General features: G+C 46.8%; 7 protein-coding genes, 3 long non-coding RNA genes and 4 pseudogenes across 18 annotated transcripts; 6 read left to right on the forward strand and 8 right to left on the reverse strand.

Moving 5' to 3' along the window:
* Positions 1 to 4,017: 4,017 nt before the first annotated feature.
* On the forward strand, positions 4,018 to 7,658 carry LOC133921816 (serine/threonine-protein kinase OXI1-like). 2 transcript variants are annotated; one of them, XM_062366856.1, is made up of 2 exons: positions 4,018 to 5,893; positions 6,224 to 7,658. In XM_062366856.1, exons 1-2 carry the CDS (start codon positions 4,628 to 4,630, stop codon positions 6,449 to 6,451), a joined length of 1,494 nt encoding a protein of 497 aa, XP_062222840.1. In that variant the 5' UTR covers positions 4,018 to 4,627; the 3' UTR covers positions 6,452 to 7,658. The 2 variants fall into 2 exon arrangements, with proteins under 2 accessions (XP_062222840.1, XP_062222841.1); XM_062366857.1 differs by having other exon boundaries at positions 6,342 to 7,657.
* Positions 7,659 to 20,043: 12,385 nt separating this feature from the next.
* LOC133921817 (uncharacterized) lies at positions 20,044 to 22,591 on the forward strand. Of its 8 annotated transcripts, none has more exons than XR_009910325.1 (4): positions 20,044 to 20,850; positions 21,187 to 21,331; positions 21,518 to 21,602; positions 21,675 to 22,591. XR_009910325.1 is itself a non-coding variant. In XM_062366859.1 (3 exons), the coding sequence occupies exons 1-2, from the start codon at positions 20,266 to 20,268 to the stop codon at positions 21,295 to 21,297; spliced, it is 696 nt and encodes a 231-aa protein (XP_062222843.1). In that variant the 5' UTR covers positions 20,044 to 20,265; the 3' UTR covers positions 21,298 to 21,331; positions 21,518 to 22,591. The 8 variants fall into 8 exon arrangements, 3 of the variants coding, with proteins under 3 accessions (XP_062222843.1, XP_062222844.1, XP_062222842.1); XR_009910326.1 differs by having other exon boundaries at positions 21,522 to 21,602; XR_009910327.1 differs by having other exon boundaries at positions 21,522 to 21,602; positions 21,728 to 22,591.
* Positions 22,592 to 24,182: 1,591 nt separating this feature from the next.
* LOC133921818 (uncharacterized) lies at positions 24,183 to 26,986 on the reverse strand. The gene is made up of 2 exons (XR_009910328.1): positions 25,647 to 26,986; positions 24,183 to 25,475 (listed from the first exon to the last, which is right to left on the reverse strand). It is a non-coding gene; the product is annotated as an uncharacterized LOC133921818 (long non-coding RNA).
* Positions 26,987 to 27,519: 533 nt separating this feature from the next.
* On the reverse strand, positions 27,520 to 36,547 carry LOC133921819 (vesicle transport protein GOT1-like; annotated as a pseudogene).
* A 9,636-nt stretch (positions 36,548 to 46,183) lies between these two features.
* Positions 46,184 to 49,298, forward strand: LOC133921821 (protein VERNALIZATION 3-like; annotated as a pseudogene).
* Positions 49,299 to 58,074: 8,776 nt separating this feature from the next.
* LOC133920485 (uncharacterized) lies at positions 58,075 to 62,759 on the reverse strand. The gene is made up of 5 exons (XR_009910108.1): positions 62,519 to 62,759; positions 62,347 to 62,396; positions 61,374 to 61,436; positions 59,462 to 59,569; positions 58,075 to 58,305 (listed from the first exon to the last, which is right to left on the reverse strand). It is a non-coding gene; the product is annotated as an uncharacterized LOC133920485 (long non-coding RNA).
* A 23,887-nt stretch (positions 62,760 to 86,646) lies between these two features.
* Positions 86,647 to 90,642, reverse strand: LOC133921822 (uncharacterized). The gene is made up of 4 exons (XR_009910329.1): positions 89,519 to 90,642; positions 88,999 to 89,212; positions 87,273 to 88,472; positions 86,647 to 87,109 (listed from the first exon to the last, which is right to left on the reverse strand). It is a non-coding gene; the product is annotated as an uncharacterized LOC133921822 (long non-coding RNA).
* On the forward strand, positions 87,471 to 89,429 carry LOC133921820 (protein VERNALIZATION 3-like). The gene is made up of 4 exons (XM_062366862.1): positions 87,471 to 87,710; positions 88,404 to 88,465; positions 88,579 to 88,619; positions 89,029 to 89,429. The coding sequence occupies exons 1-4, from the start codon at positions 87,519 to 87,521 to the stop codon at positions 89,256 to 89,258; spliced, it is 525 nt and encodes a 174-aa protein (XP_062222846.1). The 5' UTR covers positions 87,471 to 87,518; the 3' UTR covers positions 89,259 to 89,429.
* A 705-nt stretch (positions 90,643 to 91,347) lies between the features above and the next one.
* Positions 91,348 to 93,280, reverse strand: LOC133920486 (RNA-binding protein P-like). The gene has a single exon (XM_062365101.1). The coding sequence runs from the start codon at positions 93,162 to 93,164 to the stop codon at positions 91,836 to 91,838; it is 1,329 nt and encodes a 442-aa protein (XP_062221085.1). The 5' UTR covers positions 93,165 to 93,280; the 3' UTR covers positions 91,348 to 91,835.
* Positions 93,281 to 94,691: 1,411 nt separating this feature from the next.
* On the forward strand, positions 94,692 to 97,326 carry LOC133921823 (uncharacterized). The gene is made up of 2 exons (XM_062366863.1): positions 94,692 to 95,760; positions 97,000 to 97,326. The coding sequence occupies exon 1, from the start codon at positions 94,817 to 94,819 to the stop codon at positions 95,750 to 95,752; it is 936 nt and encodes a 311-aa protein (XP_062222847.1). The 5' UTR covers positions 94,692 to 94,816; the 3' UTR covers positions 95,753 to 95,760; positions 97,000 to 97,326.
* Positions 97,327 to 97,470: 144 nt separating this feature from the next.
* On the reverse strand, positions 97,471 to 101,034 carry LOC133922986 (transcription termination factor MTERF5, chloroplastic-like; annotated as a pseudogene).
* A 4,390-nt stretch (positions 101,035 to 105,424) lies between these two features.
* Positions 105,425 to 106,855, reverse strand: LOC133922987 (acetylajmalan esterase-like; annotated as a pseudogene).
* A 286-nt stretch (positions 106,856 to 107,141) lies between these two features.
* LOC133921824 (protein phosphatase inhibitor 2-like) lies at positions 107,142 to 109,553 on the reverse strand. The gene is made up of 5 exons (XM_062366865.1): positions 109,413 to 109,553; positions 108,698 to 108,774; positions 108,511 to 108,626; positions 108,210 to 108,374; positions 107,142 to 107,556 (listed from the first exon to the last, which is right to left on the reverse strand). The coding sequence occupies exons 2-5, from the start codon at positions 108,724 to 108,726 to the stop codon at positions 107,432 to 107,434; spliced, it is 435 nt and encodes a 144-aa protein (XP_062222849.1). The 5' UTR covers positions 108,727 to 108,774; positions 109,413 to 109,553; the 3' UTR covers positions 107,142 to 107,431.
* Positions 109,554 to 114,563: 5,010 nt separating this feature from the next.
* On the forward strand, positions 114,564 to 115,236 carry LOC133920487 (uncharacterized). The gene is made up of 2 exons (XM_062365103.1): positions 114,564 to 115,117; positions 115,213 to 115,236. Exons 1-2 carry the CDS (start codon positions 114,565 to 114,567, stop codon positions 115,227 to 115,229), a joined length of 570 nt encoding a protein of 189 aa, XP_062221087.1. The 5' UTR covers position 114,564; the 3' UTR covers positions 115,230 to 115,236.
* The last annotated feature ends 28,093 nt before the right edge of the window (positions 115,237 to 143,329 follow it).

Raw genomic sequence — 143,329 nt, forward strand, 5'->3', positions numbered from 1 at the left:
AATCCATTATGGAGGAGGTGCAGACTAAGACGGGTATGCTGATCAATTACCACACCGCGTGGCGAGCAAAGCAGAAGGCATTGAAGATGTTGTTTGGAAGTTTCGAAGATTCGTACCACTACGCACCGAGGCTGATGCAGAAGATTGCTATGACCAACCCCGGGACCCAGTGGGCCATGGCGGATGAGCCGATCAGGCTGGATGATGGGTCATACAGCAACACTGATCGATACCTCATTAGGTTTTTCTGGTCCTTTGGCCAATGCATCGAAGCTTTCAGGCATTGCAAACCGGTGGTATGTGTGGATGCCACATTTCTTAGTGGCAAGTACCATGGTAACCTAATGACAGCGATGGCGGCGGATGCAAACAATCAGATAATTCCTCTCGCTTATGCATTGGTTGAGAGTGAGAACAATGATAGTTGGTTGTGGTTCCTTACCTTGGTGAGGACACGTGTGGTCGGTAATAGGGAACGAGTCTGCATCATATCAGACCGCAATAAGGGCCTCTTGCATGCATTGGATGTGCTGCATGCCAGCACAAACCCCTCCATTGCGTGGCCTGATGTGGAGAGAAGGTGGTGCATGCGACACTTAGGTGCGAACCTTTACTCAAGGTATCACAACAAGGGTCTTGTGAAGAGGTTCAAAGGGTTATGTCTTCAGAACCAGCAGGCGAAGTTCAACGAGATATGGCGAGAGTTAAATGAGACCACTCGTAAGATGATGGCACAGCAAGAAGCACAGGAGGACCATCTACGGACGCAAATGGTGGGGGGCCAAACCATCATTAGTCGTTCGCGTGGTACGTTTAGCCAGTGGATAGCGGGAAAGCCGGCGGAGCGTTGGGCCCTATTCCATGATACTCACGGTTCCAGGTGAGAACATAGCGTTTTAAAGATCGTAATTTCCTTTTGGTTACGCAAAAAATTGTATCTAAAATTGTTGTATCTTATAATAGGTATACGATTATGACAACGAACATAGCTGAGGCATTCAACAATATCCTAAAGGGTGTACGCGGCCTCCCATTGTGTGCCATAATTGAGCTCACATTCTATAGGACGGCTGACTACTTTCGAGACCGTGGTATAGCTGCAATGGAGTGCAGCACGCGGTTCGCACCTAAGGTGGAGGAAATCCTATCCAGAAGGAGGAGTAAGGCACACTTTCATCGGAATAGGATCTACGACCGGACCAATAATGAATTTGAGGTCATGTGTCGTCGTCGGTACACTTCTGGATACAGTGCGGGTGACACCGTGCAACAATGTCAAATTGGTCCTCACGAGGTGAAGTGCACATGCAATAAGCCAAAGCTACATCATATCCCGTGCTCCCATATCTTGGCCGCTTGCAGGGACATGGGCGGGAAGCGAGTGGGTCAGCCACGCGAAGGGATAGGCACCCTCTCCGAGACTACATGAGGACGAGAGGGTCTCGCCTTTGGTCCGCGATACGTGGACTAGGCGGTTGCGCCCCGCATTATAGGGCATACGACGTACCCGCCATGGACCCGTCCCGTGCCTCCCACAGCAGGCGCTCATCCAGTGCTCATGAGGCACATTCACGGGAGGCCCCTTCGTCTGCGGCACATCATGGGACACGTTCTTCTGCTGTAGCCGAGGAGGTGATACCTGAAGTTCCCGCTCCTGAGGAGTGCATACTGGGTTCCCAGCCCCCTCCGTTCACACAACCTACTCAAGCTACGCAGACAACTCCACCAGGATTATCAACTCACAACGAGGATGTCATTGACTGCACACACCAGACGCCCACCTGGAGTGGCACTCAAGATTTTGACTGGGTTGGTGCATTGCAATCGAGCAGCTTCACGGAGCTACTGAGCGGCCAATACCCCCAATATCCCGATGCACCAGGGGGTTCACACTGGTACCAGGAAGCTGGGACTTCATCATTTCGGACTCCCACCGAGCACGTACTACCGGCGGTCACACTCCCGCATGACGATCCTACAGCGTGGTATATGCAGGGCCGAGTTAGCGGTTCTGGATACACATTCGGCGGAGTTGGAACACATCATGAAGACGAAGATGAGGACCAAGGGCACACATGGCAGGGGCCAGCTCAGGCGGCTGGGATGAGGGCCACACACCCGCCAGACGCTTACACTCCTGAGGATTTCTTGCGGCGTAGGCATCGTTAAAGAGCCATTTGTACTATGCCATACACTATATTATGTACTCATTTGTACTATGCCATACACTTCAGTGTTCAAGTAATTATATTTAGTTTACATAATCTTTTTTAATTAATTATGACACATAACTTATTTATCAGTAACTTATTAAGTATTTGTATATATCATTTTCGACATTTCATACATGTTTATTGTTTGTTAAATAACCAGCGAATCGTGCTTTGGTGCAGACCAAAAAAGTTGCAGGGAAATCTCAATATGGCGAGAAATTCTACTACTGCATTCCCATGGACATATACAACGATCGATATAGCATTAACTGCCTGCTTGCAGGTTGTGCGTGGAGGGAAGGATGATCCCTTCAAAGAGAGCAACCTAATCCAAGCTGTGTCTAAATTAAATACAAGACCGCCATGTTCTGCGTTCACCGTTCCACTTCTACATGTAACAACCGACGACCTTAGGGCCCTATTACATGAGCGCCGCCGAATATACCTCAGGGTTTGCGAACTAGCCGACCATCCTTCTTTACTGGGTTTCTGTATGAGGCAACAAAGGATGGCGATGTTGCCCGACCAGTATGCATCCCACATACAGGTTCGTCATTTTCTATTTCATCACCATAGTTGTCTTATTGTTTTTGATTCGAATACCCCTCTTCTGCTTTGGGCATTCCCAGAAGACGCGGAGTTAATCAACAAAGAAATACCACACCTCTTGGCAATGCAAATGCTCTTCGGCGGGGGTGTGCTGCCTGGTTCGCGTCGAAGACGACGAAGATCAGCGAACCCAAGGGGTACAAGAGCTGATGAAAATTTGATGCCACTAATGCCTCGGCGTTCCACCAGCCACACAGGAGAAGGTTCAACTCTTACTACAAGAGCACATCCTACTACCGCGATACCTGAAGACGACGACGACGACGATTTCATGCCACCAATGCCTCGGCGTTCCATCAGCCACATAGGAGAAGGTTCAACGAACAATACAAGAGCACGTGCTCGAACCGTGATACCTCCGGACGACGACGATGACGACGATTTCATGCCATCAATGCCTCGACGTTCCACCAGCCACAGCCACACAGTTCAAGGTTCAACGAACCATACAAGACCACGTGCTCCAATCGTGATACCTCCAGACGATGACGACGACGATTTCATGCCACCAATGCCTCGGCGTTCCACCAGCCACACAGGAGAAGATTCAACGCACAATACAAGAGCACGTGCTCGAACCGTGATACCTCCGGACGACGACGATGACGACGATTTCATGCCATCTATGCCTCGACGTTCCACCAGCCACAGCCACACGGTACAAGGTTCAACGAACCATACAAGAGCACGTGCTCCAATCGTGATACCTTCAGATGATGACGACGACGATTTCATACCACCAATACCTCGACGATTTCGTTAATCTACATCATCACTTTCTATTGCCATTTTAAGATGATCACTGATACCTTATTAATCTTGCGCATGTTCGAATATACCCTGTTAATACTATTGGTCGCCTTAAAGACTGTTTTTTTACTCATGCATTTTAAAATATTTTAGATTAGCAAATTTTTAATTTTGTTACATAAATTACAGAGGCAAATCACATAATGGGAGGAGTACGGAAAAAAAGGTATTTCGGCACACGGTGTGCCGAATACCAACTGTATTCGGCACACCGTGTGCCGAATACGCTTTTTGGTTGTATTCGGCACACGGTGTGCCGAATACAGTCATTTTCGGCACACCGTGTGCCGAATACATATGCTAAAATTGTAAATACGAAAAATAGTTGTCCATTTAAGTAAATACGGTCACATATGTTATATAAAATCGAATTTTTGCCGTAGATCACATGAAGGACGTGTGCCCAGCTGCCCAGCTCTTTACTGACGTGGACTGGATCGACTATTCAGCGGAAGATTACACCTGCCGTGTTTGAGATCACCGCTCGGTTATCGGTCAGTCAGGTCTGCACGCTCATGCTTATCAGCTCGTGTCTGGCTTCCAGAACCTCCATGGAAAGGTAGGGGGGGTTCCACGTGAGTACTGTTCAGGTGTGCTCCAGTTTTTTCCCCTTCCCTTTTCTTCGTAAGAACCCGTGCGCTTGAATTTTTGCTAGTCCTGTGACTGCCTTGGCTTTCCTGTTCGTGAAAGTGTGGTTATATACTTGCATGGTACGAAGCTACGAATATGCCGTGCTACAGCGTCTTCGACGTCACATAACACGAGATTGAGTTCACGAATTTTCTAGAAAGGACAACGGATTCATCTAAAATCGCAGCTAATCACACAAAGATCAGTAGATCACTACTCTTTTCTTTTTCAGTTCCCAGGCTATTCATCACCTTGAGTAGCAAACCAAACCGAGAAGAGTTATCACTTAGTAAACCTCAAAACCCAAATCCGCAGGCTCACTCCACCCGCACCAGCTCTGGCTAGCTCTGCTTCTTGCGGCGAACATGGCGCCTTCGCCGCCGCGGCAGCTGAACTTGGCGGACCTCAAGGCCCTGTCCGTGCTCGGCCAGGGCGCCAGGGGCGTGGTCTTCCACGTCGTGCCTGTCGCCGCAGCGGCCTGCTGCTCCACATCAGGCGACCCTATGAACATGGCGCTCAAGTCAATGTCACGCGCCGCCGCGCGGCGCAAGGGCGCGGGGGAGGGCCCGGGACTCGGCGGCGGCGGTGACGGGCACCGGAGGATATGGTTCGAGCGCGACGTGCTGCTCGCGCTCCGCCACCCGCTGCTCCCGTTCCTGCGCGGCGTCGTCGCCACAGACGCCGTCGTGGGCTTCGCCATCGACCGATGCCCCGGCGGCGACCTCAAGTCCCTCCGACGCCGGTGGTGGGCTGAGACGGAGTTCCCCGACTCCGTCATCCGATTCTACGCGGCGGAGCTGGTGCTCGCCCTCGAGCACCTCCACGGTCTCGGCATCGTGTACCGCGACCTCAAGCCCGAGAACGTCCTCATCCAAGAGTCCGGCCACATCATGCTCGTTGACTTCGACCTCTCCACCACGCTACCACCGCCTCCGCCTCCTCCGCCGCCGCCGCCGGACGCGACCCCGCCACGCGCCAGCTCGCCCTCACCTTCCTCACGCCAACGTCACCGCAAGCGCAAGAACAAGAAGGCAGCGATGTTCTTCGCGTGCTTCTCCTCTCGCCACGCAGCCTCGCTTGAGTCGTCATCCCAGTCGCCGCTGTCCACTTCCGGAACAGCCTCGTCCGCGTCCTCGTCGTCCTGCTGCTCGTCGGGCTCGCGGACGCCGGCCAAGTCGAACTCGTTCGTGGGTACGGAGGACTACGTGGCCCCAGAGATCGTGGCCGGGTGCGGGCACAACTACGCCGTGGACTGGTGGGGCCTCGGCGTGGTACTCTACGAGATGCAGTACGGGCGCACGCCGTTCCGGGGGCGGAGCCGGCGGGAGACGTTCCACCGCATCCTCACCGCGGCGCCGGAGCTGCCCGGCGAGCCGACGCCGTTGCGGGACCTCATCGCGCGTCTGCTCGAGAAGGACCCCGGGAAGCGGCTCGGCGCGCACGGCGTCAAGCGGCACGCCTTCTTCCGCGGAGTCGACTGGGACAGCGTCCTCGACGTGGCGCGCCCGCCGTTCATCCCTGCGCCCGACGATGACGACGACGCAGGCGCGGAGGCCGGGGCGCTGGACGTGGAGAAGGTCGTGCATGAGGCGTTCGCCTCGAGCGGCGCCGGTGAGACGCCTCCGGAGGAGGTTGGTAGCGACTTAGGGAGAGATTACGATTTCTCCATATTTTTCTGAGTTTTACTTAGCTACTTCTGCATGCAACTACGTAAATATGCTTATACGCATATGCATGAGTAGTTCTTTTTATCTTTTTGTGTCGCTTGATCCGGTAGAGTATGCAGTAGGATTCGAAATTAAGACCTTATTATACTCGGTTAGGATTGTTAGCTTATCATACTCGGACTCTTTTTCATCTGGGTCTCCGGCCTATATAGGTAACCTATTGATGTATTGATCAGTACATTGCATGATTATTTCATTTTCATAACATCATTGTGGTTCGCTCCTGGGATCTAGCTTCCGCCTCCACAAACCCTAGCTGCAACCATCATCTCCTCCGCGGCGCAGCCACCCCTCTGCCACTGGCTCCCCTCTATGGTGCCTCTCCTCATTCCGTTGCTACGCCCTCGCGCAGGATGTCACCACCATCGGCCTTCTTCCGCGGTGCGGAACCCTAACTGTCGCCGCATCCTCCATGGCACCTCTCCTCTGTGCATGACGACCGCCCCCTCTACTGAAGGTTAGGAGGCTCTCCTTGGCGCCTCCGTGAGGAGGCTGCTCGGCACGAGGAAGATTGCCAGGCTCAGGTCGCCACCGTCGCGCTTCATGCACAAGCCGTCACGGTCCTGAACATCAAGTCCCTCGTGGCTATCGTCCTCGACATCGTCTCCCCGCACTACACGCTCGGCAAGTACATCTTGCCAATCACGTTCTCTCCAAGGACGAGGACTTGCTTGGAAGCGGATGGACTGCACTGTGCTCTCTTGGCTATACGGCACGATCTCCCCCGGTTGCTAGAATTCCATAGAAGCCTACGACAATTCACAGTTACACTATTTCCTATGAAGTTCTTGTGCTAAACAGCGACTAAAAGTTTGTATCATGATAATATGAGTCTCATTTTGCCATTTGTTTTCTTTTGTGCGCAAATGTTTTGTATCAGTAGAGGAAACAAGAATTCGAACTGAAACATACCAACGTACCACTTTTCATGCTCACTCGAGCTGCACCTGTCGGTGTGCCCAAGTTTGGCTGTGGTTTCAGGGACGATCTTGAGTTCATCATCAGTTGAGTGGGATAGCCCCATGCATTCCAGTTAACACTTCGTAGCCCAAATCGGAAGTGTCGAATGCCACAGCTTCGCAAACAAAATACAAGGAGGAAAAGAATCGAACCCAAGCTGTCAGCCTGCTCAGCTGCCCAGCGCTCAAATGGGCAAATGGCGCTCAAAGTTCGTTTCGTTGGTCACTTGATGACCGCTTCTTTTCCTCCTCTCAGTTGTCACCTGTTTCGTCGCCCCAGGACACGGGATGCAGATGACCCCATCGCGTTTTCCCTCTTCTAGCTTTCAACTTTCAGGTGGCAAGTGCTGCCGTTTCTGGTAGTGTAACATCGTTCGGTTGATGACTGAGCTGTCACTCAGGTTGCAATCTTCTTTGCTCCTGGAAAGTTCTGAACCTACTGCATGCCGACGATGTTTACATACGTGGGTTGGTCCCGGTGGAACAATTGGAAAGAACGCAATGGAAGGATTTTCCAGAGCAAAGCACGCCATCCGTATCAAGGAGGATATTGACTAAAGGAGAGCTTTCGGGGACTAACAAGTTGGATCAAAGAGCAATCTCTAGTTGGCTGTAGTAATCCATGCGCTCAATCACGCGCATCTTTTTGTTATCATTGCGTTGATTATTTTCTCTTCTGTTGGTCCCTAGCTGGACCCCTCTCTACTTTCTCAGTCCTGTAATCTACATAAACTTTGTGTTTCTCTCTTATGAAAAGATCGGCAGAACTCCCGCCGTCTGTTCAAAAAGAAAAGGAGAAATGTTTGCATACTTGGGCAGGGCAACGAAAAGGCCAACCATTTTTGGTAGTCCAACACACGCGTGCTCGCTTAATTTCCTTGTTGGATAGGGCCCGAGGACAATGCCACATATGGCATGGCGCATCCAGTGACAGACTCGCTAGTCGCGACTCCGCAAAAGCGAGGGAGCATATTATTACAAGTAATTATGAGACAAAAGAAATAAAGAATAAAGAGTAATATATGTATCTCCACTATTTAAAAAATATATAGTGATTCTAGTATCGGTCAGAACGTTCTGTTACTAGTTCTGTAGATTATCTTTAAACTTCGCAGAAATTATCCACCTCATATCACTCAATCTCTACTACTTCGTTCGCATATATTTGAAAAAGAAGACCGTAAGACATACTTTCGGTCCCGAAAGGTCTCATTAAAGGCTCTGGAAATCCCGCTCCCGCGTTTCTCCTCTGACTCACGCGCTCGCCTGCCTAGCGCGCTGCGCGCCATTCACATCAGTCGCCTCCCACAGCTCCTAGCTGACACCCGCACATGGACGAGCCCAATGATTATTTATTAATAAGAATGTTTACGTATTTATACAGATTGAATGGAAATGATGAGATGATATATTTATTGGGGAGACACTTCTTTCAAATAGACACAACTTTTATAGTTGGCACCTAGTTGATTACGTGGTGTTTATTCTCAACACTCCCCTTGATCAATTATTTTAATTATAATTTTTTGTTGAACTCCTCTAAAACTCCATAGAAAAATATGAGGAGAAAATAATATGTTGATATATTATTAAAACTCCTTTAAAATTCAATGAAAAAATTAAGGAGAAAATAATATGACATATATTGATTATTGCCTAATTGTAAGCTCATATAAGAAACCTAGGAAGAAAAAACTCATTGATGAGCTTAGAGAATAATAATTATGATCTATGGGTCATATTAAAACCTCAGAAAATATTTTGAGAAAATAGGAGAAATAATATAGATATTACCTCATTAGAAACCTTATATGAGAAACCATATATATAAAACTCATAAAGGAACATAGTGCAATATAATATGAACATGTTATTATTTAAGGATAAACTCTCACTGAAAAATCTCCTAATAGTCGCATAACAATTTCATGAATACATTTTGGACTGTGGAACTTAGGGGCAATATGTTTGGTTATATTATTCTTTATACGGTATATTTGCATCTGAGCAACATAAGTAACATTATCTTTGTAGATAGTGGTTGATAATTTAATGAAACCAATACCACATGGTTGTTGTATGTGGTTGATCATTCTGCGAAGCCATATATATGTATGTGATGTTTCAGAATGATAGTTGAAAGTAGCTACTGGAATCTGTTTTGAAGATCATATGAGAAGACTATATCATCGTAAAAACAATATGTGATCTAGCATTATGAGGATCGGTTATATAGCTTGAATATGTATATCTTATTATGGTCATATCTTGATTTCTCTGATAGAAAAATCTAGATCTTTGGTGCCATAAAGATATCTACAAATATCCTCTTTGAGTCCCACCTAATGGTATTATTAGAGCTGCACTATTTAAGCTAATAAGTTATTTAGAAATGCAATATTAGGCTTGTTGTGATTTGCATGATACATAAGCGCTTTGATGTCACTAAGATATAGAACTTTAGGTTTAATATTTTTTCATCATTAACCCAAGGTATGAATAGATCTTGATTCATGTGTATGGATTGAATGCCCATAAATATTTTAATGGATATAAATGTCTAATATCATTTAGATATTGGTGGACTGATGGATAAATATTTCTGAAAGAATATGCTCAAGTTGTAGACTTAAACAGAATTTGGTTTTAACCAAATCATTCATCTCAAATTTCATCATAAGATAATTACATACTTTATTGTGTGTGATTTAAAGATGATACAAAATACAATTGGGATTTCATTTTGAGCACACATATGCAATTGTGGTAGTTAGAGCAACCTTTTTATGGAAGGAACTCATTTAGTCAATTGTACCACAATCAACTTAACTGTTTGAAGTCAAGAAGTGACTTAAGTTATACACAATATATATTGCGATTTGTATTTAGATTCAAAATGCAAGTCCATCAGGGATTTATATGTTCGAACCTATCCAATTCGTTTGATCTGCTAATGATATTGAATATGAGAATATAATTTTCACACATATCAAGGGGTATGTAGTATTGTAATTGATACTGGGTTTCTATGTGAACTCTGTTTCCGTGGTAGCATGCAAGAAGCTTTATCCTTTGTGACCGTAATTCTCCCACTCTTATTTTGATTTGAGAGTTGAGTGGTTTTATTAGGTACTTTCACTTTTTTAGCACATTCTTAGTAGGAATATAAGATTTGATGACATTTTTGTTCTTAATAAATGCATATGGCAAGTTATTTGGAATATGTTACAAATTTATGAATATCTGAACTTGGAGTTCAAATTTTCTGGTACGTGAATATGAGGACTGAATATGAATGCATGTGACATCCTCTTATTATTTTTAGCATTCGTTATGGTATTAATCTCCCCTTAATACCTAGAATTGTCTGCAAAATGTTTTAAGCATACTTGCAATGAATAAGTCTCGTATGAGGAGCTCAAGGTATTATATGATTGACAGATAATTGTACCTCATATGGATCCCAATGCCTATTGATGTATAATATACAGTGGTGATATCGGTACATGTAGAATGTAACCGATTTGCAGATGGAAAATACTTGGCTAATACCAAATTTTCACGTATTAACTGCAACAGAGAGAGCTGTATGATTGCAGTTGGATGAATTTTGTTTAATGATACAGTGTGTAAAGACACATGTCACCAACTAGCAAATTGCAATTATTTGATTGGTCATGCAAAAGAATTGATTCACTTGAAGAGAGATTCAACTAGACCATTATGAATGTGCACATAGGATACTTAATATAATAGTGTCTAAAACCAAACAATAATTGAATACACATTAAGGAACGACATTATACATGTGAATGGATGTGATCCTGCATCCAGGATAATTTGCTCAAATTTTATTATTTGAGTAATGAGTTTAATATAAGTGTAGTGTCTTATGTATAAGAGATACATATGAGACTTTTTTTTAGATGCATCAATAATCATTGTAGAGTATTTAGATGGTCCACAAAATTGCTGAATAGAGCCACATATATATTCTTGAATGTGTTTAAGAAATTGAATGGCACATTTTGAATTTTAAGATAAGAGGATATTAAAATTAAATTCCTTATGGCACATGTGGTACACATAAATCTAAAGATTTTGGAAATACTTTGACCAATAGAATTGTTAATAATTTTTCTCATCATCTCTAAGGTATAGTGATCTAAGGTAATCATACGAAGTCTTGATTTGATCAAGATAGAAAAGATTATTTTATACATAATATATTGTACGGGTTTGATGTATGTATAATACAATTCAGATGGTATATAAGGAAGCTTGTTGTATCTGTTATTTTGATTAATAGGAGAAAATCCTCTTTGTTGCCATCATGGGTTTCAATATAGAAACCATTCTAATGGTTATCTCTATAATTTAGTAAGATATGGGTTGAATTGGGATACAATAGAGCACCATCGATTATGACTTGAGTATCCATAGGGAGAGTAATTGTGGCACGATCAGAGCCAACAATCACTGTATCACGTCCAACGATTATCAAAATATTTTCTTATCTCTTAGTAAGAGTTTGAAAATATTTTGGTTCTCTATAGTATAGAGTTTGTGGTACAACTGTTCACAAGGCATATTTCCTCTGTCATTGGATTGATTTCTGTAAAAATCTATATATAGAAATGAGAATTATATGAAATTATTTAATAGATATATAGAATACATACACTTTATTCAGTATCATAAGTGATAATACAATATTGTATTGCAATATTTGATGGGACGTAGATAACATGGTATCTAAGGAATTGGGATACTAGTTAAGATCTTTAAACATGTCATGCGGAGCAAATTTGACAAATATATTTTCCGTGCTTATTGGATCTTCTGGCTGCAGAAGAGTCTAGTTGTTACTTGGATATTGTAGAACTTGTCATGAACAACTAGTCTTCTTGGTGGAGTCAGTTTGAAGATTAAAGTGTGCTTTATATCTTGTTTCTTGAGCAGGTTGGTTACGTCCCATAGAATGTAAATATAGATCAATTAAATGTATTGAAGGTGTGATATTTTTTTAGTGGTGTGCTTGTAGTATGCACACATTCGACAAATATTAGTTCTATCATGTTTGGAAATGCCTTGATCATGATCTATTGCATAGGGCTTCTGCTTCTTATTGCGTTTGCGTTTACCGTTGAAGTTATTTGGATGGCGTCTAAAAGAGCCATCAAACTTGCTATTATTCTGGATATTAGTATGTACTTCAGGTAAAGAGGCAACACCGATTAGATGCTGACGATGATTCCTTAGAAGGAGTTCATGATGCCTTTTGGTCTAAAATAATACATGGATTAAGTCAGAATAAATTTGGTATTCTCTTGCACGGTATTGTTACTGTAAGATCCTATCTATAGGAAGTATAGTAGATAAAATATTCTCTATCTTTTTCGCACCGTATCTGTGGGTTCTTTTTTGCAAAAATGCAATTTTGAATATATTTTATGAATATCAAGGTTATAATCTCTAACGGATTTAAAATCCTAGAGTCGAAGATGTGACAATTCATAACTTGCATCAGGCATAATGACTGATGTTGCAAAAATGACCCTATTATGTCATGATTATGATTTTAGTGATTAATGACAACATAGTCATTGCGACTAATATATTTGTTAAGAATATATGTTAGAAGGTTTCATGGATGCAATACATTAAGAAGCCACCGTAGCTGAGACAAAGATTGATTGAATTGGAGAAGTCACATGAGAATTGACTTCACTGGATGGTCCGATGTTCAGGGGTTGAACTCACCGGAGTACTTTGTCCAGAGGCAAAGAGAAGGCTGATGACTTCACCGAATGGTCCAGTGCTCTCTGTGTTAAACTCATCGGAGTATTTCTGATAAAGGGTGAGAAGGCTGAGGACCTTACCAGATAGTCCAGTGATCTGCACTGGGTAACAATGAAGCATTTCTTGCAGAGAAGAATGCAAGTGCAAAAGACTGAAGATCAACCCACCGGAAGGTCCGGTGCTTGGTTTGTGCACCAGAGTATAGCACCAGAGTATTTCTTGCAGAGGCGACTGCAAGTATTGAAGAATGAAGATCAACTCACCGGATAGTTCGATGATCTCAGATATAGTTGCACCGGAGCATTTCTAGAAAAAAGAAGAGAAGTTTTAAGTCACCAGATGATCCGGTGTGAATGGAATGAACACCAGATGAATGCACTAGAGTATTTTACACAGAGAGCCTACAAAGGCTCGGATGACTCAAGATAACCCACCGAAAGGTCCAATGATGGATTTAAAGTCACATCAGAGCGTCCGGTATTCACAGAGGTATTGAGTGTAGTTCTAACGGTTAGTTTATGAGTTTGTACTCACCGGATGATCTGATATTAGTACTACTTTTCTTACCAGATTATCCGGTGTTAAGAACTTTTCTGAGCTATTGAAAAAACGACTGGTTGGAGGGTTTGAGTCTACAAATACTCCCCCACTCAGTCATTTAAATGTGTGGCATGCTGCTAGAGTCTAGAGGAAGCTCATACACATTTTAGAAGACATCTAAGCGACCAAAGTGTTTAAAGTGATCATCCAAGATGATTAGGCACAATATTAGAGAGTGTTTAGTGCTTATAGGCCTAGAGTGAGTTGTAGCTAGGTGTTGCAGCTTGAAGAAGAGATCAAAGAGTGATCCTAGCTTGTACCGAGAGGTACGTCGGTACCTTAGAGTCTTGGTGACTCGCTGGCATCTTGGACATTGGTGGCTCAAGCTTGTTGACCCTCTAACTTGGTGTGGAGTGGCAATAAGACACGTGTACGGAGACGCGGGGACCCTTGACCGGAAGAGAGGCTAGTGGTGAGACCTTGCTTTAGTTGCTTAGTGGCTCATCGTGCTTGAGATCTTATCTTAGTGATTTGGTAGCTCAAGAGCCGTGATCGGAAGAGACTTAGCGACTAGTAACATATCCTTTGTGGAGCTCTAACATGGACTAGGAGTGGCATTCATGCCATCGATATCATGAGATAAAAATACCTTATGCTGATTTTGTCTATGTATCTTATTTACATTTCTGCATTTACGTACTTGTCATTTATCTTGCTAGAGTAGGTTACAATCCTTTTAAACGGCAGAATAGACACACTAGATAAACCTAGAGTATATTTAGATAGAAATTAAGGTAGGTTTACCTTGTGAAGATTTTGGAGCCAATTTGGTTTATATTTCTAAATGTCCTAATTCACCCTTCCCATCTTAGGACGTCACCTGTCGGTGTATCAGGAATCGGGGGTCCCCGAATCCTGAGGCCAGGCCGGCCATCCGCCACATGGCTCCATCCCGCGAGGTCTCCCTTGTGGGATGAGGAAAGGCCAAGTCCCGGGAGAAGGTGCTCGGGGCCACGGTCGGTGGCCCCCGAGTACCCCAGTACCCCGATGGTCCACGGAATCTGAGTACCGAGAAGAAAGTGCTCGGGGAGGTGCCCGGTCACCCCCGAGCACCCTATTCCCCTGACGATCAGAAGAGCTAAGTTCCGGGAGAGAGCGCTCGGGGCTGCGTGCGGTAGCTCCCGAGCGCTCGGTTCCCTGAAGATCCGTACAAGAAGTGCTCGGGAGAGAGTGCTTGGGGCTGCACGTGGCAGCCCCCGAGCACTTGGTTCCCCGAAGGTTCGTGCAAGAGTACTCGGGAGAGAGTGCTCGGGGAGGTGAACAGTACCTCCGAGCACCCGGCACCCCGAGGACAAGGATGGGCATTCTCGGGAGAGAGTGCTCGGGGATGTGGACAGTACCCCCGAGCACTCGGTACCCCGACGACGCAGAAAGGCCCCCGAGGGGCCTGCCGATGAGGTGTCAACCAGCCAGAGGTCCGAGGCTGCATTTAATGAGCGTGCGTGGCCTGACACCTCCAACTGCTTCCGCCGCGCTCAGCGTCAGTTCCTGCCACGTTTTGGCAGAGAGGCATGGGGTCATTAATTGCACAGGTCCCGTCCCGTGCCATCCGGCTTGTCTCGGGATAACGTCGTGAGGATCAAGGCGTTCCGTCTGCCGCACTGTTGTGGCAGGGGAACAAGACAGGGCGAGCACGCCAGGTTGCTCCGCGGCTGCCCGGTGGGCCCTCTCCACGGCGCCCGTTGCCAGGGCATTTATGGTGACGGGCGACCGGGCGTGCGACGCATTTTCCACCCCCGGTCATTTCACCCAGAGGAAATGATGACGCCCTTTTCATTTATGGCGTCTCGAAACTCGAGCTCCCTCCTTTCCGTTCGGGGCATGTCGTGGCCGGCGAGTACTTAAAATAGCCGGCAACACAGAAGAGAGAACATCGATCGAACCAGAGGAAGACGAAGGAGACCAAGGACGAACAAGACCAACAACGAGGGTAGACACTGTGAGCAAGGTTGAGCACAGTTCCAGCCGAAGAACAAGGAGCCTCAAGCTCTTAGTTAGGCCAAAATTCTGGTAACCAGCAACATCCTTGAGGGACTTCCTCAGGACAGTTATAGCATCCATACAGGAGTAGGGTATTACGCCCCCGCGCGGCCCGAACCTGTCTAAATTCTGGTGCATTTACTTCTTCTTGCACTAGGTCGACACCCCCACCACTGGCCGTTGCATTCATTCCCATTTATTTCTCCGACGAACTTATTCAGGATCATCCCCCCGGCCGAATATCTAAAAAGGGGTCTCTCGGGATCCCTGCGACAGGAGTTAATCCTCCGACATCACCGTTCCTCACAACTGCCTTCTGCTGCCCATATCTTGTTTTCAGAGCTAGCCATAAAGTGTTTGGATTCTCTTCCATCATATACTCAGATTTGAGATCCAGATAGATATGATGCCTTATTATGTATAATGCTCTACATTTAACTTGATCTACTAGTGGTGGATCTTCCTGTTGGGGAGGCTTGAGTGCCGCTACTATTCCATCGAACGCAAGACTGACCTTTGATGTCTATTACCCATGTTGGATAATTGTGACTATCAAGCGCGAGTTCATCGAACTCATGGCCAATCGTTGTATCCTACATGAATTTGACCATAGATTTGATTATTTCACTGTAGGTAAATTAAAAATTATTATGGTAATGTTGTAATAATGATACAAAATTTGCAAAATCAAGTTGAATCTTAAAGTACATAGTGTAAACCTCAAATTATGTAGATAACACGTTGAAGATAATCATCAAATGTGGTGTAGATCTTGCAGTAGTAGAAGGCATAATTTGATATTTGCCAGTAGATTCGTATGTTCCTATTACCTTGTGTTATGCTAGGTATAATATTTGGAAGAACATGTTAAAGGTAATCATTAAGTCAAGGTGACAAAATGTAGACCTTACAATAATTATGGATAATCTGTAAATATCAAGATAGTAGACCTCACAATAATTATTAAGTCAAGGTAACAAAATATAGACCTCACAGTAATGGTGGATAATCTCGCAGTAGTAGGAGGTATAATATGATATTTGTTAGTAGATGTATATGTTCATATTAACTTATGTTATGTTAAGTATAATATTTGGAAGAACACATTGCAGGTAATCACTAAATCAAGATGATAAAATATAGACCTCACAGTAGATGCCATTGTTCTATTACCTTGTGTTTCGCAAATATTAAATGGAGGTAATCACTTAATTTAATTTTGCATTTTAATTCTGCTTGAATTAAGCACTTTTGAGCATAAATCACTTTGGGCTTAATTAAGAGGAATTAATATATAATTCTGTAAGAAAATAATCTCAATTATAAATTAAACAAGATCGTTTAACACAACTGCATGTTATAAGGATTGCATAAAGCAAACACATTGAACATTATAGAATTCTAGATAATACAGGGTTTGAAATACATATTTACATGATGTAAACATAGTGCAATACATTTAAAACCAGAGGGTTTAAATGTAAAACTACAAGACACTATATATTTATAACACAATTTAAATAGAAAATACGGGTTTTCTGTAAAAATTCAAAGGGGTCAGGCTATCGGTTGAATGGGCCAAGGCAACTTAGGTTGAGGCCCGTCCGGCCGGGTGGGGATGCCACCCAATATAACAGATGTGGGGGGGGGGGGGGGGAGGAGTTAGGGTTGCTGCCCTCACATGCCATGGAGCTGCTACCATTCATGCTGAGCTTCCGCCATCGTGCGCAGATCGCTGGTTGGCAGGAGCTCATTCATGCCATAGTCACTGCCGAGCCATGAGCCGCCGCCGGCCATCGAGCAGAGCAAGTTGCCATCGCCTGAGTGGCCGTATGAGCAGTCATCGCTCGGGAGGAGGCCTGATGGACTGTCCTCCCCGTAGGGGCGCCATCGGAGAAAGACGTGGTCTCCGGCTTTGGCGGACCACATCGCTGAACCATCACTAGCCAAGAAGGAGCAGGCGGTCGGGCGTCGCAGACCATCTGTTGGATTCAGCGCCGCCATCAATAGATCTACACGCCAAGATGTTTGGGTGTCGCATTGGCTCGGGATGGCTGCTTGCGTGCCACCGCCACCTTGGGTTGATTCGGGAGGGTCGGCCAGAGGGGTTGGTCGTTCGACGCCCGAAGGACGCCAGATCTACGCCAGGCAGGCTCCCCGCCTGGACATTGTGAAGCGTATGTGGTCGTTGTCACAATGGGAGGGTGAGGGAGGGCATGGCCGGAATGGGCCGAACACTGTCGAATGAAAGAAGCTGCTAGGAATGGCTGGCTTGGGCGGGCCACCGTGGGGCAAGCCATCACTGGATCAAGATTGATCGCGGCGGATGGCCTCGGCCTCCACCGCCGTAGCGCTGACGCGAAGCATCGCAAGAGGGGTAGCGCCCCGTTGACCATATTGTCGGTGCCACTGGTGGAAAAAGGAGGATTGAAGAATCCAATGAGATGAAGGTTAATAGACTCTAGTGCTCATCGTCAACTTCTCTGTAGTTGGATCAGCGGTAGATATGTCATGCTTACCATCTTCGCTTCTGCTGTTGAAGATTGGGCGTCCTCTCGATGTAACAGAGATTGACGTGGGAATGATTGCGTCGATCGATTCTGGTTCTTTTTTTCCTCTGTGTAGAGGCCTTCGTGCCTATGGTGTTCTTCAGTTCTAGCTGACTGTTATAGCGAAGTCATCACGTCGGGGTGAAATGAGACACAACCTTCTCATTGATCATCGTAGGGCTCGTGGCGCCCCATCTCGCTGGTTCATGCTCCTGCCTGTGTAGCAGAGGAGGCTTTTGACGAAGGATTATGGCGGACGAAGATGTGCCATCGATGTGCCACCGCCGAAGATGGAGTGGTGAAATGGTCCACCACACCCTTCACCTTGCTTCTTTTGTTCGTGGATAATGGGTGTTGTTGGCCGATTAGCGTCGTATTAGAACTAACGTGGCTAATAACATATTACGAGTAATTGTTGAGAGACAAAGAAGTGGAGGATAGAGAATGTTTACATATTTATATATGTTGAGTGGACATGATGAGAGGACATGTCTATTAGGGAGACACCACTTCCCAACAGATACAATACAACTCTTGTAGTTGATACCTAATTGATCATATGACGTTTATTCCCAACACATATCACTCTATCCAGGGCCTTCAAAGTTGAACATGACTGCTAATCCGTTTCACCAAGGGCGTATTTGGTTGCTTGGCTTAGGCCTAGCCTGGTTAGGACCTAAGCCAGGCCAACCGAAACCTGGCTAGAGCAATGCCTTTGCTCGGTGTTGGTTTGCTTGTGCAGGTCAGCTTGCATTGGAGAGATTGTGTTTGGTTATCTGGCTTGTATCGAGTGTGTTCACTTTGTCTTTGCTATGGTGAGCTTAGCTCTATCTCACCTCTTCTATGACATTGTGTCGAGCGCCTGGGATGCACAAGCAAGAACACTAAAGTATATCGCACACCTACACATCCACGCCTCAAGAAGAACTAGGAGGGATACAAACTATGCTACAATCTCAGACGACTATGGTGAAGTAGGCGAGCATGTTGAGGAGACGGTGGAATGGCAATGATCTCTCACTCTACTCCATAGCCATCATCCAGCTTGCGAAGCCGTGTCCACAGGTGGCTCTGGCTCACCATGAGGCACATCGTGGGGATATTCATGCTCTTCGTGCCATTGCCCAAGAACCTGTGGGAGGGGACAGACACAACGAGGTGCACCACACGTCTCAATGAGCTGCCAGGTCACACAAGCACCACGCAAGTATGGCCAAAGGCGTGAGCACGAGCCGCAACTGTGGCGGAAATTGGCAGCATGCTTGTCACCATCGTACTCCTGCGCAGCCTAGTGGCTCAACTAGAATGAGGAACTGCTCCGTCTCCTCCACCTTTGTGCCCACCTCCATTGGCAAGTGCTCGACCACATCTCCTCGGGCACCATCATCGCCGCGGCTCCATCTGATGCAAAAATTGAGTGGCGCAGATGAGCTTGATGGCGATGACCCCTAAATCGAGAAGCGCGGACAAGCTTGGTGGTGGTGTGGCCTCCAATCTGGCGCCGACGGATGAAATCGGTGGCGGCAATGATATGGCAACGCACAAGAGGTGATGCGATTCCTTCCGTGTGACCACTAACGCTTCTGCAAGCCTGGCTAGACCAAAACAACTGATTTCTGTGTTCTACCCTGCTCTGGCTTAGAGGCCCTTTTTGCACTGGGCTAGCCTAGCTTAGACCCATATATAGGCATCCAAACATATGAAAGTTGCATTGGGCTGGCCTGGCTAGAGAGTTAGCCACCCGATCAAACATGCCCCAAATGTAAATGTAGGGTCGGGCACTGAAATTTGTAGCAACTTCCGTCCATGCATGGTTCATTCATCACAGTTCTGGTCCATCAGAATGACTGGCACTTGCACTATCTATGTGGGATCTTGGAAGGGAATATATATATATATATATATATATTCAAAAATACACAGACGTTTCAGAAAATGCAATAATAGGTTACCGTTGCCTGTTCATCGACACCTTGTAGGCTCCGCCTATCAGATAATTAAAAATCTAGTCTCGTCCGCTGAATGGACGAGATCTACCTTTGAACAGATCATCAAAATGTGTTGCCTACTGTTCGAGTGACTCCTTTTGTGTTGCTTGGCACATGGTTGTGCAGGCCGCGCGTCCACAGGTGGCTCTGGCTCGCCATGAGGCACATCGTGGGCAGGGGCGGGCCCACGTTGGGTCATGGGTGTACAGATGTACACCCAAATTTTTGTGAAAAAATTTAATATATATACTAGTATGTATATGTATTAGATAATGAGCAAACAAACTAAACTCATATGGTCACATGTGGCCCAGCAAGTCAGCAAACAACGCCTCATACAACCTGCATGGCTGCATACAACACCCCACCGGCCCACAATCTGACGGCCCAAGCCCATGCCAGATCCCATTCCCCACGCCACGCCCAGACACGAACCTTACAGCGGGTCAGCGTCTCAGGACTCCTGGCGGCGGCTCCTCAATACATCTCGCTCTCCAGTCTCCAAATCCACGACTCCACCAAACATCGATATGGAGGGCGGCGGCGCGGGCGGCAGCGGCGCGGGCGGATGCGCCGGCGGCGGCGGTGTGGCCGGTGGCAGCGTGGGTGACTGCGCTGGCGTCGGTGCAGGCAGCTTCGCGGGCGTCGACGCGGGCGGCAGCGCTGGCGGTGGCAGCGGCTCGGGCGTCGGCGAGGGCGGCAGCGGCCTCCAACATCCTGTTCGGCTGTTCTACGAGAGCTTCACGACCAAGCTCTCTGACTTCAGGCTCGCGCAGCTCGGGCAGGCGGGCAGCAACGCGCTGGTGTCGTCGCCCATGATGAGTTCCTTCGGGTACTGCACGCCGGAGTACGACCGCGGCGGGCAGGTCACCATGAAGTCCGACGTGTACAGCTTCGGGGTGATGCTGCTGCAGCTCATCTCCGGGCGGAGGGCCGTCGACACCAGCAAGTTCGTGGAGGAGAAGAATGTGGTCACCTGGGTAAGTGAATTATGCACTTCTGTTGGTTCACATTGATCAATTCTGTGAATCGTGTGATGATTATAGCTCATGACCCATTTGGAACGTGAGAAAAATTCCGATTTGCTGCACCCCCAAACTGGCATTGAGTTGTTTTTGTCCAGCTGGTTGCAGAATTTTGGATGTGTTGAAATTGGAGTCAAGATAAAAATTCACACAAATTTTTGTGATGATGCAATGGCACTAACTGAAACTCTGACTCTCCATTCACTCTGCTAATAGCAGTCAACATTCTTTTGTATGACCTTCAAGAAGTCTTAGCTGAGGGATATTGCCATCTGCATTGCATATTTGCAGGCCATGCCAGTGTTCAAAGACCAGAAGAGATGTCACGAGCTGATTGATCCACTTATAAAAAAGGAATACCTAGCCATTGGTGGCAATGGCAAAGGGCAACGGCAACGGTAAGGGCGCCAAGGGTGGCTACGCGGGCACCAAAAAGGTCAGCTCAAATCCTTTCTTGCTCGTCACGACCCCATGTGTCTATTTATGTATAGAGCTGAGGGTTAAATCAAGAAAGAGCCTGTTCTTTTGCTGAAATCTGGAGGGAAAAGAATATACATAAACCACTTATTTCATTTCTTTTAAAAAAAAAACTTCACTGAAAAGAGCTGAGGGTTTGATCAAGGAAGAGCTAGGCGGAACGCGGTGGCGGCGCGGGCATGAGCAAGGCGGGGAGCACGTGGTTGCGTGCGCGGGCACGAGCACAACAGGTATGTACACTCAAATTGAAAATGTTGGACCCGCCACTGATCGTGGGGATATTCATGCTCTTTGTGCCATAGCCCAAGAACCTGTGGGAGGGGACAGACATAACGAGGTGCACCATATGTCTCAGCGAGCTGTCAGGTCACACAAGCACCACGCAAGTACGGCAAAAGGCGTGAGCATGAGCCACAACCATGACGGAAATCAGGGGCTTGCTCGTCGCCATCATACACCTGCGCAGCCCAGCGGCTCAACTAGCATGAGGAACTGCTTCCGTCTCTTCCACCTTTGCGCCCACCTCCACTGGCAAGTGCTCGACCACATCTCCGCGGGCACCGTCACCGTCGTAGCTCCACACGATGCAAAAATCGAGTGGCGCAGACGAGCTTGATGGCGACGACCCCCAAAATCGAGAAGCGCGGACGAGCTTGGTGGTGGCGTTGTCTCCAATCCGGCGCCGACTGTGCTGCTTGGCACATGGCTGTGCAGGCCGCGCGTGGGCACATGTGAGAGGCCAGCCTTGCTGCACACGCGCCCTAATACACGCCCGAGACCAGACACACAAGCAAGCATGCATGCATCCGCCGACAAAACAAAAAAACGAGCACGTGAAGCCACGCACCCAGGAGAAACTCAATTAACAAAAGGAAAAATTGGCCACCACATTTCTCTTCCCGTCATGTGTGGGAATCCTGTTGATTTTTTCCCCATCTGCTGCCATACGCCTACGGAGCACGCTCGAACAGTGCGCGCCAAAAGGAATCCCTCCATCAATGGGCGATATTTTTTGCTTTGCTTACTGACGCAAGATCTCATCTGTTTAGTAAGCCAGAGCAAAGTCTCACTTGTTGAATGACAAAACCTTGTGAACTCTATTTGTCCACTAATTTTTTATTACCTAACAAATGAGACTTATAAGATGTCACACATTTATCAATCGAGACCTGATCTCGCCTGATGAACAGATAACGGTAAATTATTGTTGTAATTTTTTTAAATAGATGTGTAAATTTGAAAATATTAAAAACTACAAATATATAAAAAAATTCTCTTAGAAGGCGCATCTTTTGCAGGGCCGTCAACTAGTAGTTCTCGTTCCCGTAGCGCGTGCTCAACTATCGGTTGCAAATGTGCATGCAGCCTCGCAAGTTCTCCGGGCCGGACGACTCGGCAGCCAATCTCAAAGGCAGATGGCACGGACTATGGCACATAGTGGAGCGCCACTAGAGACGTTCTCGTACGTACCGTCGATCGGTAGCGCACTCGGCAGGCCAGCGTTCCGGCGTCGCACACGAACCTGCGCGCGCGTGAAAGTGGCGTAGGCCAGTGAAATTTTATAAGATCGAACTCTTTAAAAAACCTCCTCTTCCAGCACCATACATTTCCTCATCCTTCTCTCTTTTACATACGCTAACTTTTGGACTAGAGAAAATAAAATCTCACATAAATCTTTTGTAAAAGATCATGTAGAATTTCCTTCCAACCCACCTCTGCTCGCGCGCATCCTTGCAGTTGCATCATCGTCGGCGCAAGCGCGCAGGGCCATGTTCCCGCACCCGGGGCGGCGCATGCAGCCTCGAGCGGTTCCGCGCTTCGGCTCCGGGGCTCTCGGCACGGGGACGGGGGACGCCTACCACCGCTCCTGCGCGAACGACCACGAGAACCGCCAGCCCACGCGCGGTTTGGCCTCGCTCTCACCACGGCGTCGCGCCGGACTTCTCACCCGAGGAACTGTTCGGCTCGCGCGGGCCAAAACTCTGCCCATCCTGGGCCCTTCCTTGCACGGCGGGCAGTGTAGGCGTGTAGCATCGGTCCACGAGGCACAGAGGGCAGTGCTGTAGGCTGGTCGCATCGGTACCAGAGGCTTGATAGCACTAACGTACAGTGCACGGGTACACAGTAACCAGTAATAAGTCGCGCATCACCACATTAACCTCTGATTAGGGAGCTGTAAAACGTAGTGCAGGAAACAAACGAGGTTTGAGAAACAAACAGCAAGAACCTGCCATGATTCACAATCTTCAAACTGTAGAGAAGCGCCCCGCTTTACACTTTGAAGATTGTAAACGGGGCCGCCGGCTCCACAAAATTTTGTTCAGCAAATGGGACTTTGATGTATGGATCGATTTGATTCCACTGATGCATGTCCCCAGCCTTTAGGTTCTCAGGCATGCTTGATGTTTTCAAGTATGACTCTGAATGTGGCACATCTAGCCTTGGCCTGTCAGTTGAACACCCCCCCCCCCCCCCGCCTAGTCAAATGACTCTCCATAAAATGGCAAGGTTGCCATGTTTGATTCAGCATAGCAAGATTTCTAGGCCTCACAGTTTCGAAGTACTAGAATCATATTGGACTTACTGCTAGCTAATACTCTCTCTCTCTAAAAAGAAGAAATAAATAAATAAAAGAAACTGCTAACTATATGAACAGTGGTACTGAAATCACTTTCTAGTAGTAATCAGTCATAATCCTGATAATATTTGAGTATACATCTATGTATCTAACTATTACGAATGTAAAAGAAAAAACTGCTAATAATTATAAATGTATAAAAGATAAGGAAGTTCGGATGTATTGCAGAGGCGAGAGACAACATATGTTCATAACTGAGATATATGAGTAGCAACTGCAGTGTAAAGTCATGCACTCATGCTATGAGTATCCAAGCCTTCTTTTTTTCTCTAGATTACTTCAGACTCTCCTTCGTTAGAATATGCATCCAAGACAAGCGACTGCTCCTAACTTCAGTTTTCTGGGAATGCTTATGTCTCTTAAGACTCTAACCTCGTTATCTCGTGCATGTCCTTGAACTATTATTTTCTCAATACAAAGATACGCAGGAGCGTATTCTAGAGAAAAAAGTTATCTCATGCATGTCGAGCCACAAACCAACAGTGGTAGGACTATGGCCGTTAGGTTAGCCTATAACTGAAAGTCTGAAACATATACATGGAAATTTTTGCCTACTTTGTTCTACAAGAACAGCGCTTAGCATCAGCGAGATTGTGGCATTGAACAACTATATCAAAAGCACTACTACAGGAGGATGTGGCTTCGATGATTCACAGGCTTTCGCAATTACATGCATCTGATAACCTAGGTTGTTGCACTTTGCCTGCAGGATCTTTTCAATAGTATGATTTTTTTCCCCTCTGTGTTGCTGCTCTTTGCCTATAGGATTTTCTCTATAATAGCTTGATGCACACGGATATTAGCTTGGCTGCAATCTTACATCATGTCATGGAGCAGCTTGGGTACATAGTCTATGGCCCCACAGTGAACAAGGCTCCTGAAGGCAAGTATCAGGCCCATATTCATTTTTGTTCAATTATCAACTGTTTCACTATCTATGGAAAGGCATTGGATCGTCCCTATGAAACCCGAGATAGTTCACTCATGTATGCACTAATTCATGTGGATGAAATCTTTGGAGTCGAAATTGTAGGTTTAATAAACTTTGCAAACTATCTCATTCGACATGCCGAGTAGAATCAAGCAAAAGTGTAGTGAATGAACCATATTTGTAATGTGGTGAATGAACTATATGCATGCCAATTCTATATCTTGACTTGTATTATATTTTGCTGAATGTGACATGTGCATGTATATGAATGATCTGTGATGTGAACTGTATGTGAAACGTGTATGTATATGAATGATATGTGGTGTGAACAGTATGAGAAATGTGCATGTATGTGAATGATCTGTGATGAGAATTGTATGTGAAACTTGCATGTATGTGAATGTTTTGTGACATGAGATGTGTATGTCACTGCCGGTTCAAGGCTGGACCTAACATTGATAGTCCAACTATCACTGTCAGTTCATGTTAGCAACCGGCAGTGATAAATACTATTATTACCGGTTCATGTGAAGCCTGGTACAATAGTAAAAAAAAACCCTGATCAAATTAGAATAACAATTAGTTTATGCTTCATGTATTAGTAAAAAAGAATACAAAGTTACATAAAATATTTAGAAGTCTGTTAAATAATTATGCATTGCAATAAAATACAGTGCTCGCCACTTAGTAAAATATGCTCAGTACCTGAATAAAGCTCTTCAACATTCTTGAATCCAAATTCAGCTGTTCATCCAATTTTTAGCATGCAAGACAAAAGAATAATAAAGTGGAGAATAGTTCAGTATGCACGAGATCTCTGAACAAGAATAGAACCACTGTGACTGTCATGAATATGATTCACCCCAACAAACTGGAAACTATACTAGGGATGACGGTAGCAAGCAAGATCCCCAGGGCATCCACCTTCCCTTAATGGTTCCTACCTCCAATGCAGGCTATACTTTCTAGAGCAGTTGGATTTGCCACTCTTATGAGTGTCAATTCTGCTCTCTCACTGGCATATGGGCCTATCTGGGTCACTGACAGTGGATCAGGGTGATAAATTGTTAATCACTCAATCGTAATAGTGGCAAATTGTTAAATAACCGAGCAAGAGAACTTATCCCCACTAGCCAAGATACCTCTAACCAACCAGAAACCTCGGAAGCATAGAGTAGCCCAAGCATCATCTAATCAGAACCAAACATTGTTAACAAAACAAAAACTGAAGCTAGGTTCTGGTGCCTAAGTACTGAGCAGACACGCTGCACTTGTTTTTCTTTTTTTTTCCCCTTACAATAAATAGAAGCGGACATGCTATATTGTGTGTGTATGCATCAACTATGTAGCTAAAAAATAACGAACGTATCCATGAAGTAAACATCGCGACTAACGAATTGAAGCTGCTTGAAGGGCACACCAAATCTCTATCTATAATACTCTATACAAGTTAAATCATGCAAGGAGTCACTCATAGTTATTATATATCAGATATTAAATATAAACTCCATGAGCAAGAACCAAGAAGCAGCAGCCGGTGCCTCACGCCCTTGAACAAAAAAGTGAGAGCTGGATGCAGAGGTTTATCGATCGATTCCCGCGTTGTTGTCTGCTGCAACAAGAAACATCTCCCAAGAAACTAAACCACCACCCCCGGATCAGCACAAGGCAGGGAAGGGATCGATAAACCACTGCGCCCAGCCGCCACCCCTGGATAAACTGAATGAACACGGATCAATGCAAGAAACTGAAGTAGGAAAGAAAAAGCAGGGACGGCAGCATAACAACACCAGCAAGAAACACCTGCGAGATCAGATACGCGCGTACATACGAGGTGGAGGAGATGTGTGTAGCAAGAGGGAAGTGAGGTGTGGGAGATCTGGATCTGGGATTTATATGCCGCATTGGGCGGAGGATGTGACGGGGGGAGGGGTGGCAACAGTGGGGCGCCGAAGTGGGGGGATGGACTAGGAATCTTTCTGGTGCTGCAGCGTGCAGAGAGAGAGAGAGACAGGTAGACTCGTTGCGGAAGAACACGGGTGGGACTTCACTTCTTGGGCATCTTGGCTCTGCTGTTTTATTTCTTCCCCCTTTTACTTTTTTCTGAACTGTATTTAATTTTTTTCTTTCACGCCTCTTTTTTTTTTAATTTCTAGAGAGCAGTTAGTGGGTGCAGGGACCCCTCCTCTTCTTTGGCACTGGTGATGATTGTTGGTTTTGACTTTTCACATGTTGTGAGCAGGCAGAGGCCAGGAAATGTGGGGGCAAATGGAGCAATTGCAAAGCAAGTCATGTGAGCTCAGCTGGACGGTAACAGGTGCTACCATTGCCCATTGGCCACTCAAGAATGCATTAACGTCATGAACCTTGGTGATGTGAATCAATGGAGTTTGAAGAGAAAAGACACGTAGATTGCTTAGGTAAATCATGACCACAGATATACGCTAAGGAAAGGTTGCTACTGATGTTTTTATTAATAAGAGCTACTGATGCTTATTTATGGAATAACAACGCACTTAAGCAACTTGCTGAATGATGGTATGAGCAATAATCGGTTGCTAGACGGGAGCCTGAAATATCCTGAACAAAAGGCGCGCCAGAAAATTTTGCTGAAACAAAAGTTCAACACAAAAATCATGGGAAACAAAAGCTACATTTGAAATGCCTCATTCTTCATTGCTGGCCATCCAATCACTGTCAATCTGATCAAATCGGCCAAATTTCTAGTCCGTCACAGCGGATAAGGATGACGCCCATCAAATCAAAACCAACGTTAAAGATCCCCAGAAGATGATGGCCTGGATATGACGGGTATATTACGCCAAAAAAACATGGTTCAATTGCATGAATGATTGAGGACGGGTATATTACGCCAAAAAAACATGGTTCAATTGCATGAATGATTGAGGACGCAAATGGCTTATCAACAACCTAATCTGAATGAGACCCACAGGAAGTCCAGCAAATTACATGATGAACACCATGAATGAAACAAAGCTGCCACTGTGGTCGCTCTCCTGGTCATCAAAGCATACCTGTTACCATTTGCAGACTCTACAAATAGACAGGATCATCTGCAACGAAATTCAAATAGCACAGGCAATTTACGCTGCAAAGGCAATTTGGCACCTTGCAAGATTTTTGGAGATAGTTTTCTATGAGAGTTTCTTGCAACTCGCAAGTAACCTGCAACAAGTCCATCCAGAATCAGAAATGAACACTAGTGGCCAATTTGGTCCACAGTTTGTTAGGATGGCAAGAGATAATGAGGTTCCCTGTTTCAGCAAACCTGGCATCCAGCAACATGTTTCAAAGCTCCATCTTGTCTAAATATGAACAGTAAACTACTGCCTGCTCCCAAAAATGGTAAATGCCAGAACGACTCAAGATTAGAAAGCACAAAGCATGCATATGCACACAAGAGTTGAGATCATCTTGACACAAGGTAAGGGTACAAGTGATTCTTGTATTAACATCACAACAGCATGATATTTTTTCCACGAAGATTCAAGATCATCTTGACACAACTTTTCAAGCACGCTTACGCCTCAACTGGCCAAACAGCTGCAGAGATCAGATGAAGGTTGAAGCATCAGTCATACTCATGATCTAGAATGAGTACCGTGGAATTTCATGCTCATAAAAATTGGAAAATGAGGATATACGCAATGGTATCAGGAGGAACAGTTAAATTTACATAAAAGAAATTCCTTGGAGAAATAAAAACATACCTGGAATGGGTATTGAAGAATCCAACCAATGACTGGAATTTGATATAAGAAAGCCTGCATAGGAGGCCCATAACCACTTAAAAAAAAAGGATTTTTGTCTCTAGGACACAGATAAAGCGTTGTTTGGTCCACGCCACACCGCACTCAGCGTTTTTGTCCCAACCGCACCGCAAAAAAGTGGCTTGGTCCACATCACAACGCCCAAATTAAAATAGCATTTTCTGGCCTGAGAGGAGAGAGAGGAGTGGTGAATGGATGGTTTTGCACATGTGCCGAAATGGTTGAGCTAGACCGTGTTCACCTAGCTAGCTTATTCACCTCTCACTCTATCTCGTCTCCTCTCTCTCCGGCCACTAACGCACTCCACCAGGCTCCATCCCCGTACCACCGGCGACATCTACTCGGACCACCGCCCCCTCCACCCGATCTCCGGCCATTTCTCCTCCCGGTAATGCTGCGCTGAGGTGGAGGACCTGATGAAGTCGAATCGGTCCCCGACTCCCCGACCTGGAGTGGGGCACCTACGCAGCGTCGATTCCCCGAAGAATGCGGTGAACCTGTCATAGGTTCCTATTGGGTAAGCTTCAAATCTAACCTTCGTGTTTGTTTCCTAGGTGCCATGTGATTAAGATTCGGGAAAGGAGGGATTTGGGGATCTAGGGTTTCTCGTATTTGTCTATATTTGTTCGATTTGATCCGTGTAATTGAACTCCTCATCCCTTTCTATTTGCCTTCAATAGGATGGACCGCAACTCAGCCTATAGATTTGCCATTCACATCCTAGCTTATGAGCAGCTTCTTGACAACGGTAGACACGTGTATCATGGTAGCAGTGATAAGAATTGGGTTCTCGACAAGGATACAATTTCGTGGATGGATTTTTACATTAACCTAGATGTTGAGATCAAACGTGGTAGGAACCAAAGTTTGTCAACGACCTTTTGGGACAAGAGTACAGGCCAGTACAAGGAGATTGATTCTAACTCGACATTGCTTGCCGCATGTGACATGTACTGGGATATAAGGAGGATCCCTTTGATAATTTTAGTCATTAACCAGCCAAGTAGTATCACAGTTTCTTGTGTTCAGCATGATAGTAATGACTTGCATGCCTGCTATGACAACCAGCCTGAGGTAGTAGCAGATTCACAGGCACTAGGCACACAAAAGAGCTCATGCACTACTGTGGCAGGTCCTTCTAAGCATGCTGCTAAAACTGCTGCAGGTCCTTCTGAGTCTGCTGTAGATCCTGAGCCTGCTGCTAACAATGATGCTTATCCTTCTGAGCTTGCTGCAGGTCCTTCTGATTCTAAGGCTGCTGGTAACAATAATGCTGAGAAGAGTCATGAAAATGATGATCCTTGGGGTGAAAATGATGCAATAGAGTATGTTGGTGTAGATGATGAGAAGGTCTTCCATGCTGACTTGATTTCTGATGATGAAAATGACTCAGACTACATTCCTAACACTGATGAAGAAGAGAATGATGATTGTGATGTTGATGATGAGGAAGGTTGTGATTTTCTTGACCATGTAACTGACTTGGAGAATCCAAAGATTGAAGTTGGTGTGACATTTGAGGATTGACATGCCTTCAAAAGAGCAATTAGGCAGTATGCAATTCTGAATGAGATTGATATTGCTACCCCTTACAGTGAAACAATAACTCAATAAGGTAAAGAGGATTCTGCAAAGCCAAGAAGTGCAAGTGGATGATACATGCATCACAACTGCAGGATGAAAGTACATGGATGGTAGTATTTCTAGTCCTGTTCCTAACAAATTATTTGTTTTTTCATGTTTATGACCTAACCACTTCATTGCTTTTCCTTTTTTTCAGATTAAGAAGATACCTAACAAGCGCTACTGTAAAAGCACAAGCAAAATGTAGAGCAATTGCATGGCTAACCAGTTTTGGGTTAGGGACAGGGTAGTTCAATGGCTGAGGGAGGACTATTCTGCTGTGCTAAAGAAGCTGGAAGAGAAGTATTTGATCAAGCTATCTTACTGGGTAGTCTACAATGGGAGGTAGCTAGCTCTTGAAGAGATTATGGGCAAGTAGGAGGACAACTTTGACTATGCTTTTGCTTTCAAGGCAGAGATTGGAAGGAAGTCTCCTGGAAGCATAGTTGAGATAGATTATGAGAAGTTTGGGTCTAAGATCAAATTCAGCAAGATGTTTGTTGCTTTGAAGCTATGTATAGATGGCTTCTTGAATGGATGCAGACCATACTTGGGCATCAACTCTACTGCTCTTACTGGAAGGTGGAAGGGGCAGCTAGCTTCTGCTATAGGAATTGATGGATACAACTGGATGTTCCTTGTGGCATATGGAGCCTTTGGGTCAGAGAGCCAGGACAACTGGGGATAGTTCATGAGCAAGCTAGCAATCTAAAAGCATGACAAATGTCATAACAACACAAGCCATGGCATATACATTAGAAACTTCAGTTCATATACATCAGAAATTTCAATCAGAAGAACACAACCCATACCAAATATATCAGAAATGGAGTGGTCTTTTACAGGTCCTAACCCAACTTGACCAATGCAACACAAAGAACAACACCTACAACTACTACCATGGCAACAAGAACAACTACGGTTCCATACGACATATTGCTTCCCGTGTGATGCTTCAAAGTACAAATACCAGCTTTCATCTGGTTCATACAACTCTGTATTTCGGCCATGCTTTTCTGCAAATGTTGAACTGTTCCCTTCAGCTCTACAACGTTCTCGCACAAATGAAGATTGTCGTCCACTGAAATTGTAGGAACCTCAGTGTCTTCCTCTAGAAATCCACTCTCAATGAGGTACTTCTCGTACTCATCTTCCCACTTGAAGAATATGCAAGCATTTGGCGACTGCAAACATGAACAGGGGCAAAATAATCCCCAATTAGAAACCCTAGATCCTCAATTCAAGCAAAATCCAAAGCAAAACCCAAGCAAAATCGTCGGTTCGAGTGATACGGGCACTCAATCAAGGGGAAACGCCCCTGTGCATGCTGTTGCCTACCTGATCTGGGGTGGGACGACGATGATGACCGCGAGTGAGCCGCCATCGGTGCTCCAGCCGCTTCGCTTCTAATCCTTGGTGGCCGGAGAGAGAGAGGGAACGAGATAGAGTGAGAGGTGAACAAACCAGCCAGGTGAACGCGGTCTGGCTCAACCATTTCGGCACATGGGCAGAACCGTCCATTCACCACTCCTCTCTCTCCTCTCAGGCCAGAAAATGCTATTTTAATCCGGGTGGTGTGATGTGGATCAAGCCACTTTTTCGCGGTGCGGCTGGGACAAACGTTAAGTGCAGTGTGGCGTGGACCAAACAACGCTTTATCTGTGTCCCAGAGACAAAAATCCAAAAAAAAAGAATGCATGCAAAAGTCAGTAACAATGAAACCAACAAAGAAATAAATCTTATACCAGCAGTTAGACAAGGACCTGAAGAGAACGAATGATCCATAAAGTTCCATGATTATACCAGCAACAGACTAACGAACAAATAGAAGAAACAAACCAATGAAGAAAGGTACAGATCCCTGCAGGCAAAAAAGTATTATATCGGTAGTCAGCATTTGGATGAGAAATAATATATAACTTAAAGTAATCAAGAGCAACATCATAATGCTAAGAGATTTAGATTTGCTAGATGGAAACTGTTGCCACAGAGAATGCATTCGGCAAATAACAATACCTGCTTGTCCATTGTGCATGGCTCAACTGTTGGTACATGTTTGTTTAAAAAAAAGTGTGTAATTTTTCAGACGACCACAAGGCTAGTGATCGCCATGGAGGGAGAAAAATCACATCTGAGTATTCTTTGCGGCACTGAATAAATACACCCTCATAAGGAATTACTTGTGCGCTTGTGAAATTGCTAAGAGAAGTTGTGGCATTAGCATACGTAGTCAGAAGGTTAAAATCAATTGAAAACTTCACAGTCAAGCCGTTCAATGAGATGTAATGAACCAAAAAAAAACTATGACACAGCAACATATATCATCCAAATAAAAAAGTTCCGATTACAAACACTAATGATCAAAGAATAATATGATTAAATTCCTTGCACAATACTTTTGCAGCTCTTCCACATGTTTACAGTACAACTCTCACCATTCCAAGGTTAACAAACTCAGATTTAAATATTTTGATCGGCTTTGTGTTTTTATACAACTGAAACTTTATCAGTTCAAGTATAATATGAATGTTCATGTTACAGAACAGAAATAAAATTTTATAAGAAATAAAAAAATGGAAAACTGCACCTGTGTCTATGCAAGTTTAGAGTACCTTAAGGTTATCCTTCTTGGTGAAAAGCTGCCACATAGATTCCCAGCCAAGTAGCAAGCCTACTCCAGTCAAAAAGAAAATCTAGCAGTCGTAGAAACAATTTAGGAAATAATAAGTAGTCCTGATAATTTCATTAGATAGGGAGTACTACAACAGAGCGACTGTGAATTGTTGTAGCATACATTACCCAGAGCCAACAAGCCCCTATCGAAGAAAAGAATGACAACAAAGAATGAGAATAGGATGCCAAACCCCACCAGGCCTATGCCAATCTCTTTATATTGGAACATGGGGGAAAAAAATAGAGATTATTAGTACTTCAACATAGAGAAAGAGTAAAATAGAACTAGATAAGCAGATATGAACACGTGAAAACTTTCTGTAACTGGTAATCCTTTCTTTTACTGAACATACATGTTCAAATTTGATTCCGCAAGCCCTCCTTTTCTTCTCTCATGTTGTATCGAGATATATTTGGTTTTAATTGACTTTCAACAAATTCAATGCGAACCAAAGGGTCTGCCACAAAAGGAAAAAGTCTATTTTACTACCCTCAACTATTCAGTTTATCCACTTAACCCCCCAAACAAATTTTTGGCTCATTTAACTGACCCAAACTATTTACGTTGGGCCAATTCACCCCCTCATAAAATTTGTCTTTTTTTTGTTTCTCATCATACAAGTTGTGTTTCAGGCTTAACTTTGGTTGGATGATAGGTAAGATCATACCCTATGTTAGAAAAATACATTAAGTAATTTTATGATTATTTTCATAGGTTAGAAGCATCTGATACTGGTTTAACTCTCGAGATATGATAATGCATGAAAATTATTTTGAAACATTCCTAATGTATTTTTCTAACATAGGGTATGATGTCACCTATCACCTGACAAAATTTGGGCCGAATACACACTTTGTACAAGGAGAAACAAAAATGAAAAATTTCATTAAATACTTCAGGGGAGTTAAATGAGACGATTTTTTTTGAGGGGGGGGGGGGTATGTGGACAAACTGAATAGTTGAGGGTAATAAACTGAACTTTTCCTGCGACAAAATAATTTGATAATTTGCAATTACAATTATAGGGAAACACTATAGCACTCAGTTTTTCAGTACTTGAAGTAGAATCAAAGACAGTTGTGTTAGTTTCTTCTGAATATGTAAAAAAGGAAGGAATCTATGGAAGTGTTGTTGATTACTCACATAGCAATCTTAATTGAGAATAGAACTTCACTTTTGATCTCGCTTATCTCGTAGGCCATCGCCCCCAGACTTGAAGATTGCAATACAGCTCCACTTCAATGGCCACTAATTGGACCTGCAAAAAGATTCAGGTACCAAGTATTAGATTCTTTAAAAGCATGTCCAGGCAATAATTCAAGAAAGGGAAGTCAGCACATAGCACTCCAAAATTGCAACTTCAACAGAGACCCATCTTAGTACACTTGAAAGTACACTCTATTGCCCCTGTTTTCTTGCTTTGTTTCATGCTAAATTTGCCCAGTGTTGTACCAAGAGTCACAGCACCGTTATCTTTTTTAGTTGGCCAAAAATGGATCTCATCCGAATGACCAAGATGCACTTGACATGCGATATCTAGCTGGGAAGAAATTGACCACAGCTAGTGCCAAGGCACTAAGACCAATGTCCAGTCTCACAAGCACAATCTTGCTTATGCTGGTGGCGAACAGCCTGCAATCACAATCTCGTTGAGGTCATTGGGCCCTATTTCATCAAAGGCTGATGGTGAAGAGGAAGACCACATGAAAGCCAGCAGCGAAGGGAGGATCACATGAAAGTTCATTTAAGTGACAATATGGAAGGAAGGGCTGCAACGAGAAGGCAATGCAGAAGGGAAGGCACAAATTGTTCAAAGTAACAGCTATTAGCCCATTATGGCAAAAAAACGATGTTACATTTTGCTTTGGTATTTCATTGACATGGAAAAATTGATTCGTGTTTCGCTAAAGTGGCACTTCTGCGGTGCTAAAATGCTATTTTTTCTAATAAGAACCAAAAATTACAGAAATAAAAAAGGAAAACATGTCTAAATAGGTATAGTGCTCTTGCCTCTAAAAAGACACGAAGTATTAGTTACAACATAGGAGGCTACAACTTGTGATGGAGAGAAATGACAGAATAGGTATAGTACCCTTGCAAAGTCCATCGCTAGCTGCACCTTTCATCTTCATATTTGCATATATAAAAAATTAGCTTTTGTTTATTTAAATAGGGGTATGTACTATACCATTACTGACATCACACTAACTCCGATATGTTCAAAGAAAAAATAAGAGCTTCATATCTTCCCACAGAATAACCATCATAAGTCAATAGCTTGAGGATGCTGAAATACTGCAGTGCAGGATTTCGACATCATATTTGTTGCTACAATCACATGATAGGATGGTAGCCAGTTAAAATCAAAATAGTGAATGTATTGACTGTATGAAACTATAATTCAATAAAACAATGCTTTAAACTAATATTCATAAGGAAGTATGTTAATACATCATGCTTGATTTGTTGTCACAGTCATATCCTACATAAAGTTTATAGTAAGTTCCTACCATGGCCTCTATTGGAAACCCAGTCCTGGTGTTTTCTAAATGTGCCACGGTTATGCTAGTTTTTTTTAGAATCTTCAGACCAAATTTTCCCTAGGATGCCAACAGCTATGCAAAAAATCAGTATACAAAACCAGCAGTTATAGAATACCACAAGAATAACAGAACTCAGATAACTTGCACCAACAAACTCCAATCAAAACGACAATGTGACTGACACCTCCCTCCTTACAAATGTAGGATCCACTACATGATTTGAATTTTGAACATCGTGTAACTGGTTAAGAGCACAATGTGTGAACCAATCCCATGCTAGGTACGTGAATCCGAACCCAATGGTGTCATCGTGCCAGGGAGGTTTCCACCAACTATATTAGTTCAATACAGCCCCAATATTTGACCGAGGACGTATAGCTTGGTAATGGCCACCAAGAGAACGACAGAGCTCAAAGGCATTGGCCATTAACAATACCTAGGAAACGCTCGCTGCAGTCAATTTACTTGGACAAGTTCTGCACATCACTAACGCCAGGGTGGTAGACGCTGAGTTAGATTACGTCGGCTGTGACGCCTCAACCAGGGCTCCCCGTGCTCGGGCGATATGCACGCCTAAAAATGACACATCACAGAGGCTTGGGATGGAGAGCAGTGCGCCCGCGCACAGGCGGAGCGACCCGCGGCTACGGTACCAGCACGACAAGGACAGCAGAATGGCATGACGGCACGCGCTGCAGCAAGCAGCAGCGGCGGTCGCAACCTAGGCGGGATCGGGCTGCGCAGGTCGCGGGAAAAAAATTCGGGAGAGGGGGTATTTGGGCTTGCCTGCTGACGAAACACAGTTCCCCCGGCCGGCGAAATTGGGGGAGCGTAGGAGGGCACGTAGTCTACCGGTGTGCGGTAGCGGAGGAGAACGGCGAGGAATCGCGCGCGATTTCTGCCGCCGGCTTCGGTGGTGACGGCGGACGGTGGCGGAGGGCGATCGAGGGAGGGGGAATGTAAAGCAGGAGGCGCCAATACGGCTGGACGTGGGCCCCACGCGGCAGGGAGACGGCCGTGAAGGGACGGCCGGATGGGCCTTGGGGCCGTCGGTCAAGCCTTGGGCGACCCAGATCGCAGTGGGCCAGATCTCGCGCCTTTCCTTAGCGCTTAAGCACAGCCCACGATAGTCGGGTGGATTTTGCTCCTTGTGTTTGGCTGTGATGTTTTAGTTTCTATGGGTTCTGTTGAGGATGTTTGAAAGTTGGTGTTTTTTCTGAGCAGGTTTTATGGAGGTTTCAGTGTTGGCGCCATCGCCATTGTTGATGCTATCACCGGTGGCGCTTGGGAGACATCGAGTTTGCTCCACCTGGTGGTGATTGGGTGGGAGCGCTTATGGTTTGCTTCGTTGTTTCAGGGTTGCCTGTGATGCTTGCAGCGTCTGTCATTGCGTCTCTCGACGATGCTCTGGTGCCTGAGCGTTTAGCGTTTTAACGGTATAACCTTCGATGCGCTACTGATGGCAATAAAAACCTTCAGAGCTTCTTTGTCAAGAAGGGTGTTAGCTTCAAATTGTATGCTCAGCGTGATCTTTTGTCAGTGCGTAGGTGGTTCGTTGAGTGGCGGCTCCGATTATCAATGACAAAGTGAATCGGGACATCCTGCAAGGATCTAAATGTTTTGTTTATCTCTTTCAAGGGTGTTGTTGTATGGTTTTCGTTGTAATCCTTTTCACATCTATATGAAAACTTCCCGGCTTCTCAAAGAGAAAAAATAGTACAGCCCACAATCCTCTAAAAAAACGCAGCCCGCGAGGTCCTCTGCGCCCACTCCGGTTCGCCTGCCCGCCCACCTAATGCCGGTCAACCGCCACCATGATGGGGTTTGACGGGCCTTGCGTCGAGATGGAGGTGACGATCGAAGCCGTCATGGGGGTCGGGTGGATGACAACGTCGAGCGACGGTGGCGCTTCTGAAAGTGCATCTAGCCCCTATGTGTGGTTTTGGTAATTAATGACATACCTATGGACTAACAATGGTGTTGAGTTTGTTAGTATGTTGTTCCATATATGATGCATGGATGAGAGATATGTATGAGCTTTAGGTAAATGGAGAGATTGAAAATGCATCGAGATGAATAAGCTCTAGGTGATGCTCGGGTAAGTGATGACAATGCCTATGAACTAACAATTATATTGAGAATTGCTATTAGGTTATTCCATAGGAGATGCATCAATGATGAAGCATGGATTCTTTGAGATATGTTATGAGTTCAAAGAATTGCATCAAAAGTCATTGAGATTTTAGTGATGCTCATAAGAAGAAGAAGAAGCTCAATAAGATTAGCAATAAGTTTGAAGGCTAAGTTACTTGTGGAGATCAAGTAAGTAAAGGTATGACTTGTCAATAAAGTTTTATGGACTAACCCGTGTGCTATGTGTTTAAGAATGAGTGGGGTTAAGTTCTATATGAAGATTGACAATATGCATGAAGGCTAATAAGTTACTTGTGGAGATCAAGTAACTTAAGGTATAAATATTGTCATTTAGGTTTTTATGGACTAACCCATGTGGTTTGTGCTTGAGAGTGAGTTGGGGTTAGGATCCATAAGAAGGCATAAGTTAAATTGAAATCATATATGCCAAAAGTGAAGAATAAGAGTGGACTCCATATTTGATAAAATGAATTCCTTGAAGATGTCGAATACAAAGTGGTTTTCTATGGCAAGACAGTGAAGGGCAAGCAAGACTCGGCTGCGATGGACCATCTGTGGTGAAGGGCAAGCAAATGGCTTGGCGCCGAAGGACCAAGGCGGTGGTGAAGAGTGAGTGAAGGCTTTGTGCCGATGGACCGTGCGAGGCCATGGGAAACTATAGATGATTCACATCAATCATATGAAGAATCAAGTGAAGAATATGTGGAAGTTGGCAACCCTTAAAGTTTGAAAGAAAGAAGCGGTACTTGAAAGTTTTCAAATGCTCAAAGTGGTTCAAATGAGTTTTATCTTTGAATTTGAGTGTAGGTATGCCGCATTATTAAGAACAATGCAACATGAGCTAATTGTCGTGTCTCAGTGCTCAAGAGTATCTAACCAAACCCAAGTGAGAGTTCTTTTTAGAAATCCCGATGTGGAAAGTGTGGAAGTGTTCGAATTGAGTTTCGGAGTGTTCCTAATTTGATCATATGTGTTTTAGGTCATGAATTTAGTTGAAATGTGTAGCCCTCTGAATACGCTTTCCATAGAGTTCAAAATCGTCAAAATCGGACTTCGGGATAAAAAATTATCGTCGTTTTTCAGAGGTCAGCTGTGCTGAACCCGGATATTCCTGTGAAGGCCGGATACTCCGGGCTGGCCGGAGACTCTGGGTGAGTCTCCGTCAGAGGCTCTCGGTTTGGGCTGTTCCAGTTGACTCGGATACTCCGGTGTACCCCGGAGACTCCGGGTAAGACCAGAAAAGTTGAGTAACGACTAGTTTTTTGAAGTGGGCTATTTATAGCCCCTCATCCCCATCTTTTTGGGCTGCTGCAAGGGCACGAAAGAAACACATTTTAGAGCCAAAAGAAGTCCCTCCCACTCCATTCTAGTGTGTGATTTGAGAAGAAAAGTGAGTTGGGTTGAGCGATTGGAAGATTGAGTGCAAGTGAGCCAAATCCAATCTTGAGCACTCGAGTTCATCGGCAAGAAGTTCGATTGCGTTTGTTACTCTTGGAGGTGAAGCCTCCTAGCCGTCTAGGTGTTGCCCGGTGAGCTCCCGCGCATGTGGTGAGCTACGGGAAAGTTTGTGAAGGTCGATCTCGTCTCCGAAACGGAAGAGATAAAGCTAGTGGATCGAGGAATGCGGTTGAAAGAGACCCGGCTCGTTGGAGCTTCCTCAACGGAGACGTAGGATTCACGGTGGTGAATCTGAACTTCGGCAAACAAATTTTGTGTCTTCTCTTTTATTCCTCTACTTTTGAGTTCTTGCTCAATCTTTGTGCATATTGCTCGATCTACTTGTTTGTGTGTATTTGAGTGTAGGTTCTCCATGGATATACTTGGAATTATCTCCGGGAACACACGATATCACTTGGTTTGAGCTAGAACTCTCTACCTATCCTTTATATTCAGTTTCGGGCATAGTTCTGTATAGAACCCGGAGAATCCGGACTTTACCGGATACTCCTGATAAACAGTGATTTCAGTCGTGTGAACAGTGATTTCAGCCTTTTTCAATTTAAGTTTTATTGCGTATCTCTCGCTAGAATTGAATAATTTTTGTCACCTTAGTATTGTAACTTCTACACTTATTTAGAGTGATTGTGCACTAGTTGAGCCTAGGATATTTAGATTTTTCACTTGTGAAAAATCCGTTAATTTATATTCCGCTACAAGTTTAGGTCAACGATAAAAGGGGATGAATTTTTGTAAAAATACCTATTCACCCCCCTCTAGGCGACATCATTGTCCTTTCAGCTTCGGCATGCTGCTGGATGCCGCCACCCCTGACCGCAGCCTTGCCTCGCCTCACCGGTGTCCGGGAGCTCTTCGAGTGATGGCGCATAGCCCAACGGTGCGCGTGGCTGCTGCTTCATGTGCATGGAAGCTCGAAGCAAATCCAACAGCTGATGCTCGCCTCACTCCGCACCACGCCACGAGACGAAGTGAATCGGGCAGTGGATCCAATGGGAAAGCTTTGTGTTTGTTCTCTCTCTGTTTCCGGGATCTGCATAGCAACTACCTGCATGTTGTATTCGCTCGCAAATCTGCTTCAGCACATAAGGCTGACATCCATGCACGTTCGCAGAAGGCTCGCAAATTTGCTTTAGCGCAGAATTTTTTCTTCTTCCTCTCATTTTCCGATTTAATTGTTTGGTTCTTCAGCGCACCCAAATCCATGGCTCTATATGACCGTGATTAGCCAGCTAACTCCGATGAACTGAACTAACTGGTTTGGCGTTGCTTGCAGATGGACAAGGTGTCAATGCTTGGCGACATGATAAAGTACTTGAAGTAGCTGTAGGATTGAAAGTGTATCTAGGCCCCCTAAGTGGGTTTTGGCTTATTGATGACAAAACGATTAAGGGACTAATATATTTATTAAAGCTATAAACAGGTTTTAGTCTCATTTGTGAAGACACACGATGAATGACGTCCCTCAAAAAGAAAAGAGAAGCGGTTTATAGTACTCAATAGGATTTAATTTGTTTTATCTTTGAAATTAAGTCTATGATAGCCGTACTATCAAAAATGATGTAATTGTTAGCTTTGATAGTGTCTCAATGCTCAAAGTAACCTATTAGAACCAATAGTTGAGAGACACATTCACCCATAGACACTGGGAAAAATAGGCAAAGTGTGCTGAGTCCGGAGTCTCCGGTGTTGACCGGATACTCTGTTACTTAGTGTTTTAGGTCGGAGTCTCCGAGAGAGACTCCGCCAGAGAGCCTTAGTTCCGATTTATTTTTAATTGTCTGGAGTCTTCAGTGTTTACGGATACTCCAGTAGTTGGTGAATTTTGGTCGAAGTCTCCAAGAAAATCTCCGGCAAAGAGCCTCGGTTAAGCTTTTATTTTTTAAAAGAAAAAGATCGGAGTCTCCGGTGTTCACCGGATACTCCGGGTAGATGAAGTTGTTGGCCGGAGTCTCCGAGAGAGACTCTGCCAGAGAGTTTCAGTTAGCATTTAATTTAAATGACCAAAGTCTCCGGTGTTCACCGGATACTCCGGTACCTGGAGAGGCCAGAGAGTCCAGCAAGTCTCCAAACTATTTCTTCGTGGTGACTAAGTTCTACTCGAAGACTCCGGTGTTCATCGGATACTCTGGGTAGTCAACAGAACCATAACGGCTAGTTCTAACATCGTTCTGAGCCCATTTTGGATTTCAGGCCGGAGACTCCGGTGTTCACCGGATACTCCAGTGTAGATGAGTCAGAACAGTAACTGCTAGTTTTTTAGGGTTAGCTATATATACCCCCACACCCCTATCATTTATTGCTTGCTGTTGCTGCTGAGCTCCACTTTGAAAAAGCTTCCTAAGAGCATTCAAGAGCCCTCCAAACATCTCTAGTGCTTAGTTTTGCGCTAATTTTGAGAGATTGTGTTTGGAAGTGAAATTGAGTTGTTGAGCATTGAGTTCGTCATCAAGCACACATTTGTGATCGTTTCTCTTAGAGCCTCGTGCTCCTAGACGGCAAGGCGTCGCCCGTAGAGCACCCAATCATTGTGGAGTGCCACGGGAAGTTTGTAATCGTCATCGACTTGAGTAAGAAAATCCAGCTTGATCTTTATGGTCGCTAGAAGAGGATAGGGTTGGAAAAGATCCGGCTCTTTGTGAGCTCCTCAACGGAGACGTAGGCACTTCTTTGTGAGGTGACCGAACTCTGAGATAAATTCTTGTCTCATCATTTGTGCAGGTTTTACTAGTTGTTGTAGTTTTGGGATTTTTCCCAAATTCTAGTATTTGTGAGAATCTTACTGCTAGCTATTGTTGTTTAAGCATTTTACTCATAATAGAACTAGTGTTATCTTTTAGTCTCTAGTAATACTTGCTTAGCTTCATTTGTTTTCGAAATCTTGTATAGCCCGAATATTCCGGACTAGACCGGATACTTCGGACAGACCGGAGTATCCAGCATCTGTTTAATCCGCTGCTAAGTTTTAATTTTCAGAAACACCTATTCACCCCCTCTAGGCAACTTTAAGTATATTCAATTGGTATCAGAGCCTAACCTCCTACAAGGCTTCACCGCTTGGAGGAAATCGATATGTCAACATCCGGAAGCCTGAGGGGTCCAAAAAATGATCCGTCGAAGAACGACGATGGTAATGGTAAGGGAAAGGGAAGTGAAATTCCTTTCAATTATGATCGTTTAAATTCTTAGAGCAATTACATCTCCGTACCATCCGGGCGTGCACCATTCTTTGATTGTATACATTATGCCGCTTGGAGGTAAAAAATGAAAATGCATTTAATATCTCTTCATCCAAGTATTTGGAAGATCATTTGCACAGGTTTTGACTTGCCGGATGAAGAACAAGAGCTTACCTCAAATGAAGAGCAAAATATGCACCGCAATGCTCAAGCTACAAGTATCTTACTTAGTGCCTTGAGTCCGGAGGAGTTCAACAAAGTAGATGGACTAGAAGAGGTTAAGCAAATTTGGGACACTCTTCAAGTTGCACACGAAGGCACTACAAGCGTGAGAGAGTCCAAGATAGAGCTACTTAAGGGCAAGCTAGGAAGATTTGTCATGGAAGACCATGAAACTCCCCAAGCCATGTATAATCGGATGATGGTGCTTGTAAACAAGCTAAGAGGGCTTGGGAGTGAAGACATTGATGATCACAAAGTGGCAAAAAGATTGCTTAGAGCTTTTGCTCCTAGAAATCCCACTTTGGTGACAGTTCTCCGAGAGAGAAGAGACTACAAAAGGTTCACACCGAGCAATGTGCTCAGGAGGATACTTGCCCATGAGCTCATGGAAGAAGAAACCAATGAAGTGAAGATTCATGACAAGCAAAGCTCAACCTCCAAGAACAAGGAGGTTGCATTCAAGACAAGTAAAAGCAAACAAATTCAAGAATCAAGTACAAGTGAAGAAGAAAGCTCCGAAGATGAAGAGATGACCTTCTTTGTGAAAATATTCAAGAAATTCATAAGGAAGAGTGGCTATTACAAATACAAGAGAGACATGTCCAAGAAGAGAACATCTAGGAGGGCATGCTATGAATGTGACGAAATTGGCCATTTTATAGTCGATTGTCATAACAAAAAGAAGAGAAAAGACAAGGAAGATAATAAGAGCAAGTATTCAAGAAGGACAAATACAAGACCCACAAGAAGAAATATTCGGGTTAAGCGCACATTGGAGAGGAGTGGGATTCAAATTCTGACTCCGACTCCGATGATGAAGGAGTTACCACTATTACCATCCGCGAGTCTACACCAAGAAAATCACTCTTAATGAGTGATGATGATGATGACTCCCTCAAGTGCTTCATAGCTAAAGGCTACAAGGTAAAATCTCAATCCAAGCTCCTAGATAGTGATGGTGAGTATGATAGTGATTGTGATAATTTGTTTAAGGGCTTAAGTAAAAATGTCATGACTAAGATAAAAGAGCTAATGGATACAATAGATAGTCATGAGGAGACCCTTGAAAGACAAAATGACTTGCTCATCTTTGAGAAGGAGAGAAACCTTGAACTGGAGGAGCTCCTTGCTAAAGAGAAGGAGAAAGTTGAGAAATTGTCAAATGATTGTGATTTGGCCAATTCCTCAATTGCTAGTCATAAGAGTAACAATTCTACGCTTCAAGAGAAATTATCATATTTGGATAAAGATTATAAAACTCTTGAAATGCAAATTGATACCCTTAAGAGTAGCTCATCCAACTCTAATGAAGCAAACTTGCTATCTAGTGCCTCCACTAGTAATGGGTCTCTCGTTGTTTCAATATTGATATAAATGCTTGTACCACTAATGTTGAATTTTTGCAAGCATTACAAAAGAAAAATGAGAGGCTAAATACCTTGATCAAGTATGGGAGCATCAAAACCTATAAATCAAAAGAACTGTAAATTTCTACTTTTTATTTGCTTACACAAGGACTTCAATAATCGATATCAATTCGGTTCTAATGTACCTCTCAGATCACAATACAACATATATGAATTTGTTCCTTTAAGAGGAACAACCTTTTTTTAGTGCAATGAAGAACTGTTGTTTCATTTTAGTGCAGGCAAATAAATCTAATTATATTATGCAAGCAAAATTAATGGCTATATATAGGCAGATATATTATATCCTGTAGGCACATATACACTATTGTGTAGACAACTTTAGCACATATTGACTGAGTTATCTTCTACAATGAATAAGATCAACACTCAGAAATTTAATAAGCTTATTGTATGACTATTCAGAAGCAATACATTTATATATGACAAGTCTTTATATGAATTTTATAGGCATATCTTGTTTATTCATTATGCAGTTTCAGAAGCATTTTATCTATACATGACAAGTCTTTTATATAAATTTCATAAATGTATCTTTTTTTTTTTATCAATTATGCAGTTTCAGAAGCAATTTATTAATACATGACAAGCCTTTTATATGAATTTTATAAGCATATTTTTCTTATTAGTTATGCAGTTTCAAAAGCAATTCATTTATACATGACAAGCCTTTTATATGAATTTTCTAATTCACACTCTATTATGTGATATGTGAGCTTGTCTGCTTATGTATGTGTTTTTTAGTTTAAACTCTAGTGTTATATGCAGAACAGGTTAGGTATGTGATATAAGCACCTATCTAATTAGAAATTTATGAGGTAACTGTTTGAAATTGAGTAAATTTTGTGTGTTGTGTGTTATACGGAGATTGATCACTATGTTCATATTATCATATATGATAAATAGCACTAGAGATGAAAATTCGTATTTTTATAACATGTTCATATGAGATGCATATCATGTCAATATGTAAATATTTTACTTTTTTAAGAAAAAAGAGATGAAGCTCTAGCAGCTTTGTCTTGGTCAAAAATAATTCGGAGATCAATCATCTTATTTGTGTCCTCTTAAGCATTAGAGGCATCTTCGTAGACGTCAAGATTCTTCGGAGATTCGCTGACCAATTTATTCGCCAATTCATCTTGTGACCAAGCATAGTAAAACCGCTGCCGCTAAACAAAACCAGCCCCCGATTTGCCACGCGCGGTGCAGCGGAGCCAAGCGAGAACACAGGATGCATGCATGCATCTCCTCCTCCGTCACCAGATCGAACCTCGATCGCCGCCTGCGTCTCCGGCCAACTTGAGCAGATTATATGCATATCGCCTTTCCCGATGGCCTAACTGCGTCGCCTTCGCCTCGCTTTGCATACATTCTTCACCTTTGAACGAGATACCATTGGAAAGCAGCTGCAAAGTTTCAGTGCATGCCTAGCAAGCTGACATAGACCATACACTACTTGTGCCACAAATTATCATCTCGAGCATCTAACATGGAAATTATCATCTCAGGAGCAGACACCGAACAACTGATCCATTTCGGAAGAAAATCCCCTACCACCTTTTATCATTGCAGTATAGTATGCTCGTCCCACTAAGCTTCCACCCATCGAGAAAACCTCTAAGTTATTCATATTACTTAGAGAGATAATCCTTGTTGAGATACAATCTATGCATAATCATATTTCAACATAGTACAACACAGAGAAAAAGAAACACATAACGACCATTAAGGCTAAACGTCGCGTGTGGTGGCCTATTCACCAAAATCTAAAAACGAAGAACATAAGGCGCCAGTCCGGGAGACAACTCAAAAGGCAACCTCCATTTTTTTTGCTACGAGCAACTATTTATTAGGCTCTAGATATAGGGAATAAGTGAGTATGATACATAAGATTTTATTCACCTACGTGGAATTGCAGTGAGCATTCCTTACATTGGTGTAGACGCAGAAGGTGGACAGCCCGAAATGCTTCGGGTGATGGTAACCTATATCGTTCTTTACAGTGTAAAGAAAGATACCATGGCTTTCCAGAGCTAATAGTTTCAATCCTCATGAATGGTGCATCATTGGGGCCGAGAGTATATAGAGCACAGGCCTGCACTCTTCACTTCACCCAAACTCATAGTTCAGTCCAAGTTAGCTTGTCTTGAAGGTTACCAATCGTAGCTAACCATGTCAAGGGACCCACTTGTAGCAGGTAACGTAGTTCCAGATATCTTGGACCCATTTATCAAACAGCATCATTCAGAGTTATATACAACAATAGGGAACTGACTAATGGATCTGAGCTCAAGCCTTCGCAAGTAGCCAATGAACCAAGGATCGACTGGCCGTGACATGAGGACCCTTTACACTTTGGTGAGTTCATAACCACCTATGTACCTCATTGCAGCATTGAGTATGATTTTAAATTAAGATGCCAAGTTGGAACACTGTTTTTTTAATGAAAAAAATATTATATAACCTCATGACTGCAATATATAACTGTTCAGAGTATATCCACTTTGAAGTTACTTTCAGTATCTATAGATCACTGAAAGCCAAGAATGTGAACCTTGTGAAGTTTTGAAAGCTGTTCATATTGATTGAAAAAGACCGTTTGCACTTCCATATTTTGCCTCAAATATATCCCATAAATAAAGATGTTCTCCTTGTTTTTCGCTAGTGTCAACAAATATACCAGCACTTGGAACCATGATGATTACCTCAAACAATACATGTTACGGATGTGAATAATCTATATATTTTGTTGGCCTCATTAAAATGCTTTGAAAATAACAGGAAGTGACTAACATTTGAATGGATAAAGTTTGCAACTCTTCAATTTGCCTGAAAGAAGTGTCAAAGAATTCAACATCTCAGATGGCAGAGAATCTAGTTATACATAAATATTAACTTAGGGGGAAAATGTAAATTGCATCAATAGAAGACAACCAAATGTAGTGCACATTTTTAAAAAATGTATATGCTCAACACTATTTACTAATTTGTTTAATTAACTCTTATATATACTACATGGAAAATAGATAAATAAGACATAAAATTAGTGACAGGTCGTAATATGACCCGTCCATTATGATAACTGTGATGGGTCGTAGTTGTGATCCTTAGCCAATCATAAGTGATGGGTCGTAGTTGTGACCCGTCGCTAATAACCAACTCATCAGTGACGGATCATCCTAGAGAATCATTAGTGACAAATTAAGTTGTGACTCATCACTAATGATCAGTTTGATGAAAAAGAGCAGGTGAAAGAATTTTATTTAATCAATCATTAGATGTATTAGTCAATCAGTTTTCTATCGCAACTTAATTTTTTTCTTATATAGTAAATATATACATAGCATGATGCTATAATTTTTTTTCTCTTATTTTTTGTTACTTCAATAGCACTATAATATGAATCATTATATATTTCTGCTCAAGTTTGATGTAATGGATGACAGTTATGACACAAACATACGTTTCGAAAATGGTGCAGAAACATCAGGGGTGAGAACTCAATCTTTTAGGCCGTCTTTGGCCTAAAATTTTTTGGCAAACTCGATAAAGTGAGGGAGAAACGGATGTAACTTTTTCTATAGATGTCCGTAGAGTAAAAACAACGTCAAAATCGAAGTTCATATGTAAAAGTTATGTCTATTTTACCGAAGGTCACTCCAGATCACCTATCAAGTTACCATTTGGAGAAAAAAAAACCATGACCCGTCACTTATGACTTCCGGCAAAAAAATATTAAAAGGATAAAATATCTGGCTTTCTTCATACATACGTGAGGGTGAGGTGGTAAGAGGCAACACATACAAGGATGTCACGAGTTCGATTCCTACGGAACGTAGATTATAAAAACAGTGTGAAAAAATAGCATATGGCAAATGATGAGTGGTGATGGCCCTTGCGTTGGGATGATTCGTGTGAAAAAAATTATTTTTTAACTTTTTTCATATCAAAAAATGTCACTTATAAAAAAATAAGTGATGGGTCACAGTTATGACTCGTCACTTATGACCTTTATAAGTGACAGATCTTTACTTATTACTTATATCTAGTCATCAGTAACACGTTCAGAGTGACGGGTGACGCGTCCCTTATGATTTTTTTTTTCATGTAGTGATATACAAAGAATTATTATTTATGTTACTAAAGAAAATAACTAACTTACCACTAGGTGACGGTGGATCCCGACTCACCAAGTCCAAGAATTCCAACTAAAAGAGAATACCTCCATTGGTAAGACCTGAAACATTTGTGATGAATGGAATTTCCCATTACTTGCGTATGCCTCTAAGGTAGAAACAAAGCAAAATAATTGCTTATGGTTACAGTTGAGCTTAACTGCTTATACGTGCAGGTTGGTGACAGACATTCCAGGATCAATAGGTGTAAGCTTTGGTGAGTTTCCTCTCCTCTCTTACATCTCGTTTTCCCGATTTAAATGTTTCGTTGCAACTAAGTCCAACAACTTAAACTGTGCGGTGCTTTTATAACCCAACGAATCCAAGTTATGACTGTCAAAAAGGTACATGAGTAGTAATACAATAGTTACCATAGACTGGCACAATAGGCAGCTTATATTCACAGGTTTACAAACTGATGTTTTGCAGATAAATATTTGAATGACTGGCTTCAGCGTGTGCAATCTGGCTGTCAGTCTGCAGTCTCTAAATGTGATTTGGACAAATATATATTGTTAACTTAAAACCTTAAAGGATCAAAGACCAAATCTATGTAACGCTTCTAAACTTGGGAATAATATTTACATGAACTCGCTCTGAACTTTCTATTCAAACTATATTTCAGGAAATGAGGTAGTAAGCTATGGAAGTCCAAAGCCAACGGCTGGAATACATCGCTTTGTCTTTGTGCTTTTCCGCCAATCTGTCCGGCAGACTGTTTATGCACCAGGATGGAGACCAAATTTCAACACAAGGGACTTCTCAGCACTTCATAATCTAGGACCACCCGTGGCCTCAGTGTTCTTCAACTGCAAAGGGAGAACGGGTGCGGGGCAGACGATACATTAGATGAAATCGGAATAACCTCCTCTACAGGAGGACTGATGGAATGTTGCATGAGTCCAAGCACACTGAATGGGCAAATGCTGGGCCGCAACGTAGCATAATTTCTAGATTACTTTGGCACCTGTACAAGCTCTGACTACAGTACCATCAGTTGGCGCGGAATTAGGTAACACCTCGTTAACACGGTCCGTTAAGGATACTTATCGCTTTTGACAGTGACGCGTGACTTGTTTACAAGCAAACAAACAAAGGTTTTGACCGGTAACCTTGGGATCACCGTCCGGATGATTTATGAGCAAATCGACAAAAAACTACCACCCGAACCACAAGGATTCGAAGTAGCAGCAAAGAACTACCCTAAATTGAAGGAAAGTAAAGGAAAAACGAAAAGTAGATGCAATAGATGTGATTAACTGATAGATATGCAATCGGCCTTCACCCCTCAACTATTTATAAGGAGGGTATGGTCTTGACGCTAGGGAATCGAAGTAGGACTATTTCAACCCTAAACACGTTTTGTTCGGCCAAAATCGCGAAAGAGATCCGAACAAATCCACTTTGATTCGGTTTCGGATTGAAATCCATTTCGATTCGGTTTCGGATTGAAATCCACTTCGATTCGGTTTCGGATTGAACACTGGATGGTCTGGTGAGAACAAACTCCAGAACACCGAACCATCTGGTAAGTTCAGTCGGCCGAAACTCTAAGACTCGATCTTACACACACCGGATATTCCGATGTCACATTTATACTCACCGGAGTATGTCACTGGACCAATATTTATAGAGAGCAACTTTTGACAAGAGAACACACCTGTCCTCACCGAATGCTCCGGTGTACACCAGACACCCTCACCAGACTAATATTTGCAGAGAACAATTTTTTTGCAAAGTTTTCCTTTTGAACGCACCGGATGATCTGACCGGACAATTTTCAGCAGAGAACATTTTTTCGGCTAAAAATCTTCTTCTTCTCACCGGATAGTCCAGTGATACCCCAGAATCTCCACCGGACTATTTCTTCCAGAGAGCGAGTTTTCGGCGCAAATTGACCTTCTATATACCGAATAGTCCGACGTTTTTACTGGATCATTCGCCGGACCATTTTATACAGAGAGCACGATTTGCTGCACCAAATTCGCATCCCACTCTTCGGATAGTCCGGTGTTCAATGAGCTCCTCACTAGACTATTTTTTCTAGAAAGTATGTTTTCTGGCCAAAATCGAATTATAAGCACGGGATAGTCCAGCGATGACACGGCATTGATCACCGGACTATCATGTGTATAAAAAAATCTGATCGTGTCCTTTTTTACCATCAACACATGCCCCCCTATTTTTTGGTAAAGCTTGCGCACCGAAAAATATTTTTACACAGGATAATCACGAATACCTCATCTTCTACTCTAAGTTATGACATGTATTATCAAGCATCTTGCCAAACGCTCGGATAATAATTCGTCAAGTATTTCCCATTGATAACGCGAGGTATCTTGTCTCCTTATACATATTGCAGCATGTATGAATTCCCAGGCACAATTCCTACAACTTTAAAAGGACCTTCCAACTAGGAGACCACTTTCAATAGGTAAAATCGTCTTCCAAACTAAATCCCTATTTGAAACGATTTTGCCTTTACTTTCTTATTGTAGACTTTAGCTACTCTCAACTTATCCTTTTCATTTTCTCTCAAAGCTTTAAGCCTTTCATCATTGAGGTTATCTACTCTATATATCATTGCATTATAATAATCAATGGCTGACAAGTCATTTTATCGTACCACTCTCAATGCGCCAAGATTTACCTCAACGGGAAAAACGGCCTCTTGTCCATACACTAACTCATAAGGAGTAACCTTAATAGCACTATACTTAGGTATACGATGAGCCCACAATGCTTCACTCAAAACTTCATGCCACCTTTTTGGATGTTCTTCTATCTTCTTCTTTATAAGCTTAATCAAAATTTTATTGCTAGACTCGGCTTGTCCATTAGCCTGATCATAATATGATGAGGAATTGAGAAGCTTAATTCTAAGTGATTCGGCAAACTCATGCACTTGATGAGAAATAAAAGAATAACCTTAATCTGTAGTTAAAGTTTGTGGAATACCGAATTTATGAATAATATGTTCCAAAATAAACTTGATTACCTCTTTGTGTGTCATGTTCTTCAAGGGAACAGCATCGGTCCACTTTGTGAAGTAATCTGTAGCAATCAAAATAAAGCTATGACCTTTGGAAGATGAAGGATGAATTTGGCTGATGAAATCTAAAGCCCATCCTCTGAACGGTCATGGTTTGATGATAGAATTCAACATAGAAGCAGGAGCTAACTGTATATGACCAAATTTTTTATATGCTTCACATCCTTTGTAATATCTAGAACAATCATCAAACATAGTCGGCCAATAAATCCAGCTCTCCTTAACAACCATACCATTTTGTGAGCCGACTGATGTGTTCCACAAATACCTTCATGTACTTCACCTATAATAATTTTACTTTGCTCCGAACCTAGATATTTTGGAAGTAGCATATCTATGGTTCGACGATATAATTCACCATCCAACATCACATATTTTAAAGCTTGTCGTCTAGTCTTTCTATCTACAGATGAACTAGAATTTTCTAAATATTCGATCATTAGCTTTCTCCGATCACTAGGCATATGCAAATCTGATTTTTTGAGAAAAACCAAACCGTCTTCCTGTTGTTCGGCCAAAAGAACACTAGCACAAGCTAACAATGTTTTTTCTATCATAAAAAACATCCCTCTATTCACTCAATAACCAGATGCTTGCTATGCTAAATTATTTGCCTCATGTTCTCTTCTCTAGATATATGAACGATGGTGAAATCATCAAAACTTGCTATAATATCTAAGCATCTATCCAAATAGCTATTTAGTGACCCATCAAAGCGTTGATAAACTCTAGAAACTTGCTACACCACTAATAATGAATTACCAAACACTTCTACATGCGTCATGCCTATGGACTTTAAAATTTGCAAACCTAACAAAAGAGCTTCGTACTCGGCTTGATTGTTGGTACAAAAGTATTCTAAGCGAACCGATATTTCAAAAACAAGACCTCTAGGTGAAATTAAAACAATGCCAACACCTTGACCTTCTCTAGAAGCCGAGCCATCAAAGTATAATTTTCATGGACACACACTAATCAAACTAACCAATGCGTCACTATCAATACGATGATCAACAATAAAATCAGCAATGATTTGGCTTTTCATAAATCTTAACGGTTCATAAGCCAAAATCATATTCAATCAAAGCATAGGCCTACTTTCCAATTCTACCACTCAAAATCGGCTTTTGCAACATGTACTTAATAACATCGGTTTGGCATGCAATCACACAAGTACAAGAAAGTAAATAATATCTCAACTTGGTGCATGCATAGTATAAAGATTTTTCAATAAATGCATACCTTGTTTCCACATCCAAGAGACAATGGCTCAAATGAGTGATCGCATATTCTTTCCATTCGCTTTCTTGTGTAAAAACAACACCTATTGTTGTCTCATGTGCAGTAACATATAGCCGAAATGGAATCCCGGCCTTGGGCGCCATTAACACGGGAGGTGATGACAAATATTTTTTGATGTCATCAAAAGCTCATTGTTGTTCTGTCTCCAAAGTAAAATCGGCTTCTTTCTTTAACCGAAAGTATGGGAGTAAAAGGACTAATCTTGCCGAATAAGTTAGATATGAAACGCCTCAAATAATTGACCTTTTCCAATAATTTTTGGACATCTCTCTTTGATTGTGGTGCTCCCAACTTATCTATGGCTACTATTTTGTTAGGATATATCTATATGCCTCTTTCATGTATTATGAAACATAAGAATTTGCCCACCGATACACCAAAAGTACACTTAAGTGGGTTCATCTTTAAACCATACCGACGCATTCTTTCAAAAGCTAAATGCAAATCGGCTAAATGACTATCCATAGCATGCAATTTGATAAAAATATCATCGATATAAATCTCCAAGATGACACCAAGCAAATCATGAAAGATCAAATTCATGGCTATTTGATAAGTAGCACTGACATTCTTTAAACCAAATGTCATAACAACCCATTCAAATAAACCAACAAAACCCAGGCAACGGAAAGCTGTTTTAGACATATCCTCTTCGGCCATGAAAATTTGATTATAGCCCGCATTACCATCCAAAAAACTAATAACTCTATGACCTGAAACATCATTAATCAACATATCGGCGGTAGGCATAGGGTATTCATCTGTAGGAGTCATTTTATTTAAATCTCTAAAATCAATGCATACTCTCAACTTATCACTATTTTTCTTCTCAACTGAGAGAATATTAGATATCCATTTAGCATATTTACAAGGATGAATAAACCCCGCAGCGAGTAACCGGCTTATTTCTTCTTTGATTTGCCCATAGATGTTAGGATTAAACTTTCTAGCCGGTTGTTTGTGAGGTCTAAAACCCAACTTTATGGGAAGCCGATGCTCTACAAGCTCACGGCTAAGTCTCGGCATCTCATGATACTCCCAAGAGAAACAATTGATATATTCTTCGAGTAATGCAACCATTTCATCTTTTTGAACATCATGCATGTTTTTATTCACAAATGTTGGCTTAGGAATAGTATCATCTCCTATATCTACCTCTTCTAATGGATCAGCCGACGAAAAACCTTATCCTAGCTTTTCTATCTCATCAAAATCATCAATAATCTCATAAATATTGTTCTTTTTAAACCGATATCGCTCCACACGCTGTTGCAACCATTCTAAATTACTTTATTTATTCAATTATAACATTACATTGCCAAGCCAAGATGAAGAAATCAGCTGTACAGACACGGATACAAAACCATCTCTAGTAACACTAAGAAAATCATACCCTGAAAGGTCTTGACCGGAGAGACACTATACATTCCCATATTGCCAATCTACCGAAGCATCGACCAAAGCAACAAAAGTCAATGTATCCGCATGTACAACCTCTATTTCATCGTCTACCCATTGAATCAAGAATTGGTGCAAACTATAAGGTACACAACAATTTGCATGAATCCAATCACGGCCTAATAAAATGTTGTAGTTACCTTGCACGTTGGCGACGAAGAAGGCCGTAGGGACCGTCTTGCTCCCAACGATGAGCTCCATGGAAATTACGCCTTTTGCCTTGATAGGCTCGCTGGTGAAGCCATTAAGCACCAATTTGTCTTTACGAGCTCTTTGTCTTCTTTTCCTAGATTCTTGAAAACTGAATATGGTATTAAATTCACGGTGGCTCCACCATCCACTAGCATTCTCGAAATTGGCTTTCCATCAATATGCCCCTTGACATACAAGGTCTCAAATGTTGGCTAAATTCTTTGGGTTTTTCAAATATAGCTTCCTTCGGACCAAGATTTAGTTGAGCAACCTCTTCATCTACAACCCAAAATTTCGAAGGTAAAACAAAAACCATATTGATATCCATATTATCATGTGGTGGAATGCCATCTCTAAGAATTGGAGAGTCTCCTAGAATATCATCTTCATCATCACTAGATGTCACAATAGGCTCTATGACTTGCTTTACTCTCCATTCTTGCCGAATAGGCACCATCGGCTTAATTTCATTGAATACTTAATCTCTCACCTTTTCAGCCTGTGTTTCTCCCAACTCTTGCTTTCATAACCTTTGTAGCCTCCTCTTTTGGGAATGTGAGAGACCCCTAGGACACCACGGTGGTTGCGGCCTAGTCCCGGACAGCAAAGACTTCTCCTTTTTCAACCTTTCGATCGTCTGAACTAGCGATCGGCTTTGAACTAGAAGTGGCTTCTTGAACATTTGGCGACATGGGCCATTATACTACTATAGGTGGCACCTCCTTAAGCTCAAGATCAGTACCAACCACTCCTACAACTTCCCCTTTGTTGATGCCACTTGATCTGTCATTAGCCAATTGCTTTTGCACTTTGCTCTCATCAACAACCAACTGTTTTTCTTTCTGTTCCAGATCTGATTTCTCATTAGAAACTCTTGTGTTTTTCACACGATAAACCTTCTTAGCATGTCTCCTATCCCTCCTATCATTTGACTGATTTTTGGGATCAAACCAATCTTATCTAGGATGAGATAGTCTGTCGAACACCGAAGGTCGTGATGTTGTCCACCCCAGGTGAAATAGTGCAAATGGCATAGAAGGTGGTGCCCAAGGTGCACACCAACCCCACAACAGACATGGAAGACAAACCATCAGAGGAGACCCTCACATCATAGGCATTAGCGGCCCGAAAGGAGGGAACGGAGTTGCTGCAATATTATCCTCCCATTGCCTCCTCCTCCCTTCAAACTCACGCTTCGGAGATGATCTTGGACGTTAAGAGCATTGGGCTGGCTGGCCCTTTTTTTGGCCGGCCTTGCCACTCTCATACTTAGCCAAAAGTGTATCAAATGCAAGTTTTGTCTTCTCATGCTTCTTAATAGCTTTGCTCTTATCTTCATTCACTTTCCAACAACCAATTTCTGGACTTTTAGGTTTGATCATCCTTGGCCTTACATTATCATCACAGATTATCACACTCTTGACTTTAGTTGATTCAACTTGAGACGGCCAAACCAAGACATTCTTCCCTTCAAAGTTCATCGTGTTGATGGGGAATAGATCATTATCTAACTTCATCTTAGAATTTTCAGAAAACTTTAATCGTCCTTCATTAATGGCTGATTGAATCTGTCGATGAAAAATATTGCAATCATTAGTAGCGTGAGAATATGAATTATGCTATTTACAATATGCACATTTCTTAATCTCCTCAAGTGATGGAATAACATAATTAGGAGATAAAATAATTTGCTTTTCTTGTAACAAGAGATCAAATATCCTATCACATTTAGTGACATTGAATGTGAATTTCATCTCTTCTTGCCGATTCTTTTGTGGAGTCGGCTTCAATGCAGAGCACATGAATGGCTTAGATTTGGACTTCCATGTCCATTCAGCTACACACACGTCTACGCTATCATCATCTGACGAATCGTCCTCATATTCAACTACATTAACACCCGGATGATCCACCTTGTGTTTTTCACTAACCTTTGAACCTTTCTATGTTCTTTGGCACGATTTTCATGAGCCAGAGCCCGTTGCAACACTACTTAGCTCAGCCCACCTAGCCACGCGTGCTGCCAACCCGTGCACTCCGCACATGTCAACACGCCTTGTGGCTGCACCCAGCTCGCGCAGGCCCTCGCACACGTGCCCATACCAGTTGTGCCTTCCCATCTAGCGTGCCCCTATGTGCCACATGTCGCTCATCCTACACCGCGGTGCTTAGTAGTGTTCAGTAGTTTTCCAACAGCTATTGTTCAGTAATTTTTTAGTAATTTCTACGATTCATATGCTTTAATATGTCAATAGCTTTTGTTCTATAGTTCTCGCTCAGTAGTGTTTGGTAGTTTTTCAGTAGTAGTTGTCGTTCAGTAATTTATATGACTCGGATGCTTCAATATGTCAATAGTTTTGTTCAATAGGTCCCGCTCAGTAGTGGTCGGTAATTTTTTAGAATGTCAGTAGTTCAAAAATTATTTAGCAATGTCAATAGTCATTGCTATTATTAGTTTTTGATCAATAGTGTCAGTAGTTGTTCAATGGTTCTAAGTCATAGTAAAATTGTTCAATAGTTTGTGTTAGTAGTTATTAGTTGTGACAGTAGTATAAGTAGTGTTAGTTATTTTTTTATCAATAGTTGTCAGTAGTTCCAAGTTATTTAGTAGCTTTAGTACCTGATGCGAGGGGGGGGGGAGGACTAAGGGCACTGCAGGCAGGGGTGGGGTGGCAGCCAGGGCCGATACAGATGGGAGCGGGGGTGACACGTGGTGGGTACAGGGTTGGGGCATGTGGGGAGGGGGTCGGGAGCGGGGCACGTGACGTGCGCAGAGCTAAAGTGCGTGGGTGTGTGAGGCAGGGGTTAGGGGCAGGGACACGTGTCGTGCACGGGAGGCGGTCAGGGGCAGGGTGTGCTGGGCTCAGGTGGGCTGTGCTATAGCGGGTGGGCTAGGCATGGCAGATGTAGAATAGCACTACCATATGTGTGTACGGTGAGTCTAAAATACTCATGCGCGTATAGCAGACTCACGTTATGCACAAGCTGGGTGCAGGCACCTGCTCTTCTCTTCACCACCTGCATGCGCAAAAAAAGGAGCCAGCAAACCAACTTATGCCATGTCATCAACTATCCCACCCACCAGACAAGCTTGCATGCAGAGAATCTTTTAGTAATCTCAATCTTTAAAATGTCATATCTCTTGAACCATAGGTCAGATTGTCGATCCGTTTAAAACATATTGCTAGAAAAAAATGTGCTTAACAAAATGAGATCCAAAAGGCTATATTTTGATGAAGTTTTAGGATCGTAATGGAGTTACGTCCATGTAAGTCATACAGTTGCGCTTTGTGATATACTGCAGTTACAACATGGGTTGTAGTTATGATTCAGAAACAACCGAGTTACAACATACTGGACAACATAGTTACAACATGGTAGACACTAGCTACGATAATATATTATCTGAGTGAGTACTAATTATAATATGGTAGACACTCTAGTTACAATATAGTGAACACTCTAGTCATAACATGGTAGACAATCTAGTCATGACATGCATGATTGAGTGTGAACTAGTTATAACAAGGTAGACACTCTAGATACGACATATTGAACAATATAGTTACAACATGATACACAATCTAGTTACAACATGCATGATCGAGTGTGGACTAGTTACAATATGGTAAACACTTTAGTTACAACGTGCTGGATAATATAGTTACAATATTACCGATTGTAACATGGTCACATGTGAGGAACCGTCCAAATAATATTCTAATTAATCACCAAGAAGATCATTATTTATAATCATAACCTCGATGATTAACCAGAATATCATTCCGGTGATCCCGTCACGTGTTTTGTGCTCAAGATCGGAACACATGCCTTCCAACATTTAGCATCACAACATAGCTTAAGAAAGAGCAAATAATTAACATTTATATTACAAGCCTTTAACAAGCAACCATTTCTAACAATTTACATCAAAAGGTAACAACATCTACGTAGCGGAAATATAAACCTATACAACAAAACAGAGTGGAGCCACATGCTCTCAGGCTCCACCCCAAAAGCACGACCTCCGAGAGTAGGATGAACTACTCTTACCCGCCACCCTGATCGGTAGGTACGAAATAGCCAAACACCAGCTCTTCCCCACCAGCAGCACCTAAAAACGCAGGCATGAGTAAGAAGGTACTCGCAAGACTTAAAACCATATAGAGCACATATACATAGCTCAACTCCAAGGATTATGCATTGAACCATTAGCAAGGAAAAGCCACATGGTTAAGTTAAACATAAATGGTAAGCAACCTGGACACATATGTGCGAGCAACAAACTTAACCAACAACAACATAACTCTACCCTACCATAACCAATTGAACATAAATAATTGGAACCATTATGAACATACATGTAACAAAGACCAACTCAACTATCTCCCATATATCCAACCATCAATCACAAGCAAAAACTCTACGACCAGTGCAGATGGACAGAAGCATGCTCATGACCGAGAGCACAGTATTTCAAAATATTTTTACACCCTGCAAGGGGATACTCCTTTACCCACATGGCACGAGGACCATACGGCTAGTGCCACCCACTAAAGTGCACACAAGGGATACTCGTGTCAACCCTTCTTAATAAGGCCCGATCATTTGAAACATGCATCGCTCGGCGTGGTGGTACTAGAACTACTCCCAGAGCAAACTAGTACCACTACAAGTCCGCCCGCTCACACCGTCAATGTTCAGGCCCAAAATGACCGCAACTACAAAGGTATTCGGCTCGCCTTACCATTAGATCGGCATGTGGTGAGTACGGTAAGTACTAAAGCCGACTACACCAACGATCGGTGTTTAAACGATGCAAGCGGTCTACGGTGTCCGATTTTCTCTTCCGACCTACCCAGGGGAACTCCACATCCGGGCAGGATAAACACCTCCTAGCACTACCCACGTCTCGTCTCATACTCACCACTCATACAACCATCATCAACCCATAACCAACATTGTGACCATTATGAAAGTAAATAACGCCTATGCTCGCGAACGATGAAACAATTCACCGCTCAACTTCTACCGAATGACCTATGCATTGCTAAGCATTTCGATTTAACTTGTAACCTAGACACCAACAACATACTCAAGGAGACAAGGAAAGGATGAACAACAATTCAAGGTAGAAGTAATGCATTCAACATAGGATCTACCCACTTGTACCTGATCTCGACTCGACACATGCAAACATACATAAGCATAGTTTATCAATTTTAGACTTCATTCAATTGAACAAAGGTGCAATATACTTAGTTGCTTACCTTGCTACTCCGGTGGCTACCTATAATTACCCAAACAACACTCATAGAAATCCGGTAGGTTGGCGTCGTTTTCAACCACGAGCGTCTCCCGCTCCGGCTCCTTATTCACTAAACAAGAACATGTGCAATGATGAGCATGAATGAATGCAACAAGGTATGCCACAATGCTTAACAACATGCTAGAAGTACAAGATATGCGAATCAATACAATACTAAACGATCTAAATGAAATCTGAAAAATAATAGCCACCCGGAGTATCCGGGTTGGTCCAGAGTATCCGGGTCCGGACCCTCCGGGTGAACCTCCGAAAGAGGCGCTCAGTTACTGCCTTTTTATTTGACTGGCCCGGAGTATCCGGGTGAATCCGGAGGATCCGGGTCATCCTCCGGTGAAGGTGCTCGGTTAGCCACTTTTCTAACTTAACCCGGAACCTCCGGGCTGGTCCGGACTATATGAGCTGTGCTGGACACTCCGGATGAGGCTCCGGGAGAGACTCTCGGTTAATCCTTAACGCAATTACCCGGAGTCTCTGGGTTTACCCGGATTATCCGGGTGAGGCAGACTTAGGTTTTTCTACAAATTTTTCCTCGGTCGATTCGACTCACTTTACAAATATGTGCTACAAAAACGTGTATATGCCCTATCCAAAGGATTCTAAACCCATTTTGCACCCTAAACCCTAACAAATTTTGAATACAATTCGACGGACGATTTCTGTTGAACCCAGAGTATCCGGGTCAGCCCAGAAAAGCTGTTCTCGAGTGAATTTTTGGTCGATTCGAGTTGCGATATTCTCCAAGCCTAAAGGGAACATGTTAGGGATAGTCCAAGGGTCCTAGAACTCACTCATCAACTAGCAACACGACTCTATAGCTCAAATTTGTCAAAAACTCTATTTTTCTCCAAAAAGCTCAAGAACTTCAAGAACTACTTGATTCTTCTATGAAAACAAAAATGAATTGGATAGATGAGTAGCTCATGAGCTAGAGAATGCATAGATATCACATGCATACCTTGATCTTGCTCCTAGAGAGAGAAATCTAAGGGAGAGTGAGAGAGCTTGAGAGGTGAGTGAGAGGGAGCTGCTGCAGCTGTTGTGCTGCTGGGTGGAGGCGTGGGGAGTGAGGGAGGAGAGAGAGGGAGAAGGTGGTGCTGCCCTTTTTGGTGGTTGGGATGATGGGGCCACTTGTGGGGCCCACGTGTTGGAGAAAAGGGGTATTTCCAATGCGATTTATATTCTTTTCTCTCGCAAATTTCTTTCTCTTATCCAAATGATTTTAAACAAATTGCTTTATAGTTACAAAATAAAATCACACAAAATTAAACATAATGCTTAAGAAGCATATTTATGCTTAATTATGTAATTACAGATTTTGGGATGTGACATCACAATTAGTTACAATCAGTCAACCTGGACAGGTAAGTTGCAATCTCGCTATGCATATAGTTGTAACCACTCTGTCTATAGTTGCAACAGGTAGTTACAATCACTCTATGCTCATAGTTGTAACCCCTCTATACATGTAGTTGCAACTAGTCGCAATCATTGCTCATGTGGTGGGAACATGCTCGGTTATCTAGTGGACCCGCGGGGTAGGTGGGTGGGAGTAGGTGGGGCTGGCATGCGCGTTGGAGTCTGGTTGGCTGCTCGATCAAGCACGTGCGTGGCCTGTGCGTATTCTACTACATGCAGAATAGATATATAGTATATATACATGAAATACACACTTAAGGATACTACACGGAGAATGTGATATAGCAGAAGCTAAAAAAAATAGTGCATGCAAGCTTGCTGAAGGGAAAAAAGAGTGTAGCAGAATCAAAAGCTATTAGCATATACAGAACAACTTTATGCAGAAAAAAAGATTGTACTATACTTAAAAATATATCAAACAAAGCACGTGCATGCACCTCTCTCTTGTATAGCTCAAAAACAGCATCATGAAGATCAGTGTCATCCACATGTTTGTTTCCCTGTAACAAAAAGGAAACGAATTAGAGCTAAGCAATGAAGTAAATGCAAAACATAAAAAAAAATAAAAACAATATGGATACATAGAACGAACAAATCGGAAGGCTTGCGGATATCATCATCACATAATGCATCTCGTTTAGGTCAAATGTAATGCGATCAGGCCCATCTGCGATAAAACACAAATAAAAAATGGTACATAGTTCATTACCTTACACATAAAAAAGCATTGCCCCCCCCCCCATATATTTTTATCATAAAAAAGACTCCACCACTGTGCTTTTCAACATAAATCAGCAATAACAGCAAAAAAAAAAAGAGGAATCTACTTTAGAAATAAAAAATCTTGAGAACAAATACTATCAAAGTTGATGCACACTTGATGAATCATAAAAGGCAACACCAACATTCAACACAAAAAATAATGCAAAGAGGATAAAAAAAGAATAGTGGAAACACCAGTCTCTCATTTGAATTTCTATCAACATACAAGTTATAACAGAACCTCAAAAATCAAATAAAAACCTTATCCACATCACATGAAGCAAGCCTAACCCCCCCCCCTCTTTATTCGAGACCACCATAAACGATCCCCCCCGGTAGGAACATAACACTACGCATACATATCAACAACACAAAAAATTTTGGTCCATTTCCATAGAAAATAAAATCCAAAATCATGAACACTAAATCCTTACCCCTAACACATCACATATACATACATGCAGGGATTGAAAATACCCCCAGCCCCTAATACCAATCAAAACCCCCCATATAGGAAGATCATGCCAAAATAAAAGTAGCATAACTAGCTTGCATAAAACAGAAGAAATGAGAAAATATTTTGTTCAAATAAAAACTATTGGGAAGGTATGAATCAACCACGAGCAAAAGCTAAAGGAGCATCCTCACCACACTAAAAACACTGATCTGAATACTGCTCGATTCTTTCATCGATCTCCCTACAACAAAAAAAGAGGCATCAAAAGAACACTAGAACAGTGACAGCCCCCTCCCCCTTGGAAAAATCAAACAAACACACATCCAAATAATCATCTCAGAAACCATAATGAGAAGGACATACCACCTAACAAGAGTGCAGACGAGCCTGATTTCTCATCATATACCCGAATCCCCTCTTCGAAAACCAAACTTCATGAGAATGAACAAATTACACAACAAACGATATAGCTGAGAAACAGAACTAAGGAAAAATCACTTGAATCAAAGCCATGGATCTGCCACTTACGGAGGAAGATGGCATGCGTGACGAGAGAGAGCAAGATGATGAGCTACGTCGCCTTTGCCTCTCTGAGAAACGAGATGTCCCGAGGGAGAGAAAAAAAAAAGAAAGGATGAGAGAGAGAGAGAGAGAGAGAGAGAGAGAGAGAGAGAGAGCTGGAGAATGATGTTAGATGAAGGGGCGCTAAAACCAGGATTAAAAGAAAGCAATTTTAAAACCAAACTGGTCTCCAGCCAGCTTAACGGTTCGGATGCGCCCGAACAAAAACCCAGAACCAAAACCCTCACACAAACCTACATCAAATTAGCACCACTACGTAAGAAAACAGTAAAGGAGACATCATATTAGTAACGGCTACTCAACACGAATAAGTATGTGTCACTAATGTCCCTTCTGATCGGAACCAGATATAGATCTGTCACTAAGGAGTGCTCATTAGTGACAGATCGTAATATGATCCATCACTGATGATAATAGTGACATGTCAAGTTGTAGCCCGTCACTAATGACTAGATCATCAGTGACGGATCATCCTAGGTCAGACATTAGTGACATGTCACCCTAGACTAGTCATTAGTGACGGGTCTTGACCCATCACTAATGATCCACTTATTAGTGACGAGTCGTCTTATGCCAGTCATTAGTGACGCGTCGTCTTATGTCAATCATTAGTGATGGGTCAACTTGTAATCCGTTACTAATGATCAACTCCAATAACTAATGATGGTATTCATAAAATTTTTATTTTTTCTCACCTCAGCAGCACTAGAATAGGAACCATAGTATATTTCTGCTCAAATTTGATGTAAGATGTGGCGGCTATGGACACAAACACGTATTCTGAAAGCAGTGTAGAAACTTTTGGGGGCCAGAACTTAATCTTCTAAGCCGTTTTTGGCCTCAAAAAAATTTCCAAACTCGACAAAGCCGGGGAGAAACGGTCGTAACTTTTTTAGATGTCTGTATAGTCAAAAAACGTCAAAATCGAAGTCCATATCCAAAAGTTATGTCGTTTTACCGAATGCACTCTGGGTCACCTATCAAATTATAACCCTCGATAAAAATTGGAAAAATTAGTCATTAGTAATGGATCATGGTTATAACGCGTCACAAATGACCTTTGACAAAGAAGTTTAAAAGGATAAAATATCCAGTTTCTATCACAACTACGTGATAACAGAGGTAGTAAAGTGGCTACATGCGCAAGTAGGAGGTCGCGGGTTCGATTCGCATGGAACGCAAACTTAAAAATAATATGAAAAAAACGTAGCTCATGAGATATATAGGATGGGCCTGCATTGGGATGGCTCGAGTGAAAAAATATATATATTTATTTTTCGTGTCCAAAAAATACGAAAATTATTCATCAGTCATTAGTGACGGATTAATATTACAATCCGTCACTAATATTAAGTCAATAGTGACGGATCACGGTTACGACCTGTCACTAATAACTTATCATTAATGATACGATAAAAGTGACGAATACGGGACCCATCAATAATACCGGTTATCACCGTTATTAATGACTTTTCTTCACATACTATATAAAAATAAAAAATCGTATGGTCACAAATTAGTCAGATTTTGTCGATGGATAAATAGCAAAATTCTTATTTTATACTGAAGCCTGACACGTACATAAATTCCGAGGTCAAAAATAATTCAGAGATCAATCATCTTATTTGTGTCCTCTTAAAACATTAGTGGCGTCTTCGTAGACGTCAAGATTCTTCATATCGGAGGGTTGGAGATTCTCTGACTAAATTGTTCACCAATAATTCGTAGGCCTAGAGCTACTAAACATAAAGACATTCTGATTCTGTAACCCACCGTAAGATTGACGACGAACAATTGCTCATCTTTTGAACAAGCTAGGTCAATATATACCAAGCCAAAACCGCTGCCGCTAAACCAAAACCAGCCACGCGCGGTGCAGTGGAACCGAGCGAGAACACAGGATGCATGCATCTCCTCCGTCACCAGATCGAACCTCGATCGCTGCCTACGTCTCCGGTCAACTTGAGCAGATTACATCGCCTTTTCCGAAGGCCTAATTCTAGACGAAGCTGCATGCATGACCACCGTCTTGTCATTTCGGCAATGCATGCATGACGCTATTGACGCATACATTCTTTCTTTCGGCAATCGATCGCCTCGCTTTGCATACATTCTTCACCTTTGAACGAGATCCATTGCAAAAGTAGCTGCAAAGTTGCAAATCTGCAGTGTATGCCTAACAAACTGAACATAGTACTGCACAAGTCATTACATGTTAATTGCTATCTTGTCAGTGCTGCATCGAATATATGTACATCATTGTAGCAGTCTCATCGTGCTGAACCGCTTTGAATCCAGCAGTGCAAGTGGGCAGCTACTTACTGTTGTCTAGTTCTTCGATTCAACCGAACTGCCGTTGGGAGCATAATGGAGAAGAATTTGAAGAGCTTTTGGGGCAAAGGGGGCGTCCAACTTTGCTGCTTTCAGTTTTCAGTGCTGCAACTTGGATGCAGGACATGGACTAATAATTACGTAGCTTTCAGAAGAGTGTTTTTGATGGTCCTTAGGAGGTACCATCAAATCATACCTTCGGAGGTACCGAAATTAGGTAACTAGACTAGATAACAAAATTTGATACCTCTCTAGTTATAATTTTTGGCACCTCCTAAGGATGGTAAAAAGACTCTTTTCAGAACATGTGGCTCTTGGGTTTAACGGCGCTACACATCCTTGGGATCAAATCTCAACATGATGTTTGCAAAATCTGGTCCCCAGCTGCCAAAATGTTCTCGTTTAGGGCTCAGATTGTTTCCAAATACGCACCTTATCGGCGGATCCACCGGGGCTATCCTGGAAACACATGAGTGTCAAGCCTCCTATTCCCCATTTACAATTTTTGATATGGAGACACTACGTGAAAAAAAAAAGTTGTTAGTAATGGATAATAACATGTATTAGTGGTGGGTCATATACTTATCACTCTTATCACATCACTAATGATACGAGGTCATTAGTGACCGGTGATGACCGTGATCCGTCACTAATGTTTAGTTATTAGTGACGGATCGTAACTGTGACCCGTCACTATTGACCGAATATTAGTGACGGGTTGTAATCTTTACCCGTCACTAATGTCCGATAAATATTATCGGTGGATGAACACCGTGAGCAGGGATCCTGAGGGATCCCCTTTGAGATTCGACCGGGGGTTGGTCCTGGAACTATCTCGTACGTGGGGTTAATGCGTGTGGGACTTAGGTGGGATGTATCGTCGTCAGCTCGTAGTAATGAATGCACCAATGATTTAGACAGGTTCAGGCCGCACGGAGGCGTAATACCCTACTCCTGTGTGTCTAGTATGTTATCAATGCTCTTCGGATGTCTGCCTTTCTCTGGATCTCTCCTCTGATCCCTGGATTTTTCTATCTCCTTCGGATCTGGCCTATTACATGGTGCTCCCCCCCCCCCCTTTATCTATCAGGGGGCCCTTCAGGAAGTGCCCAGAATAAGGGCACAAGTTCTCGTAAACAATAAATGGAAAGCAATCATCATTGGTCTACAGTTGATGTTACAGAGGTTTGAAAAAATATCCCTCGGACGGTTCCATTGGTCTTCGCGTTCCAGCTTTAGCAGGCACAGGGGTGCCCACTGGCCAGCCTCTGAGTACCCCCTCATGCCCGTTTGGGCAGAGTAGGTCTGCCGCGATCTGATGTGATAGGGTGATAAGCCTTGTGCCCATCAAGGATATCTTCAAACCGTCTTTCTTCATGGGCCCCACGAGGGGACATGCGATGGGACCCGCCACATTAATTGTGCTCACGCCTTCCTGCCAGGCGGTGGCAGGGACTGGCGTATTCAGTACGGCAGGCGTGTGGGGAATGTAGCCGGATGTGACCGTCCACGCTCCCCATTAAATGCAGCATCAGGCCTCCCACCGACTGTCCACCGGCATGGGGCTTGATGGGTGCCCAGGGCTCTCTGGGTACTCGGGGACTAACTGTTCTTGGCCCTGAGCGCCCACTCCCGGACCTGGCTTCCCTCAGGTCCTCGGGGCTCTCTGGGTACTCGGGGACCAACAGTTCTTGGCCCCGAGCGCCCACTCCCGAACCTGGCTTTTCTCGGGTCCTCGAGGCACTCTGGGTACTCAGGAACCAACTATTCTTGGCCCTGAGCACCTACTCCCGGACCTGGCTTCTCTCGGGTCCTCGGGACACTCTGGGTACTCGGGAATCAACTGTTCTTGGCCCCGAGCACCCACTCCCGAACCTGGCTTCCCTCGGGCCCTCGGGGAGATGGTCCCCGAGGGAAGGCGCCATGTGGCACTGCGTTGTCCTGGCCTCGGGACTCGGGAACCCCTGGATCCCATATCACCGACAGCAGCCCCCGGGCCCATCGGTAGGCGATGGTCTAGAGACTGAGGGTGGGGCCCTATTTCTTCGAGGCCGATCATAGCATTGGTGCCACGTGGCTTTTTGTCGCCTGGTGCCGAAATGTTTGCGGGCCTCGCAATTTTTAGGCCCAAGCTCTTGGTATAACCCAAGGAGGAGCCGAAAGGGCGCGTGCCCTTTCGAATTTCGAGGAAGGCGATGATGAGGTGGGAGACGCCCCAGGCTTCCGCGCAGATCGAGGAAGACGTGCCTCGCTTATTGCACCGAGGAATAAGGCATTTGAACTCCCAGCGATAGAAAAGGGGAGAGGTAACGAACCGTTACCTTCCTCAATCACCATTCTTGCCGTTGCCATTCTTGCCTTTGTCATTCTTGAGCACTGGGAGCCTTCTCTTCAGCCTTCAGTGCACCCTAACTCCAGCCACCTCCAGCGCACTTCCCACCTTTGAAAATGCCAAGGGCAGGAAGCAGCCGTCGGGAAGCGTCGAACATCGGCACCATTCTGCCGAAATCCCACCTCCTGAACGAGGAGGGCGCGGAGAAGGTGCGGAAGCTTATGGTCCCTGCTGGCCAGCAGGGAGCATCGGTGGTGATGCCATCCACCCATCCGCCCACCCCGCATGGGCCCGGGCAGATCATCATCTTTGCCTCCTTTGTGGCCGCCGGTCTGGTGCCGCCGTTTTCGGCATTCTTCATGCAAGTGCTGGACATTTACGGTGTCCAATTGGCCCACCTGAGCCCGAATTCGGTGGTGATCCTGGCGGTCTTCACCCACCTCTACGAGATGTTCGTAGGGGTGCCGCCGTCTGTGGCGCTCTTCCAGCACTTCTTCATCCTCCGATCGGCCGGGAAGAAGAAGGGGTCGGACGATGTGGAGGTTGTGGGCTGCTGTAATTTTCGCCTGCGGGAGGGTGTTGGTGACGCCTACATCCAGCAGGTGCTGCGTGGCAGGTGGGACGACTGGCGTCGAGACTGGTTCTACGTCGACGTCAGCCCCCACGACCGCCTTTCGCTACCTCGATCGCCGACGTAGCCCAACAAACGGGTCTGGGAGTCCGCTCCCGCAGCGGATGCCTGCCTGTGCCCAGTGCTGAACCGCATCGAAGACCTGCATCGGGCGGGGCTTACCTTGCTAATGGTGGTCGCCGACTTCCTGCGCCGTCGGTTGGCCCCTCTGAGGGAACGCGTCCGTCCCGCCTGGATGTACACCGGGCCTCGTGATGTGATGAGGACCTGTATAGGCGAGGGCGGGAACCTCGACGAGGGGGCCCCGGGGGCGCTACTCAAGGTGGTAACCGGCGTCGAAGACCTTGCCCGGGCGATCCTACCACGTGAAGACCTGGTGCTCTGCTCAGACCCGGGCAGGACAGCTCTGCAAGAGTCAATGCTGGTCTTTGACGCCCATGGGCCGACGGATCGCATGGGGCGCCGAGACCCCGGGACACTGCATATTCCCCAGGGCGGACGACAATGGAGGGTGGGGCGCTGCCGCAGACGACGGTAGACCACCGAGCTAGGGTGACAAGGGGAAGCATCCCCGAGGAGGAGAAGGCTGGAGCCCAGGCCGAAGGCTCCCGAATTCCAAATCCTGCAGTCCCGATGGTGGTACCGCGGGCCAAAAACCACGTAAGCCCCCTTTTTTTCTTCGAGCTCGTTTTGCCCGTATCTTGGCTGGGGGTTGATCTGTTTCTGTTCCAGGCCGGCCAGGTGCTCTTCAGGAAGCCGAGCGTCCCCCGAGCAACCAAGGCCTCCCCATGTCCCTGAGTTGAGAGGCCAGGCTGGCCTTGCCCCGAGCGCTCCGACTGGGGAGGAGCCACCGTCTTCAGACGAGGCCGCCGCGACAAGGGTGGCGCTAGTGTGGCCGCCTTCGGGGTCCCCGAGTGCCTCTGCTAAAAAGGCGTGGAGGGGACCCAGCTCTTGGCCATCCCCTGGCCAGGCCCTGGAACCCCTCCCCGAGGTGCTGGGGGGCACTCGGGAGGTCATCGGGCGGCTCGAGGCAGCCATTGCGGCGGAGCGGGCCAAGCTCGAAGAGGAGCATGCCGCCCTTGTTGACGAAACGGGCTGGCTGGAGGAGGCCCGCAAGCTCCTAGAGAACCGCATGGCCACGGCCCGCACGGCCTACGAGAGGTCCTTGCAGGAGCTAGCCGCTGAGTGGGAGGCCCTGGAGGAGGTGCGTGAGGAGGCCGTTGCCACGCAGAAGGAGGATGAACGCCTGGGGGAGCTCGCGGCGCTGCGCGACCAAGTGTCGAAGGAGCGCGGTGGTGAGCTGGCCACTCGCGAGGAGCGGCTTGCCTTGCACGAGCAGGAGGTTTCCTCATGGGAGGAGGCGGTCGGCAAGAGAGGAAACCTTGCGATCCGCTGAGATGGACCTCTGCCGCCAAGCCCAAGACCTCGAACGCGGCCGCGCCGACATCCTCCGCCGGGAGGAGCAGGTTGCACTACGCGAGATGGACGATGATCTGGCGTCATCAGCGCTTGCCGCCCGGGAGGAGAATGTCGCCAACCAGGAGGCAGGCGTAACTGCCCGAGAGTAGGCCATCGAGGCCCGGGTCCGTGACGGTGGGTTCCCAAGGGCTGGATACGCTAGGCTATCTTGCCCTTGGGTTCTCGGAGATCACCCGGTGCCTCGAGGCTCTCCCCGCCACGGTCCAGGAGCTGGCGACCCGAGAGGGGCGTGCACTGGCCCAGGGTGTGGCCGAGCACGTTCTCGCCTGCTATCGCAGCTGAGACCCTGCCTTCCTGTTGGAGCCAGTCCGGCAAGGCATGGTTGAGGCAGAGGAAGCCGCAGCCCGAGCAGCCGTCTGCGATTTCGCCACCGAAGTGGCGGAGTTTTTTGTGCGGGAGCCGGGCCTGGGCAGTGATAGTGGCGACGACGCGTGACCTCCTCCATAGCCTGTAATAAGTTAGGGGTTTTTCCTTTTTTTTTTTGAAAGTTGTAAACCTGGGAGTGATTTCTTATTGATTGGCTCCCTTCAGTGTAATAGAAGTCATCCTTGGAATCGTACTATTCTTTGTACTTCTCCTTCCTTGATTTTGTTTGTTCTGATGTCCCGGGTGACACTGACCAGGCCGAGCACCGGCAGTTTACCCCCGAGAACATAGGTTGCCCCGGCTGCTCAAGCCCGAGCAGCAGTACTACCCGAGACCCTTGGGGCTTCGACAATGCTCGGGGTACTCCTGAGCATCCAGCCCCCGAGCATCCAGCCTCCGAGCGCTTGCGAGTACGCGGCTGCTGAGTCAAATAGACACAGATAGACACAAACTCTTTTGCTCGGGACGTGAATCCACCTAACACGGTACCCACCATGACTCATGAACGCTTTTTGCCTTGCAACTTCTCAAACAAATAGACCAGAGACGCTCACAGACGGAGATACGACCAAGAGGTCCCATGGTTTGGTGGTGTACGAGCCGGGACTAACCGGGCCGAGCACCAACAGCCCGCCCCCAGGGACTAAGTGGTCCCGACCACTCATGCTCGAACGGTAGAACCACCCGGGAACCCCCAGAGACTCGGTAGTGCTCGGGGTATTGCCACAGCAGCCTGGCACCATAGCCTACCACAAAGGACTTAGGTTAGCGATCGCCGCCTGTGCGGTACACCAGCTACCGTTTGTCTTTGTCGTTCCGTAAAAGCGAATACGAGGGCGGGGTTTTGCGCGCGAGGAGATCGCCTTGCCGAGCAGATTAGCACAAGAGGGTCCCAAGGATAACTCAGGAATAATAGTTTACGTATGTATGAACGGAACATTATATGACTTTTTTATGAAGATATCCCGAGTAGTAACTTACCGAGTTGGTGTCAGCCTCCCGGCCGACCAGGCCAGGAAAGGGTGGATGCCCCGGTGCTCGGGGCGCCCGGGAACATGGATTCCCTTGTGCAGAGCGCTTTAGCCCCCAGGTTGTCTTTTTAGCACTCGAGCACTTCTCGGGGGCTAGGTGGTCCCGACCACTCATGCCCGAGTGGTAGGATTATCCGAGGACCCCAGAGGCTCGGCAACGCCCTAGGTACTGATGCCCTTGTGCTCGGGTCGCTTGGTTCTCGAGCATTTCTCTGTAAGCTTAAATAGGCAAGGTTTCTTTGCTTGGTGTGCTCTATCGGTGTGGTACTCATTATAGCTTGCTCTCGTTTCTGACCCGCGACCTCTCGAATGCTCGGACCAGCGAAGTGCACAGACAGAGATACGACCAAGAGGTCCCATGGTTCGGCGGTGTTTGGGCCGGGACTAACCAGGCCGAGCACCGACAGCCCGCCCCCAGAGACTAGGTGGTCCCGACCACTCATGCTCGAGCGGTAGAACCACCCGAGAACCCCAAAGGCTCGGTAGTGCTGGGGGTATTGCCACAGCAGCCAGGCTCCACAGCCTACCACAACGGACTTAGGTCAGCGATCGCCGCCTATGCCGCATACCGACTGGCATCCGTTTTTGTTAGCGGGAAAACATGAGAGAGCGTATTTTTCGCGCACGAGTCGAGCATCTCACCAAGTAGATTAACATATGGGTTCCAGAGGAAAACTCAGAACAAGAGCAATATAGGTGTATATTAACGATTCATACTGGAGTGATGAATTTTAAATAGCAAGTGATAAGCACAGACATGCTTACCTATGGATAAAATTTGCGAAGGTGCTCGATGTTCCACGCATTCGGGAGAGGCTGCCCGTCTTATGTGGCCAATCAAAACGAGCCTTGCCGTGGGGTACTGGTCACGATGAAGGGGCCTTCCCACATGGGGGAGAGCTTGTTCTTTCCTTCGTGCGTCTGAGCGCATCGGAGAACCAAATCCACAACCTTGAGCGACCGGGCCCGGACACAGCACTGATGGTAGCGCCTCAAGCTCTATTGATATCTGGCGGCACGTACAGCAGCTCGTTGCCGACGCTCTTCCAAGTACTCGACGTCGTCGCGTCTTCGCTATTCTTGTTCACCCTCCGAGTATGCATTCACCCGAGATGAGCCGAGCGTAAGCTCGGAGAGGAGGACAGCTTCGGCGCAGTAGATGAGGAAGAAAGGCGTCTCCCCGGTGGCTCAGCTTGGCGTGGTCCGGTTGGCCCATAACACAGTGGGTAGCTCATCGATCCATCCTTTCCCATGCTTTGTAAGCACGTCGTAGGTCCGGGTCTTGAGTCCCTACAGTATCTCGGCATTCGCGCGCTCCACCTGTCCGTTGCTACGGGGATGAGCAACAGAGGCAAAGCAAAGCTTGATGCCGAGATCCTTGTAGTATGCCCCGAACAGGGCACTTGTGAACTGGGTGCCATTGTCGGTGATGATCCTGTTTGGGATGCCGAAGTGACTTGTGATGCCGCGGATAAACTGGACCACTGTGTTCTTGGTGACCTTGATTACTGGGACCGCCTCCGGCCACTTGGTGAACTTGTCGATGGCAACGTACAGGTACTCATAGCCCCTGACTGCTCGGGGGAATGGACCCAAGATGTCCACTCCCCAGACCGCGAAGGCCAAGACAGGGGGATGGTATGAAGAGCCTGAGCTGGCTGGTGAATTTGCTTTGCGTGGAACTGGCATGCACTGCAGTGCCGAACCAGCTCAGAAGCGTGCAGGAGGGCCGTTAGCCAGTAGAAACCTTACCGAAAGGCCTTCCCGACCAGCGTGTGAAACGATGCATAGCCACTGCACTCGCCCTCATGGATCTCAGTGAGGAGCTCACTGCCTTCTTCCTGGGTGATGCATTTCAGGAGGACACCGTCCGTGCCGCGCCGGTAGAGATCCCTATGGCATAGCGTTTAGACTGTCGTGCAATCCTCTCTGCAGAGGCGTCGTCCTCGGGAAGGATGTTTTCTTTCAAGTACCCTCGGATCTCGTCGATCCACAAGGGTTCCCGAGAACTACCGGCAAGTGCAGCGCACTCGCCGGGCGGTGGCAGCTTGACGGGACCTCCCACTGAAGGTGCGGCCTGGGTCCCCTCGACTGAGCTCGAGGGTTCCCCTTCAACCTGGTTGGCAGACATGACAGATGGCCGTGTGAGCCTTTCTTCAAAGGTTCCGGCTGGGGCGAGCACCCAGGTGGAAGCCAGGGGGAGAGGTCATCGGCCACGGTGTTGTCGCGATTGGGTATATGCCGCAGCTCCAGGCAGTCGAAGTGCCGCTCCAGCCTCCTGACTTCTGCCATGTACGCTGCCATTTGTGGGTCCGAGCACTGGTATTCTTTTGATACTTGGTTGACTATAAGTTGGGAGTCACCTTTGACAAAAAGCCACCAAATCCCGAGAACCACCGCTGCTCGGAGTCCAGCGATGAGGCCTTCGTATTCTGTCATATTGTTTGTTGCTCGGAAATGCAACTGCACGACATACTGGAGTAGTTCACCTGTCGAGGAGGTGAGCACCACTCCAACCCCCGCACCTTTTAGCGTGAGGGAGCCGTCAAAGTGCATGACCCAGTGCTCGGGTCCGTCTTGCCCGGGGTACGTGGACAATTCTTCGTTGTTGACCTCGGGGACCGGCGTCCACTCCGCCACGAAGTCGGACAGGGCCTGGCTTTTGATTGCATGGCGGCTGATTAGTGCAGGTCGAATTCCACGAGCTCAACCACCCACTTGATGATACGCCTGGTACCTTCCTGGTTCCGCAGGATCGGTCCTAGTGGGTATGTGGTCACCACCGAGACTTTGTGCACCTGGAAATAGTGTCAAAGCTTCCTGGAAGCGATGAGCACTGCGTAGAGCATCTTCTGTGCTTGAGGGTATCTTGTCTTGGGGACTTCACTGATGAAGTACACCTGTCGCTGTATCTGGCGGCCCCCAACCGCGACCTCGCTCGAGGTCTTGCCACAGCCCCCAAGCTCAAGGCAGAGCTCGAAGCATGCCGAGGTGTCGAGCCCAAGTCCCTGGTTGGGACCGGTCCCGCATCCTGGAGGCTGCTCGGGGGTGGCCAGGAGCTCGGACCCAGCACCTTATCCCAAGCACTCATCACGTATAGGAGTGTCCGATACGTAGAGCAATAGAAGTTCACCCTCGCCCAGGGCCACCAGTACGGGCGATGAGGTGAGGTATTTCTTCATGTCTTGGAAGGCCTACTCGGCCTCCAGTGGCCAGTCGAAACGACCGGTCTTCTTCAGCAATTTGAAGAGTGGGAGCCCCCGCTCCCCGATCTTGGAGATGAAGCTCCCCAAGGCTGCCATGCATCCAGCGAGACGCTGTAATTCTTTCAGCTGAGCTGGGGACGCATCTTCTTGATGGCCTGGATCTTCTTGGGATTGGCCTCGATTCCACGACTGGAGACCAGGAAGCCGAGGAGTTTGCCCGCGGGTACCCCGAATACGCACTTCTCGGGGTTGAGCTTCAAGCGGGTGCTGCGGAGACTGTCGAATGTCTCAGCCAAGTCTTCTAGCAGGGTGGTCCATTCTCGAGACTTGTCCATGATGTCGTCGACATAAGTTTCGACGTTGCGACCAACCTGCATGTTGAGGGTAATGCGGACGGCCCGCTGGAATGAAGATCCAGCGTTGCGCATGCCAAAGGGCATAGATACATAGCAATAAGTTCCCACTGGGAAAATAAAAGATGTTTTTTCTTCATCTTGCTTAGCCATGCGAATTTGGTGATAGCCCGAATTTGCATCAAGAAAGATCAAAAGACCGCACCCCGTAGTGGAGTCGACAATCTGATCTATGCGAGGTAGAGGGAAAGGATCCTTTGGGCATGCCTTATTAAGGTCGGTGTAGTCGATGCACATCCTCAGCCTGCCGTTGGCCTTGGGGACGATGACGGGGTTTGCCAGCCACTCCGGGTGCAGGACTTCTCGGACGAAGCCGGCATCAAGGAGCTTGTTGACTTGCTCCTGAATGAACTCCTGGCGCTCAGGTTCCTGTAGGCGAACCTTCTGCCTCACCGGCCGTGCGTCTGGGTGCACAGCAAGGTGGTGCTCGATCACCTCCCTATGGATCCCGGGCATATCCGACGGCTACCATGCAAACACGTCGGCATTAGCCTAGAGGAAGGCGACGAGCGCGCTTTCCTATTTGGCGTCCAGGTCACCACCAATTCTGGTGACCTTAGACGGGTCTTCGCCCAGCACGACCTCCTTCGTGGGGACGGAGGCGTCGGTGGCGAGTCGGGATTTGGACGAAGAGGGCCCCGGACCCTGCCCCCCCGGGTGTCCTTCGACCTCGACGCGGGCAGAGGCCAAGGCCGAGTACAGCTGCTCGGCGCAGGAGATGGCGCTGCCGATTTCGGCGGGCACGGAGATGGGGCCGGCTGGGCCCGACATCTTCACGGTGAGGTAGGCGTAGTGTGTCACCATCATAAACCTGGCGAGCGCCGGGCGCCCGAGGATTGCATTGTAGGGGAGAGGGACCTCCGCAATGTCGAAGACCACGTTCTCCGTCCGGAAGTTGTCCCGGCTCCCGAAGGTGACGGGCAACTCGACCTGCTCAAGGGGGAGAGTGTGCCCCGGTGTCACCCCACAGAAAGGGAGGGACGGCTTTAAACGCTTCAGAGGCACCTGCAGCTTCTTGAACACCTCTTGGGACAGGAGGTTCAAACCTGCACTCCCGTTGATCAGCACTCGGCTGACCTTCACATTGCAGATGGTGGGGGATACCACCAGAGGAAGTCGCCACACCCCCACAGTGCTCGCGGGGTGGTCTGCCTGACAAAAGGTGATCGGGATCTCCGACCACTTGAGGGGCCTTGTGGTCGCCGCGCTCGGGGTTTTCAAGCACACCTCACGCCTCATTGTTTTGACACATCGACGAGAGGAGGGCGTGTACATGCCCCCATTGATGAAGGCAACGGTGTGCTCGGGCTATTGAAACCCGAGCTCTTCGTTTCCAGGGGCGCCTTTGTCATCGTCACCCTTGCGGCGCTCCTCGCGCTCCTTCTGGCGCCGCTCTGTGAGACCCTTAACCGATCGGCACTCGGTGAGGTCGTGCCAGTCGGTTTGGTGGATTTCGCACCATTTCTCTGTCTCTGGCCTCGTGGGAGCGGGCTTTCTCAACAGCCGCTCGACGTGCCGGCTTGCGTGCGGCGCCTTGCGCTGGCAGGACAGGGGCAGCGTCACGCTTTTTTCTCTTTTTCTTTTCCCACTTATCGGAGCGGGAAGGACCTATTTTGTCGGCTGTGGGTTGCTCGGGGCACGGACCATGTCACGCCCGAGCTTCTGCCGCCTTGGCGCACTTGTCGGCCAACGCGAAAAGCTCCGCGGTGGTCTCGACCTCATGCGTGCCTTGCTTCTCGAGCATCCGCTCGCCGCGGATGCCCTGCCGGAAGGCGATGATGATAGCGTGGGGGGTGATCCGCAGGATGGTATTGCGGACCTGGCTGAAGCGCTGTAGGAAACGCCTCAGCGTCCCTCCCTCCCGCTGCTTGATGTCATGGAGGTCGCACTCCAAGCCAAGGCACGCGAAGGTGCCCTGAAAGTTTGCCACAAATTGGTGGCACAAATCATCCCAGGAGCAAATAGATCCCGGGGGTAAGTTCATGAGCCAAGAGCAGGCAGAGCCCCTCAGGGCCACGTGAAAATAATTTGCCATCACCTTTTCGTTCCCACCCGCCGCTTAGACAGTGGTGGTGTAGATCTGGAGGAACTCGACGGGGTTGATGGAACCGTCGTACTTCTTTGGTAGTTCAGGCCGGAACTTTGTGGGCCAGTTGACCCGGCGGAGCTCGCCGGTGAACGCTTGGCAGCCCGTGCCATAAACCTCAGCGCCGGCTGTGCCCCTGGGGTTGAACGCCAGCACGCCGGGGAACTCCGGCGGTCGAGGGCCGGCATTGAGGAAGCTTGGTCCTCCTCTGCCTCAGCCTCACGACGGGACTCCCGGCAGCGCTCGAGAGTGACACACGCATCCTCGATGGCCCTCCGCTCATTGATGTGTAAGCGGAGGTATTGAGCTCCTGTCGTGATGAGGGGAGCGGTACTTCGTTTGGAGCCCTCCTGGCCGGCTCTACCACCACCTGAAGAAGCTCCGGCTTTAGTTGTACCACGGAGGGAGGTGGTACGGGAACTCTGGGCAAGCACTTGCCGATGAGCCGTGCCCACCAAGTCGGCTACCTCTCGTAGCCAACGGCCCTTTGGCGTTTCTCCCGCTGCCTGGACAGGCGGGTGCCTAAGGAGTGCTTGCGCTGCAAGCAACGCACTCCCAGGGCTGGCGTCACCAAAGTTGAGTTTGCGCCGTATCGGCGCTCGATGTTGTCCGGATGCCGATCTTACGGCAGGGACGATCGCCGCTTGCTGCGGGTTCGACGGCCCACCCGCGGCGGTCGCGGCCCTACTAGGCCCAGCGCCATTGTCCCCGACATGAGGAGACATCGTATGAGCCGACTGTTGACGCTGTTGTGGATGAGCAGGAGCCAGGGCCCCTTGGGCCACGTTTTCCATTTCCTCGTTCGAGCCCGAATCAGGGCGCTGAAGACGATGTCCACCCGCAATTTTTTCTGCAAAAAATGAGGTGGATTCAGGGATACAACCCCGTACCTGGCGCGCCAACTATCGGTGGATGAACACCGCGAGCAGGGATCCTGAGGGATCCCCTTTGAGATTCGGCCGAGGGGCTAATCCTGGAACTACCTCGTATGTGGGGTTAATGCGTGTGGGACTTAGGCGGGATGGATTCTCGTCAGCTCGTAATAATGAATGTTCCAATGATTTAGACAGGTTCAGGCCGCACGGATGCGTAATACCCTACTCATGTGTGTCTAGTATGTTATCAATGCTCTTCGGATGTCTGCCTTTCTCTAGATCTCTCCTCTGATCCCCGGATTTTTCTATCTCCTTCGGATCTGACCTGTTACAAGGTTCTCCCCCCCCCCCCTTATCTACCGGGGGGGAGGCCCTTCAGGAAGTGCCCAGAACGAGGGCACAAGTTCCCGTAAACAATAAATGGAAAGCGACCATCATTGGTCTACAGTTGATGTTACAGAGGTTTGAAAAAATATCCCTCAGACGATTCCATTGGTCTTCACGTTCCAGCTTTAGCAGGTGCAAGGGTGCCCACCGGCCAGCCTCTGAGTACCCCCTCATACCCGTTTAGGCAGAGTAGGTCTGCCGCGGTCTGATGTGACAGGGTGATAAGCCCCGTGCCCATCAAGGATATCTTCAAACCGTCTTTCTTCATGGACCCCGCGAGGGGACATGCGATGGGACCCGTCGCATTAATTGTGCTCACGCCTTCCTGCCAGGCGGTGGCAGGGACTCGCGTATTCAGTACGGCAGGTGTGGGGGGAACGTAGCCGGATGTGACCGTCCACGCTCCCCATTAAATACGGCATCGGGCCTCCCACCGACTGACACCTCATCGTGGAGTCCCTACGGGGTCCACCGGCATGGGGCTTGATGGGTGCCCGGGGCTCTCTGGGTATTTGTGGACCAACTGTTCTTGGCCCCGAGCGCCCACTCCCGGACCTAGCTTTCCTCGGGTCCTCGGGGACCAACTGTTCTTGGCCCCGAGCACCCACTCTCGTATCTGGCTTCTCTCGGGTCCTCGGGGCACTCTGGGTACTCGGAGACCAACTGTTCTTGGTCCCGAGCACCCACTTCCGGACCTGGCTTCTCTCGGATCCTCAGGGCACTCTGGGTACTCGGTGACCAACTGTTCTTGGTCCCGAGCACCCACTCCCAGACCTGGCTTCCCTCGGGCCCTCGGGGAGATGGTCCCTGAGGGAAGGCGCCATGTGGCACTGCGTTGTCCTAGACTCGGGACTCGGAAACCCATGGATCTCATATCACCGATAAATATTTTTCATATTTTTTAGACAAAAAAGTCAAAAAATAATTTTTTTCACCAAGTCATCCTAACGCAAGCACATCTCATATGCCTCACAAGCCACGCTTTTTTTCATATTATTTTCAAGTTTATATTCCATGGGAATCGAACGGCGACCTCCTTCTCATACGTGTAGCCACCTTACCACCTCTACCATCATGTAGTTATGAAAGAAACCGGATATTTTATCCTTTTAACCTTCTTTGTCAAAGGTCATTAGTAGCGCGTCATAATTATGATATGTCAATAATGACTAATTTTGTCAAATTTTGTTGAGGATTATAATTTTGCTAAATGATCTTAAATAAAATTTTATCAACTACAAAGTTGTAGATATCTCTAAGTTCTACAATATTAATATAAAATTTGTCTCCATCTGACTCCGAATGAAAAAGTTTATATCTAACCCATGCAGTGTTCAGTAAAACAGCCATAACTTTTGCATACTGAGTCCGATTTCGACGTTTGACCTCTACTTTCGAAGCTAACGAGGATGCGCATCCGAATAAATTATACGTCTTTAGATTTGTACCTTTCTTGACCCAAAAAAGACTCAGAAGACTCTCGACAGGACCTTTGAAGTTTTTCATCGAAAATTGACCTTCTCCGATTTGGCTGGAAATTTTTTGAGACATAGTGCTACATCTGAAAAATTAGTGTTGCATAGATATTTCATCAATTTGAGTTACCAAACTCACGATAAAAATCTTTGAATTTACAATTTTTAATTGTGTGACCCTATGTATGTCTTTTTTAATAATTCCTACTAGTTTTACGCTAGATCCAGCACTTTAGTTTGTGGCCTGTGTGTGGTTCCTTCGATAGCCTTTATATATTTATTTGTGTATCTATATAGTTTCAAATAAAAAAAGTGATCAACTACAAAGTTGTAGACCTCGTCAAGAGCTATAATTTTCATAAAAAAAATTCTTTATTTGAGTTAGTATAAAAAAAGTTATTAATTCTTTACCCTACCAACAATGACTCGAGATCTGATCAGTCATTAATGATGAATCATCTAAAGACCTATCACTGATGAGTCAGTCATTAATGATAGATGTCATTATCACCCGTCGCTAATAAGCATGCCCTCTTTACCCGTCACTAATAAATTAGTCATTAGTGACGAGTGCTCGTTACTAATAAGTGTGCTCTTTCTACCTGTCACTAATGACTCTATCATTAGTGACTAGTTTTGAGTCACCCGTCACTAATAAGTGTGCTCTCTCTACCCGTTATTAATAATGGAGTCATTGGTGACGGATTTTAAGTGACCCGTCACTACTATCTTTAGTGACAGATTATTCTCTTGCCGTCACATTAGTGATGAGTTGTTATTTAACCTGTTACTAATAGTGTATTAGTGACATGTACTGAGTAAACGTTATTAATAATTTATCTCCTTTGATAATTTTTTACGTAGTGAGAGGAAGAAGAGGAGAGAAGGAGGAGAAAGAAAAAGAAGAGGTTGAGACTCTAAATATTTGGTCTAAATCCGCCATGGAAGACAGCAACAGTTAGGCCGTGTTGTCATGTCAGGATGGAATGATCTGCTGGGTGCTCACACGAGTTATTGTCTGAAAATAGAGCATGCCATGGCTCCTTTTTGGTGTCCAATGGCGTTGCCCTGCACATGGAATGCACGAGGGCTCTTTCTTTTCCAAACAATTTGCCCATTGCGAGCTATAGGATCACTACCAGCTACACTGAACCACGGGCTGCGAGCGGTTTCAGAGAGTTCGGCCATGATGCTGATGCATCTAAAAAATGCGCGCCATTGGAAGTGGGAGACGTCCCTTCCAACGATTTTGAAGAGGGTAGGAGACGAATCTGGATTGGCTAGCCCACAACCCGTGGGCCGTGGCACTAGCCAATTGACAACCGTAGGGGGGGTCATCTTGTATCTGAATGCCAGGTTGCATATATGGTAAAGCATTCAGGATGTGGTCACCGTCGACCATTTTCATCGGCTTACCGTACACATGTAGACAGGCTGCCCAACAGATCGTAGCGTCTGTTTTTTTCAGCCCTCGCTGATGGGAACCAATTTAGAGAGAAGATATGATGCTCTGCTGGGTGCTACGCGAGTTCTTGTCTTCTTGTCTGAAAATAGATGGTGCCATGGCTGCTTTACAGTTTCCAATAATGTCACTGCACATGGCATGATATGAGGCTCTTTCTTTTGATCAAGTTGGTCGTTGCGACCTCGGATGCCGGCTACACTGAACTGTGGCTGCGAGCGGTTTCAGAGAGTTCGGCCCCATGATGCAGACGTTATCTGAATGCAATGGTGGCGATCAAAGGTAAGACGTTCAGAATGTGGTCGCCGATCATTGTATTGCTGGGTTCAAGAGATATCGAAGTGGTTATGCTTTTTCATCTGCGTATCATACATGTAGGCAGGCTGCTCAACGGATCATGGCGCCCGGGTTTTTTTTTTTTTTTTGTCTCACAAGTCACAACCTCTGCTCCTGTATGATTCAACCCTCGCAGATGGGTCCCAACCAGTTATATCCTAGTGGCACATGGCGTTTTATACTACTCTGAACTTTGCCGTGTCAAGTTGCAGTTACGATGCACTCTTCAGCGGATGTCTGGTACATTGCTACAGCTGTGACTTGCCACGTGACCCAGGACTCCAGGAGGCCATGGCTCACTCACTCAAGCTCTCGACCAGATTCACCGTACTTGTGGCGGCCATTTTGATTAGTGCTTTGAGCTCAGTTATGGCAAAGTTGACCGAGCGCCAAACAGGTAACCTTGGCACTGCGACAAAAGCATCATTGTGAATAAACCTAGACGTCAGTGAGGCTGTTGAACTATGAGCACCGCTTTGCTAACACCTTAATCTTCTAGGCAAACATATTACCACAAACTCAAAGGTTATTAATAGCCTGCTTTGTAGGAAGGGTAGCTAGTAGTATGACTTTTTAAGGGTAGCTAGTAGTATGACTTTTTTTTAGAGTCCCAGAAAAGGTACCGAGACTCTTTCTTCTGATGAGGTACCGGTACCTCCATCTCACGAGGTACCAAAAATTAACACAAATATCTTGCTAACTCTTGGAACTTTTCTGGAGATCATAAAAAAGTTCTACTAGTTCAGATGGCCGGTGGCTGCCGTGTAAAACCACAACCGCGCGCCCCAGATGCAGGGGCATACACCAGCTACAACCGGCTGAAGAAATGCATGTTTCGTTATCTAACATGTTCAGCTCTTTCTGTTACATTTTGCTTTGAACATTCTGCATGCGCATTTGCGTGATCTGGCTACGTTTTAGTTATACATCAGCCACTGTCGACATGGCTAGTTGGCTACACCAGAAGGGTCCAGAATAGCCTTACACCAATTCGGTGACACAGCTTTTCTGGGTGTCATGTGAAAGGATGCAAAATCTGCGTGCGTGCGTGCGTGCCACCATAACGCCGGCTCTTTGCGCTCTCTTTCCATCGTTGACTTGCCTCCAGGCCTATAGGAAAGTGATAGGATTTCGATGCAACGGTAGCAGTAGCACACCGGATGAAGGTAGAAGCAACTTGCAACACATGTACCAATGCCGCACGTACGACATCTAGCTTAGCTTGAGTGGTAGTTGTTGTTTATTTTCCAAAAGTAGAGAGAGAAAAAGTAGCAGCTGTTGTCAGCAAGAGACAGAGGGATACCAGTAGCTCAAGTGCACACTGATGGTCCTTTCCAGAAGGATTCTCCAGACGCCCAGATTCCGGATGCGATCTTGATCGGTTCAACTGGCATGGCATTGCAGTAGCATTGCTCTGCAGGCAATGACAAAATAAGCAGATAGTAGTAGGTACACGATAGCAGCATATAGTAGTTAGACAATAGCAGCATATAGTAGGTAGAGAAGATAATATGTACCAGCGTTACCTGAAAACTAGTGAACACTCCTGGATAATTAACTTTACTCCCTTGACATGCCAGAATTCACATTTCAACGGTGGCTCAGACAACTTGCGATGTCGACCAGAAATTCAAAATCTGTAATACCTACAGGTGAAGCTGGTAGAAGCTAATTTCTTTGAAAGTCTTCCAGCTTTGTGAAAGCATGAAGAAGCAGGCACGAAAAATCCAATTTCTTCATCAGCAGGCAATGAAGGATGCAGCAATCTAGCATATCCGGGGGTTTCCCGTTTCTGGACATTGTACTGTATTCAAGCTTGTTTAATGCAATTCCACGTTTGAAATTTCTCTGTCAAATGTCCATTTCCAAACTTTGACAGCCCATGTGATGTACATCCTTTTCCGAGTCCCATCCACCCATGGAGTGGCTGGACCAATGGGGTATGCTCACGTGAAAAGAAAAACTGCTTTATTCGTTGGTCAAGGATCAAATTGTAGATTTAGCCAAAAAGAGATCGATTCCAGTCGTGCCGCTAACTTTGGTGTTCGTCTTCAACGCATCATCATGGTAACTAAACCCTTCCAGTTCCTTGTTTGGAACTCGCCAAAGTGGCATGAAGGTCTAGTATTTGCAGGATCGAGATATAACTTCCTACTTTATTAACATCACCTTTCAGGCACAGTAGTGTTTCTCTAATCAATTTTGAGCTTCTTGCTCCAATGCAAGTAGTATCAGCTTCTCAGGCTTCCCAGTACATAAACTGAAAATTGCATATATGATAACCTGCAGAACGCAAGTAACTGTGACTGTAATATCAGAACACAGTTCAGCACAAAACATTGGGAGAAGTACAAGAACAAAATGAGTATACGATTATATTTTGCCGTATATTTGCATCAGCGTATACTCATATACATAAAAGAAAAAAGGGAAAAAAAAAAGAAGAAAAAAGGGCAGCTTGGCCGGCCTTTTGCCTTTTGGGCCGGCCCAGCCTTTCTCCCTTCTCCTTTTTCCCGGCCTCCGACCTAGCCCGGCTCCTCCCTCTCTTATCCACCCGCCCGGGCGTCCTGTGCTTCTTCCTGAGCCGCACACTCCGCCCACTTTCCTCGCACGCGCCGCCTACCGCTACGCGCCGCCTGCCGCTCGCCCGCTCTCCTCGCACATGTTGCGCGTCGCTCGACCCTCTCCCGGGCCCTAGCCACTCCACCGCTCTGGCGGCCCGAGCTTTCGTGCCGCTCGGTCCCCTGGGCCCGAGGCCGTCTGACCGCGCCACCCATCTCCCTCTCCCTATCCCCCTCTAATCTCCAACAAACTAGATTCGGCAGGACTCTATCTTTTATTCCCAATTCCAAATCGGTTGAGGAATGAATGGGGATAAACTCGGCTGCCATGAATCTCAGCCGGGCAGGACTCTATCTCCTTGGCCGGATCAATCCATATCTCCTCCGGCTTAAGGGGGCTCGGTCGCCTCTATAAAAGGTAGGGGAGGGTGCCCAGCCGAGGGGATCGATGAATTGGAGAACCGGCGAAGCCCTACCGCATCGAAGCTTTGTCGCTACACTAACCTGTTGCCATCAACCCGCCACCGACACGTCGTCACCGCCGTTGATCGTCATGGCTGGTTTGAGCTCCTTTGTTCCCGCCGCTGCTTCGCAAGGTGAGCCCCGGCCTAATGCCGGCCATCGAGTTGTGCGTGTGCTGGTATGCCATGTTGTTATGCTGCATATGCTCGTCCCCGGCCTTCGTGTCAGCGTGCTCTCGCTCTATGTGCTTGTTGTTATCCTTTTGAGGCCGGCCGGCACCGCACCATGCTCCAATCGACCCCTGGCCGAGGCCAAGTCGGCGAGCCTCTAACAGTGCCGGTGCCGTGCCGTGGATATCATGCTGAGTGTGCTACTGTCATGTTGCCGCTTTTGATCTTGCGCTCGAGCTTGCCGTTATGCCTCATTCAGGCCCGGCTGCTCGTGGTATTGCCTGTGATGTCATCTTACCGATGCGCCTTTGGCTCATGATGTTGTTGTTGTCTGTTCTAGCGATCCATATGTGTTGACGCTGCGCATCTATTGGCTTTTGCTGATATTGTGATGGGGCTTGTTGTTGCTTGCCTAGTGCTCGCGTTGTTGGTTGTTTAGTGTTGTTGCAATCCCTTTGTTGGTGCTATATGATTGTGTTGGTTGCTATTGCTATATTGATTATCGGATGAGTGTGGGCTATTCTCTTACAGCCCCATTAATTCCGATGTTCATTAACAATTGATTGCAGAGTATACATTTGATTCTCGATTGTTGTTGTGATGGCTCGAGATGATTGATAGACCTTCTGTTGTTGTGATGGCTCAAGATGCTTGATTGACTTTCTGTTGGTGATGTCTGCTGATGGATCGAAATATTCTGATCTTGGTGCTAACCACAGAGAATACAGTGCCCTTGCGGCTGATGGCCTTTGTGGCTTCAGTGTTATCACCCACCTGTGTGGATGTGCCTAAGTGGCTGTCTGATCATACTGATCGTCAAAAAAACAAATATGCCATTGCGGCAGGAGCCTACGTGGCCCAAAAAAGTGATCACCCCGCCTTTGTGGCTTTTGCCTGTGTGGCTCGTTGCCTGTTGCCTTTGAAGACAACTGATGAGGATATGTGTGAGGCCCCGAAGAGAGAGTTAGTGAGTTAAGCATGACGTCGAAGCTCTTGGATGTGGCCAAGCTGCCACTTCCAGTAGAAGCTACATGTCGTGCCATGCTCCTAGCTCACTTCTTCATATAAACACAATTCTGAGGCCTACGTGGCCAATGATAACCCGGGATACATAAACAGTCCAAAAAACTCATTCAAGGCTGTTATCCTGTCTTCTTTACTGCTTTTGTTTCTAACGCTTACTTTGCTTAGTCTGTGTTATGTGTGACTACAGCCTTGCAGACTCGAAGACGACCTCGATAGGATGACCGCCAATGCAACTTAATCGGAGGTAGTCTGAGGACGGACGTAATTAACCAGAGAGCTTCATAAAGCCCCGAGAACCAAAACAAAACAATCGCCGAAGAATATGAAAAAGTCAGATGGCATATGTGTTGTGGAGTAAAATGTATAATGAGAAACTGTACTTTATGATTTCGACATAAATGAATAAAGTTTACATGTTTCGATTATTATATTCTCTTGTCTCTTGTATACTTTGTATACTGACACACCGCAAATATTACATACATAGTTTCCAATACAAATTCGACGCGAGTTTCCCTTACGCAAAACAATGAGATTCTATGGTCCCTTACTAGTCGAGATCATTGTAGACCTTATCTATCACAGCTTCTCAGGCTTCCCATATAAGCTGTTGTAGACCGTTATTTCACCCAAAATAAGAACAGCAACTGGGAGCAGAATCTTTCATAAATGATATCCCAGCACAAAGTTGGAAGGGCACGTATGTGAAAGAACAAATGAGTTCATGCATCTGTTCAAGTGAGTCTTTAAGTATGATCTGGAGATTTCAACTTGTGGTTAGTCAACTGTACTAAGATATCTTCAGTTACGTGGTACTAAAATAATTACATAACCTTTTGATTTAATAAGGAAATAGGAATTTAACACCATAAGTGACACAGAATGGCTCTAGAAGGCCTATGTTATTGGGTAGCATAGCAACATGCAGACATCCTGAAATACAGCATGATCTAGGATAACGTTATGCTATGCCAACAGAACAAAGGGCGGTGAAAATTTAAGAAGGCAAAAGTAAATGAATCTATGGATTTATACATTTACTGGCACATTTGTTCTGAAAAAACTAAATTAAAATTTTAGAATAAGATTATCTTTGACCACAACTCATGTTGGAAAATCAGAATAGATCTTAAAAGTAATCCATTATTAGGATAACATATTTGCAGTATCAAACTGCTCTGAGTAAAAAGGCATTCGGTGCATGTGCTTATTTAACCCAGGAAGAATAAAGCTCAAATCCTCCTGCTTTACAGATATAGAGAAGGAGAAACTGCCCTCAGTGGCAAATTTGCATCACAATTGATAGAACGAGTATCAATGGCCCATATCATCATAGTTAAACAAAAAGAAGCAGCTCCTGTTTATAATGTTTACAGGATGAACTAAACATGATTCTGAATTCTAGATCAGAGCATGCAATGAGATAGAACATACACTTGTACCACAAATTAGCATATCGAGCATCTAACATGGAAATTATTAGCTCAGGAGCAGACACCGAACAATTGATGCATTTCTGAAGAAAATCCCCTACACCTTTTATAATTGCAGTATAGTATGCTCATCCCACCAAGCTTCTATGCAATGAGAAAACCTCTTAGTTATTCATATTACTTAGAGAGATGATCCTTATTGAAATACCATCGATACATAATCATTTTTCAACATAGTACAACACAGACAGAAATAAGCATACCGATCATTAAGTCTAAATGTGACGTCTGGTGGCCTATTCACCAAAATCTGAAAACGAAGAACATATGGCGTCAGTCTGGGACATAAGTCAAAAGGCAATCTCCTTTTTTGCTACGAACAACTATTTATTAGGCTCTAGATATAGGGAATAAGTGAGTGTGATACATCAGATTTTATTCACCTATGTGGAATTGTTGTGAGCATTACTTACATTGGTGTAGGCGCAGAGGGTGGACAGCCCGAAATATTTCAAGTGATAGCAACCCATATCATTCTTTACAGTATAAAGAAAGATACCATGGCGTCCAGAGCTAATAATTTCAGTCGGCATCAATGGTACATCATTGGGGACCGGGAGTATATATAGAGCACAGGCCTGGCTGCACTCTTCACTTCACCCAAGCTCATACTTCAGTCCAAGTTAGCTTGTCTTGAAGGTTACCAATCGTAGCTAACCATGTCAAGGGACCCACTTGTCGTAGGCAGTGTAGTTGGAGATATCTTGGACCCATTTATCAAATCAGCATCATTCAGAGTCATATACAACAATAGGGAACTGACTAATGGATCTGAGCTCAAGCCTTCGCAAGTAGCCAATGAACCAAGGATCGAGCTTGCTGGGCACGACATGAGGACCCTGTACACTTTGGTGAGTTCATAACCACCTATCTACCTCATTGCAGCATTGAGTATGATTTTAAATTAAGATGCCAAGTTGGAACACTGTTTTTTTTCTGAAAAAAAAAACATTATATAACTTCATGACTGCAATATAACGGTTCAGAGTACATCCACTTAAAAGTTACTTTCAGTATCTATAGATCACTGAAAGCCAAGAATGTGCACCTTGTGAAGTTTTGAAAGCTGTTCATATTGATTGAAAAAGACCGTTTGCACTCCCATATTTTGTCTCAAATATATCCCATAAGGATGTTCTCCTTGTTTTTCGCTAGTGTCAACAAATATACCAGCATCTGGAACCATGATGATTACTAACAATACATATTACAGATGTAAATAATCTACTGATGGCCTCATTAAAATGCTTTGAAAATAACAATAAGTCACTAACATTTGAATGGATAAAGTTTGTAACACTTCAATTTGCCCGAAAGAAGTGTCAAAGTATTCAACATCTCAGATGGCTCAGAATCTAGTTATACATAAATATTAATTTAAGGGGAAAATGTAAATTGTCTCAATAGAAGACAACCAAATGTAGTGCAAATTTTAAAATAAATGTATCTGCTCAACACTACTTACTGCTTTGTTTAATTAACTCTTGTATACGCAAAGAATTATTGCTTATGCTACAAAAGAAAAATAACCAACTTACCACTAGGTGATGGTGGATCCCGACTCACCAAGTCCAAGCAATCCAACCAAAAGAGAATACCTCCATTGGTAAGACCTGAAACATTTGTGATGAATGGAATTTACCATTACTTGTTTATGATTCTAAGGTAACAACAAAGCAAAAGAATTGCTTATGGTTACAGTTGTGCTTATACGTGCAGGTTGGTGACAGACATTCCAGAATCAACAACTGTAAGCTTTGGTGAGTTTCCTCTGCTCTCTTACATCTCATTTTCCCGATTTAAATGTTTCTTTGCAACTAAGTCCAACAATTTAAACTGTGTGGTGCTTTTTAAAACCCAAAGAATGCAAGTTATAACTGTCAAAAATGTACGCAAGTAGTAATACATTAGTTACCAAAGACTAGCACAATAGGCAGCATATATTCACAGGTTTACAAACTGATCTTCTGCAGATAAATATATGAATGACTGGGTTAAGCATGTGCAATCTGGCTGTCAGTCTGCAGTCTCTAAATGTGATTTGGACAAATATATGGTGAACTTAAAACCTTAAAGGATCAAAGACCAAATCTATGTAACTATACTTCTAAACTGGGAATAATATTTACATGAACTTACTCTGAAAGTTCTATTCAAACTATATTTCAGGAAATGAGGTAGTAAGCTATGAAAGTCCAAAGCCAACGGCTGGAATACATCGCTTTGTCTTTGTGCTCTTCCGCCAATCTGTCCGGCAGACTGTTTATGCACCAGGATGGAGACCAAATTTCAACACAAGGGACTTCTCAGCACTTTATAATCTAGGACCACCTGTGGCCTCAGTGTTCTTCAACTGCCAAAGGGAGAACGGGTGCGGTGGCAGACGATACATTAGATGAAATTGGAATAACCTCCTCTACAGAAGGACTGATGGAATGTTGCACGAGTCCAAGCACACTGAATGGGTAAATGCTGGGACACAACGTAGCATAATTTCTAGGTTACTTTGGCACCAGTACAAGCTCTGACTACGGTACTGCCCTAGAAATAAATTTCACGTACCATGTGAATGTGATAAATCTCAGCAACTACACCTCAGCTCCCTTAATGTGGAAAGCTTAACATTGGATGTAAGATAGCAGAAGGCAAGAGAATATACCTCATGATTGTTAATCAGACCAGAACAATGCCGCATTGCAGGTAAGGTCCAAATCATGCTGTGGCACAGCACCTTTGGAGTCCTTTTCGTCACCTGACGTGAAATGATTACTAATTCAACCTGGAATGATGCCTATGACCTAACCGAGAATCAGAAACCTCTTCCCCCGTCCACCAGTCATGCTCTCAGATTCCAGTATTCCACCAACACCAGCAAAGCTATCTGCAAAGTTGCCTCGGAGCAACACGTAATCAAAGGCACAAATCATTATATCCATATCTGTTCCAACATGCGAGTGCAGTCCTGGTCAGATTATGCTCTCATACTGATTCCACGAACAGAGATACACATAACGTGGCGTTAGCTCCCTGTATGAGTCTTGCCACTCTGCCTGCATGCATACCTTCAGAAGGCAGCCTCTTGTTGCACAGGACAGAGGGACCAGGTGCCAGCTTGATTGAGTGACGGCATAGAATATGCCTGGAGCACCGCCAGTGAGTGAAGTACAAAAACGCATTGGCTTTGCATGGATGTGATGAGCACAGTGCGTGCAAGCCATCCGTCTCAACTCACAAGATCCATCCATACCAGGATGGCCGATTGGTTTCCCTGCCCTGCCAAGCACTGGCGCGGCACAAGGGACGACCAGGCACAGGCGTCGTCGCGCCCCGAGCATCCCTACCCGGCGGACCAGCGCACGCCCTCTCTCGGGCATCACGGTGGAACGCCGCAGGGGGCTTCGTCCAACTAGCCAAACCCACCGTGCGCCGACGCATCTCCGCTGCGGCATTTCGTCGAACACGCTCCTTCGCCATCGTAGTGCGCGGCCAACGCGGCCCTGGCGAGCAGCCCCTGGCAGCTGTGGTGGAGTATGGACAGGTGTGCGGGTTGCGCGAGGCGAGGAGCCTCTATCATATCAGTAACGCATTGCCTCGTGGCCTGTTCCGATTTGGTGGAAGCACCTCTCTTCCAGAAGGAATTAGGAATCTTCCACCTCGTCGTGGCCGTGCGGCTAGGTTGGAAGGTGGGGAATTTCCCGGCTTCCTGCGCGAATTGAACTGTTTCCGTGGTCAAACAGATGCATAGGAAACATGTCTTTGTCGTCCGATCTCTGTGTATATCAATCTTGTCAGTTTCGATTCGTACCTTGAGAGTTAAGACTGAAAACGTAAGTCATTCGATTGGTTAAACCTAAGGATGCAAGTTTTAAACTTTTTGATTACTGGATTGACCCAAAACTAAAAAAATAAACTAAATATTCACTCCAACCCAATTAACTTAAAACAAAAATGAATTAAGTGGTGATCCAAATCTACCTATTAGGTACCTATTTACATCCTTAGTTAAAACTAAAAAAATAAATTAAATATTCACTCCCACCTAATTAAGTTAAGACAAAAATAAACTAAACGATAATCTAAATTAGCTATTGGGTAATCGGTAATCCTAGTTAAACCTCTTTGAGTAGGTTCTCACCGTTTGATTCTCAGTCTCACTGTATGCAAGTTCTCATCTGATGTATACATACATACCAATGGTACTACTAGCCAACTCGGTTACTAACGCCTGAACCAAACTGAAGCTTCGGCATTGATGTTTCAAACTCTGCCTTTGCCCAGTGTTTTCACATTCTCAAGCATGGAGCAGGTTCAAGCAAGAAGGTCAATAGCCGATTGCCATACTCGACGATATACATCAGGGAGAAGCAAAATTCAGTTAGAAAAACAAGCTTCTCTTCTCCTTTAGTTACCAAGACATCGCTTCATCTCAGAATATTGAGAGACTCCACCTCTCATATTCGCCTGTATGCTACACAAAGTGATACCAAGCAAAACTGAGAGAAGAGAGTTTTTTATATTAAAAAAAAACTAAAAAGTTTCGTGACCGAAGGTGGTCTCACCACTAAATGATCTCAAGGCTGCTGTCATTACAGATTACGAATTTGCTCTAAAAGCTTACATCATTACAAAATCGCGCTTCTGTAGTATACAGATTCCAGAATAATCGTGTAAACCGCAAGACTTGCAGAGATAACCGAGTCCAAGTTTGCCATGTTTTCAGGAATAATGCATTCAGTTACAGATTATTTGGTTTGCTCTAAACAATAAAGCTATTCACAAAATCATACTTCCCTAGTAGATAGAAATCAGAAGCATTTCTCCTTGATAAGAAGCAGGGAGGGTACCTGTAAACCACGAAATGCACCAGAATAATCAAGGTTGCTCTTTCAGAAGGAAAGTTGCACAATCCCTGCTCGGCTCAACGAACTTGTGTTTCATTTCGTTGATTGCATAGCAAATTGACATGTTAATTTTACCTATCGTCCCAGGTAATGCTGGATCAAGCCTCGTCCAGTCGACACCTGACTCTTCACAGCTCCGGATCCCTGAACCTGAAGATGTGGCAGTGAATTGTTGGCCCCAATTGTTGTAGGCATCATGAGCGAAGAACCAGCTCTAGCAGTGGCACTCAATCCACCATGCCCAAGTGCAGCTCCAGAACGACTAGGCGGCGTGCTCGACGCGCTATAACTCGGCGAAGAGGGCAAAGCCGTGGCCACAGGGGCCGCACCCAGGATACCAGCGCCGCTTGCCCCGGCATTCTGACGAAAGAGAACGGTGGCGGTGGCTGAGCTACTCCCCTTGGCCGTCAGCTTAACCAGCGGATTTGATCCAAGCAGCGGCTGCTTGGGTGTCAATGCAATGTCCTCATGATGGACAGCGGGCAAGGCCGCGGCAACAGCGCCATCACTGCTCTGACCACCGGTGTCCGGGGGTGCGGCCGGAGCATGCTTCCTCTTGCTCACCCTGTGCGCGCGCCGGCACTGGAGCTCGCACCCGTCGAACACCTTGTTGGGCTCCTCGAGCGCCTTCCCGAGCCCCTCGGGCGACTTGTAGAAGAAGATGGCGTACCCGCGGAAACGTCCGGTGGCGCGGTCGGCGCCGAGGGGCCCCTCCTCGATCTCGCCGAACCTGGAGAAGAACCTCCTCAGCTCGTCATGCGTGACGCGCTCGGGGACGTTGTCCACGAAGAGTTTACGGTCGGAGAAGGAAGAGGACGAGGACGGGGCAACGGGGCCGAGGAAGGCGAGCTGGCAGGCGACGGGGTGTCCACCGACGCGCTTGGACGCGTCGGCGAGCGCGCGGCGCGCGTCGGAGCGGCGGCTATAGGTGACGAAGCCGTAGCCCCGGCAACGACTCGTGGCGCGGTCGGCGACGACGTGGCATTCGTCGAGCGCGCCGAAGGGGGCGAACGCGGCGGCCAGCGCGGCGGATGTGGCGCCGGGGCCGAGGCCGTGCACGAAGAGGCGGCGATGCGCGGCGTCGGAGGCGGCGGAGGAGGCCATGCGGGCGAGGAGTGCGGGGTCCCGGAGGCAGGCGTCGGTGAGGAGGTCCAGGAGCTCGTCCCTGGTGAACGGTTCCAGAAGCTTCCCGATGTCTTCCTCCTCCTCCTCCGCCGCCGCCTCCGACACTTCCTTGCACCCGCCGGCCGCCGAAGGCTCTGCCATTGGTGGGTTCGTCGTCGTGGAGTCCTTGCCGTCTTGCTCCTCCTCCTCCTCGTCGACTGCTTCATCGTGTACCATCCCTCGTTCGGCTCGCTCCGCCGGTGGCTCGGCCTTGCGGTGGCGCTTCCTCTTCCGACCCATGAGGGTTCAGGCTTTGAGGCTCTCACTTTCAGGGAGATTTTGCGCACTGGCCGGCGGAGCGGCGAGCGGTGGAGGAAAAGGCAGAGGACGCCTGGTAAATCGGCAGCAAAATGATGTGTTCCCGTCTGGGGGCGTTCACAGCAGAATTCTGCCCGAATTTTGCACTATCAAAATAATAAAACTCAAACTACTACTCAACTCAAACCAAAATCAAAATTTAACAGAAATTTGAAAAATATCCTTCCTATCAATTCAGTTATCTTTACTGTATAAAACATAAGTGTGTCCTCTAATCATCTTTTCAACATACTCCCATATATTATAAAAACCCTTAAAATTTGAATATTTTACCCAGTTTTCTATTCACCTTAATCCTCGAGACTCCCGTCTCGTTAACAAGTTACGTATATGAGATCTGTTTTACTAACGAAAATAAATAAAAAAATTAGGAAGAAAATTAGTAGATAATCTTCTTCTTCTTTTTCAGATATCATCTAAAATCAAACTATGATATTGCTCTCGACGTATTCGTTCGACGGCGTTCGCATCTTCATACCTTGAGTTTGTCATCGTCTGGTTGATGTTACCCGTTTAATGTTTTTGTTTTTGTTACAACATACGAACATTAACTAGTAAAAAAAAATAGAATATATCATATAGGTTGGGTGTTTGGGTGTTACTCAGTCAATGCATTTGTGCTGAGGGAGAAATTCACAAAGGAGAGAGTGTATTATCCAACACAAAGACACATAGTTTTATAATTGATTCTTCTAACACCAACCTAACAAAAGACGTCTAATATGCCGCTAGCTTGCCTGTTGGCACTAAACAAATGTTATTGACAATAACACCTGAGCCGAATCAAGTTGTTTGTCACAAAATCACAAAAATCCAATGCAATATCAACAAGCCATGTTGATTAGTGTTGTTGCACAGTGACAATCCCGACGTTATTCAATGTTGATGCAAAACTTTTCCTCAGGTTTGAAATTTTGAGTTTGCTTTAGGGCATTTATGCATCTAGAGGCATTGTTTGTTTTGCACTTAGAGGTATTTGCTTTTGGTATCTTTTGTTGCCTTGTGTTGATTTATGTGGGTGTTTGTGTTAACTTGACATTATATTATTTATTACATCTATTTGAATGAAAAGCTCGTGTTGAGAAATTCGAAATTCCTAGATTTCAAGTAAATCTCTTTTACAGTCTGTATAGCTAAGAATATAATCAATAAGAATTGTACCTGATTCTAACCTATATTTCTCATTGTACCTGATTCTAACCTATATGCACTTATCATTCCAAAAAGATGGCAGCATGCATCATATCTAAATACTAGGAAATAGTCATAGAATTTAAACTTCCAACTCCATGAGAAGCACACTGCAAAAGCAGATCTAGAACCCAGTAATTCATCGCCAATTCATCCCCTTTGAGAAAATCAGGACCGTTGAATCCTCATCAGACGCCGCCAAACCGACCAGGGAGGCAGGACGGTTCCGAACCGGAGCCAGCCATCGATACTGGCTCTTCTTTCCCTATCAATTCGAGCCCTACCTGAATCGAACCCGCTTGCCTCCTCCCTCCTCTCGCCCCAAACCCTCGCCCTGCTCAAGAACCTCGCCGCCGGCCGCCGCCTCCCCCCGACCGGCCGCCATGGCTCGCAACGAGGAGAAGGCGCAGTCGATGCTCAACCGCTTCATCACGATGAAACAGGAGGAGAAGCGCAAGCCCCGGGAGCGCCGGCCCTACCTCGCCTCCGAGTGCCGCGACCTCGCGGATGCCGAGCGCTGGCGCTCCGAGATCCTCCGCGAGATCGGCGCCAAGGTCGCCGAGATCCAGAACGAGGGCCTCGGCGAGCACCGCCTCCGCGACCTCAACGACGAGATCAACAAGCTCCTCCGCGAGCGCGGCCACTGGGAGCGACGCATCGTCGAGCTCGGCGGCCGCGACTACTCCCGCAGCTCCAACGCGCCCCTCATGACCGACCTCGACGGCAACATCGTCGCCGTCCCCAACCCCTCGGGTCGTGGCCCCGGGTACCGCTACTTCGGCGCCGCCAGGAAGCTCCCCGGCGTGCGTGAGCTCTTCGAAAAGCCGCCTGAGATACGCAAGCGCCGCACGCGGTACGAGATCCACAAGCGCATAAATGCCGGGTACTACGGGTACTACGACGACGAGGACGGCGTGCTGGAGCCCCTCGAGGCCGCCGCCGAGAAGCGCATGCGGACGGAGGTCGTCAAGGAGTGGCATCGTGTGGAGCGGGTGCGGCGAGAGGCAATGAAGGGGGTGGTGAGCGGCGAGGTGGCTGCACCAGGTGGGCGCGGCGGGGAGGCTGCTCGGGAGGTGCTGTTTGAGGGAGTGGAGGAGGAGGTGGAGGAGGAGAGGAAGCGTGAGGAAGAGAAGAGGGAAAGAGAGAATGGGGAGGAGGCTGGGAGGGAATTTGTTGCACATGTGCCGCTACCCGATGAGAAGGAGATTGAGCGGATGGTCTTAGAGAGGAAGAAGAAGGAGCTGCTTAGCAAGTATGCCAGCGATTCCCTGCAGGTCGAACAGGAAGAGGCTAAGGACATGCTCAATGTGCGACGCTAGAAGAGACGGTCCGTTCTTAATTTCCATCTCTCCGATGAATTTGTATACCTGATGTAGTGCTCTTGACTTAAAGTACTGCAGGCATGTAGTCAATATGCTTAGTGTTCTTATTTTGTTGCCCTCTAAATAATTTGTGCCATTACTGTCAGTGCTGTCTTTCTGCAAAGAGCTCATTTGATGATGCAATGTTTAATCCAGTTTTTGCATTGTATTAGTAATATTGTGTTTCTGGATGTTGAAAGCTGTGTTCAGTATCGATGTATAAATATTCAAAATGTTCAACCTTTATTGCTTGAGAGTAGAAAATTGATGCATTTTTTTGGTTATTGCTGTCTGCACTGCTCACTCTGTGATGCTGCCTCTAATTAGCTATGTTCTCAATTTTTTCTTTAAACCTGGTGAAATTTGGTATAAGGGCTCCATACTAGCTATTACTTTAGCTCAAGGCACATAAGCTGAAATTTTTGCTGTAACAATAAGCTTGGAATGCTTGACGAAATCAGCGATCAATAAATTGATGGCATTTTTTCATGTACTTGTATATGAACTTTTGCATTTCAATTAGAAGCTTTGGGAGCTTTTCATAAGCATTGAGGAAACACCTTCCCTTCGTGTAAAAAAGAGTCAAAATAACTGAACTATTTGTTGAAGCTGATATTAGCACCAGAGGCTAATTCCATGTTGCAATTCAATTGTATATTTTGTGCTGACTGTTGAAACAAAAACTATCCTTCAAGCAGGAATTAAGTACTGCTTGCTGAGTGAGCTGCCTTAAGAGCAGATATTTGTGCCGCCTATTGTTGAGAAATTAGCGTATCTGCCTTGTTTTTTACCCCTTTACTGGAGTACCCTTATATTTCGTTTGGTAAAGCGAGATTTGTGAACTTGTAAGACCACATGCTACAAGCATATCTGAACCATTTTTGTGACACGTGTGTATTCTTCCTGATTAATTGTATCATTTGCAGTATGAAGTTTTGTGCTCTGATTTGTTTTCACTGTGCAACTGAATCACCCTTTTCATTGTGTGGTATCCTGATGTCTATTCTTGATTGTCTGGAATGCGATCTTGCTTGCATGTTCTGTTGTGCACCTTTTCTTACTCATTCAATGGATGAGCAGCTAGCATTCCATAATGCATCAGGGAAACTGCTATTAACCTTGCTGCCTTTTTTGTGTAGTCAAAATAAAGAGTCACTGCCTCACCTCAAGGTTCAGCATTTCTTAACCAGGTTCCTTTTTATTAGGTTGGTCAATTGCTTCATTGGTGGGTTCTTCGGGATCTGAAACTGAGCACTGAAATGCACGAAGGAATGATCTTTGCGGAGTGCTGGTGTCGACGCAGCCCTGGAAGATATTTGATGTAAAAGAAACAGTAGGGTTTACTTGGATTACAACATCAGTCCGTTTAATCAGTCTTGATGAGTGATGACTGGTGGCAAGTCGAAGGCTAAACCTGCTGTCCTGGTGCACCGTGTATGTGTGTACTGTAACTCTTATAATGTACAACCGTTGGCTACATTGATTCATCTCTTGAAATTTCAGTGATATAAGAAAAATGTTATCATCTGCTACTTTTCTTATTTTCTTCCTGTTGTGTACGTCTGCTACTTTTCTCAATCTCTTGTGTATCAGCTCCAACTTTCACACAGCCTTTTGAGCGGCAGGCAGCAGTGATGACTCAAGGTTGAACTGTTTTTGGGAGATCAAGGTTGAATGCTAACGGGGAATGACTCAGGAAGAAACATTTTTTAACTGTTCTGTTGAAGATAAACAAACAGAAATGCTGACTAAACAGGCTACAACTGCTATTACGAGTACTACTACTTCTATTACATTAATGAGCATCAAGCACTCTATGCAATTGAGTAATAACGTCAAAAATTAACTGGACTAGCAACCTAAATCACCTACAGTTATACATCAAATTGTTCACCTTCAAATTCTGCGCATCCATCAAGGCCACACAGAAGCTACTTGCTCTGAAAATTTTGACGTCACGTAAAATTACATGATATGTCACAGTGATATTGTTCTCAATGAAGCCCAAAATTGTTCTCATCTGAATTTTGTCTTCTCAAACTCTGAAACTTTTCTTTTGTAGAATTTCCTCCAATCTGGCATCTGAGACTGACAACATCTGGTTCAAAATCAACCTCACACCACAACCGATCATCCGAGAATGCCGAGGTTTTATCCGCTGCTCCAAGCTGTACCCAAAGTATTGTGGGAATTTCACGAGCTCGCACCTTGGGTATTCCATCGTCAAGAAAAATTTATATTTCGGAAGCAGGTTTTCTTCCAAGCTGAGTGTGTGAATAATTCCAAATCTGTTCACCATAATGCCAATTTCCTCCATGCTAAACCCCCTCTCCAGGAAAAATTCCGTGATTGGCTTCAGCTTCGCCTCGACGTTCAGACCAAAAGCCTGTGGGCTTTTCTGAATAAGAGATGCAGCATCTGCACCGATCGACCTGAAGTATTCAGCGGTTGGCCTGAGATTATCGTCAACACTGTAGCTCATGCGATGAGGACATCGTGTAAGGATCTTGCCAATGTTTTCCTTCGAAACTCCTAGCTCAGTAAGAAAGCTCACTGTTGTCTCCACCTTGTTCATGCTATATGTGAGAAATGCAGGGAACCGGCAAATCACCTTGCTCCAGTGAGCTTTGTTGACACCGATGTTCTCCAAATAAACCATCATAGGTTTAAGATTATCTGACATGCTGATTCCACATAGCTGAGGCCTCTTCTTTATAATTCCTGGTATGCTGGACCTTGGCACACCAAGCTCAAGTAGTAACTCCACCAGGGGTTTTATCTTGCGATCCACACTGTAATATGCAAATGCTGGGAACTTGCGAGCGATATTCTTGATCTCCTCATGATCCATGCCAAGGTCTAGTAGGTAGAGCACTAGCTCAGGAAGGGCTCCCCCTGAGGTTGGCGTGCTTATTCGAGCAATTGCCTTTTGTTTATTTGAGCTTGTGGGTGTAAGTGCCATCGAAGAAGAGAAGGCTTCCCTTTCCATAGAAAAAGGATCAGGGAAGTTCTCCACCACCTCGACCAAACTATCGTCATGTTCTCTAGAAAGAGCTTCTAGATATGGAAGGAGAGCATCTCTGATCTCAGGTGTGCTCAGCTCCCTTCCTGAAAAATAAAGATGCTGTCAAAAGTTCAGAACTAATAAGAAGACATACATAGACAGAAAAGCGTAGTAAAAAGAATGCAAAACCTTCAGCATATCGAGATCTGTAAGCAATCTGGAGCTTTGATACAAGGTGCTCAATGAAACCATCTGATTTATTGACGATCCGTGCAGCTAGCGTACTTCTCAAACCTTTCTATCTCAAGAACAATGACAGAACAGCTTTTGCCTCCTCTCTTTCTGCAGCAAGCAACCTTGACCGAACAGACGCGGGGCTCTAAGGAGCAGCTACCCATAAATCATCAGCATCTGCATCGCAAAGGAGCTGCATACACTATGAAGATAAATTGCATGTACCGCGTAATTCTATGCAGGAAAACTGTTGAAAGGATGAACATGTAATCTCACATGACTGCGCATTGCAAATTGGAAGCTGTCGGGACACTAGAGTGCAAGCCCTGTGTGAACAGAAGGCAGCAATAAGTATACTAAGCCCAACAATCGTAGAGCTGTTGTCACTTTTGGGATTTTCCTGTTGGAAATTGTCTTTGGGTCTTTTCCCTGTCTCCTCTCTCTCTCTCTGTTGGTCCACACTCCAATTCGGCCCATGGCCCGCCGGCGTCATATATCTCCTGAGAGGGCTCTGCCCTAGGGGAGAAGGACCCCGTGTGCTCTCCCTGGAGAGTGCGGCGGCGGCAGTTTCAGTTGGGATTTCCGATTCTCCTGCTGTCTCTTCCCTCTGAGGCGTGCGAGATGAGGAGAAGTGAGTGGATAGAGGCCGATTTTGTGGGAGATCAGTGCTCATCCGGTTATGGGAGCGAGGTGAGTCTCTCGTATATATTTTGGGGGCTGATTTCCTCTCAAATCTGTGGGAGAAAAGAGATAGAAAAGAGGAAAAGGAAGTGACTTGCATCTCTCTGTTCTTGGGTTGGCTGTTGCTTGCTGGACCGAGTGCTGCGCGCTCGGTGTTAACGGCCGACGGAGTTCCTCCTGTTGGAATCTGGAGCTGCATCGCTTAGGCTCGCCAGCTCGTGCCGATTGCAGAGTTGTTGGCTTTGTATCTCCGATCTCCTTCACGTCGCCGGCAACGGCGGGTGCTAGGTTTTCTGGGACAGCGGCATTCGAGCCGTGCCTAGCCTCTCTTAATTTCGATTTTGGTCGAATTTCACTGTGAGTATCCTATTCTCCTTCTTCTAGTCAGCACTATGCTCTGTGATGATTGCGAATGATCTGAGATTGGGCTATTAGCTGAGTACTATAGTATTTAGGCTTGAGTTGCACTGGACATGTGAGCTGTTCGGCTCTGAATGTTATCCTGTTCTGAATTTCATATATGTTCAGATAGCTTTCTTTCTGTTCAGTGGCTGTGGTCAACTTGCTTCAGTTCTGAACTCGTGATCTCATATGTTCAGAGAAGGCTTAAGTCACTGAATTTTGGTCATTGTATATACATGTTAATTTCTGAATACATGTGAGAATAACCTTGGCTTAGACATTTAGTTTTCAGGCCCTCTGTTACTCATTTTTTCACTGTCCAGTGCTAGAATTGTTGATCTGTTCAAGCTTCAAATACTACTTGAGATCTTAGTAATAGCCCAATCATTGATGAGATCATTAGAACAATTAGGGGGCAAGACTTATAAGTCTTGGGGCCAATTGTTTGACTTAAATCTGAGAGCAATCAAGTTTTTCTTTTCATATGTGATGTCATCCCTTGGAGTACTTGCTCATATGCTATATTCTGAAATCACGCTGTTTAAGATACACATGATAGGTATTTGTACTGTCCTTTTTCAGATATACATTTGTTCTACCATGTGTATAGGTGGCTGTCTTTTCAGTTATTGTATTTATATGATTGGAATTATATACTTGCTCATTTTATGGCATATATGTCAACAAGAGCATGGGATTTCCTCAAGAAATAGCAGAGCGTGGGATAAAATGCAGGAAAAAGCACTTATTAGGACAATGCAATGCTAGGTCGATGGGAGAAACGAGCCTACCTGCATGATGATGATGAGGAGGAGGTGGCGATGGAGAGGACAAGCCGCAATGGAGGCAGCCGCGGGCCGCGAAGCTGGCAAGTGGCCGGACGGAGGCCGAGGCGAGGGGGCCCCTCCAAGCACGTCATCGCCGGCGAAAGGAACGAAGCAAAGCACCGCAGCCGGGGAGAGAAAGCTCTTCTATTTTATCTTGATTATTTTCAGGTAAACCCCTCACGTATCGGAAATTTAATCTCTGGCCCTTTTATATGCTCTATGGTGGTCCTAGAAATTTAATCTTAAGTCTACGAGAACCGTCGGATCAACATGCAGGTGTCTTGCTCAAAATTCGGAAATTTCAAGAGATCCGTGTCCCAGTGAAGCAAACTTGATAAATCGCACATATGGAACCAGATAGAAACGTTCCTAGAAATGGCCACTAAGGGAAATAACCGAAACATCTGTATTCCCATAGGCGAAGCTAGAGAGAAAAAGATCTTGGTGCATCATTTTATACAATACATAATTTTTAAACAATATTCTATTAAATATGAGCTAGTAACAATGAATGGGCAGTATCTTAGGCTCCGTGCATATGTTGCAAAATCTAAAACGAAGACGTATGCTACCTCAAGGACCAGATTTGGCTGAGGATACTAGGTGGAAGGAGAAACTTTTATCACGGGCAGGAGAAGAAAATGATTAAAGCAGTAACACAAGCAGCCAGCCTTCGTGATGGAGTGCTTTGATATAACAAAGACCATGTGTGACAAGATTGGTACGATGATATGTCGGTCTTAGTGGAACCAACAAGATAAAGAACATAAAATACATTGGTTGAGTTGGTTAACTTTGATCATACCAAAGCATATGGGTGGTATGCAGGGATACAAGTTTTGTATTTTTTTATCCTTCGATCAACCCAAAACTAACAAAATAAATTAGATATTCACTTCTATCTAATTAAGTTAAAGAAAAAATAAATTAAGTAGTGACCCAAAACTACCTATTATGTACTCACTTGCATCTCGAATAGTTTGTGCTTTGAAGACATTCATGCTTTCAACTTAGGGCCTGTTTGGAAGCTTGGTTTTAGCTCCAAAACCCTTGTAAATTATAGGCCCCAAAAATTTTCCAGGTTGAGCTGAAAATTGGTGTTTGGAAGCCTGATCAGCACACTTCTTTTACCACTAGTTTCGGCCCAACCTGTCAGCTGGAAAAAATCACGTGATGAGGTTTGAAAAAAAAAAACACGACAACTATCGGGCTCGCTCAATCGAGTCCTGTGCTCGGTGCCCTTGGCGGCGACCGAACCTTCACAGCGACCGAACCTTCACAGCGACGGTAACTAGCCTCATCGGAGGCAGCAGTGAGCCCTCCTTCACGGTAACCTATCCCTTCCCCTACCCCACGACAACTTATCTCTCCCGCTCTCCCACGACAACCTCTCCCTCCCCCCCCCCTCCTCCTCTCTCTGCTGATCTGGAGGACCTGGTGGACACCGGCGTCGATCTGCTAATAGTGACTTGGTTTTGTTGGTCAATCCTCTTGGCTTCAATGATGTAGTCTAGCGACCATATCGGTAGGTGAGCACACTGAAGGCTACCACATCGACACGATGGTAAGCACATGGTGAGATCTCCACCAATTTACACACCCGCAGGTCGCAACTTCCTTTCCTCCCTCAACTCTACCTCGCTCTGTGGCGGTGGCTATCCCATCAATGACTCCTGGTGAGCACGGGCGGATCAGGGTTGGGGGCGAGTACATCGGCAGGTGGGAGCGCATCAATCCGTGCATTCCTCTTCACCAGCCTCCATCCGCACAGGCGCCTTTGGCGGTAAGTTTCTATCCTTGCTCCGTCTTCCTTCCTCTGCCACTTCTAGATGTGTCGCTCATGCTCAGATCCGTACGTAATTGTTGTTATTGTTCGAGTTAGGTGGTTCTTGATCTATCTTTATATGCAAATTCATGTTGGTGCTCGATTTCTGTGGTTCTTGATCCATTTCGCGCCGTTTCAGATGTGATTAGCAAAGCTAATTTAGGAGCTTTTTTTATTAGCACAGTGATGTTATCGCTCAAGATCTGATAGAGTTTTGATGGGATGCTCACCACCTGTACCCAATTGTTTGGTGCAAGCATCATTGGCGGCTTAGAGTTGATCTGCTCTCCCGATGAGCCGCATGTGACAGAATCATAGAGTTGGAGCTAAAATGATTCTTTGGTGACACCTAATCACATTAGTGAATTAGATAGATATGGCTCGTATTTTATTTCCACTTGTGCAGGTTTAGTTGCTATGTCTGCTACTAGTACAGCTTTAAGTGTGGTACTATCAATTAGCAGCACATGGACTAGTATCTAGTAGTAGCAGTTTGGATGAAAATGCATGTGATTTGTTTGTTTTCCTGAATAGCAATGCTTCATTTTAAACTTTATCTTCTTGACTGCTGGTAGATACATTCAGGGAATGGTTGAGGAAGATCTTACAACGGTTGAATCTGATTCTGAGGGAGAAGAAGATGATGAAATGATGATGCTTGTCTTTCCAACATTATACTTAGCTTCTACCAAAACCAAAACTCCTTGTCATACATCAAAGCTTAGTGGCTCAAAATATACCCGTGAAATTCTAGAGGGCCATAGGAGCCGATGTTTTACCAATCTTCGAATGGGGACACGTATTTTCCAAGGAATTTCATATTATATTTGTTCAAAGAATCTTTTGTGAAGTACAAGAGGTGTTATCGTTGAAGAGCAGCTTGCAATGTTCATGTATATGCTTGCACGAAATGCTAGTTTTTCAACTCTGTGTGATAGGCTTCAGCACGACCGAGAAACCATACAAGCATATTGGTGCATGCTATGATGCAATCACCTCAATGACATTTGATTTCGTGAAGCCTCCATCAGCCGAGACTCACTACAAAATATCATCCAATCCACATTTCGGACCATACTTTCATGTAGAAGCCATATAACTTTGTCCTAGTGTAAATCTTGCCATATGCTTGCTGCTAGGAGTTGTCTGTTAAGATTACTGCATCCTTGCCATATTTCTCCGATAATGACTAAACTTAACTCAATGTAATGTTGTATTGCAGGTTAGCAGCTGCTAGCTGGCTGTTAAGATTTTGCATAATTCACGCATTTCTTCACAGGGAGCACTAAAGTGGTCGACTTTGCAAACATGCGAATGCCTTTTTTAGCTTAGACAATATGGTTCAGTTTAAAATCAACAATGTACTGGCAACAAACTTTACCTTGCCTTTATATTCAATATATTGCATGCATATTTTCCAAATTGGTACTTCGAATTGGATGCCTTGATCTGAATATTTTGGCTCTAACTTGAGTGCTGATATGAAATTTGTTCACATTTGAGCTCCAATTCGTTACTCTGTTATGGAATCTTAATGATTATACAATGGAAGTGCTTACTGTGATGCAGTGGTCAAGATAATACCCTCTGTAGCTGTTTACTCCTTACCCAACTTGTTCCAGGGGATTAAAAAAAACCCTGCATTCCGGGTGTTTTCTTGTGCACAAGAATTTACATGTGTAATGTAATTACCAGTGAAAAATATTTATAATTCTTCCAAACAGGCCCTTAGCAATGCTAGTTAAACAAGAGTGGGGATCCTTAGTAATCCGGACTCTTTGTGTGCTCGCGTTCTCAAAGCATTTTTTCCGGAATTCTGGATGCACCATGCACGGCCAAAGCATGGTATGCCTTCTAGTAGTATATTTAGAGGCATTGATTTGTTGAAGGGGGCATTGTGTGGCGAGATGGTAACAGTGAGAGCTTGAATATATGATACATGGACTAACCCTTGGCTGCGAGGGACTAGACTAGGTGTCCGATCACACCACGGGGCATGAACATCATGGTGCGTGTATCGGAGTTGATCAATCCGATCACTGGTAGCTGGGATAAAGAGTTAATTCAGCAAACCATCCATTTGGGAGTCCTTCTTGACATTTGGACACGAAGGGAGTTCTCTCGGTTAAATCTACGTACAAAGTATATTGTGAAAATGTGCCAAGAAAAGGCAGAAGGGGATATGCATATACCACGAGCAACAGGGAACCATGCATTCTGCAAATCAATTGCGATGGTTCGTTTGTTCCAGAAACTCATTTCAAGGGGAGGTGATAGCAGCAATTCAGGGTGTAAAAGCGGCGGCTGACCTGGGCATAGGAAACATAGTTGTGGAGAGTGAAGTGATGCATTATGCAGTGCAATCATCTAATTTCGACCGATATCAAGCTGGTGGCCTCGTTTGTGAGCTAACAAAAATCTGATGCGGGAATTGCTATTGCACTTCAAAAAAAAAAAGAATTAAGAAGCAGGTCTCGAGTTAAGCAATCGCGTCGCTTGTATCATTTGCTTTACAATGTAAACATAGATGTTCATAAATTGCTAAGCTTTGTGCAAGACTGAAAAGTGGAATACAATGTTTTCCCCCTTTTTTTCGACAGGTGGAATGCGAATTCAGAACTCCAACTGGGAAATAATGAAGGCTCGACCGACCGTCTTCACGTGCGCGGGAACTCTACTGGCGCAGGGGACGCAAAGCCCCTATGGTAGAGCAGATCGCTCATGACGCTATACACGCGCTGCGTCAGGTGCACGCCGTCCCAGCTGACATGCTCGTCAGGCCTTGCGCACACCGACGTGCCCGACGAGCCGCACATCCGGTCCATGTCGAAGTTGTACGTGCCGGCGCTGGCGCCGGCAGCACGCCTTGGTCAGCGCCCCCTTGTCGAACCCCATCTTAGCGGCATCCCTGAGCATCTGCACGTACGCGTAGAAGTTGTCGGTGTAGGCGATCGTCGCGGCCGGGTGCGACGCGCGTAGCTCCCGGATGCCCTCCTGCAGCAGCACGTTGTGCATCTGGGCGAAGAGGTTCAGAGTGGCGAGGCAACCGTTGCCGTCGTATGCCGCAGGGTCCGTCTCGTTCACCGCGGCCATGTAGCTCGGCACGCACCCCAGCGGGAAGTTGCCCAGTATCACCAGCCGCGTCGCGCCCATGTCGAGCAGCTCCCTGGCCGCGCTCGTGACGGACCGCACGACGTCCGGGACGAGCGCCATCGCCTCGACAACGCCGGTCACCATGCACCCGAGGTTGTAGAGGTTGTGTTCGCCGCTGGCCGCCGGCCTGTTCGCTGCGAAGGCGTAGTTGTAGTCGTTGCCGCCAATTTCTCCCACCATGACCAGCGAGTGAGCCAGCTTCTCGCGGATCTCTTGAGGGGACTTCGCGTTGGCACTCATGAAGTCTTTGAACCATTGCAACTGGACACCAAGGGAGCTGTTGGTGTGGGGGACAGCGACCCCTCTCCTTGCGAGTGCCGCCGCGTCGAGGGCAGTGGCGCCCGCGACGGCGAAGTTGACGCCGTACGTGAAGTCGGCGCCCTTGTCGAGGTACGGCTCGAGCAGTGGCAATCCAAGATCCTTACCGAGAAAGTCTATCATGAGGTACCCGTCGGAGCATCGCCCGGTGGCGCCGCCAATGGCAGAGCCGTAGGGAAGACTCGTGGTGTGCTGCAACATGCCGGCGGCCCCTTCGCGGAGGAGGTTCCCTGTGTCCGATAGGGAGTCGCCGAAGTTGTAGATGGCCGTGATGCCGTCCACCACCTTCCCTTGCGCCGCTAACGACGCCACCGGCCTTGCGTGGCACGGGCCGCCGACGACGAGGAGCGCCACTAACGCGGCGAGGAGGATGCGAGCCATGGTGGCCATGTCACGTACTGCAAGTGCGCGGTGTTGGCTCGTGGCTTCGGTGTGTAGAAGTCTGAGGCCAGCAGGTGCCTATTTATTGAGCGCGGCGTGAGCAGCTTCGCGAGCCGTTCGGACTAGGAAACGCGAGCATCGTCCGAGTCGGAGACCGATCGGCAAGAGGAGTCGACCCCGCGGACCAAGCGTCAGGGAAACTGGAGCTGCCGCGTGTACTTGCACAGATATCTAGGCATCATAAGAGAAGGGTTGAAACACGGCCGCTCGGCCTCCTCTCCCGCGGCGGGCGGCGGGCGGCGGGCGGCGGTGCCTGCGAGAACGCCGCCATGGTCAAGCTCAATGCGGTGCAGAAGAACAGGGGCGCCCCGATGATATGCCTCATGTCCGCCCAGCGCAAGGGACGGGAGAACGAAAATGCCTCCTCTGTCCTCACTGCGTCACTCTTCTAGCAGCTCCATCAAAGAGCAAGTGGATGGACAAAATCATCCCCAGCAACCAGCACATGCTCAAGGCCACAGCTTAAAAGAACTGATGGATGCAACAATGCCAAATATGTCCCGAGATATAAGAAGCACTTCTGGGGCTAGTGCCAAGCAACAGAACAGGCATTTACACGCGAGGGGGATCCATGATCCAAGTTTTCGGGCAGCGAAAGATGAAACAGTTGAGACTACAGCTAATACGCCTGGTACCAGTCCTGAACTACTTACTAATCGCTTAACAAGAAACGGTTTCCAAGTCTCCAACCACTGGTCATGATGATGAGGATTTGCTGATCACATTTCCAAGCTCCAACCGGGATAGTACCATCATCCAGTCCTGTTGTTTGGGTCACTCTCACCTTCATCTGCATCATCGGTCAGGGTTCCCTTCTGAAGCAGTTTCTTCATCTTATGATATTCATCATAGTGAGCCTTCCGGTGCTCTTCGAAAGCTACACAGGAGCATGTGTTAGTTCTTCCTAGCTCTGAAGAAAAATGATCAACAGGAAGAAGACACAGGACAAATTTTCTCCATTTATGATAATCAATCTTAGCTGAACCATTGCTAATTACAAATAAAAAAGAGCTAATTTAACGTATTAAAACAAGTTGGTTCCACATGTCTTAGCTAGGTCTACTATCACCATGAAATTAATACTTGAAAATTGATGTTTTTAATAAAGGCATGACTGAAGAGAAGGGAAAAGCGAGCAGGCTCAAATGAACCTGGTATCTCATACACAGCAAGTCGATCATGGTAACAAGGTGAAGTTTCTATGTACTAAACTACTAACAGCTTCTGAAGCCAGGAATGTAAATCGGTTGAAGAAGTGTAATATAGGTACCCTTAAAATTTAGATTCACAGATAATGAAATCAGGTCACACCAGACAACCTAAGCTATCTCTCTCTTTCTCTATGTCTCTTTGTTGAATTTATAGCAAAAAAAAAAGGGAAGGTAGAAGATAAATTGTGACATGGCAACATAATCATAAGGCGTTAGTGCAAGCATCAAATGATGGTGTGGAGAGCAACTAGTTGTTGAACTTAGCATTGAAATGGATATCCAATTGAATCTCAACAATGAAAGATAAAAGATTACCGACCTTTGCCTTGTTTTATGCCTTCTTCTTCATTGTCACACGATTCCCAGCTATCCCTGTCGAAAATCTTTCCACTGGAAACAGCTTCGGCCAAAGCAGTCTTAATGGCATCAGCATAAGCAGATTTATCCACCGACTCTTCACTTAATTGTCTTGGTGAAACAGGTCCTTCACATCAGAATCAATCATCAGATGCATGCTATATTTTTTAGGGGAAAAAGATGCATGCTATATGAACATGCATAGCAGCTGTATAACAGAAAAGCAGTCCGGATTCAGTGCGCAGATCCCAGATCACACATACCTTCATCTTCATCAATCATAGGGTGGTAAGGTGTCTTCGGCTCTGTGATCTTTTCTCTTTCAGGTTTGTTTGACTCAATGTCATTCAAGTTCTCCTCATCCCATTTGACGTGTCCCCTGGAACACATCGGCCATGGTATTTTGCTGGGCAAACAATTATGTCAAACAGAAAGTGAGACAGCGCTAACCTTGCCTTCTTGGGCTCCCTAGCTTCCATGGTTGTCCTGATAAAAGGCACGGCACCTCAAGAACGCAACCTGAGAACCTGCAGTGGATTACCAGGTAAACATCAGCAAAGAAAAGTCAATCTAATATCTCAGGCATCACACGATAAATTAAAGATCCCATCAAACATCATCCTGAACATCACTATTTACCGAAAGGCACATTACTACACCTTCACGTCACTGCAAAACCGGACGAAAAAAAAACTCGATGGGGAACTGTGAACTCTTAACTGAAATACTGAAGTAGTCACTATTAATCAGCACAAAAATATCAACCGCATAAAACAGTATTCGATCAAGGGCGCGTCTGATCTCCATGCTAATTAGCACCATGATCGAACACGAAACTAGCAATTAAGCACGCCTTAAGGCAGAACTGACGTAAAAGAGGGGGGGGGGGGGGGGAATCGCAACAAAATCCCCTGTAATCTTTAAATCCAATCCACCACAGCGAGCAGCAAAAGGACATCCCACAAAAATCGACCCCATCTAGCCCCTGGACGAAACGTCCCATACCAGACCAACCCACTGGAATGCGAAAGGGGATCAAAGCGTCCGACCAGACCAGAGGCGACGGAGACGGATCGGGGGAGAAAACAGCACCGCTCGCCGCGGATCGAGACAGCCCCGTGGAGGATTCGCCGTGAACGAAGGGGAAGGAGCATGGAAAAAGTACCTGTTCCTTGGCGTTCGGTGCGAAGAGCGGGCGGGCGGGCGGCGGGCGAAATGGAGGAAGAGCGAGCGGAGCCTTGGCCGGAGACGGCGCGAGGCGAGCGAGATATTGGTCTTGGGCTCTTGGCAGCAATATTTCCTGAAAATACTTACGAGTAGCCCAGAAGGTGGGTCCCGTCAAATCCCTTGCTCGGGCGCTGGGCCCACATGGTTGAGTGGTCGGCGTGGCAGATAGGGATGGAAACGGATCGAATACTATGGAATCGAATTTGGATAGTACGATTTATTATATTTTAATTTAAATGTGAATATGGATTCGGATATTCTCGAATACGAATACGAATTGGATAGTTTGAATACGAATCCGCATTCGGATATCTACTCGATCTTCGAAATTCAGGTTGGAAATTTAAATTTTGAAAAAAATTGACTGAAATTTGTTCTAATTTGATTAAGCTGAATTTTAGAAATTTTGTTCAAAATTCATGTTGGAAATTTAAATTTTTGATCAAATTTAATTAAAATTTGATGAAATTTGACTGAAATTTGTTTCAATTTGATTGGGTTGGAATTTCGTTCATATCTGAAATTTCTAAAACTTTAGCAAAATTTGGTTCTCTGGTTGACGGATACGAATACAAATCGGATATATCTCGAATTCGGATATCCACATTTGAATCCGAATCTCGAAAACGAATTCAGATATATCCATTTTAGTATCCATTTTAGAAACGAATACGAATACGGATATCCATATTCGTATTTTAACAGATATAAAATCGAATAATTCGAATTTTCTACCATTTATTTTCACCCCTAATGGCATATGGAACCGGGTCAAGTGCACGAGTACCGCGGCTGCCGCCACCAAGGAATCAATGTACTCTTTAGCAAAGCTGAAACGAATTACCTAATTCGTTAAAAGTTATTTATAACTTATATTAAAATATGTTGGTTCTTATGAATTTTTTAAAAAAAATTAGCATATCATTTTTTCAGAAAAGATATTCTTAGCCAGCTTATCAGTTTTTAGTTTATTTAATCATAAATCAACTTTTTAGCTTTTTAAAAACCACCAATAAGAAAACCTTATAACTTCTGAGAAGCAAAAGATAACAATAAGCTATACCAAATAGGACCAACGATAAATAGTCAGCAGGGTTCGAAAATTCGACGGTTACCGAGCAAAAATTGCGATAACTGACCAACTCGGTCCGGTTCGGTTTCAGAAACCGGTAGGTAACTGAATTTGAATTCAAAAAATTCAAAAAAATAAAAAAATTCAAACAAATCTTTAAAAAAAACTAGACACAATTCTAAGACCTTCTGTAAAAAAACTTTTCAAAAATAATATCATTTGCATCATATTCTATAGATAGGAAGTTTGAAAAAAAATGAAAAAAAGTTAAAACGTGCGGCTCAGTTATTAACTCATGTTAAGGAAAAGTTTATCATAGAAACACATATTTTTCTTGTGTATAACATATCTTAAGAGGATCTTTAAAATTTATTTCACTTTATTTAGAGTTTTATTAATTTCTCTATGATTTTTACAAAGTTCACAAGCATAAAGTGAATATGTTAAGAAACAGCACTGTAATTAACTTTTTCATGTCTACTATTATTTTTCCTACGTAAATCATAGTATAAATAAACTAATAAAAATGGTTTCACTAATTTTTGAGTTGTGATGGATCAGTTATGAATTAATCTAGTCGTAACATATTTACACAATCTTGCATGTCACAATAACTAATTCATGAGTTCATATATTTTTAAAAGATATAGGATCATGTAAGAAAACTAACAAAATTAGTTTCATGATTTTTGGATTAGCAAAGAGTAAACTATGCATTTAACTTGGTTTAACAAATACATTTTCTCACAGAAAAATTTGAACTTTTTATGAGTATAAATAATTTTATCATGTAGATCATGTTACAAGAAAACCAACAAAATTTGTTTCACTTAATTTGAAGCTCAGATGAATTAGTTATTGATTTTACAAGATTGAGATAATTTTTGAGTTTTTTTGTTGAACTTCAATGAAAATCAAGAAAACCGCATGATAAATCGAGAAAACCGAGCGGTTACCGATAATGCGGAAAATTCGAGAAAACCGCTCGATAAATCGTAAAAACCGCTTGGTAACCGGTCCAATTCGACCGGTTACCGAACGGCTAAAATCGTAATTTTTCCTCCAAATTTCAAATTTATTCAAATGAATTTTATCCGAATTTTTTTGAAAATCCGAGCGGTTACCGTGGTAATCACTATTTTTTGTTACCGTCGGAGCTCGATAACCGAGCTCCGGTCGGTAACTTAAACCATGATAGTCAGTCGAGACAATGGTGAGCCGTTCCGACCCGAGCTCGATGCCTGGGTATCGCACTGGGTTCTGATTTATTTCGGATATCTTCAGCTCCTTCGGCGTGGCGCTACAGAAAGGACTGCGATGTGCTCGTCGTCTACGGGACTCTCGATGGGTTCCAGTGATCTCCAGATTGACGCTTTCTTCAAGCTGCGTGTAGTTGTAGAACTAGCATGTGCGTGCGTTAGGTGTGTGTGAGATGTGTGCGTGTGTGTAGGGTGAGTTCGCGCGTTCATATTCAGATACTACAGCTATATTCAGTGGTAAAGAGTAAAAAAAAACTACATTGTTACGAAACTTAATGACTGAATGTGCGGTTCTCCCGTTACTTGATGTCATGGCTTCATCAGACAGTTACATCTCAACAAGCCATTTATAGGGAATTTTATACTTCGCATAGGAGTAGGGATATAAGTGTGTACTCCCTCTGATCTCAAATATATATATATACACACATATATATATACACATATGTGTATATATATATATATATGTGTATATATATATATATATGTGTGTGTGTATATATATATATATATATATATATATATATGTATGTATGTATGTATGTATGTATGTATGTGTTGGTAATATGCCCTAGAGGCGATCGAGTTTGCGGATTGGATCTGCTAATGGGCTTTAATGTTGATTAAAGGACCATTAGGGTTTAGAGTCATAATGGGCTTTAATGTTGATTAAAGGCCCATTAGCGTGCTCTATATAAGAATAGGCAGGGGCCAAGGCGCACGGAGTTCTTAAGAAACCCTAGCCGCCTCCTATTCCCGAACTCCCTTCGAAACCCTAGCCGGGCGCGCGGTGCTAGCACACCGGCGCACGGCGATTCCATCCTTGTACGTGTGGATACCGTGGAGGCGCTGCTACTATTGCGGTGCTGATCTGCTCGGGAGTACTCGGGACGTACCCGCGAGTACTCGGAAGGTGCTCGGGACGTGCTCGGGACGAGGTTGACGATCGACTACTTGACGCGCACGACGTTGGATTGGTCTGCTCCAACTCTTCTTCCGCTGCACTGCTTGTCAAGTGGTAACGATTCATGATCCCCTACTCGCATGGCTTCCTGGTTGAATGCGGTAGAGAAAATTTATTTTGTGCTAGCGTAGCCTACCCGCAACCCTTCAGTGGTATCAGAGCCATCCTGCGTAGTTTTCGATCTGGATCAGTCACATATAGAAGATATGTGATAGAAATAGATTAGATCTATTGTTTTTGATCAGTTCATATGATGGATTGATCAATGCACGGTTGGTTAGGTGAATTAGAGATCGGATGAGATGCCAGTCGATGAAACCACATAGCCAAAAAGATTAGCTCGATCTCCCACCTGTTTTTGCGTGCGACTTGCCCCTACCGGCTGGAATCACCATCGGGGCTAACTGCGTGCATCGCGACATGGTCGGGAGAACAGCAGATCGAGGTCGTGTGTGCTGTCATCGTTTCTGGAAAAACCTCACGCGATGATCAATGGGATTGATCTAATGGAAATTGAGGCATTATGAATGACTCGGAATTGGCTCGATACGATCGATCCGATGAGATTTTCATAGCGATTTCATAGATGCCGTTGCGTACACGCATAGATTGTTGTAATAACATGATCCCATCACGATATTAGAATTCGATTCTACGCTTAACTCGTTTTTGCAGAGAATGTTGTGACTGGTATGGCCTTGTGATATGTGATGCATGTGTGTAATTTTTCATGGCATGCGTGTCATGGTTAATTGCAGCCCAAGGCTGTCATGTTATTGTATAACGGCCTGCGTGTCGACTTGTGATGCTTCTTCTCATGTAATTTATCTAGTGCTATTAGGTGTAATAGACTAGAACAAGATCATGGAGATTTGAAGCATGATGACCCGGAGGACAGGAACCGTGGCGATGAAGATCACCATGTGAAGGGGCCATACTATGTCACAGTTAATATGATTGCCTGTGATGTTTTTATGTTCCTGTCATACTATTCTTTCATGTTTTATATGTGGTGGATATGATTTTCATGATAGAGTAGCTTCCCTCAGAAAAATCAAGAGTAATTGATGCCCTTCCAATAGCTGCACCTACAAAGGTTTTGATCATTGTGTGGTAGGTCTGCCAAAGCAGGGTGCCATCATTTATCTTAACCAGTTAGAGTGGATGTCGGACATCCACACGCATAGTATTGGTTTACTTGATAAAGCTATCAAAACGGTTTTAGGCTTTGGGGCATGATGTTGGGCGCCGGGGCATTCGATGCCACCCAGCAAACAAGAGTCACATAGGGATGTGATTAGCAAGGCGTTGCTTACCTATGTCACTAAATTTCTAGCAGTGATGCCAAAGCTCACTAGAACTTAGTTGAATATGGATCTTGATCCTCTATATGTTGTTAGAGGGAAAACACATATAGTGGAGTATCTTTTGTTAAATTGTTTAATAGAAGATTCACATAGGCATAGTGCTGAACCTGCATTTTCTGTTGTAGATCATGGCACCGGCCGCTAGTAACACTTCCAGTTTTAATTTGCGATCGATTCTTGAAAAAGAGAAGCTTTCTGGAACAAACTTTATTGATTGGTATAGAAATCTGAGAATTGTTCTCAAACAAGAGAAAAAGGAATATGTTCTAGAGGTCCCCTATCCTGATGAACCAGCTGATAATGCTCCTGCCGCGGATCGGAGGGCTTATGAGAAGCACACCAACGATTCACTGGATGTTAGCTGCCTCATGCTTGCCTGTATGTCCTCTGAGCTTCAGAAGCAATATGAGAACAGGGATGCCCATGATATGATTGTGGGACTCCGAGGCATGTTTGAGAACCAAGCTCGGGCCGAGAGGTACAACACCTCAAAGTCCTTGTTTGCGTGCAGGTTAATAGAAGGCAGTCCAGTCAGTCCTCATGTGATCAAAATGATTGGTTACATTGAAAGCCTGGAAAAACTTGGTTTTCCCCTTAGCCCTGAGTTGGCTACGGATGTAATTCTCCAGTCGCTCCCTGCGAGCTTCGAGCCGTTCATTTTGAACTTTCATATGAACAGCATGGAGAAAAGCATGGCTGAATTGCATGGGATGCTAAAAACTGCTGAGGAAAGCATTAAGAAGAGCTCTAGTCATGTGATGATGGTTCAAAAGGATAGCAAGAAGAGAAAGCGCAAGGACAAGGCTAAAACTTCGGATGAGATCTCGAGTTCTAAGCCTAAACCTGTTGGAAAGCCCAAGGCTGGCCCTGCCGCTTCTGACACTTGCCACCACTGCCATAAGACTGGTCATTGGCGGAGGAACTGCAAATTGTACTTGGAAGAACTCAAAAAGAAGAAGGGAAGTAAGACTTCATCTTCAGGTATAAATGTTATTGAAATTAATCTTGCTACTCGTCCTGATGATTCATGGGTATTTGATACCGGATCAATGATTCATACTTGCAAATCGTTGCAGGGACTGAAAAGGACTAGGAAGTGTACAAGAGGCGAACTGGATGCTCGCGTCGGCAATGGTGCAAAAGTTGCTGCGTTGGCCGTTGGCGTTTACTCCTTATCGCTACCCTCAGGATTAGTTTTGGAATTAAATAATTGTTATTATATTCCTGCCTTGGGCAAAAACATTATCTCTTCTTCATGTTTGGAAGAAGACGGTTATGAATTCATAATAAAGAACAAGTGTTGTTCGATATTTTTGAATGGTATGCTCTATGGTAATTGTCCATTAGTAAATGGATTATATATATTGGATCTTGAGGATATAACTATCTATAACATTGATACAAAGAAGCCTCGGCTTAATGATTTGAATCCCACTTTTGTTTGGCATTGTCGATTAGGTCATATAAATGAGAAGCGTATGCAGAAGCTCCATAAAGATGGTCTTCTACATTCATTTGATTTCGAATCATTTGATACATGCGAGTCTTGTTTACTTGGCAAGATGACTAAGACGCCTTTCACTGGTCGAAGTGAGAGGACAAATGAATTATTGGCCCTAGTACATACAGATGTATGTGGACCGATGAGTTCTACAGCTAGAGGTGGTTTTCAGTATTTCATTACTTTCACCGATGACTTTAGTAGATATGGTTACATCTACCTAATGAGGCACAAGTCTGAATCCTTTGAAAAGTTCAAGGAGTTCCAGAATGAAGTACAAAATCATATAGGCAAGACAATTAAATTTCTGCGATCAGATCGTGGAGGTGAATATTTGAGCCATGAATTTGGTGATCATCTAAGGCAATGTGGAATCGTTCCATAATTGACTCCACCGGGCACGCCACAATGGAATGGGGTGTCTGAGCGGAGGAACCGAACTTTGTTAGACATGGTCCGGTCGATGATGAGCCAATTTGATCTTCCATTGTCCTTCTGGGGATACGCTCTAGAAACTGCTGCTTTCACGTTAAACAGGGTTCCATCTAAGGCTGTAGAGAGGACACCATATGAGATATGGACCGGGAAGCGTCCCGGATTGTCTTTCCTTAAGATATGGGGTTGTGAGGCTTATGTAAAACGTTTGTCGTCTGATAAGCTCACTCCCAAATCTGATAAATGCTTCTTTGTGGGGTATCCTAGGGAAACCAAAGGATATTATTTCTATAACCGGGAAGAAGGCAAAGTGTTTGTCGCCCGGAATGGTGTCTTTCTTGAGAAAGAGTTTCTCGCAAAGAGAGTTAGTGGGAGCACGGTGCAACTCGAAGAAATTCGGGAACCACTTGAAAGTGTTTCAGCTCCTATTGAACCACAACTCAGTATGCAAGATGTTGCAGAACCTGTTGTCGAGACACCAGCCCCACGTCGGTCGGAAAGGTTCAGTCGTGCACCCGAGCGGTTTATGTTCCTAACCACGGGGCAGCGCGACATATTATTGTTGGACAATGATGAACCTAAGACTTACTCGGAAGCAATGGTGGGACCAGACTCCGAAAAATGGCTTGGAGCCATGCGATCCGAGTTAGAATCCATGAGAGAAAACCAAGTTTGGAACTTGGTCGATCCACCTGATGGTGTGAAAACTATCGAGTGTAAATGGGTTTTTAAGAAAAAGATAGACGTTGATGGAAATGTTCACATCTATAAGGCACGATTGGTGGCGAAAGGTTTCAGGCAAATTCAAGGTGTTGATTATGATGAAACGTTTTCGCCCGTCGCAATGCTAAAGTCTATTCGGATTCTCCTAGCAATTGCTGCATATTTCGACTATGAGATATGGCAAATGGATGTCAAAACGGCTTTCCTTAATGGAAACCTAAGTGAGGATGTGTACATGACACAGCCTGAAGGTTTTGTCAATCCGAAAAATGCTGGGAAGATTTGCAAGCTGCAAAAGTCCATCTATGGACTAAAGCAAGCTTCTCGGAGTTGGAATCTTCGTTTTGATGAAGTGATCAAAGGGTTTGGTTTCATCAAGAATGAAGAAGAGCCTTGTGTTTACAAAAGGACTAGTGGGAGCGCACTTGTGTTTCTGGTCTTATATGTGGATGACATATTATTGATCGGAAATAATATTCCAATGCTCGATGCTGTCAAATCTTCATTGCAAAAGAGTTTTTCAATGAAAGATTTAGGAGAGGCAGCATACATATTGGGCATAAAGATCTATAGAGATAGGTCGAAAAGACTAATCGGATTAAGCCAGAGCACGTACATTGACAAGGTATTGAATCGGTTCAATATGCAAGATTCCAAGAAAGGTTTCTTGCCAATGTCACATGGCATCACTCTCAGCAAGAATCAATGTCCTAAGACATCTGATGAGCTCGAGAGGATGAGTGCGATCCCGTATGCTTCTGCTATCGGGTCCATCATGTATGCTATGTTTTGTACACGCCCAGATGTCTCCTATGCTCTAAGTGTTACGAGCAGATATCAATCGAACCCAGGTGAATGTCACTGGGCTATAGTAAAGAGTATCCTCAAGTACATGAGAAGAACTAAGGATATGTTCCTAGTCTATGGAGGTGAGGAGGAGCTCGTTGTAAATGGTTACACCGATGCTAGCTTCCAAACCGACAAGGACGACTCGAGATCGCAGTCTGGTTTTGTGTTCTGCCTCAATGGAGGTGCGGTGAGTTGGAAGAGTTCCAAGCAAGAAACGGTTGCTGATTCCACAACGGAGGCCGAGTATATCGCAGCTTCGGAAGCTGCAAAAGAGGCTGTTTGGATCAGAAAATTTGTTTCTGAGTTGGGTGTGGTCCCTAGTGCGTCCAGTCCAATGGACCTCTATTGTGACAATAGTGGTGCCATTGCACAAGCCAAGGAGCCTAGGTCGCACCAGAAGTCCAAGCACATACTTCGGCGCTATCACCTCATTCGAGAGATTATTGATAGAGGTGATGTAAAGATATGCAAGGTGCACACGGATTCGAATATTGCTGATCCGTTGACGAAGCCTCTCCCACAGCCCAAGCATGAGGCACACTTGAGCTCTATGGGTATTAGATACTTGCGGGATAGACTCTAGTGCATGTGAGAGAATGTGTTCTGTCTATGCTAATGTACTTTTGGATAATTGTTATCTGGTTCCATGAATAATTATCATTTACATTGATCAGCAAGTATGTGACTTGTTTGTGAAACTCTTTGTTTTTATGATGTTATTCTAAATAGTCCCTAATCTCATATCATTGTGTGGGACAATAATGATTTATAGATTAGCACATTTGACTGAATGATGATCATGTTTCACGGATCATAGATATGGAGATATCAAATCAGTAATGTGGACACATGTTAGAGAACATGATGTTGGATAGACCCACCCTGAGATACTGCTGGGATTGTTATTTTTAATGTGCCATCAGTTGTTATCTCAAATGGTGTACCTACAGAATCCTTTGACCTGAGATCATCATTGATTCCAGAATGTGTAGTAACACACTTAGGGGCTTCCAAACGCTATTCCGTAACTGGGTAGTTATAAAGGTTGCTTTCGGGTATGTTATGAAACATGTCGTGGGATGTGAGTGATCAAGATGGAATTTACCCCTCCTAAATAACGGGAGAGATATCTCTGGGCCCCTCGAGGTAGTTGGATTGGAAAGTGCATGGCCATGCCAATGTGATTAAAGAGTTAATCATGGTGAATCCACTACTTGATCGAGTGAATGGTCGAGCTATCACAAGGGTGGCACGAATCTCGCCTTGAGCTTGACTGGTATCGTGTGGTAAAGGGATTGGTGCATGAGTATATCAAGGTTCAGCCGATATGATCTTTGTGTGCATTCGGGAGTCAATATGTCCTGCTAGGTACCGCTATTGACTTGCAATTCGGAAAAGGGTTTCCGGATAGCGGCCGTTTACACATGAACCTAACGGGTCACACACTTAAGGGGATGGAATATAAAACTTGTGCTGACTCTAGTGCAAGTGGGAGATTGTTGGTAATATGCCCTAGAGGCGATCGAGTTTGCGGATTGGATCTGCTAATGGGCTTTAATGTTGATTAAAGGACCATTAGGGTTTAGAGTCATAATGGGCTTTAATGTTGATTAAAGGCCCATTAGCGTGCTCTATATAAGAATAGGCAGGGGCCAAGGCGCACGGAGTTCTTAAGAAACCCTAGCCGCCTCCTATTCCCGAACTCCCTTCGAAACCCTAGCCGGGCGCGCGGTGCTAGCACACCGGCGCACGGCGATTCCATCCTTGTACGTGTGGATACCGTGGAGGCGCTGCTACTATTGCGGTGCTGATCTGCTCGGGAGTACTCGGGACGTACCCGCGAGTACTCGGAAGGTGCTCGGGACGTGCTCGGGACGAGGTTGACGATCGACTACTTGACGCGCACGACGTTGGATTGGTCTGCTCCAACTCTTCTTCCGCTGCACTGCTCGTCAAGTGGTAACGATTCATGATCCCCTACTCGCATGGCTTCCTGGTTGAATGCGGTAGAGAAAATTTATTTTGTGCTAGCGTAGCCTACCCGCAACCCTTCAGTATGTATGTATGTATGTATGTATGTATGTATGTATGTATGTATGTATCAAATACACCAAGTATAAGTTCACTTTAACTCCAACGCAATCTTTTGCTTCATTCTTTCATATCAGCTCTTACTTAAATGCACCCTAATCAATATAGTGTTATCTACATTAACTCTAATAATATTTGATAGGTATTAGAGTCATTGTATTTTACCTTAATTCTTTTGTCTAAGTTCAATAGACTTATATTTGATATCCGATGGAACAACTCATAGGTAGCTCTGTCTTTTGTGTTACGATTTTAATTCATTTACTATCTTAGTTTAAATAGGTAGAAGTATATCTTTAATTAACTAAGTGAGTTTTGAATTAACCCGATGAAAAAAAGAGAGTTAAACTTGCATCCCTAGGTAATAGGCGCATTACCCGAGCAGTGGCGGGCTGCACCATGCCCCCATGAAATCCACAAAGAAGCATCCGGACATCTTTTATTATGGAAGCATTAATTAGAGATAAGGATGTCATTTATAGAGGTCACAGAATATCAAGAGTAATTGAACCACATGGGAGCTAAAAGAGAAACAGGTTGCAAGTAAAATGTGAAAAAAGGAACTTGGTGCTTGCTCAATGTAGTTGCAGATTAGTCAAGAAGTGGATTGCTGTGTATTAAGACGTGTGACATGATATGCTAGTGGGATGAGCATACCAGGCCTCCAAGAAATATATTTTGGGAAGGCGTGGCCAGAACCCAGGTTGGCCTCAAAGGACGCTCCACCAGTGAGCCCAAGTTTACCCATCCCCACGCTTATCACTGCCGGGCAAGCCCCACTTGTCAGAGTAGTCTTCAACCTCAAGCCGCGGAAGCTCTGCTAGCCCGGACTAATGATTAGCTTCGGGTTGCCAAGATTAGGTTCGGGATTGGGTAGCCACTAAGCTTAAAGGGGAGGCCCTTAGGGCGGCAAGCCGACTCAGGTGCTCGGCGATGGCGGCAGGCAAGACGACGGGGCACATCGGCCACCATGATGGAGGATAGGTTGTGGACCAACGAAAGTGGCAGGGGCATCAAATCAACAACGTAGGGTTAGCATGGTGACGGCCGATAAGGGATTATCCGACAACACTAGCCGTCAAGGACGGAGGTGTAGGAGGCGGGAGCAAGTACGAAGAGAAAGGACAATGAAGACGAGGAAGACGAAGAGTTAGGTGTTAGGCCTCCCTGTTGTCAGCGAATGGTGGCTAATAACCCCACCCCTCCCCCCAACCAAGCAAGCAACATGTAACACCCCCCGTTTCTAGCTAGATCCATCACGCACACTTTGTTTTTACAGATATTGAACTGCGGTTTACATGCCAATATATACTTGATGTTGCCAGCATCCAGCTACACTGTTTTGAGAGAGACCCCATGAGCTTCTTTTATAAAGATGCCACTTTAAACTCCGTTTATCATTTTTGCTTTCAAACTTCCGCCCGAAACTCAAGTAATATGAGTCATGCAATACAGGTTTTCCAACATCCAGAAAGAAAAACACAAGACAAATTCGTCAGATACAATTTCTTCAGTAGAATCGCAACAAGTTATCTAGTATGTAAGTACGTGGATCGGGAACAGTCGAGGTTCAAGAAACTGTACTCCTCTGAACAGCACACTGGTCATCAAATATTGGCTTGGATTCAGTACAGATCTCTCTACGATGTTGCCACCTTACCAATAACAAGTTGGTTTATTACTAGCCAAACAACACTTTATTACCAACATAATTATGAAAATACCCAACTAAATTCTAGGATCCTGGCTCAACATCCGATATAAAATGTACATTGAATGTAAGCATCACAATGGTACCAATATCGCACCAACATAAGATATAAATTGCACATAGAAGGTAAACAACACAATTAACTTTAGTTATAACACATACGAAGTATAAGCAACACCATAACTTTAAATGTAAAACTCACGTAGAATGTAAACAGCACAACAACTTTAAATATAAATGCATACATGTAATATTAGGAGCTCAACAACTTGGAATATAAAAATAAAGGTGGAATGTTATTAGTATGTCAATAATGTATATCTCGCTTGCTTATAGAAACGATATAACAACGTCAAAATAAAATACATGTAGAATGTCAGTATATCAACATCATATACGTGACTTGCCTTAGTTAATTAGCATTATCCAACAAATAATAATTTCAACAGGGGAAATTAGTGTCAGAAGAGTGGAGTGCTATGGGTATCCATCCCTTCCGCGGACATCATAACTCTCTAGCGGTGAAGCCTGAACTGATAATAATGAGACTAAGGCTAAAATGCCTATTAAATTAGCTAAACTTTGTGAAAGGTGAGATGCTCTAAACCAATTATAGTGTCAGTGAGAGCCCTAACCCTGATACTACTTGAAGGTATCGGTGATGTTCTAAGAGAGGGTGAATTAGGACACTTAAAAACTAACCAAAATTGCTTCAAAAACTTGACAAGATAAACCTATATCAATTTCTATCTAAATATACTCTAGGTTTATCTAGTGTGTCTATTATACCGCTCAAAAGGTTTATAACCTATAGCCAATACTAGCAAACTACTCTAGGAAAGTAAATGCACAAAGATAGATTGCAAGAATGTAAATACAGAAGCATAAAGATGGTAGCGAAAACAAACTCAGCACAAGAGATTTTTATCCTGTGGTATCGATGACATAAATTCTACCCCTAGTCTATGTTCGAGCTGCACCAAGGATATGCTCTCGGTCGTCAAGACTCTTCCGATCACGACTATTGAGTCATCAAGTAACAAAGACAAGATCTCAACCTGGATGAGTCACCAAACCACAAAGGCAATGTCTCACCACTTTCCTCTCTCCTGGTCACTTATCGTCGTCCCCGTGCACATGTTTTGCCACCGCTCCACATCAAGTCGGAGGGGCAACAATCTTGAGCAACTTCGGCTTAAGGTGCCGACGAGTCACCACGACTCTAAGGCACCGGAGTACCACCTGGTACAAGCTAGGATCACTCCTTGATCTACTCTATATACAACAATCATCTAGCAACACTCTCTCTAGGGTTATAAGCACTAATCACTCACTAATCTTTTACTTAATTACCTTGGATGATCACTTTAAGCACTTTGGTGGTTTGAATGTCTTCTCAAGTATCTTTGTATTTCTCTAGACCCCAGCCCCTTCAGATGACCGAGTGAGTGGGTATTTATAGCCTAAAACCCGTCAATTTAGCCGTTGCCCCAATGGCTCGACTTTACTGTAATCACCGGATATTCCAGTGTTAACAAAAGTACCATCACCAGAACATTCGATGAGTATACCCTCAGAACTAGCCGTTGGACTTCCACTTAAAGCCTCTGTAAAACCGCATACTCCTTTGTATATTTCATCTCCATCACCAGACTATTCGATGAGTTATCCTGAGCCAAACCGCACCACTTTTTCTCTGTGCAAAACACTCCAGTGTAAGCTCTCGGTGCACTTTCTCTTGACACTGGACCATCCGGTCAGTTAATCTTCGTTCTTCGTCACTTGAAATCGCCTATACAAAAATACTCCTGTAAAGCCTTCGGTGCATTCACTTCCCATCACCGGACCATCCGGTCCGTTGTTCTCCAATCTTCAACACTTGCAACCATCTCTGCAAGAATTGCTCCGGTGTATATCTTCCGCTGATCATTGGACCTTCTGGTGATACTACTACAGAACAAGGCTTTACTACCAGTTCCAAACTAGGTTTCACTGCCGGTTTTGAAATCGGTAGTATGTAACGGGCAATGATAGTTGGATTGCTATCAATGCCAGCTCTTATCCACCGACAATGAAGCCTTTTTCCAGAAAACAAAAAAAAAGAAAAAGAAAAGAAAAAAGAGGCACCCAGGACCCCGCTACGCTCACCGCCATGGATGCTGCCGTCACCACAGCACAGAAACGCGGTGGCACGAAGGCCACCGCCACATAGAAACATGGTGGCACGAAGGCCACCGCCACATCACAGAAACGCGGTGGCACGAATGCCACCGCCACAGCACAGAAACTCTGATGTGCTGCCACCGCTGATGTTAAACCATTCCCAAGACTCGATTGTTAAACCATTCTGCTCGTGTTACTAAAACAAATGGTCAAAGAAAATAAAGGGGAAACTAAAGAGCATGCACTTTGTGCTTCTCATCCCACAGGATCTTCCCGGAGTTGGTCTAATACTTCTCCAAGATCCTAGATAGCTTGCCACCAAATGAAAGATTGCGTCTTTGCGACCAATTCCAAGCGCACGGTAAAAAGAGAGAAAAAAGATCGAAAAACAAGCCCAAACAAACGTACCTGGTCCTGAGTGAGCAGTAGTCGTAGAGCTTGCCGCCGGTGGAGAAGATGATGACGCCAACCTTGGCGTCGCAGAGCACGCCGCTCTCGCAGGCCTTCTAGATGATCCCGGCCCGCCGCTTGGAGAAGGTCACTTGTCAGTTGGTGGAGTTATCGATCCTCTTGATCTCGATCTTGCCGCGCCCTATCCTCTGCTCCTCTTCCTCCCCACTTTCACCACCTCAACCGCCAATGAGAGCTCGAAGAAGAATTGACCCGGCACCACTACTTCTTCCTCCCCTTGAGCATCCAAAGTGATCTGGATCTTTGTATGGGAGCGGATGTCATGGATGGGGGAAGAGGCCGGAATAGGGGACGGTGAGGGAGTAAAGCAGGCCGCCATGGAGGTGGCGCTCGGTCAGAGATGAGGCGGCTGAACCTCACTCTCTCTATCTCCTTTCTCACCTTCTCCCCTCTCTCTCGAGTGGATCGAGGAGGAGGTGCTATAGACTTAGAATTTTTTAAGCTGTGGCCGACCGGAAGAGTGGATGTGACACGTATTAAATGGATACAATCAAAAATTCAGGTCCGAAACAATATTCACTACCGATTGCTATTAATGACCGACAGTGATACTATCACTGCAGGTTTTTAATATGGGCCGACAGTGATGCCCCTTATCACTACCGGTTCACAAGCTACGATGGCTGATTTTTTCGGGTAGCTTATGAACTGACAGTGATGCCGCATCACTGCCAGTCCATTAGGAACCAGTAATAATGGGCTCGTATATAAGACCGGTTTTGCAGTAGTGTGAGTTCAACTCCTTCTATCCCGAGCCAAAATACTCTGGTGTGCACCTTCTTCATCAACACTGGATTATCCGGTGGCTTTTTCAGTTCTGCTCTTCTCTGCAGATAAAGTTCTGGTGCTATACCTTGCTAAGGACCGGACTATCCGATGAAGTTTTTAGTCTTCTCTCCCCCTTTGTCAGAGATTCTCTGGTGAGTTCAATTTCTTATGCACTGGACTATCCGGTGGGTTATCTTACTGAGACCTATTCAATTCAATCTATCTTTGTCCTGGCTGCACTGGCTTCTTCATGTATTGCATCCATGAGACCTACCGAAGCATATATTTGACAAATTTATTTTTTTCAATGACTATGTTATCATTAATCACTAAAATCATAATTATAGTCTACTAGGGCCATTTTTGCTACATTTATCCCTCACCATATATACAACTCCGTATGTACCATCATTGATTGTGTTGAGCCTCTCGAACTCATCAATACTCCTACAACTCTAAGGCATGTTAATGCACTTATGTGGTTGTTGTGCAGAAAGTCTTAGGTGTTACAGACCTATGCACATCACTCTCAAAATCAGTATCTAGCAAACAACCAACAGAAGAATCAATGTCATCCTCTTTCTCAGCATCCATGTAGTCACCCCTATCTACTTCAAAATCCTGGTTTTCACTACCATGTACTACCATTGAGTTAGACGAACCTGAGGAATTCCCTCTTGAAGTTTTACCCTCCAACACCTCTTAGAGCTCTAAATTTGTAACTTTCTTTGAGGATCTTCGTTCAACTGAGTTAGAAGGCGATACACTTTTCTTCTTTTGGGGCATAACCACACCTTTCTCCTCATCTTCATCTGCCCATCTTGAAGTGAAAATATTTCTCACTGTTGGGTATTCCTTCCCCCTCCCCCTCCATGATCCCATTCTTCCCATGATCCTCATGTGAAACAACAGACATGTCCAAATTCACTAGTGAGCAGCCACCAGCCATGGTCACATCTCGTAGCCAAGGCAGCGAAGGCCGAGGGAGCACAATAGTTATGGTATCTGCCTCTCTCCTACTCCTGACAGCATCACGTGCCTACAGCTTTGAAACATTTGCATACAAGACCACCGATGAGTGCTTCCTCTTCTTACTTGGTGACAACACACCATTGTCCCTGCAGACACCCAACAAAACACCATCCTCCCTCGAACCCGTCACCCTTTATCGGTGCCACCAGACTCCTCTGAGCCATTCCCACTCAAAACCTTTCTAGAATCCCTCTCCTTTGCCCTCCCTGTCTCCCTGATGGCCAACTCCTCTGTGGAGGATGCGGCGAGCGATGGAAACTTTACCTGTAAGATGCCTCTCGCCTTTTGCTACGCCTAACATCATAGCGTCAGTTTGAGTCACGGTAGAGGCTTAGTTGGCAGCAACGGCAGTACTCCTTGCTCCTTCTAGAACGTTGCAGGTTGAGCTCCCGCTCCCTCACCAAATTGTGGCCCCATTGTCCCCTGTGCCACGCCGCAACCATGAGGCCCAGGTAGGAAACCACCCTTGGAACCTGTGAGGAATCGTCTAAATAATATTCTAATTAATCATCAGGAGGATCATTATTCATAATCACAACCTCGATGATTAACCAAAATATCATCTCGGTAGTCCCGACACGTATTTTGTGCCCAAGATCGGAACACATGCTGTCGGTGTATTAGAAACCAGGGGTCCCTGAATCCCGAGACCGGGCCGGCCATCCGCCACATGTCACCATCCCGCGAGGTCCACCCTGCAGGATAAGAAAAAACTAAGTCCCGGGGGAAGGTGCTCGGGGCCGTAGCCTCTAGGTTCCCGAGCACCCCAGTTCCCCGATGATCCACAGAGTCCAAGTACCGAGAAGGAAGTGCTCGGAAGGTTTCTCACTTATCCCCGAGTACTGTAGTCCCCCGATGATCCAAACACCGAAGTGCTCGGGAGAGAGTGCTCGGGGCTGCACGTGGCAGCCCCCGAGGACTCGGTTCCCCGAAGGTCCCACCGAAGTGCTCGGGAGAGAGTGCTCGGGGCTGCACGTGGCAGCCCCCGAGGACTCGGTTCCCCGAAGGTCCCATCGAAGTGCTCGGGAGAGAGTGCTCGGGGCTGCACGTGGCAGCCCCCGAGGACTCGGTTCCCCGAAGGTCTCACCCAAGTACTCGGGAGAGAGTGCTCGGGGCTGCACGTGGCAGCCCCCGAGGACTCGGTTCCCCGAAGGTCTCACCCAAGTACTCGGAGGAGAGTGCTCGGGGCTGCACGTGGCAGCCCCCGAGGACTCGGTTCCCCGAAGGTCCCACCGAAGTGCTCGGAAGAGAGTGCTCGGGGCTGCACGTGGCAGCCCCCGAGGACTCGGTTCCCCGAAGGTCTCACCGAAGTGCTCGGGAGAGAGTGCTCGGGGCTGCACGTGGCAGCCCCCGAGGACTCGGTTCCCCGAAGGTCTCACCGAAGTGCTCGGGAGAGAAGGCTCGGGGCTGCACGTGGCAGCCCCCGAGGACTCGGTTCCCCAAAGGTTCGCGCAAGATCGTCCGACGACCCGAAGGGTCCCATCGTCGGGGTGTCAGCCAGTCAAAGGCCCAATGCCGCATTTAATAGGCAGGCGCGGTCTGACATCCTGACATTCTCAGCTGCCCACGCTCCAGTGTCAGACCCTGCCATGCACTGGCAGGGGGGCGTGGGTCCATTAAATGCACGGGTCCCGTCCCGTTTCATCCGGGTGCCTCGGGATAACGTTGCCAGAATCAAAGCGCTCCGCCTGCCACCCCGCCCTGGCAGAAGAACAAGACAGGGTGGGCGCACCGGGCACCTCTGAGGCTGCCCGGTGGGCCCCCTTAATGGCGCCCGAGGGCATCCACCGTCCCTGTCACTTCGCCAAGACAGAAAGATGATGCATTTCTCCGTGGCACCTTGGCACTCGCACCCCCTCTTTCCCATTCAGGATATGTCAAGGTCGGCGCGCCTATAAAAGGAAAGAATGGAGAACACGTAAAGAGGGAGACCGTAAGAAAAAAAGAAAGAGGACGCAGACGCTCGAACCAGCTCAAGCCAAGCTAGAACACGAGAGCCTCAAGCTCTCAGTAAGTGGCTCTCTCTTGTAACCAGATACATCCTTGAAGAATTCCCTTCAAGGATAGATATAGCACTCATACAGGAGTAGGGTGTTACGCCCCCGTGCGGCCCGAACCTATCTAAACCCCGGTGCACCCATCTTTCTCGCACTAGGACGATCATCTCCCACCAGCCACTGCATTTATTTCCGTTTCCCGCTTATTTCCCAAAACAAGCTCGTTCAGGATCATCCCCCCGGCCGAATCTCTAAAAAGGGGTCTCTCGGGATCCCTGCGATAGGAGTTCACCCTCCGACAGCTGGCGCGCCAGGTAGGGGGGAATATCCCTGGATTGTTTGTTTCACTTTTTTTTCCATAGGAAAAGATGGCCGGTGGGCATCGCCTCCAGCGTTCCGGCTCCACTTCCAGTGACGGGGCGCTGCCCGACGCCAGAGGAGGCCCAGTCGGTGCTGCGTACCAGCAACAGCCACCATCCACGTGCGCGTTTTTCCCACTCAAGGGGATCAAGGCGTTGGGCCCATCAGGGCCGCCGCCGCCGCTGCCGACGCACTTTCCGACCCCCAGCAGGTGGTCGGGACCCCGGCCGCCCGGTCCGCCTCTGGACCGCGTCGGGTGCCACCACGACGCGGGCTCGCTTTCAGCGAGGCTAGCCCAGGGAGCGCGCTGCTTGCAGCACATGCTCTCCTTAGGCACCCGCCCGTTCAGGCCACGCCGAACACTCCGGAAGGCCGGTGGATACAAGATGTCGTCGCTTTGGTCGGCACTGCTCATCGCCAGGTGCAGGCCGGGAGTCCTCGCATCACTTCCCGGCATGGTGCCGCCAGAGCCGGCTCCTCAACGGGCAACACCTGCACGGGCCGAGGGGTCTCCAGGCGGAGTGCCGTCCCCCGTGTCGCATCTGAAGCCCAGGACCTTCGTTTGCGCCTTGACGAGCGGAGGGGCCACGAGGATGCCCGAGTTACTCTCGAGCGTCAGCGGGAGACCCGGCAGGGGGTCGGGGCAGAGGACCAGGCTTCCTCTCTCCCGGCCCAAGGCCACCGGGGATCCCCGGCTCGCCGCCACTCGCCACCGAGGACCCCCGCTCGCGCTGCGGGGTACGGCACCAGCTGCCGTGCTTTCACCGCCGAGCTCCGCCGGGTCAGGTGGCCTTCCAAGTTCCGCCCCGAGCTGCCGGAGAAGTACGATGGGTCCATCGACCCCGTCGAGTTCCTCCAGATCTACACAACGGCCGTCCAAGCGGCCGGAGGCAGCGAAAAGGTGATGACAAACTACTTTCATGTTGCCCTGAGGGGCTCCGCCCGCTCTTGGCTTATGAACTTACCCCCAGGGTCTATCGGCTCCTGGGATGACCTGTGCCACCAGTTCGTGGCCAACTTTCAAGGCACGTTTACGCGTCCCGGTTTGGAGTGCGACCTCCACGCCGTCCAACAGCAGGAAGGGGAGACGCTACGGCGCTTTATACAGCGTTTCAGCCAGGTTTGCAACACCATTCCACGAGTGGCCCCCCACGCTGTTATTGTTGCTTTCCGGCAGGGCGTCCGCGATGAGCGGATGCTCGAAAAGCTAGGTACGCACGAGATCGAGACCACTGCGGAACTCTTCGCACTGGCCGATAAGTGCGCCATGGCTGCGGAGGCCAGGGTGTGGCATGCTCCTCGCCCCGCCTCCGACCAGCCAAGTTCTTCCCGCTCCGACAAGCGAGAAAAGAAGAAGAGAAGGAAGCGCGAGGCCGCTCCCGTTGAGCCAACCCAGGTCCCCGCTCGCAGGGTGCCGCAAGAGCCCGATCACCGTCAAGAGCGCCGGCCGGGTGTCGATCGACGCCCCGTCAGGGCCCCTGCTCGGGCTCCTCCTCGGGCCTCCGTGCCTACGAGGGCCCCAGCTCCAGCAAGGGCACCAGCTCCAGCGAGAGCCCCGGCCCCTGGCCGAGCTCCCGCTCCAGCGAGGGCCCCCGCTCCCGCGGGGCTCGAGCCAGGTAAATGGTGTCCCATACACCAGACCAGATGGCACGACCTCACAGAGTGTCGTACGGTCAAAGGACTCGTGGAGCAGCGCCAGAGGGAGCGTGACGAGTTCCGTGGAGGAGGCGATACTGAGGTCGCCCTCGACAACGCCAAGCTCGGCTTCCAAGAGCCCGAGCACACCATCGCCTTCATCGACGGGGGCGCGTATACGCCTTCCTCGCACCGTGGCATCAAGGTCATGCGACGCGAGGTGTGCTCGGCAACCCCGAGCGAAGAGGCCGCAAGGCCCCTAAGGTGGTCGGATACTTCGATCACGTTCAGCATGGCTGATCACCCCGCCAGTACTGCAGCCGTGGGGCGACTACCTTTGGTAGTGTCCCCCACTGTCTGCAATGTCAAGGTCGGCAGGGTGCTGATCGACGGTGATGCTGGCCTCAACCTCCTTTCTAAGGAGGCTTTTGAGAAGCTACAGGTGTCTTCCCGACGCCTAAAGTCGTCGCTCCCTTTCTGTGGAGTGACCCCTGGGCACTCCCTGCCCCTCGGGCAGGTTGAGTTGCCTGTCACGTTCGGGAGCCGGGACAACTTCCGCACAGAGTGCGTCCTCTTCGATGTCGCGGAGCTCCCTCTCCCCTACAACGCCATCCTCGGGCGTCCGGCGCTCGCCAAGTTTATGATGGCCGTGCATTATGCATACCTTACGGTTAAGATGCCCGGCCCCGCAGGCTCCATCTCTGTGATCGCCGATTCCTGCGGCGCCGTCTCCTGCGCTGAACAGTCATACATGGCTCTGGTCTCAGCGCAGGTCGAGGTCGATGGCTCTACAGGGGGCCCGGGACCCTCTTCATCCAAACCCCGACTCGCCGCCGACACCTCTGTTCCAATGAAGGAGGTCGTGGTGGGCGAAGACGCTACCCAGGTTGTCCGTATCGGCAGCAACCTGGGCAGCAAATAGGAAAGCGCGCTCGTCGCCTTCCTCCGGGCTAACGTAGACGTGTTTGCCTGGCAACCGTCCGACATGCCCGGGATCCCTAGGGAGGTGATCGAGCATCACTTGGCGGTGCGTCCGGACGCCCGCCCGGTGAAGCAGAAGGTCCGCCAGGAGTTTATCCGCGAGCAGGTCAGCAAGCTCCTCAACGCCGGATTCATCCGAGAAGTCCTCCACCCCGACTGGCTAGCAAACCCAGTCATCGTCCCAAAGGCCAATGGCAAGCTCCGCATGTGCGTGGACTACACCGACCTAAATAAGGCTTGCCCTAAAGATCCCTTCCCCTTACCTCGCATTGATCAAATTATAGATTCAACTGCGGGATGCGATCTTTTATGCTTTCTAGATGCAAACTCTGGGTATCACCAGATTCGCATGGCCGTAGGGGACGAGAAAAAAACTGCTTTTACCACCCCGGTGGGGACTTATTGCTACATGTCAATGCCTTTCGGCCTGCGCAACGCTGGGTCATCCTTCCAGCGCGCTATTCGTATTACTCTTGACTCGCAGGTTGGCCGTAACGTCGAGGCTTACGTCGACGACCTCGTGGTCAAAACCCGAGACCGTGCCACCCTGCTCGAGGACCTTGCCGAGACTTTCAACAGTCTCCGTTCTACCCGCCTCAAGCTCAACCCGGAGAAGTATGTCTTCGGGGTGCCGGCGGGCAAGCTCCTTGGTTTCTTGGTCTCTGGCCGAGGGATCGAGGTCAATCCAGAAAAGATCCGGGCCATCGAGCAGATGCGACCCCCGGTTCGACTCAAGGAGGTCCAGCGCCTCACCGGCTGCATGGCAGCCCTCGGGCGCTTCATCTCCAAGCTCGGGGAGCGGGGCTCCCCCTCTTCAAGCTTTTGAAGAAATCCGGTCGTTTTGACTGGACGCCGGAGGCCGAGCAGGCCTTCTGCGACTTAAAAAAGTACCTTACTTTGCCACCCGTGTTGGTGGCTCCCTCTCAAGGTGAGCCCCTACTACTCTACGTTTCGGCCACTCCTCAGGTCGTGAGCGTAGTGCTGGTGGTGGAGCGCGACGAGTGTCGGGGGCCGGGTGCTGGGTCCCAGCTCCCAGAGGCCCCCGACCACTCACTTGTCCTCGCGGCTCCCCCTGGGCAAGGGGTCGAGCCCGAGCACACTGCTCTTCCCAGCCAAGGAGTCGAGCCCGAGTGCCCGGCCAGCCCCGACCGTGCCGCCAACCCTGGGGGCTGCAGTAGCCCCCCGGGTGGAGCCGCCGTCCGGGCTCGCCGGGTGCAGCGACCGGTGTACTTCGTTAGCAAAGTCCTCCGGGAAGCCAAGACAAGATATCCCCAGGCACAAAAGCTACTCTATGCCGTGCTCATCGCCTCCCGGAAGCTGCGCCACTACTTCTAGGCGCACAAGGTCTCGGTGGTTACCACTTATCCACTGGGACCCATTCTCCGGAACCGGGAAGGCACCGGGCGCGTTGTCAAATGGGCAGTAGAGCTGGCGGAGTTCGACCTACACTTCGTCAGTCGCCAGGCAATCAAAAGCCAGGCGCTCTCCGACTTCTTGGCAGAGTGGACGCCCGTCCCCTGCGTCGTCCCAGAAGAGGTTTCTGCCTATCCCGGGCACGACGCGCCCGGGTACTGGGTCATGCACTTCGACGGCTCCCTCTCGCTGAAAGGCGCAGGGGCCGGAGTGGTTCTCACCTCCCCAACGGGTGAAGAGCTCCGATACGTCGTACAGTTGCAATTCCGCGCATCCAACAACATGGCGGAGTATGAAGGTCTCATCGCCGGCCTCCGAGCTGCGGTGGGGCTCGGGATTCGTCGCCTCCTGATCAAAGGGGACTCCCAACTGGTCGTCAACCAGGTATCCAAGGAGTACCAGTGCACGGATCCTCAAATGGCGGCGTACGTGGCTGGAGTCAGGAAGCTCGAGAGACGCTTCGACGGCCTCGAATTGCGGCATATCCCTCGCCGCGACAATGCTCCGGCCGACGAGCTCTCTCGCCTGGCCTCCTCACGTGCGCGCGTCCCTGCCGGAGTCTTTGAAGAAAGACTCGCACGGCCTTCCGTCCTGCCTGCCGAACAGGATGAAGGGGAAACCTCGAACTCAATTCAGGGGACCCCGGCGGTGCCCTCAGTGGGAAGCCCCGTCAGGGCGCCACCGTCCGGCGAGTGCGCTGTGCTCACCGAATGTTCTCAAGATGCCTCGTGGATGTCTGACATCCGAGGGTACTTGAAAGAAAAGTTTCTACCCGAGGATGAGGCGTCTGCCGAAAGAGTTGCTCGGCAGTCCAGACGCTATGCCATAGTAGATGGGGATCTCTACCGGCGTAGCGCAGGAGGTGTCCTCCTGAAATGCATCTCCCGGGCAGAAGGCAGCGATCTTCTCGCTGAGGTCCACGAGGGCGAGTGCGGTGGCCATTCATCGTTCCGCACGCTGGTCGGGAAGGCCTTCCGGCAAGGTTTCTATTGGCCTACGGCTCTCCAGGATGCTTCCGAGCTGGTTCAGCGCTGCAGGGCGTGCCAGTTCCATGCAAAGCAGATTCACCAGCCAGCTCAGGCTCTTCATACCATTCCCCTGTCATGGCCTTTCGCGGTCTGGGGTTTGGACATTCTGGGTCCATTCCCCCGAGCAATCGGGGGCTATGCATACCTATATATCGCTATCGACAAGTTCACCAAGTGGCCGGAGGCGGTCCCAGTCATCAAGGTGACCAAAAACACAGCACTCCAGTTTATCCGCGGCATCACCAGCCGCTTTAGCGTCCCGAACCGGATCATCACCGACAACGGCACCCAGTTCACAAGTGCCTTGTTCGGGGACTATTGCGAAGATCTCGGCATCAAGCTCTGCTTCGCTTCCGTCGCTCATCCTCGGAGTAACGGGCAGGTCGAGCGCGCCAACGCGGAGATACTGAAGGGCCTCAAAACCCGGACCTATAACGTGCTCGCTAAGCACGGGAAGGGATGGGTGGACGAGCTGCCAGCCGTGCTGTGGGCCAATCGGACTACGCCAAGCCGCGCCACCGGGGAGACTCCGTTCTTCCTCGTCTATGGCGCCGAAGCAGTCCTCCCCTCCGAGCTCACTCTGGGCTCCCCTCGAGTGCATGCATACTCTGAGGGTGAGCAGGAGCGGCAAAGACGCGACGACGTGGACTACCTGGAAGAGCGACGGCGGCGTGCCGCTGTCCGGGCGGCTCGGTATCAGCAGAGTCTACGGCGGTATCATCTGCGCCATGTTCGGGCCCGGTCTCTCGAGGTGGGGGACCTAGTTCTCCGACGCGTCCAGTCGCGCGAAGGAATGAATAAGCTATCCCCTGTGTGGGAAGGTCCTTTCACCGTGATCGCGGTCCCCCGGGCAGGTTCTTTCAGGTTGGCGACGGAGGAAGGACAGCCACTCCCGAATCCGTGGAACATCGAGCATCTCCGACGCTTCTACCCGTAGATGGTCGTGCTCGCGGCTCAGGTCAGCGAGGCCGGGGGCTTCTCCCCGCCCAAGCAGTCCGAGGGCTTCGCCCCTTGGGTACGTCGCTGTCGCCCAACCTTGTAAATATTGCATATTCAGTATTTTGATAAGCAATCACTATATCAAAATATTTTTTCTGGATTCCGTATGTTTAATCTGTCTGGTGAGGTGCTCGGTTGTGCGAGAAAAAGTTCGCTCTCTCATTTTCCCCGCTGATAAAAGAATCCCAATCGGTATGCATGCGAGCAGTCGCCGTTGACTTACGTCCGGCATGGTAGGCTGTGGTGTTCAGTGTCGTGGCAGGCTCCCGGGCACTACCGAGTTTCGGGGTGCTCTGGGTAATCCCATCGCTCGAGCTGCTCGAGTAGTCCGGAGCCCAGGCCCCCGGAGCGGGCTGTTGGTGCTCGGTCTGGTCTGTCATACCCGGACGCCATCGAACCATAGGATCTCTGGGTTATGCCTCTGCCCACTCTTGTCCGTCGGTTTGGGTGTTCGAGAGGTCTCGGGTCGAAAACGAGAGCAGTCTATAGCAAGTACCGCACTAACAGAGCGCACCAGACAAAGAAATTCTATATTCTCTCTTAAGTCACAGGCTGACAATCGCGAGCAATTCGGCCGCGAGGGCTTCGATGCCCCGGTCTCTGGTCGGCCCCAAGGGTCCTCGGGTGATCCTACCACTTATGCATGGGTGGTCGAGATCACCCGACCCCAGGAGCCTCGTATGCCTCTGGGCACTCGGGCGCTCCGTTGAAAGAATCAAGTCCCCGGGCACCCGAGCTCGGAAGCACACCATTCCTGGATCGGTTGGCCGGAAGGCCGACAGCTGTCCGGTGAGTGGTTATATTCAGACAAGTCTGCTTTAAGTAAATTTATGTCCTCGAGTCACTCTCGGGGGCTCTCGCGCTTTAATCTGTTCGGCGAGGTGGTCTCCTCGCACGCAAAAACCCTACCACGTGTCTACTTTTTTCCAGAACGACAGAGCGGTTTGTAGAAAGGAGTAGCGCGCGTGCGGTAATGTCTGACCAAAGCCCTTCGTTGTGGTCGTGGTGTTCGGTCCGCTTTTAAGGACCCCGAGCACTACCGAGTCCTCGGGTACCCTGGGTAATCCTATCACTCGAGCTGCTCGAGTAGTCCGGAGCTCAGGCCTCGGGGGCGGGCTGTCAGTGCTCGGTCCGGCCCGTTTTAAAGCCCGGGTACCACCGGACCACGAGGACTCTTGGTCACATTCTCGCCCGCACGCGTCTCCCTTCTACTAACTGAGTGGTCGCAAAGTGAAAAAGTGTTCACTAGGTATGGCGTGTTCCGAGCGGGATCGATCTATCTCCCGGGCAAGGAAGTCTGTGTCTTTGTTTCTTAACTTAGGCAAATGCGGACTCGCGAGAGCTCGAAGGCCGACTACGCCAGCAGCAGCGATCAGGACAACTTCATTCTCGGGGACGGGAAGGTCGGGAACGGCCCGACTGAGTACTCCCCGGGACTTCCGGACAAAACACCAGAAGGAACATCAAACACTCATAGAAACTGGAGTTGCGAGCCCAAGGAAAAGTTACCATTAATATTCACAGGATATATACAAGGCTTTTTCTAAGGTTTCACTCCTACATCTACATTCATCAAGACAACAAAAGAAAAAAAAGACTACAAAAGATCTAGTCGGCAGCAGAGGCGTCGGCTGAATCCTCTGAGTCGTCCCCGGGGGCTGGCGGCGGCGGCACCTCTCGCCTGAAGCCGGCCGCCACCACGGCGGCGGTACTCCGGACCGCTACCCGGGCGGCCTCTCCCTCAGCCTCGACCACTCCCTCCCGCGCCGGCTCCAACGGGAAGTTTGGGTCCCTGCTTCGGTAGCAGGCCAGAACGTGCTCGGCCACTGCATGTGCCAAGCCACGTCCCTCCCGGGCGGCGAGTTCCTGGACTGCCCAAGGCAGGGCCTCGAGGCGCTCGCAGACCTGCTGCAGCCCCAACACTTGTCGTGCGGGGCCGTTGCCCTTCTCGCCTTCAACAAGTCGTCCGAGACCACCCTTCTCTACGGCCCGCCGCATCCGCCGGAGTATGTCTTCCAGCATATGCTCGAGGTTGACCCGCGAGACAAAGGCGGTCTCGAGCTTCTCCTTGGCGGCCCGCAGCTGCGCCTCGAGTCCCTGGTTCCCGACCGGACCGGAAGAACCGCCAACTGCTGCGGGGGTGGCAGCCTGCTTCATCATGGCCACCATCTCGGATAAGGCGCGTTCGCGGGCGGCCAGTTCCGCCTCATGATTCGCGTTTTGCTCCGCCCTGGTCGCCATGGCCGCCGCCGCCGCATCAGCCTCGCCCTCTCGGCGACTCAGTTCGCCTTCTCGGCGACTCAGCTCGCCCTCCCGCCGGGCCAGCACGTCCTCCTGCTGAGTCACCGAATCCTCCCGAACATCGAGCTCCGACACTAATAGTTCGTTGTTCACCTCCCGCAAGGAAACATCCTCCTCCCAACGGTGGATCTCTTCCCTGATCTTCCGAAGGTCGTCTTCCCTGCGCTGGAGGTCGGCGCACGTCTTCTCGGCCGCGCCCTCCCGGCGGGTCAGCTCGGCTTGCCGCTCCTCCGCAGCCTGCTCCCGGGCTGCGATTGCTACCTCCCTCTCCTGTGCCTGCCCCATCCTGGCAAGGGCCTCGGCAGCTTGCTGCTTCGACGCCTCAGCCAGGCGGGCGGCGTCTTCTCGTTCCCGCGCGGCCTCTGCCCGCACGGTCTTCAAAATTTCTTGTTCCCGCGCGGCTTCCGCGCGGATATCTTCTAGGAGCTTCTGCTCCCACGCAGCCGCCGCACGGGCCTCCTCCTGGGCGCCCGCCAGCTGCGCCTTCTCCAACGCCATGCGGGCGCGCTCAGCTTCAAGCTCCCCCTCCTTGGCATCCACCGCTGCACCCAGCCGCCCGACCGCTACTTTGACGCCTTCAATGGCGGCCAGGAAAGGGTCGGCGGGCTGGCCGGGCACCGGTGGGGCCCAGGCTTCTCCGCAGAGTGCCTCCAGGGGGGCCGAGCTCTCTGCAGGGCCCTGCGTTGCCATCCGCACCGGGCTCTGCCTGCCCGGGGTAGGCTCTGCCGGCGCCGAAGACTCGGACGGCGGCCGCATTCCCGCATCGGCCGCCCTGTCCGCCGGCCCCGGCAAAGCATCCGCCTCCACCATCATCCGCCCCGGGCTCTCCACGCCCGGGGTAGGTTCCGCCGGCGCCAAGGATCCGGACGTTTGCTCCGTTCTCCTCTCGGCCGCCGCTTCCGTCTCTCTCCCGCTGGCCGCCACAACGATTGGCGCCTCCGCCGTTCCGGTGCCCGCCTCCGTCGGAGCTGCAGGTGGGCTCGTTTCTGGTCTCGGCGCCCGCTGTTTCTCCGTCGCAGTAGCACCTGCGGCCGGCCTACGGGAGACAGATGAAAAATGCCGAAGCTTAGTTCGGGCCAGAAATGCCCATGGAAAAGCAAGAAAGGAGACTCACCGATACCGCCATTTGGCCGCTGGGAGCCTGATGTCCGGGTCCGGCGCCGTCGGTCTGGACTCCTCCCGCCGCCTCTTCCGCTGTGGGCTCGGCTGAACCGCTGCGCGGGCCTCAGGCGCCGTCGTGCGGGCCTCAGGTGCCGCCGCACGAGTCTCGGTTTCCACCATGCGGGTCGCGGGCGCCGGTGCAGGCCCCATCCGCACCAGGCGCGGCTCCAGCACCGGAAATGCCGCCGCTGCCGTTAGCGACGGCGGAGAGTCCGGCACCAGGATCAGGGCCCGGGGACGCTTTCCCCGATCCCCCGGCGCCACCTCCTCGACGACTTCAGTGGCGCCCTCCTCTCTGGCATGGCGGCTGCTGCTTGCGGCGGCCCCGTCGCCAGCCCGCGCCGAGCTAGCAGTAGTCTCCTCGCCAAGTAGCTCCTCTAGCCCGGGGAGTTCGGAGGCCTCGGGACTCCGGCTTCTTGGCCGGTCCACAGGCCCCTGGGCGTCGAACTCCGGCAGCCCCGCCATAATGGCCACCCGGTTGGGGTTGGCGCAGAGCGCCATCTCCGGCCACGGGAGCTCCGTCCGGCCCATGTCCTCCGTTCCGGTGATCACCCTTGTCATCCCCCGCAGTTCCGCCTGCCCCAGATCCCAGCTCGCGTCGATCTGGGTCCTGGTGATGTCCTCCGGCCCGGTATAGAACCAGCTCGGCCGAGCCCGCTCTCGCAAGGGTGCCAACCGACGGCGCAGGAAGTCCACGACCACCATGATGGAGGTCAGCCCGGACTAGCGCAATTCCAGGATGCGCTCCAGCACCGGCTTCAGCCTCGCGTCTTCCGGCGGCGGCGCCTCCCACGTCGATCGCCGAGGCTCCGCCGCCGCCTCCGGCAGCTCGAGGCGCTCATGGGGGTCGACGTCGACGAAGAACCAGTCCCGTCGCCACTCCTCCCACTTGCTGCGCAGCACCTGGGGAATGTAACGATCCCCCAGGCCGTCCCGGAGCCGAAGGTAGCAGCACCCCGCGACGTCCGCCGTGGAGTGCCCCCTCTTCTTCCCCACCGGCCGAAGGACGAAGAAATGACGAAGCAGCGTCGCCGACGGCATCACCCCCACGAACATTTCGCAGAGATGCGTGAAAGTCGCCAACACCACCACAGAGTTGGGGCTTAGGTGCACCAGCTGAATGCCGTACGTTCCAGCACTTGCAGAAAGAAGGCGGAGAACGGCGGCACCAACCCCGCCGCCACAAAGGAGGTGAAGAGGACGGTCCGCCCAGGGACGGTCGTCGCCGGCGTTAGGCTCGCCGGCCTCACCACCACATCACCTTCTTGCCCCTCCGGCACCAGCAGTTTCCTGATTTTGTCCGCCGCCTCCTCGTTCCTCAGACGAGACTCCGGCAAGATGCTATCCGAAGCCTTGTCCCGGCGTCCTCCTCCAACCCTCGTCATCTCGGCAAAGATGGAAGGTGTTTTGGTGGTGGAGAGAGAGAGAAGGAAGAATGCTCCGGTCGCCTGAGAATTTCCTAAGGGCTTCGGAGCACAAAGAAGGCAAGAGCACAAGTGCGAGAGAGCGTAAAGAGGGGAACGGACCGATCCATTCCCCCTTTTATATCTCAAAGTTTAAAAACTGCCGCCCAAACGGTTCGCTCGGCGAAGCGTCGCCTCGATCGACGCAACTGCCAGGCGAATCTCCCGCCGATCGCACGATGTCAGCGGCTGCCAGGTGCATTTTCCTCGATCTACGCGGTGACCGCGCGTGCCGCCCGTATGGTCATCATACCCTTCGGAAGTTGTGTGGACACGCGTCCACTCATTTTCCCGTTGGGGCATACTTGAGGTCTGGGTCCGCAAGCGCCACCTCTCGAAAGCTTGCCACATGGCGTCTGCGCCAGCCTCGGCCTCGGCAGCAACGAAGGGCCCATTCGCAGTCTCCGTCCCGTCGCCTACCAATGGACCCGGGGGCTACTGTCGGTGTATTAGAAACCAGGGGTCCCTGAATCCCGAGACCGGGCCGGCCATCCGCCACATGTCACCATCCCGCGAGGTCCACCCTGCAGGATAAGAAAAAACTAAGTCCCGGGGGAAGGTGCTCGGGGCCGTAGCCTCTAGGTTCTCGAGCACCCCAGTTCCCCGATGATCCACAGAGTCCAAGTACCGAGAAGGAAGTGCTCGGAAGGTTTCTCACTTATCCCCGAGTACTGTAGTCCCCCGATGATCCAAACACCGAAGTGCTCGGGAGAGAGTGCTCGGGGCTGCACGTGGCAGCCCCCGAGGACTCGGTTCCCCGAAGGTCCCACCGAAGTGCTCGGGAGAGAGTGCTCGGGGCTGCACGTGGCAGCCCCCGAGGACTCGGTTCCCCGAAGGTCCCACCGAAGTGCTCGGGAGAGAGTGCTCGGGGCTGCACGTGGCAGCCCCCGAGGACTCGGTTCCCCGAAGGTCTCACCCAAGTACTCGGGAGAGAGTGCTCGGGGTTGCACGTGGCAGCCCCCGAGGACTCGGTTCCCCGAAGGTCTCACCCAAGTACTCGGGAGAGAGTGCTCGAGGCTGCACGTGGCAGCCCCCGAGGACTCGGTTCCCCGAAGGTCCCACCGAAGTGCTCGGGAGAGAGTGCTCAGGGCTGCACGTGGCAGCCCCCGAGGACTCGGTTCCCCGAAGGTCTCACCGAAGTACTCGGGAGAGAGTGCTCGGGGCTGCACGTGGCAGCCCCCGAGGACTCGGTTCCCCGAAGGTCTCACCGAAGTACTCGGGAGAGAGTGCTCGGGGCTGCACGTGGCAGCCCCCGAGGACTCGGTTCCCCGAAGGTCTCACCGAAGTGCTCGGGAGAGAAGGCTCGGGGCTGCACGTGGCAGCCCCCGAGGACTCGGTTCCCCGAAGGTTCGCGCAAGATCGTCCGACGACCCGAAGGGTCCCATCGTCGGGGTGTCAGCCAGTCAAAGGCCCAATGCCGCATTTAATAGGCACGCGCGGCCTGACATCCTGACATTCTCAGCTGCCCACGCTCCAGTGTCAGACCCTGCCATGCACTGGCAGGGGGGCGTGGGTCCATTAAATGCACGGGTCCCGTCCCGTTTCATCCGGGTGCCTCGGGATAACGTTGCCAGAATCGAAGTGCTCCGCCTGCCACCCCACCCTGGCAGAAGAACAAGACAGGGTGGGCGCACCGGGCACCTCTGAGGCTGCTCGGTGGGCCCCCTTAATGGCGCCCGAGGGCATCCACAGTGGCGGGTGGTCGGATGCGCGCCGTATTTTTCCACCGCCCCTGTCACTTCGCCAAGACAGAATGATGATGCCTTTCTCCGTGGCACCTTGGCACTCGCACCCCCTCTTTCCCATTCAGGATATGTCGAGGTCGACGCGCCTATAAAAGGAAAGAATGGAGAACACGTAAAGAGGGAGACCGTAAGAAAAAAAGAAAGAGGACGCAGACGCTCGAACCAGCTCAAGCCAAGCTAGAACACGAGAGCCTCAAGCTCTCAGTAAGTGGCTCTCTCTTGTAACCAGATACATCCTTGAAGAATTCCCTTCAAGGATAGATATAGCACTCACACAGGAGTAGGGTGTTACGCCCCCGTGCGGCCCGAACCTGTCTAAACCCCGGTGCACCCATCTTTCTCGCACTAGGACGATCATCTCCCACCAGCCACTGCATTTATTTCCGTTTCCCGCTTATTTCCCAAAACAAGCTCGTTCAGGATCATCCCCCCGGCCGAATCTCTAAAAAGGGGTCTCTCGGGATCCCTGCGATAGGAGTTCACCCTCCGACACATGCCTTTCCAATATGTACATCACAACAAAGCTTAAGAAAGAGCGAGTAATTAACATTATATTACAAGTTCTTAATTATACAATAAGTTATCATAATTTACAGCAAAAGAGAGCTAAGAGGAGACTAAAACCTGCTCAACTCCTAACCAGCAAAAGAACTAAGCAACGCAAGACTAAAAACTATACAACAAAAGGATATGGAGCCACATGCCCTTAGACTCCATACCAGAACACCGAGTTCGGAGTAGAGTGTGCTACTCCTGCCCGCCACCCTGATCGGCAGGCACAAAGTAGCCAAACATCGCCTCTTCCTCACTAGCAACACCTGAAACACAGGCATGAGTACGAAGGGTACTCGCAAGACTTAAACCATATAGAGCACATAAACATAGCTCGACTCCAAGGATTATGCATTGATCATTGGCAAGGATGAACCACATGTTAAGTAAAACATATGTACTAAGCATCCTAGACATATGTGTGAGCGACTGAAACTTTACCAAAACATATGAAAACTATCCTACATCTAACAACTGAACAAGTGTAACTGTAACAACATGTATATCAATAAGTAACAAGTGCCCACATCGCCATCTCCCACATACCGAACCACAAACCATACTCGAAACTCTACGACCGGGTGCAAATGAAACAATAGCATGCTCATGACCGAGAGCGCAGCATTTCGAACTGTTTATACACCCTGCAGGGGGATAGTCCTGAACTCACACGACACGAGGACCATATGGCCTGTGCCACTCGCTAAAGTGCACACAAGGGGTTACTCGTGACAACCTTTCTCAACCATCCCCAACCATGTGCGACATGCAACGCTCGGCGTGACGGTACCAGAACTACTCCCGGAGCAAACTAGTACCGCTTACAAGCCCGCCCGCTCACACCATCGTTGTTCAGGCCCTACAAAGCCACAACTGCGAAAGTATTCGGCTTGCCTTACCATTAGATCGGCATGTGGTGAGTAAGGTAAGTGCTAAAGCCAACTACCCCGACGATCGGCCTTATGCAAGCGGTCTACGGTGTCCGGTCTTCCTCTATCGACCTACCCAGGGGAACTCCACATCCGGGCAGGACAAAACACCATCCTAGAACCGTCCACATCTCGTCTCATACTCACCACTCATACAACTACCTCAACCTCAACAGGTGTGTATAACCATAAGAAGGTCCTATGCTCGCGAACAACGGAACGCGTCGTCGTTCGACTTCTACCGAATAACCTAAGCATGGATAAGCATATAAGTCGAACTCATACCTAGACATTGACAACACCTATGGGCTATCAGGAATGTAAATACACAAGTATTCAAAATAGAAGGATGCAATCGGCATAGGTTCTACCTATTGGTACCCGATACTGACTCACTACTCACTAAACATGCATACACACATAAGCACATTTCATCAATTTTAGACTTATCCAATTACACAAGAGGGATCAATATGCTTAGTCGCTTGCCTTGATGTACTGGTTCACAAAGGTGCGGCGCCTCAGGATCGACCTCGGTTTCCGGGATCGATGGATCAGCATGTTCTAAGAAACATAACACGCGCAATGATAAGTATAAATGAAATGCAACAATCTAAGCCACAAGGTGCAAATGATGAAATGCCACGAAAATATACTTTAAAATGAAGGAAAACATTTTTCCTAGCTAGAAAAAGTCATAAGAAGACTAGCAAAATTGGTTTCATCCATTTTGGACTGGTAAAGAATTAATGGTGAATTGATGAAGCTTAAGTCTAATTAATTAGCCTCAAAAATTTAATTCGATATTTTTAATAGATAGAGTAGTTTATTATGAAACCAATAAAATTGGTTTCATGATTTTTGGAGTTCGTATAAATTTTACAA

Source organism: Phragmites australis, chromosome 6, assembly GCF_958298935.1.
Source record: "Phragmites australis chromosome 6, lpPhrAust1.1, whole genome shotgun sequence".
NCBI lineage: Eukaryota > Viridiplantae > Streptophyta > Magnoliopsida > Poales > Poaceae > Phragmites > Phragmites australis.

Bases quoted from the DNA above. Each gene is read 5' to 3' on its own strand.
- LOC133921816 (XM_062366856.1), top strand. From the start codon at position 4,628: ATGGCGCCTTCGCCGCCGCGGCAGCTGAACTTGGCGGACCTCAAGGCC. The intron at 5,894-6,223 runs GTTGGTAGCGAC...CCTGGGATCTAG, and splicing joins GTGAGACGCCTCCGGAGGAG to CTTCCGCCTCCACAAACCCT.
- LOC133921817 (XM_062366858.1), top strand. From the start codon at position 20,266: ATGCCAGATCCCATTCCCCACGCCACGCCCAGACACGAACCTTACAGC. The intron at 20,851-21,186 runs GTAAGTGAATTA...GCATATTTGCAG, and splicing joins AGAAGAATGTGGTCACCTGG to GCCATGCCAGTGTTCAAAGA.
- LOC133921820 (XM_062366862.1), top strand. From the start codon at position 87,519: ATGTCAAGGGACCCACTTGTCGTAGGCAGTGTAGTTGGAGATATCTTG. The intron at 88,466-88,578 runs GTAAGACCTGAA...TTATACGTGCAG, and splicing joins AAAAGAGAATACCTCCATTG to GTTGGTGACAGACATTCCAG. The intron at 88,620-89,028 runs GTGAGTTTCCTC...ACTATATTTCAG, and splicing joins ATCAACAACTGTAAGCTTTG to GAAATGAGGTAGTAAGCTAT.
- LOC133920486 (XM_062365101.1), bottom strand. From the start codon at position 93,164: ATGGGTCGGAAGAGGAAGCGCCACCGCAAGGCCGAGCCACCGGCGGAG.
- LOC133921823 (XM_062366863.1), top strand. From the start codon at position 94,817: ATGGCTCGCAACGAGGAGAAGGCGCAGTCGATGCTCAACCGCTTCATC.
- LOC133921824 (XM_062366865.1), bottom strand. From the start codon at position 108,726: ATGGAAGCTAGGGAGCCCAAGAAGGCAAG. The intron at 108,627-108,697 runs GTTAGCGCTGTC...GATGTGTTCCAG, and splicing joins AGGGAGCCCAAGAAGGCAAG to GGGACACGTCAAATGGGATG. The intron at 107,557-108,209 runs GTCGGTAATCTT...GCTCCTGTGTAG, and splicing joins AGGCATAAAACAAGGCAAAG to CTTTCGAAGAGCACCGGAAG.
- LOC133920487 (XM_062365103.1), top strand. From the start codon at position 114,565: ATGATTGTGGGACTCCGAGGCATGTTTGAGAACCAAGCTCGGGCCGAG.